The sequence below is a fragment of the Gallinula chloropus genome (genome assembly GCF_964237585.1).
Source record: "Gallinula chloropus genome assembly, chromosome: 1".
Lineage (NCBI taxonomy): Eukaryota > Metazoa > Chordata > Aves > Gruiformes > Rallidae > Gallinula > Gallinula chloropus.
In genome coordinates, this window is record NC_140085.1 from 179875819 (window position 1) to 179985060 (window position 109242).

Genomic DNA, 109242 nt, shown 5'->3' on the forward strand with positions numbered 1-109242 from the left:
TGAAGGCAAAGAGAAGGAAACATAACTGTGCGTATGAAATTGACTGGTGATCTCTTTTCCACCTCAGGCTATTCTGAGGCACCCCATGACCCACTTCTCCTCGTGTCCCCTCCAGGAAAAGAAAAAAGAAGTCTTCCTTAGAAGTGACTAAAAAAGAATCACGTAGATGATTTCCATGTATACACACTCTTGGCAACCTCAACTCTTCCTAAACAAAACCTGTATCAGTTGGTTTTGATAGGCAAAGCAAGTAAGGAATAAAAAGCACCATCCTGCTCATGGGTGCGCTGCAGTGCTGCACACCGACCGCCCGTGCTGAGAGCTCCTCTGTACATACCATGCCAGGAAACCCCAGCGACCACCAGAGACGCAGACACGCTACTCACACAGCTGGTGACTGGGAAAATACCCAGATCGCCAAGGTTACTGTCCTGGTTTCGGTCAGGATGGAGTTAATTTCATTTGTAACAGCAGATGAATGCTGTGTTTGAGAGTAAAATGGGAGTACTGCTGATAACACCCTGATGTTTCTAGTTGCTGTCAGACAGTCAAGGACTTTCTCAGCTCTTCATGAGAAAGGAGGGGCGAAGCCAGGACAGGTGACCCAACTGACCAAAGAGAGTATTCCACGCCAGTTACGTCCTGCCCAGGATATCGGGGGGCTGACGGGAGGAAGGCCTGGGGCGGCTCCGGGACGCACGGTTCTTGGGGGACGGTCGGGTTCTGGGACGGCTCTGGGTGGCACGGCCTGAGTTGTGTGGTTTGGTGAGAAACTGCATTGTGTATCAACAGCTTCATATATTTTGCTTTGAAGTCCTGTTAGTATTGTTACATTGTATCTTTCTGTTATCTTAGTAAACTATCCTTATCCCAACCCACGGGCCTCTTAATTTCTTGATCTTGGGGTTATTTGCCCCTTTCTACTCCTTTTCCCTTCCCTTACTTCTCACCCCCGCTCCCCTTCCCTTTAACCTGCTCTTTTCCTTTAAGGAGCAGGCAGCTGCGTGGATCTTGGCCCTCAGCCGGGTGAAACCACGACAGTTACCCAAGCACAACACAGAGGGCACAACTTACCCACCTCTGAGAGGTACACAAGAAGATGCCTCCCCCAGCAAGCAGGGTTTTATTTACCTATACAGCAGAGTCAAATAAACACATAAATGAAGTTCTTTTGCTGGGGGGGCAAGGTTGAAGGATCTTATTTGAGAGAACATCTAATTTTGAGGGAAACATTCTGAGGCAAAATAGGAATGACAATAAAACCAACGACCTGACGGTATGAAGATGCAGCATCGTTCCCTGCAGTAGTGGCTCAGACTACAGCTGTAACCACCGACAGCAATCCTGTTCCCTGTTCCCTGCTGCACAGCGCTTACACTGTTGCTGAAGGCAGGTTTTCCACGGCCACCACAACACAACACCTTGCACACTAAAGGGGTTATGGCATGTCTGCATTTGGAGGGGGAGGATGGGGGGGGGATGACACAGGGATTTCTTGAATCTGACTTCACGCTGGCAGAAATCAGCTCAGAAACCTTCCTTTGGCCAAATTTTAGTGGAGAAGGAAAGAAAGAGGGATGAGCGTGTCACCAGCAGCGTTCCCTACCACAGGTGGGTGAATGTTAGCCAGAGCACTGTAATTCCACTGTCCTTAAAACTTAATTACCCATGTGATTGTGTACTTAGGAGGATTAGGATAGCAGAGCGGGAGTAGGGGATAACTTCAGGCTGGTGGAAAAGAGAAGGAAAACAGGGAAAGGCACAGGGTTGAAAAGACTGAAAGCCAGTGATGGGAAGGAAAGAGGCATCTTCTTTTCTGCATACAGAGGCCCCTTTCTCCCCACTTCCAAGGAATGAGTCTGTCCCTTTGCCCTTTTTGATATGGAATCATGCTCCACTTGCACCTACGCTGAGACAGTAAGAAGAAGCTGGGGGGCATGGAAGGTGAGGAAACTGTCTTCTGCCTCCCATATAACACTTCGCCCCTGCTGCAGCACGAATTCTCGGTGAAGAACAGACTACTCACTTCACCTTTGGAGCAGGGAAAGAAAAAAACTAAAACCTAGAGAGGCATAACACTACAGTTGGCAGAGAACAGATTGTTGATTGGCACACTGGGGTGGACACCATGTCTGCTCAGAAAGGACAAGAGTTAGATCAGTCTAACTCTTCAGGCTGGCAGCACCACCATGTTCTGCTTTTGAGAGGCTCAACTCGTCTCTTACAAGCACTGCACGTCTACCAGAGATGAGAGAAGCAGCCTTGAGCTACAGCACAACAGGCATTGTCTGCGACCCCCAGAACAGCAGCAGAGAGTAATCCCATCTGTGTTATTAAATGGGAAAGCTACTCTTGCCTCTTGCTGTTCTATTCCCGTACTTACAGCAGTACTACAAGTCAGAGCACTGAGGTGAAACTGCCCCGGTCTTCTAGACAGTGGAATCTACAGATGACTGAAAGGCTTGGGAAAAAAAAAAAACAACACAAAACAACTCTGAGAGAAGTTTGAACACGATTAAAACATCATCCACTCTGCCCTAGCAAGGAGTTCTCTGCCTCCAGCCAGTGCCAGTGCTGCAACAAATTCCACTCACCCTCTTGGTCCTGAAGGAAATTCCCATTGTCACCAGTACCCTTCAGAGTCCCTGTTCAACCTCCAAACTCCCAGCTACCTCCCTCTTGAATGAGGGCTTCTGGAACCATTCTGTGCATGCGTTTTGTCAAGAATAAAACATAGACAGTTCATGAAGCACCTTCCCACACAATTTGTAAGGAAATTCTGCCTACTACTTTGATCCAATTCCTTCCTACCAGGAAAAAAAACAACCCCAAACACTCCTCTCCCCACTCTGTAAGGCAACAACAGCTGCCATTGTTAGTCAATCTGTGTGTAGAAGTTAGGTGACCTGTCTGTGCTCAGAAACATGCTGGGATTACGTTTAGACCTGCAAGGTTGGTTTACAGGATTGAGATGGACAGGGAGGGCTACCTCTTGATTGCTACAAGCTTTAGCCCGAAGCGAAAGCATTATATTTGCATTACGTGTGCCTCAGGAGTACATAAGCAGCAATGCATTTTATTTTACTTTTTGCCTTAAGCTAAGTAAATTGAATCCCAAAGCAGTGAAACAGTACCCACTTAATACAATATTATGCTTATCTGACAAAATATTCCCATGGCCTTTCTGTGAGTGAAAGGAGACAGAGGAAGCCCTTCTGTGTTCCACTCCTCAGTAAGTAAGAGCAACTCGATTGGCAGAAAAACCCTCAAATTACTTTTTCATTTCTATTTAAGAGTTTTTTTATCTAGGCTTTTCCCACAGCAGGTCTTGGCTAAGCGCTGTTAAGTGCTCCGAATGACATTTATGAAGCAAGGCTGGCCAAGAGACAAGAACCCAATTTTGTGACAAAGTGAAGCGCTCAGACATGTGTCTTCCTTCTACATTAAAAAGGAAGAAAGGCCTTTCACAGCATAAATAAAAAGGCAGCAAAGCACTTATCTGGGAGAATCAAGTTCAAGTCCCTGTTCCAAATCGACTTCAGTGTCAGCAGCTCACGTGGATGGCAAATGCATCTGGAGCATCCGAGCAACTAGCTAGTCACAATTCTCCAAAGAGTGGGAAATTCCCCACTGGAGCAAACAAACCTTCACTGAGACATGCCACAAGTATCAACCCTTTTGGATACTCTTCCATGAAGCAGACATTACTTAGCAAGAGTCGAGAGGTAAGGCACTCACACAAACCTACCTACATTCAATCCATCCCCCTTCATCGTATTCAAAGACCAGGATGACATTTAGTTCTGAGGGTCATCAGGTTGGAGCTTTGGAAAACAAGAGTCCATTCTTATGAAAAAAGCTATTCAAAAAGAAATCACAGCCTAGCTTGTGCTTTAAGCTAGTCATGATCCAAGTGCATCCAGAAAATACAGCTACATCAAGGCTGTAGTCATAGTCTACAGCTGCCAAGTACGACATTCTGGAGCTCACAGCCATGGCATACATCCAAAAACAAGCTCTCTTTTCAGGATTTGTCAGATTTTAAAATCTTGGTATCCATCTACTGTGCAGGTATCGTAACAATGCTAGGAAAAATACCCCACTGCACTTTCCCACTATCCCTGCAAAACCTCAATTCCTAGTCCTCAGGAGAAACAGAATAAATACATCCTTTCTTCCTTGTCCTGTTTCCAATCACCTTTCACATACGTTTATTACTGTAACAGCTGCAGAATTCGTGTGTCCTATTAAACACCTGTGCTAACAGGCTCTCTATTTTACCAAGCTCATCCAGGTCTCACTGTAATAAAACAACATATCAAATACAAACAAAACCAGAATGACCAAAAGAGCCCATGTAATTAGGAATGGAAGGAAAAGTAGCAAGCTTAAAGCAGCATCCAGTGGTTAGCAGGGAATGAAGTGGCTTTCAGGGGGCTGCAATATTTGTAATTCATGGGGCTTCCTAGAATCATACATTATTCAGGTATCAGTTTGTGGTTTTGGCTGGCTGGGTTCTGGTGGAGGAGGAGGGGCTGCAGGGGTGCATTCTGCAAGCAGCAGCCAGGAGCTCTCTGCAGGCCCCACAGAGCAAACACCAGCTGGCTCAAGGCCGGAGTCGTTGCTGACCAAGGCCCAGCCCATCAGCGATGGTCACAGCGCCTCTGGGCATCACATTGAGGAGAAAAAAAGACCGCAGGCAGCCGCTTGTTGCCACCAGAGAAGGGAGTGAGAAGGTGTCAGGAACTGTGCAGACATCAAGGTCAGTGAAGAAGCAGGGGGAGGAGAAGCCACTTCAGGCACAGAAGATGCCCCTGCAGCCTGTGGAGAAACCCATGGTGGAGTGGGTGTCTCATTGCAGCCCATGGAAGATGAGGGGGAGGCAGAGCCCCACACCTGCAGCCTATGGAGACTCCATGCTGCAGCAGGTGAAGACATATAGAAGACACTGTGACACACATTGGAGCAAGCTGCTGGCAGGACCTGCAGCTTCCATGCCAGAGCAGGTTTGCTGAGGAGAATTGTGACCTTGTGGGGAACCAGGCTGGAGCAGTCTGGCCCTGAGAGACTGAGAGACATTCTATGATTATGACTGCACTCCATAGCAGTGACCCACACTGGGGCAGCTGGTGAAGAGCTGAAGCCCCATGGGAAAGGACTCATGTTGGAGAAGTTTGTGGATGAGCCTCCTGTGGGTGGGACTCCATGCTGGAGCAGGTGAAGAACAGGAAGAACATCCCTCCCAACTACGAAGGAAAACAACTCGCAAGGTACTGACCAAAACCCTCATCTCCCCCTGTGACACCTGAGTGGGGAGGAAGGGAGAGAAGCACGAATAAAGCCCATAGAGAAGGGAGTGGTATGGAGAGGTGTTCTGAGATTTGGTTCTAATTTTCATTATCCTATGCTGGTTTCACTGGGTGTGTGTAATAAATAAGATGGTTTAAATGTTTAAGTGTGCTGAGTCTGTTTTGTCCATGACACCAATTGCAGAACGATCTCTCCCTGTCCTTATCTTAACTCCTGAGCCTTTCCATATGTATTTCCTCCCCTGTCCATCTGAAAAGGGGAGTGATAGAGTGGCTTTGGTGGGCATCTGGCCTCCAGCCAGGGTCAAACCACCACACATCTAAATTTCCAAGAGAAGGCAGCACATGGACAAAGAATGTTTACTACAACTTCATAAATCCATGTTTGCATCACAGAATGCCCAGGGACCGTGTCCAGGTGGCTTTCGGGCACTCTAAGCACCTGCAGACTTGTATCCAAGCGCAGAATTTCTTAGATTTCTCAATTCTTTTTCTATAAATACTGTTATTTAAAAATTGATCATGATGGAAAAGCTGAACTGATGGAAACAATTAAGGATGCACAGGGTCTTCTCTAAAATATAACCAGTTTCCAATATTCAGAAGTAACAGAACTTCAAGCAACCGCTTGCTATCTTTGTTTTCAAGCAACTGCAATCTATATTCAAGGCAGGCAGAAGACCCACTTTCCTGGAGAAACTTCCAGCCACCACTGACTTTCACCCTCCCATCACACAGTTCAACCTGTTACCCAGGTGGAAGGACTCCACGAGTAGAAACTGTGTGTCTGCATCAAGACCTGCAATCCCATCCTCTTCCCCAGATGAAAGATTTGCTCCTACAGGTGCCAGCTTCCTTTTTGGTTAAGCAGGGTATTCATTCACACAGTCACCTCAGTGCTTGAAGTGATTCCACCCATCAAGAAGCAAGACTGCTAAAAACGAAATGAAGCAGCTTCCGTATAGAAAACGTTATATTTACAGTTTTATTCAGCAGAGTTAAAGAACAAACAATTTTAACACTGTTGTTGAAAAGTGTTTTTACCCAAAGTTGCCACAATCTAATAAGTTATTGAACAGAAACAACAGGCGTAAGGCAATAATCCTGACCAGCCCATTAGAGATCACCCTATCCCCGAAGAGCAGAGCTGATAAGGGTGGTAGAAAATTTAGACTGCGATTGACTCAATTTCCAAAAATTAGAGGTGATGAAAAGAGGGTTCCACTCGAGTGTGTCTTCAACATCTGCAGATGAAGGAATTCCTAAAGCACGCAAAATGCAAAGACAATTCCTGTTTCCAAGGGAACATTCAGTGCTTTGAATCCAAAATGCTATGTCCATACACAGTGGTCAGTACATGACTATGGCAACACATAGATGGTAAAAGATTTTAAAAACAGGATTAGAATTTTTTCCACTCCATGTCATCAGGTGGATTTACTTCTACCTTCCTTTTACCAACATCAGACCAGTTGGTGCTCAGAACTGTGCCTCCAGACTCCATCTGCAATACGAGAAGAAGCTTGTTTAGTGTGCTGGAGAAATTCTAGCAACAGAAAAAGCTGTCTGTCTTACAGCAGATTAACAAATCCTGAAGAAAGGTGAGGAATTTAGCTCACAAAGCAGCAAGTTACACAGGAATTGTGTGTATATATAGAACAAAGCATGACAAAGCCATCGTTCTGTGAGCCTCTGCCCAGCAATACTTAAAAGCAGCACTGGACACAAGCTTCACTAACAAGAAGTTTTTAAAAGGTCAGTCAGGTTCATGCATTGGAGAGCTACAAATAAAAGGAACTAGATACAAACAATTAAAACAAATTAGATCCTTTCACTCAAGGCAACTCTTCAAGCTCTAGATGAGCCAAACATTGTATTAAAACAAAGTGTTCAATGACAAAGCACAAGCCTCACTGAGGCACAAACTCAGACATAAAGAGTCAGATTCTTTAGTGCACAACACTGTGGCTTTCAGTGACACCTGTTACACCAACATCTGATCAAATCGCTGCCATACTGGCCCAACACCTGATCAAATTGGGCCATATGGGCCCAACAACATGTCATCAGAGGCTTCCCGGTTCACACAAAGCTTAGTAACTTGTGTCAGGGTGCAGCTATGTATTTCTTCAGAGAAAAGGAACCAAGACTTACAAACGATTTGTTCATGGCACGTTTCACTTCATCTGTACCATCTGAATAGATCTGCTGGAAGAGTTTATTTAAAGCAGCATCTCCTTCTAACTTCTCATTCTTCTCCTCCTCTTTGATTTCAACTACCAGTTTGTCCCAGTTCCTTGTATAGTGAGAGGATGACGGATACAAGTGCTGGGTATCTGGAAACAGAAGCATTAACAAAGCATTTTCTCATGACTTACCAAGCAGCAGAGAACACACAGACATATATGTATCCAATGAATCAGACATGATAATGGAAGTGAAATCTGAAAATGCAAATGGCTTTGTCCCTACTTACAGATACTGCACTAACAAAGATAAAGACGACTAAGAAATCCTAGGGACTACATTCAGCAGCTGCAAAAGTTTACTTTTTAATAAACAAAGTTACATAATTTAGTTATCCAACAAAAATACACTGGATAACAGCAACACAAAGTCAAAATGAAGCAGGCTGACAGTAAGAAGGAAAGAAAAAAAAGCTAGCAGTCTGGAGCCATAGGAAAATTTGAGCTAAATTATAAAATTTATAAGATCTGAAATCAGGGAATTAAAATTCTCACAAAGAAAGATTGTTAATGTCTCTTGAAGAACTGAAAAACTATTACTTTCCAAGAGGGATGGAATACTTAAGTAAGTGATACTCTGGTAGTTAAGCAACAATAAAGGCGTATCAATGCCTAGAACTGCAGAACAATGACCAAAATACAAAGCCAAGCACACCAACCCTGCCTAATTAATGACAAGCATACATCCTTAGCAATTAATCAGATTAACTGAAGTTATGGCTAAATTTAATACCTACATTTTAGTAATGCCCTGCAGACTTTTTCTGTCAATTCTTGGCAGTAAAAAGATGACTGTTATGTTCTTCATTTTAAATACGAAGCTGTGTTTTTTATTAACAATATTTAACACAATAATTATTAATATTAGCAAGCAACTTAATACAAATAAACCATTTAATGCTTAATAGTTCATAGGACAAACCTGGTGTAAATTGCTTTAATTTTGGAGAATCTCCCTGGCCCTCAAGCTTCTCCCATCTTACAGCCTCTGGCTTTTTCATTTTTATCTCAACCTACGAAACACATGACAAAGGAGAAATTAATCCAGATGGCAAACAGTCCTGCCAAATAGTTTCAAAGTAGTTGAATCCTGTAGCAGTAAGAGAAGACATTTGCTTTGGGAAATACACTCTCTAATAGGACGCCTATATTTGAGCAAAATTCACCTACCTTATGAGATGAAGTTACATGACCACAAGTCACGTAAGAACTTGGTTGACACAGCTCTTGTATCAGCCTTACACCCTTTTGATTAGTGCCACTTACTTTCTTTTGCTTACTGTTCACCTGATTATTTGTGTAAATGATGGCATCCCAAAAGTAACGGTCAGTCCCAGTGTCGCTACGCTGCCAAGCACTGAGGTATCATCTTTCAATCATCCCTTTCCTGCCAGTCAGCTCTAATAATTACACAGTACTTTTGAAGGACAGTGAAATCCAACTTGGTCTAAGTTTATGTTTCATCTACCAAAAAAGTTCATTTTTGATGTGTAGTACAGAAGCCAGAGAAACACCATGGGACCATGCAGATCTTCCCACTGGAGAAATTCCAAAGCTGTGTTCCTTTGGTTCAATGAACACACACTGCTATGGAGAAAACTGTCTAGCATTCATTGATAGACCTGGCAATTAAAAATGGATATGGCTGCAATTATCACAGGAGAAACAAAATTAAGTGAAGTATGTCATGCCCTATTCACAACTACACCTAATCCCTTTAGACAACCACATTGAAGTGTTTTTTTGCAATTAACCTCATCCTTTGGTTACAGCATTACAAAGTTGCAAAACAGTATCTGCAAAACAAGGACTGTCTAATGTCTCTCCAAATGAGAAATTCACTTCAGAAAATGTCACAAAGTTCCTAGGATGGTATTAATTAACTGAAACCAGCGCTTGCGAAACCTCAGCAGTTCCTTCTTTGTGAGCAGATCAGCAGAAGCGAGTTCTGAGTCCTACCTCAATCCACTGTAACCTGGGGATCCCTGCAGACCCAAGAACAAAGGCACCACTGTAAAACCTAACCCTGACATCCCAACAGCAAGCTCTTCGCACAGCATCATGTTGATCTGAAACCTGAACTTTATTTAATCCACCCTTCAAATCAGTCACTGGTAAGCAACAGGCTGAGATACCTTATTAAAAAAATATACAGAAATGAGCTAATTTAAGTTTCAAAGCTTCCATGTTTGCAATCAAACTACTCAATTACGATTGCTCCTTTTTCTCTCCCCACTCTTCCCACCCCAGGAAGCTACCATTTCCCTAGACAGGTTCAAATACTTAATTTTCCACCATTAACTTGCATTAACTGAGAAAAGCAGCAAATTTAAGATCTCAGGTATGGAATGTCCTTTGTGGCAGGGGAGAGTTGGTATTTGCCTTCCCACTGTCTGTTGTCTGCTGGACTTTCAATGCTTTTAGCAACTTTACAAGTCACAAATCAATCATCAGGGTACCTGTTGCTTTTTAACACAGCAAAAGTCACAGAACCAAAAATGACAAATAAAATACTGCATTGTTTTAGTTGCTCAGCCTACTGTCCCCAAAGAAGGCGTGTATTCCAGAGTTTAATATCGTGGTCTGCAAGGACACAGATTTCTGCTGAAACTGCAGAACCAGCATTCGAACTGTGCCAATAATTAAGTCTTCAGGAGAACTAAAGCTTCCTTCCCTGGACTCTTCTAATAGCACCTTTGGAAACAACCACCTTAAAGTTCAGTTTTGAACAGCTACACTCATAAATGTAATGCTCTGCATGCAATTAGCTTAAGGAAGCTAAAATATTTGTATATCTGCATGTAAGTCCAGTAAATAGTTCTGCAAGTGCCAGAACTTGGGTTTGGGTTTTATTTTTTTCCAAAGGGTTTGGATCTCATGAGTCAAATTATGTTAATTAGCTACTTATAAAGGCACTAATTAGTTACAAGTGAAACATGAGTACTAATTTAAAACAACTTGTCTCTACTCTGCTGCCCATACAGCTCTTCACAACCTGAGGAATTCATATCATCAATTTAAGTAGAGGAGCCCTTATGTTTACGATTTTATACTCTGCTTATTGGTGCATTTACCTTCCCTCCATGTTTTATTTAAAAAAAAAAGGAAATGCTTGATGCTGAGACTGCTCAACCCTATGCCTCTTCAATTTCTTCTGTGTTTGTTTCTTCCTTCCTTCTCTCTCTCCTCTTACCCTCACGCCTCAGGCTTTTCACTGTTACCATTCAGTATTTCACATACAGACTATTTCATCCACACCAAGAATGACCTTGCATGCAATGTAATGCTTGGTGCGAGCTACAAAACACAGAGTTTTGCCTGCTCAGAATACAATCCCCTTCAAAGAACCCTTATAAAGACCTTTGGCTATTCATCAGAGTACTCTGCCCACGCATGAAAAGACAAAAAAAGAAAAAAAAGAAAGAAAAAAAAAAAAAGAAGATCTTTACTTTTGCTGCTCCAGTAATCCTCCTTTTTAATCTGTTAGTTAGCTCTTTCATTTTCCTCTCTGGAACTGTCCCTAAACTGGTACTACATGACAAACATCCCTGAGGAAAAGGAAATGCTACAAATTAATTCCCAGTGCAAGATGCAGATTTCTTAAAACCAAAACATTTCAACTCTGCCAAGCCAGAAGTATAGACAGCTGAAAATCTGAGACAGAATGTATTTATGACATGATTAAACCTCTACCCCGTCTACTCCATCCACTTCAATTGAAGTTACTCATTAGTCAAAGTGGCAGGCAAGAGCAAAACTAGGGAAATCATTAGCTGTGTACCATTATACAACCACATTTTCCAAAAATATAAAGCTGTAAAATTCTGCCTGTGAAGGCACACATTTCTTCAACTTGAGAGCTGTATTTGATCTGGGGAGAAACAACTTTGCGAGTCCCAATTATGCACACAAACGGCAATAAATGCATTTTAATGAATGTTTTAAAGCAGATACTGATAGCTATCACACAGGAAAGTAACACATCGGCACGGACATTTGTGTCACATCCAACACCCAAGTACTGTTAGCTTTTTCCTCTCCTTTGAAAAAAAACAAAACCCAACCATATCCACACTTCGCCAACTACTCTGATTTAATATTTATATTTCATAAGACACATGCCTATGTGCCTCATGCCAGCTTTAAAAAAAAAGACAGGAAAATTTCATTGCAAAGTAAATGCTTTGCATGCCTCTTAAGGACAAGCCTCATCCCTAGGCCTCTCCGGCTGCACAGCCACGTGACTGTCTCGGTAGCCCTCCACTAGGCCTTGCTCCACCGGCCTAGAGCCTTTCTTGCACCGGGACACCCAAAGAGCACACAGAACTCCAGATGTACTAATAGTTCCAAGACAGAAATCATTTGCTTTCTGTTGCTGTTTTCAGTGTTCCTGGTGCTTTTGTCTCAAAGTGAGCAAAACAAAAAGAAACATGGAATTGTGAGGAGCAATTAATTCATGCATTACTTGTTTGAAATACTGCCTTGAGAGAAGCCCACCACTCCGAGAGGAGGGTTGGAATGGGGGATTCATCATCTACAAGAAACCTCAGCAGCAGCAAAAGGATACTGAGAAATTCTGACTCACAGAACCTTCTAAGTCATACAAGTATTAGATTTTTTGAAAACCTAGCAGAGATTTAGACAAGTTTGCCTGCAGTTTAATCCAAGCACTAAATATCAGAAAAGATGCCACACAGTTGCTCTCAGAAGCTGATCTAAACTATTGCACTGGTACAATAAGGACACAAAACCACCTTACTTTTAAGATGACTGGCATAAAAAAGCCTTCAGTCAAGTTAAGGGGTGAAATTATTTCTTAAAACTACAGATAAACACAATAGTAGTCAGCAAGCCAACATTAACTTTCTAGGTAGAAGCTTACTGTTACAAGAGCCCAAATCTCTGCTGAACTAGATTTCATGTGAACTTACATTCTGGAACAGACATTGCAATTTAACTGAGAAACATTAAAAGGGAAAGAATTTTTATCTTCTTCCCTAAAAGAAGATTCTGGTGTATGCTGACAGGTTACAAGAATTTTTGCTGTGTTTCATATTTTACAGTCCACGCTAAGGGAAAGTTCACTTACTGCTGGCAAATTTGTGTCAAGCTCTGATCAGATGGATGAAGGAAATCAGAACTGTCAAAGCTTAAGCAGTCATCAACCCGTTAGTTTAAGATTTATCAAAACCCACCCTTTTAAGTTCTGATGTTTTGCTATAATCAAAACACAGGAAAACAAGAATTTGGGGTTTCCAATCAACTGCTTAGTTATTTACTGAACTACAGAGTGCTCTGTTCAAGTTACAAGCTTTCAGTGTTTACAGTTATTTTGCAATCACCTCATGTATTTTGTTACCTCAATTTAGGAGTAGGACAAAACAGCACTATCTTATCATAGAATCATAAAATGGTCTGGGTTGGAAGGGACCCCAAGGATCATAGAGCTCCAACCCCCCTGCCACAGGCAGGGCCACCATCCTCCAGGCCTGGATCTACACAAGGCTGCCCAGGGCCCCATGAAAAGATATGACCTGTTCAAACTTACCTCTAAGACCAAAGACCTTTTGTACATTGCTTATATTCTGAACTTCCAGATCTTTAGTCCATAACTTAAAAACAAAATAATGTATTTAGATGTACATAAGTCTATGGTGTTAACACAAATATTTATGACTAAGAAATTTATTCTGAAATGAATATACTGCAACAGAAGGGATTCAGTGTGAATGTCTGTTTCTTTGCCAGTTACATACTATGGAGAACTTAGTGCAATGAAGGTCAAAGTTTCCACCTCACTGTTACTATACAGCAAGCCCTTGTTAACATTTTGAATTTTACAGGAGCTAGCAACACAGATCATTTAGGTTTCCTAAAGCTTTTGTCACTGCATCTTCTGTGTAAACCATTGCTATTCCAATAGTTCTTAAATCCATCTTCTCTCAAGACAAAGAAAAACCCTTATGCATTAGTTCTCCTTCATGAATTTATATAAAGCATGAGCACCAACTCACATGCTTAAAATATAGTACTCAAAGTATTAACAAGTTTAAATCTGTCCAACATTCATCTGCATGAATACAGAAAAAAAAAAGTCAAACTTCTTTTGAGCCAAGTAAATATCGTGCCCATCACTGGGAAGGTTTCTTTATGGTCTAGCCAGGAAAACACTCCAACTAGTCCTGCCTAAGAGATGCAGGAAATTTCAGAAAAGTATCCACCCCATATCTTAAATATCAGTTTATAATTTACAGAAAATACTCAGGAATATATATGGGAAGTAAGGATCTGCATGAAAGCCTCACAGAGAAAACAAGCACATGAGAGCAGGGAAATTGCATTCAAGTGCCTGCAAGCAATTTAATGAAAACATCCAAAAAGAGAAATTACCTTTCAAGGATCTGACTGCAACAGTAAGAACCAACTTAGTTAAAATAAATCCCTCTATTTATTTATTTGTGTACATTTGTCTCTGAATAGAGGCTCTGACAACAGTCCAAGAGTGTGTGAAATGGTTTCTCTTTGCCTTTTCCTTCACATTTAGCAACAGGCATCAGTATGCTTTTCCAGTAAACTGCACAGAACGTTTCAAAGTTTGCAAAGCAAAATGTTGGTTTGAGGAAGAGAAACATTCCCCTGATGCACACTACCATATTCTTGGCAAGGCGCTGCTAAGAGGGTGATTCTACCTCAGACATCTCTATTAAGTAACAAATGTCAACTGTAAAAGAGGCTGAGGATTTCTAACACCTCCACTGTTGGCAGCACAACTTTCATCTCTAATTAAAGGACAGTTCTGGGGTAAAGAAACTGCTTTTTACCACTTTTTCAAATGGCTCTAAATTGCTGCAAGTCATTGCTTGCAAAAAGCCCCAACCACTGAAAAGTGAAACTCAGGGTAATTGTCCCCAGACTGTCTGTAAATACAAGAGCAGAGAGGAAGAAAAGAACAACGGGGCTCGCTTCCTTCAAGTTCATAAGGACACGTGCTAAGAGCACGTACTTGTCCTCACTCTCCTAGGTCTAAGAAAACCCTGAGCATCACCTAGAACACAACAGCAGACCTAGAGAAACTGCTCACGGTACACAAGTTTCCTACATAGCATGGCAAAATATTCCCCTGGAACCCCAAGTAGGGATTCTGACTGACAGACTGAACAGAACGAGGAAAAGAAGCAAGGCTGACTGTGCACAAGAACAGTTTGAGATCATTAGGAATCCTTACATTATTTGTGCATTTCTACTTTCCTGATGTATTTTCCAGACAGAGGCAGATCAGATAGTTTTGTCTTACACATATTTGGTCACTTGTTTTAAGTTTTTATACTATTTTTCCTTTTCTGAAAGGAGCACTACAGTATTATGCAGAGCAAGAGCTTAACTGTACACAGGCGACTTCCAAAGAGCAAACTCGTTCCAGCATTTACATTTTGGCTCCCTCTTCTGGAAGTAAGTAAAAAAACCCCAACCAAGCACCATCTCTAATGGATACCTGCCTCTCGTTAACTACTGAATAAAACCCGTGGTTGTCGGTGCCGCACATGTTTCCCCTGCTTCACCTGAGTCTTGAACACAGCTGGGAATAACCAAGAAAACATACAGAAACTCTACACACTGTGTACAAAGTCACGTGTTGTGTAAAGACCGCATCGGTGTCTGCTTGTAAGACAGAGATCTCACATTTACAGAGCTGCTGTTACTTTGTGCTGCTGCTCTAAGCAGTCAGGCACCTTTGACAGATGGGGAGTACAACCAATACCATCAATCGATCTAGTTATGATCTATCAGCTGTGCTACTCACGTACAAGAAAAAATGATTGGCAATGAGATTAGAGATGCATCCTCCCCTTCTGCAGAATGGCTCTGCACACACAGCAGTCCCCTCGAGGGAAGGGCTCAGTGCAGCTGGTCTGTATTCAGCATTTTCTCACACACAAACTAAGCTGAGGCCTTACAGCACTAGAATTATATGCTGACCAACACTGGGTGATTCTAAGTAACTCACAACTGAACGTGAAGAGGAATGATAACTCAAAGGTGAATCTGCAAATAGAGATACATATTCAATAGCAAATAAAGTTTTGAATTGGGTAAAAAAAGAAAAATACAGCTCCAGGCATGGCAGTAACAGATACGGCCACTATTAAAGGCAGTCTGTATCACCTGCAAAACTGTTGATAATTACAGAATATACAATACTAGGATGCATAAAGAGATGAAGATTTAATCTCAAAACTGGACTTCACCCACATGTTACGCTGTTCTTGAGTCTGCATCCAAGAGTTTTACCTCTTGTAGCTCACAGCTTGAAGTCAGAAGTCTGTGGATTATGAACACCAATTTATTTCTACTCATACATAAACCATTCAAACATCTACCTCTGTGCCATTTGCTACTTCTGTTCTTTTCCAAGCAGAAACTTTTTATCTCAGAGCTAGACACAGCATGGATTTTATTGAAAGGTATAATTTCTATTTCATTGCTAGGAAAGAAACAATTCTTAAGCTATCACCTGCATTTTTCACCACTGTTAACGTTCTCTGAAAGAACCAATCCCAAAGTTTGTAAGTTCTGCCTGCTTTTCGCAGTTATGCTGGAATCTGCAATTACAATGAAGGCCATTTCCTCCCCCTGAGTTTGTATCTTTACATTCATTTGTTTGCATTTGTTGAGATGCTGTATTTCAAGCAGCACTGAGAAATCTCTCTCCAGCTTCTCTTCATTACCAAAGCAGGCAGGACTGTGCTACCATCTGCCAGCTCTGTTGTTTCATTGTCTACCCATTATGTTTATTAGTTTTAGGAAGATAGTGAGAAACCTGAACTCCATCAACCACATAACCTGCCCATACATTCCACTGTTTCCTCAGCTATTTCCCCACATAACTGGAAACTCTTTGCTCCACAGTGGGGACTGTAGGATGCTAAAGGCAACGTGGCTCTCAACCAAAGCAGGAATACAAAATCCATGTGAACATCTGCAGTTACTCTTATGGAAATTATTAATGCACAGGAACAGATCTGTTCCAATTTATGAGTGTGAGTAAAAATTCCTTACTAAAGGACTTCAAGCAAACAACACAAAATAATTTGTAAAGGGTCTGAGGAGTTCTAAGTAGTAAGGCAGCTTACTCAGAGCAATAGCTGCCTGGTTTTCATCCTGCTCATAAGAACAAAGTACACAGGCAAAAAGTATGAAATCTGAATTTCTCATATTCAAACACTGAGGATGCACCGTTCTCTGAAAGTGCCTCATGTTTTTCAAAGTGGAATATTCTAAGCCTTTAAAACGTCTTCCCACACTTAACTTAGACCTGCTTTTACATTTTTTTTTTTCCTTCAGCCAGACTCCCATCTGCTGGTCGGAGACGGAATTAGCTGGGGAATCACTCAGACTGTATTCTTTCCCTATGCCTTCACAGCCGTCCTTACACTATTCTTTTCTGCAAGAGGAAGAACATGTTTAAGCACTGACTCTGTGGTTAGAACACCTCCTCCGTTCTCTCTTACCCCATCTTATTTCAAATTATATGGGCATAGTAATAACATTTGAAAAGAAATACAAAATATTTACAACTCAAGACACTGCCTGAAGGTAACTACAGCTTCCACACCACTTCAGGAACCTCAGTCTAAACCAAACCCTAGCCTACTAGAGATTGTCCAGAGATTAACCCAGGCTAGAGATGGCAGCGTAGAAAGACTTGGTCAGGTTCATTTTGGAGAGCTCAGTAGCACACAGATGCTTCATAAAAACAACTGTAAACAAATCAGAAACATAATACAAGGTAGACAGGAACATAAAGCAAATAGGACATCATGGTTACTCCTCTTGACAAGCTCTGTGCCCATTCCACACAAATTTATATAAATACTAACAGAACACCAGATTTTCTACATAAATTGAGCACTCTGCTTATCCCCCCACGGTGTGACTCAATGACATAACCTACCCAGCTACCTTAGTCTTGTTTTTCCCCCTCTTTCCACTAAGTTCTACCGAAGTCTTCTCATAGCATCTTGAAGCCCCTCTTTCCTGAAACAATTCAAGAACTATTACAGGTACTTTTTTGAGAAGGGGACAGGTCAAATGGAACATGAGAACATGAATTTCCAAGAGCTCTGCAGAGCCACTGCTGAAAGACAAGGAAAGCATCAACAATATATTCCTGCTTCAAAGATTCTTGGCTTTAAGGACAAAGCATATGTCTGCCTGTGTTATACCAACAATATATGCTACGCCAGATCACCATCAGTTCCTTATTTTTCTATACCTGTAATACAGAAGAAACAACATGTTGGAAGCATTCTCACACCATACATTTTTCAAGTGTCTCCAAGCAAGTACTATTTCCAAGAACAGTGTGAAATACACCCTCTTGAAAAAGCCAAGAACATTTAACCATACAGCTAACCTTTACCAGCAAGAAAAGGTCATGAAAGGCCAAAGAATTATTTCGGTTCAGAAATCCTCAAAGTCTGACTTTTTATTTCTTGGGTACACAAAGATAACGCTTCACAAGGCAAGATTAGCTCCTAAAAGTTTAGGGAAGATTACCACCTTTCTATTAATGCCTGAATTGTAAGAGTGGAGACCACAACCTTCCTCCTACAGCAACAAGTGAAAGCATGCTCAATATAGCTGTCATTTGCCCTTCAGCAAGCACCATCACATGTATTACTCTTTCTGATATTTGCACAAGTTTAGAAAGCCTCCCACTGGCTGAAAGGCACCCTGAAGAAAGAAAAAGCAATCCTTTATGAAAAGCAAGGTATTATGACTGTTACAGGGAGACAAGACAATGAAGCAGAAATATTTTCAACATCAGGAGCAGTCAAAGAAATAATTTACACTTTAAGGGGCTTACCTTTGTTGAAAGCACTTTAAATGTACTTTCCTCTGGCACTATAGAATGAAGAAGAACAAGCTTTAAGTTGTAGTCTTCACCTGATGGAAGCCTCACTGACGCATTCATCTGTTAACAGTTGAAAACACATCTCTGGTCATCTTTGAGAGCAGTTTTCCATTTGCAAGTAAAGGATTGTCATTTGGCACTAAGATTAAGTGATTTAATTAATGACCCTTCACTACGGCACTTAAAGCATCAGGCATCAGAATTTCAGAGGATGCCATTACATTGCTGCATTATTGAACAAGGTGTTTCTAAAGTACACTAGAAAATGAACAGGAGATTTCAATCCTTAGCCAGCAAGTACTCAAAAAGCCTATTATCTTGTCAGCTTGATCTGCATTCTTTGGGGAAAGAAATATATGGCAAATGAAGTATCAACACATTAATAATGGAGCACGAAAACAATTTGCAACTTCCCTTCAAATACACACAAACCATTCTAAGATTGTGTGAGCGTTTGCCACCACCTAAAGCAGACAGTAACCACCCAAGTATTTCTGGTAGTTCATAAAGTATCAATTTAGTTGGGAATAAGAACTTAACTCTTCAATATTCTCAGCTAAATTAAACATGAGCATCATTTGTACCCCATATGGTACTACAGTAACGAGATGATTGCACCCCTTGAAACGTGCATTCTGCTGCCATTAACAAATTCAACGATGGCAAAACCAAGAAAAACCCACCCACCAACGTTCTTTCTTTTTCTGTAATTTATATAGTTTATATTTATATAGTATAATCTAAAGCAAGGTAATACTCATCTATATCCATTTGTAGAACACCCAGCCTCTCTCTATTCCTACTCCAGATGCACGCACACTCAAACATTTTAAGTCCCTCCAAACACACAGGTAGTTGACAAACAGATGTTCTCTTTGCAGCACACACACCATGCTACCGTTCGCGTGTGTAAATCCTGCAGGTGCTGCTGTGACAATTGGTCCTGCTTCGCCTGATTGGGCATACACACATCTACAGCACAACTGTACATAAAAAGAGCTCAGACAGAAGACCTCTTGTACCAATTTTTTTATGCTATTCCAGCAGATAACATTCATTGGTTTAATTATTACATCATAAGGAATTTAGGGATGTGTATCAATAACCAAAAGACATCACCTCTTTCTCTGAGAACTGCACGCTGACATCATTCTTCTGTGCATTCTTTATCATGATAGTCACAATTACTTGAGAATCTGTTTGGTACCAGTCATATCTGGGGGATAAAGAAAAAAAAGAGAGGAAAAAGTGACTGCAGAGAATACTGAAAGTTGAAACAGTTCACTGTGTAGTTTAATGGGGCAGAGAAGACACTTAAAACAACATTCCTCCCACTTCCTCTAACAGAGCAGTTGCAGAATTGACAAAATAAGTAGTTAAAGAACAAAGACTCATTTTTAATCAAGAGGCATATCAAAATCAGGTCTCTTGCTTAACTAATTTGTGATATTGTTTGCCTCCTATAAATCATATAGCACTTTAAACTTCAGGATCTTCAAAACATCTCAAAAATATTATCTATCCTAAGTACAATGGGCCAGGCTTTGAATTAAGCCCAGCATGGGAATTAGGAACAGAAGCCAGCACGCTTACTCTATTCCCAACTCTCCCAGTGGGGCATAATCCCCTGAAAGTACAATTCAGTCTGAAGAGAAACGATGACACTGTTTGAGGAACATTTCATTTCACTTGCACTGCAACATGTTCTATAGTTACAGAAAAATAATTAACTTGCTTCCCCAGTCCCCAAGGTGAAGAACAGTTACATGTCTCAAAGTAAAGTCAACTTACTTGATCTTTGGTGGCAGAGGTTGCTGCTGTGTATTCTAGATGAGGCAGATTCCATTGGGAAGGAAATTGCATCAATGTAAGTGAAAAATACTCCACAAAGTACTTTAAGACAAATCATTTTCATACTGATTGCTCCCCTTGATTAATGTATGAGCATTAACTTACAGATGAAGCTCTTCACTGTTCTTCTAGCCATTTACACCAGATTTAGAATTGAAAAGTTTCAATTTACATTAAATACATCAGTCTAACTCAGAATACTGTACAAATAGCAGTAAGCTCAGCTTCAACTCATTTTCTTCCTGGATATATAGCTGAAATACATACAGTGGCTATGCTGCTAATCTACAGTCATGAAGGAAACCTGAAATAGACCTGAAAATTTAGGGTATAACTTTTAAAAGTAAGAACCTTCTAGCTGTAAGATTTGTTTATACAGTCACCCACCACGTTTGCTGTACACTAGGAAAAAAGAGTGGGTCAGGTTCAACACTGAAGACTTCCAATAAAAAAGAAAGTGAAAGCTGAACAAATTACAGCAGAGAAGTGTGCTGGAAAGCAAAGTTACTTTCTAGCAGTCACAAGCAGTTAGCAGTGACAAGATGAGCTGGGTCATTTGTAGAATTAGGCCACAGACTGCTACTGAGAGAATTAAAATTTACTGTAACACAGTAATTACTGGGTTTGTATGCAATTCCTAAGAGTTTTCAGGGCTCAAATTTTACAACACTGGTCTCAAGTTACGAGAACGTGTTCAAAAGAACAGTTAAATCTTTCAGAACTGTGTGCAGCATATAACATTATTTTTAAAGCCTGGGAATTATAAGAATCCAGTGAAGTCTGAAAGTATGCTCTAGCTTAAAGAAATCAAAACTGTAAACATACTGAGGAAAACATCTTACCATTTCTGTCTGTGATGCTGTGGAAAGAAAAAAAGTGCACTTTCAGGAAAAGACATGTTGAACTTACATGGCCTATACTTATTCTAGCTTCCTTCAGGTACTCAGACATTCCACATTTATTCCAGATTCAGCAGCAGAAGAGTTAAAAATTACATCTAGCATTTGGCCTTTATGACAACCTACTTTTTAATCAGATTTCAATCAGCAACCTCTGCAAAGAAACAACTGTAATATAAAGCATGTTCTGATTAATGGAACAAACTTCCCATTACTTTCTCTTGCTTAGCAGAGACCTGTACAGACCTTTTATAATGAAAGCAACATCATGGCAAACAAGTTTTAAAAATCATCTGCCCCAACTCTCTACTAAGTTTGTCATCTATCCATAGCACAGAGTTCTCATTAAATCTGTATCTCATGGATACAAGTTTCCTCCAAGTATGTGCTCAACAAGAAGACCTGGAGAATGAGATGGAAACCTGGTGGAGAAATTCCTTAAACTTCCTGTAATACCCCAATCTAAACTACAGTTCAGTATTTATTCTTCTAAATATTTTCCCTAAAATACTACAGATTTTATTTGAAAAGAAACAAACATTCTCTTTGCTTCTTCATAATGCATACAACTAAAGAGATTAAAAATAATTTAAAAATAATATTAAATTGTAATTAAAAATTCAGAATGTTTGTTGGGCTTTTTTTGGGGGGGGATATTCTTTTTTTCCTAGAGTATCAGAGAATTAAGAAAATGGCTCAAAAAGAAGATAAGACAGGGATGAATATTAAAGATAAACCAGGAAAACTGAGCTGAAGCAGGAAAAAAAATTATGGCATTAAGAGAAAAACGTGGATTATAACCCTTTTGCTTGAGAGAACAGAGAAAGTTGTCACCCAAGTAACTCTTCAGAAGTAAGACTGTACATGCCGATCACTTATCTAATTTCTCCAAATCAAAATAAACCCAGCAAAAAGAAAGGTATAATCAAGCAGAAATATGTTTATTTCTGTACAATAGGGTTCTCCCCTATTTGTTTTTTTAGTCAAGAGGTTGACATGAACTTGTATTATTTCTATTGCCTGGTTCTCCAGTGCACACCACAAAGTTGGGGTGAATCACAGAATCACAAGGTTGGAAAAGACCTTTAAGATCACCAAGTCCAACCGTTCCCATCCTACATTAAATCATATCCCTAAGTACCTCATCTACCCTTTTTTTGAACACATCCAGGGATGGTGACTCAAACCCCTCTCTGGGCAGCCTGTTCCAGACCCTGACAACTCTTACAGTAGAATTTTTTTCTAACACCTAATCTGAACCTGCCCTGGCACAGCTTCATGCCATTTCCCCTTGTCCTGTCACCTGGCTGAAGAGACCATCACCCACCCCTCTACAACCTCCCTTCAAGTAGTTGTAGGGGCTGATAAGGTCTCCCCTCAGCCTCCTCTTCTCCAGGCTAAACAGCCCCAGTTCCCTCAGCTGCTCCTCACGTGATTTGCCTTCCACAGCCTGGTTGCCCTTCTCTGCACTTGCTCGAGGACCTCAATGTCTTTATGGTTGGGAGCTCTGAACTGGACACAGCATTCAAGGTGTGGCCTCACCAATGCAGAGTACAGCAGTCACAAGAGGCAGGAAAAAAAGATGAAATCAGGTTTTGTGTTCTACCTCATTAAAATCCACAGGCAGTTTAGGGATGGCAGAGGGGTTCAATGCCAGTGTGTCGGTTTGCAGGATGGTATGAAAGGGAAGTATACTCACACTCACTGGCTACAACAGGTAACACAGCAGAGCATCGATTGGAACCTGAGATGCTCTCTTTATCAAGAGTAAAATCCCCAGATTTCCACCTCGCTTTCCAACTTTACGTTCTGCAAGACTTGCAAACTGGTTCTGATGCTGCTTTTAGCAAGCAAGCTGACACATGCTTCCAGTTAAAATCAGCTAGCAGCTGTATATGAAAGTGAGTTAAAATTAATTATGATTGTCTGAACTTTAAATAGGCACTCCTCTGTCACAGCTAATTACTACGCTAAAAACCCAACACTAATGTTTCTCTAAATCTGAAGCCTACAAGTCTTCAGGACGCATGCTCTGGGAGGAAGAAGAGATAGGGAAAAAGTGACTTTTCATACAAAAATGTATTTTGTTCTTAGTAAGAGATAAGCTGTAAATTTTTGCATACAGGGAATATGAAATCTCTCATCAAGTGAGTGTGGCTTCTCTTACCGTTTAGTGTTTCCTCACATCTTTTAATCCAAATGGTAAAGGTATCATCTACATCTAGAAGAGATCAAACACAGTAATGTTAAAAGTCTTCAAGCACTGCATGTACTGCATAAAGAACAATTCCTCACAACTGCCAACTGGAACAAATTAATCCCAAACTCACATCAATTTACTAAAAAAAAAAAAAAAAAAAATTATTTCCCAGTCTCTTCTTGTAATCTCTGTCAGTCTGGTTAAGCTTTAAGTATTTTTATACAAGTCTACTATTTAACTCTGTTATATTTAATTAACTTACAAATGGATTTGTAGGACATCAGATTTTGGCTGAACTGACCCAAATATACTCACTTTCCAGTCTGCTTAACCTCTACATAACTGTTTGGGAAGCAAGCAGCACACTTCTACACATTTTTTTCCATTACTTTTAAAATTATTTTTTCTGTCAGTCAATGTCTTCCTCTCCAGAGAAATATCAGAAGACACTACCTGTTCTGAGGACAACCTAAATTTGCACAAATTTTCACAAACACAAAGTATTTTCTGCTGGTTTCACACAAAAACACATTGGAAGTTTCAGGGGCGTTAGGAATATACAGGCGCCAATTCCACTCTATGAATCAAAAAAAATCACAAAAAAAAGGACCTTGACAGCCCAGTGTTTTGGGTTTGTGTGACAAGTTTTTCATAGTGGTGGAGCTACAAGGACAGCTTCTGCATGAAGCTGCTAGAAGCTTCCCCTGTGTCTGACAGAGACAATGCCAGCTGGCTCCAAGATGGACCCACTGCTGGCCAAGGCCAAGTCCATCAGGAATGGTGGTGGCACTTCTGGGACAACAGTTAAGAAGAAAACAAAACCAAACCAAACCACAATGTCAGCAGCTTTTGCAGCCTGAGAGGAGTGAAAAGATGTGAGAAACTCTGCAGACACCCAGGTCAGTGAAGATGGGTGAGAAGGTGCTGGAGCAGATTCCCATGCAGCCCGTGCAGAAGACTCTGGGGAAGCAGGTTGTCCATGGAAAATGATGGGGAGAGGGAATCCCCTGCAGCCCATGGAGAACCCCACGCTGTAGCAGGTGGATGCCTGATGGAGGCTGCCACCCTGCGAGAAGCCTGCACTGTAGCAGGCTCCTGGCAGGACCTGTGGCCCTGTGAGAAATTACCCCATGACAGAGAAGGTTTGCTGGGGGGACTTGTGACCCCGTGGTGGACACATGCTGGAGAAGGCTAGTCCTGAAGGTCTGCACCCCATGGGAGGGACGCATGCTGGGGCAGTTGGTGAAGAGCTGCAGCCCATGAGAAGAACTCATGTTGGAGAAGTTGGACTGTCTCTAGTGGGAGGGATCCCACACTGGGGCAGGGGCAGAGTGTGAGGAGTCCTCCCCCTAAGGAAGAAGGAGTGGCAGACACAACGTGTTGATGCAGTGACTGCAACTCCCTCTGCATTGCTGGTGGAGACGTGGTAGAGAAACTGGGAAAGAAGTTGAGCCCAGGAAGAAGGGAGAGGTGAGGGGCAGTGTTTTAAGATTTAGTTTTATTTCTCATTGCTCTAGTGGTTTTTTACTTGGTAATAAATTAGATTATTTTTTCTCTAAGTTGAGTCTGTTTTGCCTGTGAGTGTAACTGCTGAGCGATCTCTCTCTGTCCTTATCTCAACCCACAAATGTTTTGTTATATCTTCTCTCCCCTTCCCAGATGAGGAGGAGAATGACAGAGCAGCTTTGGGCAGAACCTGGCCTCCAGCCAGGGTTACCTGCCACATTTTAGAAGCAAGGTACCCAAATAGAAATTCATTCATTGAAAATTAGCTCAAAGGGTAGTACTGTAGTGACAGACTAATCATTCATAGAAAAATCATAGAAAAATCTTTCACAGTTGGGGAAGTAAAAGTTGGTAGTGTTACTGACCAACTACTATGAAGAGCTGTGCTTTTTATCTTGTTACAATGGAGCAAATTCACAGAAGGAGTTCACACTGTCAGCTACCCAGCACACGGCTTGAAGAGGATGGAAAAAAAAAGTTCCCAGCAGACATGCATGTTACACCAAATGTGACTCCACTGCAGTTGTGATGTATTCCCCTCAGCCCCTTCAAATATAAAACGTACATAAATTTTAAGGTGTGACTTAGGTCTTAGAATTGCTTCTCAAGCCATTTTCTCTTCACTTTCTTCTGCCATCCCCACCAGTCATCTTAAAAGATATCTAAGTTTTAGGCTACATATCATTTATGTAACCTCTCGGTTGCTGTGAGGAGAAGATAAAAATGCAAATACTGTGGCTGTCTTAATATTACAATACAACCAGCCACTGCTTTCAATCTTCTACATTCATAAAGCAAATCCTGAAAAAAGATACCTACTTCCAGATACAATTCTCCCAAAAATAACTGCTGGCAGGGGGTGGGGCAGACCAGGATCTAAGGGCTCTCTTCAGTTACCTAACACGTACTTATGGTATTTAGATGACTGACCACAGACTGTCTGGAGAAGCACACGGGGATAAGAAGAGAGGCAAAGGACCCAAGATGCAGCAAAGTAAGTTCTGATTAGATAAGCAAAATTCTTTACTAAAAAATGGTCAAACACTGGAACAGGTGGCCCAAAGAGCCTGTGGAATCTTCAGCCTTGGCAATGTCTGGAAATCAACCATAGAAGGACCTGAGTGCAAGTTCAAAATCAATACTGCTTTTGACCAGGGCATGGACTTAGCTCCAAAGCTTCCCCACAACCTACCCTTCTCTAGAAGATTAAAACTAAGCACTCACACCCTAGTAAGACTTCCAAAATTTGCAGCTGAGAACAAAGTTTATTAATCAGAAGGGAAATTCGATGAAGTAGGCTCAGGAGTCTAAGCAAAGAGAAACGGAGACAAGTCTCCACTGATCCAGCCTCTCGCTTTCAGCAGCAGGTGAGGAATTCTCTTCTGAACCAAGGCCTGTGACAAGACTGCTCTGCAACAAAAACGTTACAAGAAAAGTCCAGGGTTGTCTTCCCTATTTTCCCAGAAGATCCCTCTCGCCAACTACAGCATCTTTCCCTGCCCCCCAAGCACATTTTATAATTTGAGGCAAAAGAATATGTGCTCTAGAATTGCATTATCCTCCTGAAGAATTTACCAACAACTTCTATTAATAGAACCTTCTAGTTCAGAAAACCTAACTGGGTCTTCACTTGCTGAAAAATTCTAACTAACTGTTAGAATACAAGAAGAGTACACACTGAGACATTTATTTTAAAGGATTATGCAATCCATTACTAAATTCATTTGGAGTCACAGAAAAAAAAAACCCAACACAACCCACCAAAAAGCCTCCAGAAAATGCTAGCATAATTGTCCCAAATCCACATTACATACCAAAGAGTAACAGATCACACAGCTTTTCTAATCTAAAGCAAATTAAACTCCAAAAATCCACATGTGTCTAGACTCATGGTGGAGCGAAAGAAACCTTGCTTCCTAGTGTTACTTTATAAACAAAAGAAACACAGCACATTCAACAATCCAGCACATCCAGCCCTATTTAGGTATCACTGCATGTGGGAAAAGAGAAGCTCACTGTAGTACGCTGGGCCTGTCAGTCCTGCTGATAATGAGCACAAGTAGGAAGCTCATCACCATTAATATGTCAGATTAAAACAGACCTCGCATCAGCAAGGAACAGGAACATCTACCAGTGTTTCTTCTGCCCCCACGTGCAGCAAAGAAACCAGCCTCCCCAGCAAAGAAATCCCCATCACAGCAATCCTCTCTGAGGCAGGAACTCCTCAAGTCTTCTCTCTTTATCACCTCTTTAGCCCTATGTAGCAAGTTTTCCCACTGCACTTCGTTCCTTTTGCATTAGCTGCTTTCAACTGGAATTTAATTGTTTTGCCAAAACACTTATCCATCAAGTGCTCCACTGAACCGCAAAGACAAATTCTGTTACTGACAGCAATTTGCCAGCACATTAGGTAATATATGGAAGAGAATCAACTAAACAACAACAAAAATTTAAAAAAATAAATAAAATCTGCATTTTTTAAAAAGGCCTCCAGGAGACTCCTCATCTCACAGTGGGTGGCCAAACTTTATAACAAGATATGGTAAGTACAGCAGAAGCCATCTTCAGGTGAGCGAGCAATCAGGAAGAAACACTTCAACCAGGTAAGAAGCAAAACAATACCAAAGTAAATTCAAACAGGTAGAAGTCAAGCAATTCAACATGGGAAGAGGCCGTATTCCCTGTATTTTGGGGATTCTGAATTAGCTCAGGGAGTCCTGTCATTCACTAACTGACTTACAGACTAGAAAGGTGACAAAATCCACACACATGAACACCTCAAATTGGGAGAGGTTCTTTGGGATGGGGCAAGAATATGAAAAAGGTATAGATTCAGAAGTGATGAGTATGGAGAGGTATGAAAAGTTACCTAGTAAGTCAGGAAAGGTACATAAGTCACTGGAAGGAATCACTTCCAGTCACAGGAAGACACTGAACACAGAACTCGGCTGCACTGCAAAGACCGCACTGCCTTTCTAGCGTACAGATGAGTGGAAACCACCCAGTTATCCAAACTACCAAAACCTGAGGAAATTTCTTGTATTTCAAACTCCTATTCCAGAGCAGCCTAAGCTGACATCTAACAGCTGCTGCAATTCCACCACCATCACCACTGCCCCAACGCTGCTCTGTCACCTGACTTCCGATGGCTTCCGCAACTCAGATCCTTTATTGCTCCATTTCAACACATCATTCCAGGGGGAAAATGCTTTTCTGCAGAGTTAATGCACTGAAAGAGGCTAAACAAGCTCAAAAGTGGGAGGGAGGGAGTGCAATCACTTAGCAGCAAGGACATAAATTAGCTTACACTCCCATGAAAGTACAGTTTTATTTTGGGGAGCAGATGATTTATTTGGAGGAGGCAAAGTAATTACATATTTGCTAAACCTTTGGGTCCCAGTCGCTGTTACAGATAAGACAACATACTAAAAAGATCTGAGACCATGACAATGCTTCTCAGATTAGTGCACTTCGCTCTGTGTAGCCTTTCAAGGTGCTTTTCTTCCCATGTTCTGCTGTTGGGAAGGGATGGAATAGAATGGGGCAAGTGATTTAAAATGGGCGATAAAGGGAAGAGAAGGAAATCACAACCATCTTGCAACTGCCTTGTCATATGCTTCCCTGCGTCTTCTAACAAAGCTTTCTGTATTGTATTCTACTCCTTTCCTGGCTCCAGAGGGAAGTCAGGTTTTCAGAAAAGCTCTAATTCTCCACAAACTAAAACATGCATGAGTCCAATGCTTCAAGGAAAGAGACAGTAACTACACTTCTGTAAGTCAGTGGTATCTAGTGTGAGGTAAGAATGCATTTGGTCAGTTTGAACACCCATCAAGGTGCGTGACCAGTCTATTAAATAGTGTAACAGCTAAGAAATTCCAGCTACATATAAAGAGCCTGTTTTGTTCAGAAATTATTCTACTACATACTGCCAACATTTATTTGTAATACCTCCAAGAAGGCTGGGAAACACCCCCATTTTATAAAGGGAAGAAAATAATTAATGTATCGCTTGCTAATACACATTTTTGAGCAGTTTTACTCTTTAATGCAGCGAGTGCACAAACCTTACCAGAAGCCAGACATCTCGAATCAGTCATCCTATTCATTACCCTTCTAAAGAAGGGAGAGCCTTGATCTTTGGGGGTTGGAACTAGATGATCTTTAAGATCTCTTCCAACCCAAAATTATCTTTGCTTCCAGCTAATAGATTAGGGTTTTTTTCTCATTAGCAATGAAGCAGGGTGCAGACAAGAGATTTTAATACTTACTGTCCAACCTCTGTCCCTCTCGGAAAGATTCTAAAGCAGATGCATAGTTTTTGATATGATATTCACCTAACCTGACATGAATAAAGAAAAAACACAAGGAAACAGTAATTACTTTTCAACCTAATCAACATTCTGAAGATCACAACATCCTTAGTTTATACAGTATGTTAGTTAAAATTAAACATCTAAGAATTTAAATAGCCCAAGAGGTGTGTTCTTGAAAAGGCCAAGATGTTAATGTAATCACCTCAGGATAAATTGCTTCTTATAACCTCAGCTTTATTATGGATGGGTTACAAGCAGCACGGCATTAAATTTATTAATGTAAACTGCAAAAACCTTGTGTGGAGCCACAATCCAGACACAAGCATCACGCTGCAGACCAGCACAAAGTTCACAAAAGCACAAGAGGTGATACCTACCCTTTCCTAAGGAGCGCTACAGCGTTACTGGGGTTGAGTTCTAGAGATTTTTTCGCATCTGCAACTGCATCTGTTGGGAGTCAGTTTGAAAGCAAGAAACATGTTAATAAAAAGCAATGAACCGTGAGTCTTCTAGTAGTGAAGTTTTTAAGGTGTACTATGTGAGCCTTCTTAGGCTGCACACAAATCACACTGTTTGAATTAAATCTAGCCACAGCTGCTAAGGTTGGACCCTCCATTTGGCTACAGAGCTCTATGTAAAATGAGGCATTACTTAGTCAAATCCTTTACTTAGGTCTGAAGTATGAACATATTTTTTTTTACTGGAAAGAAAAAAATAACTTCAATCTTAAGTTTTTCAGTTAATCTTTTCCCCAGGCACTATTTAGTTATCACATTCCTACCATGACAGGATTCAGCCTCTACCAAAAAAACATAAGGATGGAAGACACTTACAACATAAAGCTTAAAATCTAAGAAGTTCACTTAAAAAAAAAACCCCAAACTGCTAAGATAATACCAGGATAAAATCAAATAGAAAGCTGGGACTGCTGAGCACTGCAAGTTTTGCAGAAGCAAAACAAAGAATGCTGTAAAATTATGTCCCAACTGTAGAGTCAGCTTATTAAGTTACAGATCACACTTTCTGCTGTTGCTGTATTTGGCTGCAGATTGAAGACATCTTCTGTAAAGACAGTGTCATAATACACTCGTAAGAAGATTCTGTGTGTTGTCTGAAAACATTACCAGCATATTTCTGTAGAAGAATATGAGCATAAGCTCGTTGACAATAATATTCGGCATCATCGGGATTCTTCTCCAAAGCTGTTGTCAGCTCCTGTAAAGACACACAGAAGAACATGAAATGGCACCTCAGAAGTTCCCATAAAAATACAGTTCTGAACTCGGTCAAAACAGGAGATGTTTCAGGAGTAAACGTCCTAGCTGGCAGGACTGTCTACCCGTCGCTCAGTTCTCATCCACAAAACTCCAGCACCAGATCTTAAGTAAAAAGAACCTGCCAATTCCATCAAATTCAAGGAGCCTGCTTCTTACTGAGAAGGAAAGGACTTCCAAATGCCTTACACATGAAGTTTAATGCACAGATAATTTGACATATGCCACAGAATTTTCGGCATTTCTGTACACAGGTCTGCTGGATTTCAGGGAGCAGTGCAGTATTGGGAATTTTGGAAATCAAGATGCAGTATGTCAAAATACTTGTGAGGGGATAACATACCCAGAGCATTCTATTGCATGATGAAATACCACATCACAAGATATTTTTGGACATAGGAGACTGTTCCAATTTACACGGAGCACAAAAGCAGGAGAACCGAAGACTTACACAGCACAGGGCTCACAGGAAATATTGCTGCACGATGGAAAGAAGCATAAGGATGTTTTTTGCTGGGTGAAATCACTGTGTGTATATATATAGTGAGCAAAATACAATTACTTTACTGACAAAAGTTTCTAATTTTTGCAAACAGAATAAAATCCTAATGACTTGACATACACATCTGGAAAGCGCATCTCCAATTCTCCCCTTACCAGTGAGGTAAATTCTCTTGGCTAGAGCACAGCAGATCTTCCAGAGCTACTACAGTGCCCCAACAAGTACAGTAACTGTTTGCTAGGTTGACTGGACTCCTATTCTGGTCAGTTCAGCAAGCGTGAGGGTGGCTATGACACAGGCCTCAAGCCTGCAGGAATATTAGCACAATACGGCTGCCAAAACACAGCGTAGCAGCTTCTCTTTTGCAGTAGGGTGAGCTCTTACCAGTGCATGCCTACAAACAGGCACAGCACACATTCCTTAAAACCTCTGGGGTCTCTAAAGAAAGCGGCAGGCAGTTGTACCAAGCAACAAATCATCAAATGAGACAGATGCCCTCTCAAGATGTAAAGTCATTACGGAAATATTCATGGCTGTATTCCACACAGGAAGGACACCAGGCAGCACATGAACTGAAATAGGTGCATGTTACACCAGAGGTGAAGCACAGCTTTTGATCCTCAAAGCCAAGCGGGGTCTGACTGACACTGAACATTGCAGACACTTCACAAGCAGAATCACTTCTGTGACACATCACCTCTTGCTTCAAACGTTATTTCCTGTTATTTATGCTGATGGCTGAAGCACTGATTAGAAACAGTGCACGACAAACAGATTCTTCTACAGAACTAGCCCTCACCTCAGGAAAGCAAAAAACAAACCCCAACGAACCCCAAACCCAAGCATGGACCAGCGTGAAACTAATTTCTGCTCTGCGGTTTTGTTAGGAAGGTGTCATGTTGCATTCAGACACACATGAAAAGAGAAGTTACTCCTGCTTTAGCACAGCTATTAGAGAAGAGGGACAAGTAATACCTGACTAGCACCATGAACTCTGGATTATGGACATCAGCAACAGTTGCTTAGAATAAACATAGACCTAGTCCTCTCACTCAAGAGTGTACTACCTACATATTTTTACCCTAAAAAAAGGCATAAACATTTTTACTCTAAAAAGAATGTTGCACTAAACCATGCAACCAAGTTGCAAATCTATTTCTAGATACATTGGGACCTTTCAAGACTCCTCACACTCATTGCTAATGTTTACATAAATTTGAGGTGCATTCCCTCTCATGAATCATTCATGCCTGAATTCACAAGGGTCACCACCCTTGGTTCTCATTTGGCAAAACTCCTCACCAAAACAAAGTCTATTTTAATAGAGAGTTTTGATTCTCTCCTAAACATCACCACTCACAAATTGCAGACCATTTTAGAAATTAAAAACAAATAGAAAACATCCTTATTCCAAACAATAAACTAAATTTTCAGCTTAAAATGACAAAACCAGAAAAACAGACATTAAGAATTCACAGCTTAAATTCAGGCTGGAAATTTAAAGATAAATGATGACCTCTTAGTTGCATGAGACTCAGGTGCAGAAAAGCCAAGGCATGCTTCCCAGGAGTTAGAGGAATCAGAAGTCCTGAGGACAGAGTACAGAAATGCCATGCCAACTGGATACAGGTCTAGCCAGGTGCAGAAGCATTACACAGCACCGCTTATATTGGAGACATGGCCCAGATTAGAAATATTAAGTGAGCTAAAAGACCACGCCTAAGACCGTGCAAACATGGTGTACACTACCTGCAGATCCAAGCTCCTAAGTCAGCAAAATGCTCCACAGCACCACGGACTTACCCATTCAGACACTACCAAGCACAAGCTGCCTACTCAGTTCAGTAGTCTTTAAAAAGGCTCCACAAGTGACACCAGTATTACCGTATCAGACATTCAGTAATCACTATAAAACATGTTACAGATTGCTTTGAAGCACTGAACGTACAAATAACTGAACTATAAACTAGGGAACCAAAGCAACCATGTCAATACGAGGAAAACCAAAACCAAAGAATGCATATCCTGATAATATGCTTTAATACTTCCAAAGACCTTTTGGTGTGGAGGGTTTTGTTTGCTGTGCACTCCCCCCCCGGCAAACGGAAAATTATGATCTGTAAATAACAGAAGTAGTTTTACTATGCCAAAAGTACTTGGTTATTACAAATTTATTTGAAGATGTCATTCATCTGCTGAAGAGCTTTGACAAGCTACAGCCTAAACACCAAAGAACTGTAAGACTCAGCTCCACCATTTTCTTCATGGAAAGGTAACTCAGTGTCAACTTAAGCTTCTGACACCTCTACTCAAGCCATGATAACCATTTCATTCTCTCCCCTTCCAGGTATGTTAACCAGGAACACTTATGCACCCTCCAGCTCTGCCTTTTCACTAACCCTACATCCCCCCCCCACCTTTAAAGTAAAAACACCGTTTGAAAACACATTAATTTGTAAAATCACAGACCAGCACGGGTTGGAAGAGACCTTGCAAGGTTCACCTGGACCAACCCTCGGTGGGGAAAGGCCCACATGAGGTTACCTAGCACCCTGCGCTGTCCTTCCCTGAAAACCCCCGGCGACGGGGCCTCTGCCACAGAGAGGGTGTTCCAGGGAACGGCTGTTCTCACTGCAAGGTTAGTTATGAAATTAATGAAAAATCAGTTCCGGTCCCCACAAAATAGAGGAACAAGAAAAAAAATAAAGTGAAAAACCCCAAACGATCAGGGCAGAACGGGGCTAATAAAAGCGGGACACACGGGATCGGGGCTTTTTTAACTGCAAATCGCGATGGGCTTGAGCTGCCGGCTACCTGCGTGTCAGGGAAAGTTGTTTTGGTTGTTCGGGCTGGTTTGGGGTTCGGGTTCCCCCCCCGCCCCCCTTTCCGACGACGCAGGCAGTAGGGCGAGTGCTGTGACAGGAGGGCGGCGGGGCGCTCCGCAGCCAGCCCCGCAGGGCCAGCCGCCGTCGGAAGCTCCGCTGGCCCCTGAGGCGGCAAGCCCCGGCTCCTTCCGCCACTCCAGCACCGGCGGCTCGGCAGGGCCGCAAACTTCACACGCCCGAGCGGCAAGGCCCGCCCCCGAGCCCCCGCCGGCCCAGCCCGGCCCTCACCTGCGCCGCTGCCCTCGGGTCCCGGTCGACGTCCCCGTCCGAGAACCTGCCGAGGAAACACAACGGCGTAAGCGGGCGAAGCGGGGGCGGGCGGAGAAGGGAGCGGAGGCGGCGAGGGGAGAGGAGAGGAAGGGAGGCTCACCGCGGAGGGGCCGCTCCCGCCGCCGCCATGCCGTCCCCAGGAAACTTCTGGAGACGCTGTGGCACCCGCGCAACAAACCCCAAGGCCGCAGCCGTGCAAGGCTTGACGGGAACGCGAAGGGGCGAACCGGCCCCGCAAGCTCCTCCCGCGCCTCTTCGGGAGAGGCGGGGCCGCCGCGGCTGCCGAGGCAACTGCGCCGCCTCACCCGGCCATAGAGTTGGAGGACCGGCCGTGCCAGACGGGATGCGCAACCCTTTCCGCTCGCCTCTTCCTTCCTTCCTTCCGCGGCGGCGGCGCAGCAGCTCTGAGCGGCTCCTTCCCCGCCGAGGCTTGCGCAGGATGGCGGGCTGGGCCTCGCAGGCACGGGAGGAGGCAGGCGGCTGGCGAAGCCCCTCAGCTGCCGCTTGGGGTGCGGACCTGGGGGGGGGGACGGCGGCGAAGGCTGAGGCGTTCGTGGCCGCAGGGGCCCGGCAGGCGCCGGCCTTGCCTGAAGCTCAGGCGCCTCCTCCCGCCACAGCCCGCGCGATGCCAACACCCGCGGCGAGCCAGGCCGGTCGCGGCGCTGGCAGCCTGAGGCCGGCCCTCCCTCCCTCCCTCTCTGCTCCTACCTGAGCTCCCTTCCCTGACACTCCTCAGGGAAAAAGTGCCTTTGTCTCCTCCGCAGCCTCATTTTTTCTCCTCCCGAGTGAGCAGCGGCCGCGGTTCGAGATCGTGTGTTCTGTTTGGGCACTGTGAGAGGGCAGGAGCTGCTCTGACCCCACCTGTGAGCTTATGATTTACCCCAGCTTCTCCCTTCTTCTGTCACGCCAGGGGTGACATGAAGAAGGGTCAGGAGTAGGGATGCACCCGGCTGGTGGGAATGGAGCAGCTGTCGTTGGCCGGTGGTCACACAACAGCGTCTGCTGCTGGGGGACACGTTCTGCCAGCTGGAGACTTTTCTCTGCTCCTCCGACTGGCATTAACCAAGCTGACAAATCATTTTCCCTTTGAAATAGCTGCATCTGCGGCCAGAGGTTGCGTTGGTAAAACTGTAACCTGAAGTTGTGATTTATTATTTTTCTTAACATTTCCAGTAAACCAGCAAAACTTCCTTGCTTCTAAAAGCACTAATGATGTCAGTTGAAATGTTATTGCATCAGGGTCCCTAGTATTAAAAAAAAAAAAAAAATCCTTATTTTAATAGTCTGATTAAAAAAAAACCACCAAAACTGTGTTCCTCCCTCTCCAGTGCTTTCCTCAGGCTGAAATAGCCCTTGGGATGTGAACTCAGATACAGGCCTGCGATGCCGATGCACGTTCCTAGCAGTATTGCTGGTGCTCTCCAGCACTGCCCGATCCTTAAACCAGCTGCAGCAGTCACTTTGGTTCAGGTCCCCCCAGCCTCCTGAAAACGGGGGCGAGGGGGGCTCGCTGGATTTGTAGGTGGAAGCCTGACTGCACAGGCTCAGAGGGAAGAAATGCTCAATTAAACAGGAGGTTTCAGCAGCCAAGGAGCAGGGCAGGAGTGGCAGAGAACCGCTCGTTTGAGACAGTCTGTGGAGTTCTATGCACCTAGACCAAACTCTCTGTGCCCATTATTTTTTCTAGTAGTCACATGCTCAACTTTAACCCTACAAACCAACAAATAAAACTTGTGCACAAATTCAGTCACAGAAAGTTGTGCAGCCTTTAAATTTTGCATTCCACTGCCCTTCATACTTACTATTTTTAACACACCTCCTGTTGAAACTGTGATGAGCAGGTCTAAAGACCTGGTGGTTTGGGCCAAGAGTTTCACAAGCTACAAGAGGCCTTTGCGATCAACAGCACACCAGAATTACGTTCAAAGTTTTGGTTGGCTTGTAACATCATTGGGAAGTGACAGAAGAGGAGAAATTTAAATCCTGCTCCTGGTCTTAGCTCAACTTTAATCTGAGCTACAAAAACATGCAGTACTGCTACATCAAGGGACACCCAGAGTACCTGGGGCAGGTTTGAGTCTGTTCAGAAACGATCCATGAATTGCTGGTGACCCACCACACACCCACAGATTAAAGATGTCTTCTTACTTCTCAGTGTATTTTGGTTATTTATGGTGATTGGCAAAGCATTATAATAATACAAAACCAATTCTGAGTAAATACAGGAAATTTTTTTCCATTTGATTTATTTTCATAATAAACCAATTAAAAATACAAAAGACAAGGACCCAAGGTTCAGAGGGCTCCATCATTTAAAAATTTGTCTTTAAATACAAATTCACTCTGTAATATGAATACATATAACATTAGACCTCTAAACATAATGATCTTATTTGCATCTATCAAAAATTTGCATGGAAACAAATTAGCTGAAAAAACTCCCTTGTTACATTGAATGTACATTATTTACAATCAAAAAAAAAAAAAGAACTCTTAATCTCCAAATGCCTGCATAATTTGTATATATTTCATTTCCCACCCCCCCCTTACAAAATAATCTGAAGTAGAAAGCAAGATTGTTAAGCTTTGTAGACAAAAAAATGGCATGAAACGTTTCGCACCTGTAGCGGTGCTGTTAGTTTCTGTAATTAAATACACCTGGTGCTTGTGTATAAAATACAGACGTGGCCTTGTCCATTACTGGAATAGATGTTTTGTGTACTCTCAATAGGAGTGTATATTCCATTTTGCATGCACAAGAGCTTGTGCTGCAAAAAAATAGAAAGAAAAATAAACAAAACAAAACAAAACAAAACAAAAAAAGGCAAGAGGATACCTCGTTATCCAAGTCTTAAACCGGTGTAATTTCACCGGTGTGAGAGAGATCCTTGATCAGAAAAACTCATACACATGGAATGACAATGTCCCACGCTAAAAAGCAACTGTTGCTTCAAAAGCTAAGTGATACACGTAGATATTAAACAGAAAAGGTTATAATAACGTTACTGCAATGTAAATCAGCAACAGATGGGAAACGTACAGTAAGAAAGAAGTTTGAAACTTTGGCCAACAACCTCAGGAGAAAGTCTTCACTGCCTAAAAAGCATGTTCCTTCATGCCTGTATTCTGAAACATGAGTAATATGTCGTTTTATTTATATGGTAACATTTAGCAATTAACAGAAAATCAAAACCCATTCTAAAGCATGAATGCTAACAATTAATTGCGGAAATTAAGTGGCTTTGCAACATCTCTGAAAATCAAATATTTACAGAACTGAAAAGGTCCCATCACATTTATAAAAATAATCATCCACAGGGTCTTTGGGTTTTTAAAATTTATTAATATGAAGTGGGTTCCAATGGCTCATTTTCTTGCTTCACTTGCACGTTGGATGGGAAGCCGTTGGAACTAGACACCACCATCACGAACGGCTGCTGCTGGAATCTCTGCTCCGGCTGCTCAGCATCATCCAGGTTGTCACTCTCCTCTTCTTTCCCCACTCCCTGTACACCAATCTGTTTCGTTTCCGGCGCTTTAATAACCGAAGTGATCACCGTGCCCGACGGGTGAGCCACCACCTGGGAGCTGCTGGGCGAAAACGTCACCACGGTGGTGTTGGCACTGAAGGGCGGAGACGACGCCATGTTGACTGTCCCGTTGCAAATTGTCTGCACGCTGCTGGTGAGCACCTGCTGGACTTGTGCTGGGCTCAGCACAATGGAGGAGGGAGGCGAGACTGGCTTTGGAGACTGGAGCATGACGTTTTCTTTAAGGACCGTCATGGGCTGCGAGGTGGGAATGGCTTGTAAAATGAATTTCTGGGGTGTTGCTGCTGAGGCTGGATCTGCGCTGGCTATTACTGTGGTAAGAGGCACCGTCTGGAGTGTTACAGTATGCAGCTGCTGATTTCCAGGAGAAACAACTACTGGAACTTGGGTTGGAGTCTGTAAAGTCCTAATAAGATTAAAAAAAAAAAAAAGGTTATAGAGTCAGAACACTTCCATGCTGAGTTTTGAAGAGACTATTGAAAAATCACTTGGCATCATAACCATTTAATTTACCCGATGGTTCCAAAAGAGGTAGCAGTCACTCTGCTCTTGAAACAAGAAACAAGAGCTCTCCTCTAGAAACAAGAGCTGGACCTGATCCCTGAATTCAGCACCACAGTTCCCAAAGGAAAGGTAGTCTGCACAAGCAGTGCTGCCAAAGCCAAACTGAACAGCCTGCCTTTCAGATGTTCAGTAGTTGAGCAGAAAGCCTGGGAATCGCATCAAAGATACCCTCAAGCATGAACCAACATCACATGCATGAACCAGCATCACAAGCATGACCCACTACCCACCTGCTATCAATTTCACAAGGTTCCCTAAGTAATTTGTAACTCACCAGCCTAAATAACTCATAAACCAGGCCTCAATTCTCCTGCCATCTGTGTGTACATGTACCTATATGCAATGTATCTGTGCTGTTACAGTGGGTCCAGTCAGGACCTTCTCAGTCTCCCAGAACACACAGTTCTCTGCCTGCACACCCCCTTCTGGTAAAGCAACCAAACAGAATTTGCTCCCAAAACACCAGCTTAAATTAGGAATGATTCCATCAGTTGCAGGTTCACAGACTTGGGTACCACGTTCCTTTTGATGTACATACAGCTGAAAGTGCACCGCTGGAGCGTCAGCAACCATGTTGCTGATGTACACAATGACTACAACAGACAATGGTGGCCGGGAGATGTGGCTGAAACACACTCCAGTCATGCAAATAGATACAAACCAAAAAGCTCCAACCACAACATTCTCCCAGCGAAGCAAAGGGTTTCCAAGTGAGGGCAGGAGGAAGGGAAGGGTAACTGCTTTGACACCCTCCCACAGCTCACTCCAGCCCACTATACCACGCTGTCTCTAACACTCTTTTTCTTTCCCTCTGCTTGCCTTGCAAAGCTCTCTTCAGTGTCTTCTCCTGCCTGCCCTCCTCTCCTTTTTTAAGCCTTAAGCTCTCCCTTGTGTTTTCTAGAACGTACTTAATGCTGACTGAAAACAAAAATAACTATGTCCTTCTCCCAGCTGATGGCTGCACTTGCTGGAATCACTGTAGATGGAAAGCAACTTACTGTCAAGTTTTGTATCTCCAAGCCTATGTACAATACCACAGGTTTTCCTTCGGAAGACGGGTCCTTAGATATGCTCTAAGGCTTCCCTTACCTACATCCTACATCTACCATGGAACGTCCTCCTTGCCCTGTAGTACCAATTTTTCACAGCTCTGTGAAGTCCTACTTGCCAGGATTAGCCCCTGACCAGTGAGATCAGACTTGGCATATTCAAAACATCCATTTAAAACCATGCTCTAGCTATCAGTTACAACAAAAAGCCTACCAAAGCAGATGCTGAAGCTATGGGGCAGCAGAAGCTGCTGCTGGCAGTAGTCCAGCTGCACACCCCCCCACACCCCCCTCCCCCCTTTCTTAGTGCAGCAGCAGCCACAACTGAAGGGATATTGGTAGAGGATTTCACAAGTCTATCTCAGCTGAGTCCTCTGGGAAAGACCTCTAGCTGAGCTCCAAAGGTTGCTCCAGCAAGTGGAGCTCCAGTGACTCAGCTGGTATCTGGCTCAGAGCACATCAGCACTCCCTCTGGCTGCCAGTCCCTGCTGCAGGCTGTCCTTTCCCCACCTCCTATGTGGCTGGTGACACAAGGAACCAAACCTGCATCCGTGGCTTTCTCTTTCTCATCACAAAGAAGGCTGCAGCACCTGGGAATGCTGCTATAGCAAAACAAATCCACATCCTCAGCCACAAGGTTCCCACTCATGTCTCATCACAGTGGCCATAATAAACCAGGACACAAAATCTGATGCAACTGACAGCAGAGCCAATCCCCAGCTCCTGTTTCACACAACTGGAGTCAGCCCAAGGATGAACCTCATGGAAATGGGAGTTCACTGGAGATAGCACCAACTAGAGCAATCACTTCTTTCTTTCAAACTTCTGGAGAACTTGGTGCTGCACAGCAAATAAATACCAACAACCAAGCTTCAAGTGGAAAGCTCCCAATGACAGCACCAAGGCTCATGGCAAGCCTGCCAAGGGCTATCAGTGCTAACCCCCTTTTTTCTTCACCCCAGCAATTTCTCCAGAACTTTGACTGAAGCATCACAAATGTCTGTCAGAAGCAGTAACAGGATGAGGGCATCTACTAGCTTTTTTGTTGGTGGTGGTTTGTGGGTTTGTTTCTTTTTGTTAAGCTACCTGCAGTTACACAAGTCTGCAGCAAAATCAGAACACCACATCAATGGAGCTCAACCCAGAAAGCCTACAGAGACCTCCAGTGCAAGTGGAACAGCTAAGAAGGGAAGACAAATGACACCTGCAATCAGAAAAGCATTAAAAGTATCAGAGTAGATACCAAACCAGCTCTTTAATCCACAAAGAAACTTAAATCTTTCAGGGTCAATTAGCTCAATAGTTCCAGTTATGAAAGCAGCAGCTGAAGCTGCTAGCCTCTGCTGGTATGCAATCCAAGTATAACTTGGAGGCTACTTTCTTGTTCTTTAGCTGTTTTACTTTAAAACGAACTAATAAAAATAAAAGCCTCTAGCTGCTAAATGTCTGCAAAGGACAACCTCAGGAAATGTGAGCTGGGTGTAATCCCTGCAGAAGCACACACAGAGCATGAACTTGCTACAGGGAAAGCATGCAGCACGTGGCTGTACCAGGACAGAGTTAAGGAGCACACACATTGTTATTTATGCTAATGGTGGCCAAGCAAGACATTGGCCTTCAGTGGTAAGACTAGAGACAACTGTGTCTGTTTGCAAACTAAAAATCTATCTCCTCAAGCTAAGCGAAAAAGATACAGGTTTGGTCAATCATTTTACCCAGTTTTGGCTACTTTTGGGGTTTCTTTAAGTATGCACTACTTGAGGTGACCTGTTAACTCTGGGCTACATTTGAGGTGTGCTGAACATATTGAGCTACGCTTCTGAACTTCACTGTAGGCTAAGGCACAAATCTATTGGGTGATTACTTCAAAAGTTCCTGCTGAGGTTACAGAAAGAACAACACTGAGGTCACAAAAAGAACAAGAACACTGAGCAACAGTAATGAAAAGGAAATGCTGCTATAGAACAACCTGGTTGCAACTGAGGAAAGAATGACAAAAATTCTGAAGTCATTTTGGCTTGGCTGAAAATGACCATGTATTCCTTGGTCCATTTGGCACTGTTAACAGCCTAGACTTGTGCAATATCGTGTTAGCTCATCACAAGGCAACTAGAGATAAAGCAAACAGTAAGTGAGGGGCAGGAAAAACAAGTTTATTCACGGTAATTTATGTGAAGTTTCTGAAATGGATAAAGGGAGAAGACAGCAAAAAGCCTACTGAAGCTACAAGCCAAGGGTAATGAAGTATCTCACAGCACAGTAAGAAAATGAAACAAGGCAATATTAAGAAGTACATAGAGAAGTACACAGGGAGGAGAATCCAACCTTCAGCTACAGGGGAAATGATGGCCTTGAGATAAATAGGCACATTTCCAGGGATTTTCCCCATTTAACTAACTGCTTGCAAACAACTCAGTCAAGCTAGGAGGAGTGAGGGAGGTGCAGGGGTGGGACGTGCTTGTTAGAACCACTTCAGATGCCAGAGTGGCAAGGCAATCTCCTTTGAGTGACTACAGAGAGCACCTGCCAAATGCAACTCGGGGGCCCTACTGCAAACTGCTCTGCAGCTGCTTTATACACGATCCTCTGAGTCATCAACAACCTTGTCAATACCTCAGCCCGGCATGCTGCCAGCAAAGCTGCCATCAAAGCCACCGGCCCTCCTGCAGCACAGGTCACGTAGGCAGGAGATGCTAAGCAGTCTCAGGGAAGATGCCCACGAGAGGTAGAAAGACACTTGATGCCTTCATGCCCACTCCAAACACAGACTCCTACGAAGGGAGGGCAGAATTTGCCTGTTCTTGTCTAGCTCATGGCCTGGACAAGATACATCTCTTAGGTCATGAGGACAGAGGACTCAGCTCTCAAGTCTGATACCCTTTTAATTGACCCACACAGTCTTAGTCTTCTTTCCAAAATTTTTCAAAACTGCACATTTTTCTGAATTCAAACTCAAAACCTCTGCTGCTGGTCAGAAACTGCACCTCGCTCGGCAGCGCCGAAGGTGCACCAAGAGCACCTGTTTGGGAACAGGATTCATCTGTCTGAATGACTTCTGAAGTCCCTTCTGCTGTCAGCAGCTTTCTTCCTACCTCACACAGAAATGAAATCTGAAATGGTCTTCTCCACTGCAGGAAAGTCAAATCAAAATGTTTGGTTATAACCAAAGTCTTTGCTGTGACAGAAGTTGTCTCTATTGTAAACGTGCTCTGAGAAACACACTCTGCTGTAAGCTAAATGGAAGTTTCTTCTGGAAGCCCACTGGAACCATATCAGCCTATTTCTGACCAACACCTCCCTCAGGAAAGGGCACTCTCCTTGCCATCCTGAAATCTGAGAGGCAGTCAAGCCTTCACTTAAGAGATGAAAAGAGATCAATTCTTTGCAGCAATCACCTGCTTCCCTCCTTCTGGGGAAGGCTGCAGCAATGGTAAGCCAGATCCAACAGTATCTGCTGGTCAGTGTATGAAGAGCTTCTAGCACAGGCACGAAGACCTAACTTGTTGTGTTGACAGATTACCCTCTAACTGCAAACAGAAGCAAAGCACATGCACCAATGCTGGCAAATACTAGCCAGGAGTTGTTTCTGATTATCTGTAAGTACTCAGCCAGTATTGTAGTCATTCACTCACATCACCATCAAGCCCCTGGGAGCCCTGGTGAGCTCTGTACTGCGACTGACACCTGTGACAGCTTTTATTCAGCACATCTGTAGGAACAGCAGAGGAGGGATGAGCTACGACATCAGCTGACATCATGCAGATTTGACCCTCGTTCTTATTCAGGGAAGACAGATTGCAAGCAGATGGTCAATGCAGAAGTCTCAGCAGGACAGTGCCAGACTGCCTCCTTGTGTCTGTGTGGTTATGCAAAACCAATACAAGATGGGGTGGAGAAGTGTGAGTACAGAACGTGACATCTGCGCACAGGCTAATGTCTGTACGTGGCACAGGATGAAGACACTTCATTTGACACAGCAGCTGTAATCACACTTCCAGAGTGCACAAACTCATGATAGACAAATCTGTCTGGTTTTCAGCATCAGCAAAGTTGCAGTCAGACCACCAACACACACATCATAGCTTGGGCACGGAAACAGATTCTGGAACAGTAACAGAAAGCATGTGTGTTTGCTTGGGGCTGACATGACGTTCAAAGGTAATTCCCTCCGCTTATCGGGACAATCCGCTGTCCTGGCATATTGTTGGCTTCATCACTATTCTTATGCTGAACGCTCACGCCCAAAAAAACCCCAACATGATTCACCTCCAACTACTTCCTTCCCCTCTGGAATGAGGAGCTTGCCACTGTGGTCCATGTTTGTGTCACCTTTGGGATGAATTACTGCAATGTTTTCTACCCCAAAGGTCGCAAAAAGGTCAAGATGAAAGCTGTGGCTGATTCATCACGTAGTGGTTCTCCAGTTTAGAAGTGAACACACAGAGCCTCTCTCACTGGATCTCTGTGGTCTGTATTAACTTTTCCCTCAGCTACAGAACAGTCAGGATACTGGTCTTCTAACGTGCTCTGCCCAAGCTACCACAACGACAACTTCAAGATACAGGAAAGAAACAATAAACTGAATTTTGATAGCAACGTTGTGGTTAAAACCTGAAGCCTGCTGAAGCACTGCACAGGATCTGTCAACAGTCAGCTAATTGCATGGTTTTTGGTATATGGAGCTGCCAGCTAAAAGGCTCACTATGTCCCATGCAGTCAGGAAGAAAAGAAACATGTAATTTTAAGTAACTCATAGTATGATCTTTTCTGAACCATTAGTAACATGAGAACCTCTTCTCAATCCAGAAGCCACTGCATCTTACATCACTACTACTACTACTGCTCATCCAGACAGGCATTTCTACTTTTGTCTTATCACTGGAAACACGTATTGCCACATTCAGCTCCCTGTTCCACGACCGGAGGCTGCAGTAACTGTTGCTTGTGTCCACCCAGGCAGCAACAAACTGCAGGGAGTTTGCATTTCCCAGTATTCCCACCGGGGAATACATCTTTCCTGGTCAGCAAAACCTGGTGTGCATGCCCTGACCCCAGCTCCTGCCCTGTTTCCCAAGTTTGGGCTTCCATCACATCACAGCCTTTCAGTTTAACCACTCATGCTGAAGAAGAGCAGCCATATTTCCCTGGGAACATCTTGTCTCCTGCACACAGCAGCACCAAAACTTGTAAAACAAGCCTCTCCAAAGCCAAGACCTTTCCACTTCATTGTACACTCTTCTCAAAGTGTGCAAAACTCTACCTGAGCTTTGTGCAGCTACAAAGGAAACCACTACCTGTCTTCTGCAGGGAACCAGTCCCACTGTCACTGTCCCTTTCTTTGAAAAACACAAAAGGGCCCTGTGGAATGGCTGGGCTGGCACGCTCTCCCTGTCCTGCTCTGGGAGTCGACTTTACCAGGCAATGCCATCTAGAACAGGGAGGGATCATAGAATCGTAGGGGTTGGAAGGGACCTCCAGAGATCATCGGGTCCAACCCCCCTGCCAAAGCAGCTCCCTAGGACATATCACTCAGATAGGCATCCAGACGGGTCTTGAATATCTCCAGAGAAGGAGACTCCACCCCCTCCCTGGGCAGCCTGTCCCAGGGCTCTGTCACCCTCACTGTGAAAAAGTTCTTCCGCATGTTGGTGTGGAACTTCCTGTGCTCCAACTTGCAGCCATTGCCCCTTGTCCTATCCCCACAGACCACTGAGAAGGGGCTGGCCATTTCCCCCTGCATCCCATGCTTAAGATATTTATAAACATTAATAAGGTCCCCCCTTAGTCTTCTTTTCTCCAGGCTGAACAGTCCCAGAGCTCACTCAGCCTTCCCCCATAGGGGAGATGCTCCAGGCCCATGGTGGTGACACGAGACCTTCACCACCGTCTTCAAACAGGATTCTTTTGCCCAGTTCCTCAGCAGAGGAGATGTGTGTTCAGACTTTGCTGAAGGATATGGTAAGTGTTAGGAAGCCAATTGTTTTGACCTCAAAAGTCCTCAACATTTTCTCTATAGTATGTGGTTAATCACTTTTTTTTCCTTCTAACAACACAACAGAAGCAAACTGCTGCAGAGGGAAGAACATTCATTTCCATGAAGAAGAGGGAAGAACATTTATATGAATAAAACTTTAGAAGCTACATTGTGTAAGACAAATTATATGGGTCCAAGATGTTCATGCTTCAAGGCAGAGCCCAACCACGAACCAGTACATGTCAGAAAAACTTCTGAGGAGCATTCCCAAACCCTGGTTGCCATTTCTCCCACATGACCATCTACGTGCCCCAACCTCTGAATAGCAACTGATGTTTCTATTTGTCCTCATGCTTCCTTACAAAATCACTATAAAGGGAGTCCAACCACAACCCTGCAGAGTGAGTGCATATGTCAGAAGGTCTATCAGCTCCCACTCTATAATGGCAATCGTACCTGCTGCACATTTTCAAATCCCACAGACCATTAATTTCATCCTCTATGGAAGCCCCACTGCAGCAATTTAGAATGTGTACACAGTCACGTTCAACCACTAGAGATTTATGGCTGCTTGTACAAACAAACCCAAAAATCCAATTCCTTTCTTTAAACCTTATTATAAAGCAAGACCTAAAACATACACTGAAAAAAGACACTCATTGTGTCCTTCTACCTCACTAAACTATTTCAAAGCTGCATTTCAAAGCTGCCATCTGTCAGAGATTGTACTTTTAGAGCCTGCAACGGGCAGCAACCACTGCACAGGACTCATCAGCACCTTGGTTTGCAGCTTGGCCCATGCTGATTAAAAGCACACCAGAAAATCTGTGCTGTGTATTTTATTTTCACTCTAGCTGCTCAGACACCTTAGTACATTCTTCGTTAATTAGCAATACTTCTACACTGCTCTGTAATTATATACCATACTGAAAACATCCCATGGGTCATTCCCCCACCTCCCCTTAATCTGAGATACTCTGTCATCTCAGATAAGGAAACTGCCACTGAAGTCTTTGTGGAATGCTGTTTTAAATTAGAGAGGTTAGAACCAACACAGTGCAGAACTAAGGCTTTAAGGCTTTTACTTCATTCGAACTTCACACATGTATCAGCTCAACTATTTTTTTTCCCCTTAGCTTGTTGCCCAAGGTCTGATTGTGAAATACTATAATGCAATGATTTTGGATGTCATCATGTCACTGAGGAGCTTTCCAAATGCCAGGCTGGACTTCTTGCCTGCCTACTTGCCTTATTAGGTCTTAAAGATACTTCTGCTTCTTGTTACCATTTTTTATACCATCTATACTATTGACACTGCTTTTGATAAACCAGTGTACATCTAGTCTAGAGATATTTAGCTCTGTAAATTACTGAACCTTCCCTCTATTAATGTTTCATAGGTTTATTCCACTGATTTCAATTATGTCTGTATGTTGTTTCCTTTCGCTATATTCCCCTAGTCAATTTTTACAAGTGATTAACTCATCAACCCTGAAATCACAGGACTGCACTGCAGAGTAGCTTCATTCCCAAGCCTAAAAATACTTAGGAGGCATTGCCTTGATGAAAAGTTTTATGAATTTTTCTAAATGAATTCTGAAATTGGTTCTTTTTTTGTTTTTTCAAATTCTTTATAATTATCTTTCACATAAACTTCTGATCAAATACAACCCTTCCCTCCCTATGTGCATCTTGAAATTACTCTAGTTAGCAACAACAATAAGCAAAACACAACTTGATTTCAAATCATGCATTTCAGAACTAAAAGTCAAATGAAAAGAGATACTGTCTACTTAAAAATGAAACTGTTCCCAGTTCATTTTACAGTGACTAGGAAAAATATTTTTGCTTTCATGGCCCAGTGTATTTAATCTCCTGCAACCTTCATTAACCAGTGAATTTCTCTTTTCAGTGTGAACTTTTCAAATTGCAGTGTGAATGAAAGCATTTCATCATTTTGAAGGAAATTTAAAAACCAAAAATCAAACAACAAAACTGCCAGGATTCAAACTAGGAAATTCAGGGATAAAGTTTGGGGGTATTTTTGCCCCAAGGTAATAGAAGATAATATAAATCTTTCTTGATTGAAGCTGCAGTCTTGGTTTGTCAGTTCCTATATATAAATCTTCAGCTTCCTCAACTACTTGGTTATCTCTTAAAAATGTCTCCTAGTGATTCTGTTAGGCTGATCTATTGATTCTGGAGGCTGATCTAAACAGTTTCAGTTCTTCATCAGTTTCATAAATCAGAAAAAACCCTAGTTGTTATTGCTATTTGGGATTTTTCCTGTTATGTAAGGGGAGTTTTAATAACCATCTAGCCTTTACAGCATCCCTGTACTACCAGAGATAAAAGAGCAAAACTTATTCTTTGGAAATGAAGGAAACGTTTGGTCTCATTATTGCTACTTCTGACAAAACTGCATGGTTAAGCCCAGTTAGTTGCTACCACTCCAGATCTACTGGAATCTCTGGATGGAATTTCCAAAGGCAAGAACAGAAGAAGGGAGCAGGAATCATAGAATTCATTAGGTTGGAAGAGACATTTAAAGCTGGTCTAGTCTAACCCCCCTGCAGTAAGCAGGGATACTTTTAACTGGATCAGGTTGCTCAAGAGCCCCTTGAAGCCTGACCTCAAATCTCGCCAGGGATGGGGCCCTCCACTACCTCTCTGGGCAACCTGTTCCAGTAGCTCACCACCCTCATCATCAAGAATTTCTTCTGAATATCTAATCTAAATCTACCCTCCTTCAGCTTAAAGCCATTACCTGTTGAAATAGCACCATTGCCATTTTGCAGCACAAAATGATAACCATTGTAATACTCATGTTAACACAGCAATCTCAAGAAAAAGACAAAAAATGAGTAGTGTTTACAATTCACTGACAACTTGCAGCTCCTGATTTAGATCCTGAAGCTTTCTGGAAACAGCTTTAAGGTCCAGAATCACCGCAGACAGCTCAGCGAGGGGCCTAGATTACAAGAACATTTATTTGGTTTAGGTCTTTTGTAGTCAGTGAAGATGGAACAAGCTCCATCAGGGGACACCACAGGTTCATGTAAAACCAGGCTGAAGTCATTGTTTTTGAAAGCCTCTTCAATTAGGATGCTGCCACAAAGCAGCAGGTACAAAGGAGTCACGGTGCTTAAACCCTGTGTAGTGTTGTTAGCCACCTGACTTACAAGTTAAGCGTGGAAGCATGACTGTCTCCCAAAATAGTCTGCAGACATGCAGCTCCCACGAGATTATTCTGTTAATTGTTTTCTAAAATCGAAAGAACATGCTCTGGTGACAGCAGCAAAATGCTAGAGTAGGTAACATGGAGCTTTCCCTGTTTGTAACAGGGGACCATACAAAAGATGAAAGAGATGACAAATAATTCTTAAGAAGAAAAATCAGGAAAGGAGGAAAATCTGTTTGAAGGAATCATACAGACACAGGATATAGAATTCAAAAGTGAAGACACCAGTCGCAGTCAAGGAAAAAGCAGAGCCCATGAAAATACTCCTCTGCTGCAGGACACAACTGATGCCATCAATTCTAAAGAGACCTTTTCTAGAGGATTTGTGCCAGGCCTAATACCACAGGAAAGACATGTTTCCCTCTACCAAAGGCAGAAGCACTGAAGAGCGCACACATCACAGTATGCCGCAGTAAAACCCCCAACCAAACTGGGAGAGGAGCACGGTTTTTGAAGCACAACAAAGAATCTAGTCTAGCTAGCCCCATCCAGTGAATTTATTACCATCCTCCACACATTTGCTTTCTGTACATGTTCTTACCTTATGTTCTGCACCGAGGGATTTAAGGTTTCCTCCGGAGCACTACTGGTGACAGCCGCGTGTCCTTCTGCGAGGGACGGCAACGGCTGCATTACGTGAACTGTCCGAAAAAGCTGCGTGGGATGCACTGGCTGTGGAGATTGCATTGTCCTCAACACTTCCGAAGTCAAGCCAGGTGTCTGCTGCTGTACGACTTCCACGTGCTCCTTCAGCTTGGCAGGCTTTGAGTTCCCTGTTTTTAGCACTGCGGTCGATCCTCCCTTTGTTCCCGTGTTTGCAGAGGCTCTGGATCGGCTCGGCTGGTTTCTGCTGGCTGCGGGAGTGGAGAGCAGGCTGGAATCTGATGACTCAGCGCTAGGGCTGGCGTCTTCATCATCGATACAGATGAGATCTTTTGGCATGTCTTTGAACTGATACACCAGGCGCTGACCTTCTACTTTAGCCAGTATTCCTCTTTGGTAATAGTATCTGTTTAAAGCATACATCCATCAAATTACAAGGTACTTTTGCCAAAAATCCCCAGAAAATAAGACCAGCAGTAACAAATAATATTTTGAGTGCCTAGTTTCTTTGTTATAAAGCAGTGGCCAGTTGAATAACGTTGCTTTTTCTTTTTTCCCCTAAAATAGCTTTCTTTTGCTGGTGTTTCTTGCCACCTTTTAATTTCAACTTCAGACAGCTCTGAGGAGAGCGGGAATACCACCGTGACTTGGCAGCTCTGCTATCAACTCATACTCTTTAAAAGAAGTTGTATGAAACTTGTAATTCCTGACTCAGACAGTTCTCTCATTTACCTGACTTCCTGCTTATTCACTGGTGAGCACAGGCAGATGTTTTATCTCCAGCAAAGCAAAGGGAATAGGACAGGAGAGTGCTACTTCTGTTAAATTTACAGATCAACATGGTGATTGGAAATTAGGCGCACCGAGGCGAGGGGTGAAGAAATCTACAACTGCTCAGTTGGACAATAATCAATCAGCAGGTAAGAGTGAAGCTTTCTGGATGTTATTGTTTATTCTGCAGTCTTTTATATATGAGAAAACCCCCAGCCTGACAGGCAGAGGCCCACTGATCAGCTGTTTTAAAGCATGCAGGTTGAGAGAAGTGCAAACTAGATGTGAATTCTAAAACTGCATCTTCCACTGGAATCGGGATCATTTGCAACAAGCAGAAATAATTTCATTAACACACCCAAATTTGGCAGTTTTTAGGGAGGATAGATTCAATTTTTAGGTAAAATGCTTGCCCCACTTGCAATCTTCAGTCTCTTTCTTCGTCCGTGGCTGACTACGAGGATGCAGTTTTTGCAGCAGCACTGAAAACGCCTGAGCTGAGACTGAAGGTGACTGATTTGGGCTTGAGGTTAGCAAGGGTTACTTTTAACTTGCTTATTTATTTCACCAAAATAACTAATTTAGAACACTACCTCTTTTCTGTTGATACACAAGTTAGATGAGGAATTTGACACACACAAACACCAAGACAGCAAGAACAGCCTATTATTAAAAACTCACATACCTGAGAGCTCTACCCATCGTTTCGTAATTCATGTCAGGTTTGTTTTTGTGTTTTCCCCACAATTTGGAAACAGCCTTGGAATCTACCAGTTTGAAAATGCCCTTCTCTCTTTGAGTCCATTTGATGTATTTGGGACACGTAGCTTTGTCCTGGAGCAGTGCTAGTAAGAACTCCCAGAGATAAATTGTGTTTCCTAAAACAGAAGCATTTCAGGACACAGAAGAAAAAAAAGAAGAAAAAAAAACCCACAAGAAAATATCAGTTGACTGTATTTTATTATTAATGTTCATTAATAATTAACTAAAAATTAAGAAGCTGCTATCTTTACAATACACTCCAATATATCAAGACTAGGAAATGGTGAGAGAAAGGCATGGGAAGGGATTCTTGGTGGTTATTATACTATGGGTGCCCCAAAACGCTGCTGTCTGTAACCTACAGAGTGAGGTTCCAGTGAAGCTACAGTAACCTTTTCGTTAGACAGCCTTAGTCCCCTATGTGGATACTTCCCTCCTACCTAATCCAGTCATCACAGCAGCAGTCACTATTGCTTTGCCTCCAACAGGGACATGTTCAGGTCCATCCTCTGAAAGTGCTGGAAATCAAGCCCATGCTCAAGTACTTTGCTGAATTCAAGCAAGTGTTATAAACCTTCAAGGGACCAAACAAAATCCTGATTTTAACAATTTACATGGGGCAATCAGTGGCATATGCTGAGGCAGGATACAAGTTCAGGAAAAAAACCCTACAACTATTTTTAATCCACTTAGCACTTGCACTTGCTGATAGACATTCAAATTTCATTTCACAAACAAGTAGGCATAAACATAGATGGAAATCCATCACATCTGTTCAGTGTTTACCACGTATAAAGAAACAGTATTAAAATCACAGATTGTGAATACTTAAAATTACTACAAAATTTGCATGTTCTTTTTTCCCCCAAAAGCACACATTTAAGGACTCTAAACTTGTATAACTAATGAGACCCTTTTTCCTGCCTTTTTTGAAGGCTTTTGGTGTCTGATGTTCTTTTGGACACTTGAAGCTGTGCATAAGCTTCTTAGTGATATGTTGTTAGCCTGAGAAAGGAAGAAAAAAAACCCTTTTCATAGGAAAATATCACCTCCCACAAGTAGCTGTGCAAAAGCACAGCAAGTACAGCATGTGCAAATTTCTTAAGTTTCACAAAAAACAATGCCCAGCACATCAGAAGATGACAGGATCTACTCTGTTAACTTCAATTTAACCCAGCAGTTCTTTCAATAGTCTGAATTTTTTTTTCCAACAAGAGGAAGTGTCTTAAAAATTAAAACTCCCATATTACTGTATTATAACATGTATTTTGCAAATATTCAGCAAAGCCATCAGCACTGGCAGTACAAAATGTTAGCAGCTCCTTCAGCAGGTGGAAACTTGAGAAGTGAGCATCCCTACAGAGAAAAACACTGCCTTTGCAACAAATGTTTCCTAGCTTACAGTGAAGGCTGCTTAGGCAAGACAGAATGCCAGCCAGGAGTGAGAGCACCCCCAGCCATTTGCCACCTAATCCAGGGTGGTTTTGTTCTAGCCTACACTAGACATGCTTAGCTGCAGCAAGGCAGTCTGAAGATCTGTCGCTGGTTAGCCACTGAAAATCACTGTGAAGAGGACTGTCTGTGAAAACCACCTCTGCCTTACTCACAGACAGAATTTTTAAGGTCCTCTGAATCACAGCAGAAGAAATATGCAGAAAGCTCAGTTTTCTCCATGTATCGCATCAAATAATTATATGGAGGGCTTGGGATTTAGCATACATGTTCCCCTTAGGAAGGGAGACAGGCAACTCTCATGATTTTCTAGCTACTTCCCTTCTTTGGCCAGATACATTAATATCCCTTTTACTTCAATTCTGTGTTCCTCAAAATGCAAAACAAATGATTTTGCTGTAGCTTTTCATAAGAAGCAGTGGTTTCAGGCCACACACTCCTCCTTAATTCCTTCTGAGTTATCAATTTTCGACCAATGGACAAATGTGAAATATAGTGCATCCCTGCCATCATCAACAGCAATGTTAGACTCTTCTGCCTTGTAATTTTGTGGCTAGCTGCTTTAGTATTTTCTATTATTTCATTTGAGCACTACTTGGAGGTTCTTTTGATACTTTTCTTTCATTTTTACTTGAAAATCAGATTTAATTAAAAAGAAAAAAGGCAATCATATACTCAAAATTCTTGGAATTAACCTGTTAAATATTTATCGCTTGCAAACGTCTGTGTGTGTCCCCCATAAAATCCCTCATCAAAAGAAATAAACCCCTAAACATACTCATTTGTCCATGTTGCCATTTTTCTGATATCAGAAGATCCTGATGTTCTTATGTCACCACCTTCCAGGTTTGGCTGGGCTTCTGTCCTGGCAAGTATTACAGGCATGCAAGCACATCAGTCCCTAAGCCTGCGTGCAGGCACGGGTGGTGACAACAGGGGAGGCTCCTTTCCAGCTCCCTCTGAGCGCAGCAGAAGGCGGTGTGGGCCAGGGCATCAGGCTGTCACTCAGAAGCCAGGACAGGCGTGGGTGGGGGCGCTGGACCCAAGAGCAAAGCAGCTGAGCTGCTGACAAAACTGACAGGCGCTACTGAACAGTGGAGGAAATGATTTATCGTATCAGTTATGTGGCATTTGTTTTCTTTCTTCCTTTCAAATACAGGAGGAATGAAAAGAAGTCCCAAAACTCCAAGTATTCTGCCCAATCCTTCAAGCTGTGTTGTAACTTTCCTCAAAATTTTGGGCTTGGTACTTCCTGCTGCCAACTGGCAGCCTTGATTAGCTCCTCATGCAGAATTAGACACAGACAGATGGAAAACATTTTCAGAGATCATCTGTCAGAATAACCACACTAATACAATGCACAGTGTTCCCCAAGACTTCGCTCCAAATGCAGCAGCCTCTGCAGGGGGTTGAAGAGTTTCCAAGAACCCCTGCAACTAATGTGACAAATACGTAGTTCTCCCTAGGAACTGGGTATTTCACCAAGAAAACTCTTGCTTTATTTTTTTTTTACTTGCCTTAAGATGAGATAGCATCTCCCAAGCACCAGCCCTGGTTTTGCAGCAAGCATTTTGTAGCTCACTCAGAAACGACGTTATTTTAAGAAGTTCAGTGGCTGTTCTTTGACTTACCCTTTCCATCTTTGCTTTTCTTTTTCACAGATATGTTTGGAGTTGTGGTAGGGGACTCAGGACGAGATGGTTTTGGTTTCTTCCCTGAAATAAACCACCAATAAGTCAACTGCAGCTTGAAAAGAAAAAAAAAAAAAAAAAGGAAGCAGAAAAGAGCAAGGTCCTAAAAAGGGAAGAGATTTGTTTCCCCAATTCGGACAGGATTCCATTTCTAGTAACTTAGGAACTCAGTTCTATGATGAACTTGTTTAATTTCCACAGCAGGACTGGACCCCCTATGCCCATAGGGCTGTAAAGATTATGCTCACTTTTCTGAAGTCCATGTATACTAGAAATTTCTGTGGCTTTTTAGGTACTCTTAAGACTGGCTTAAAACAGGTGAGATGAGAAGAATAAGCCATTAACTGTGGGCAACAGTTTAAACAGGAAAAGCTAGATACAACACGGGGCACTATCTCGTTCACTCATCACCAAAATGGAATTTAGGGATAAAACAAGATTGCCTGCTTAATTATTACACTGGAAGCCTCCACTGACAATAGTGAACTATGCTGCCATGTGAAAGAAGTATTTCTCAGTCCTATTGTCTTTTACACCTTTCTCTACAGCAACTACAGATAAAGCAAAGTTTAAGACCAGTAGAACCAGTAACAGGGTCTGAAAAACACGAGTTTTTAAAGTCCTAAGCATGGTGGCTCCATCTGGTGAGGAGGACTGAAAGGAAGAAGTTAATTACAACTGGTAAGAAGAATGAAGAACACTCATTTGAAAATGTGGAGAAATAAATCACCTGAATGTAACTAGAGTAAAAAAAGGTAAGTCATGCTGAAGTATTTTCCAATATAACCCCCTGAACCTATTACTTTAACAGTTCTCATTCCCTGTAATGGTAACTTTTATGGGTAATGCAATTATTCAGAAGCCTTCAGAACTTTCTTATGAAATAAAACCATCTTTTATCAGATTTTGCAGCAACAAAGGCCTAAATTATGCACATAGTACCCTTGGCTCTTTTGAGAGGCAGAACAGACCAAGCAGACACAGGACTCAGAAACACACCTCTAGCCCAAATAATGTATTGTCATAATTAAAGATCTTAAGAAAAATATTTTTGTTTTTCTCTATGACATTTCCAAAGAGTTTATGTTCTAAGGAGTCAAGACCAATAGTCCCCTACAGTACCAAAGTCTATGCCATTCGTCTTTTCTTTTTGGTTTTGTGGCTCTTTTAGTAAGGAAATGGCTCTGCTGCAGTGAGGGTTTTTCACTGCCTCTGAAAAAAACTGCTGAGAGGCAGCCTTCACTATCTGCTTTGTTCTGGACTTCCAGGTATCTACAAAGAAGTCAGAAGAAACACTGGCCTGAGCACTCACCTTCTGTCATTAGCAGTCTCACTAAGTGCACCTCTGCACCTTTTTCTTCTCCCCCCCCGCCCCCCCTATTTTTTTTGGACAGGGCATGGGCAAGGATGGACAGCTCAAGAGAACTACAGTGAGGAAACTGAGGATAGGACACAAAGTTTAGCCATTGTCTTGGCCAGCAATGTCTTCCTTGATTTGAATGAAGATGGGAGGGAGGATATCTTACACTGCTGTTGTTTTTTCACATATCATGAAATGAAAGGATAAAGAACTGCTGGAGTACATTTTTAGCAGCTGTTTTCAACTCAGCATTGTTGGTTTGAGAAATGTCTGTTTTCCCTAAAATGTCTAGATGAAGTCACTCTTGTATAGAGCAGCTTCTACTGCACAAGAAGTCCCTCAGGGTAACTGTGGCTAAGTACTTTTCTCCCCTTAGGATTGTGTCACGGGAAGACTCTGTTGCTCATCTTGTTTCTCCTCTTGTACAAGTGCAAATCTATGCTATTAAGGAGTTAGGAATGTTATTTTGATGTTGTTAATTACTTTGTTTCCAAAAGAGATCAGGTCTTAAAATGAAATAGGTAAGGGCTCGATTCTGTCATGGCAACTACAGCCAACCAACTTCAGGAAACACAAGCATGATCACAGACAGAATTTCTGCACTTCTGTTCAGGGATAACCTAGGCTACAATGAAATATAATGGTAAAAGCATATTCTAGGCTCTCTTGCTTCAGCCTAGACTACTTCAGGACATCTTATGTGGACAGTCCTCTACCAGAAACCCATCCAAATTAAGAAATCAGTGAAGAATGTGAAACTTGTTTACAGAAAGTTGTTGATGTTACTGCTTTATATCAGGGCTGGAGATACTTAAGATTTAGACAATTCTGTGAGCTGTATCTCCAGGTGCTGACTGATACCATCAAAAACAGATTTGAGAGACACACAAGATACGTTTCCTTTGTTTAAAAGAAGTTATTTTCTGAAAGCACATGAAGCATTAGCACACTTCCTCCTTTGGTTCAATAGACCATGAATTGGTTACCTTTCAGAGTAGCTCACTAAATTCCTTTTTAGGAGAGAATTTACAAAGAGGAAGGATGAAGAATGTATAAGAGCTAAGCCTTATGTGGGCTACTGTAATTTTGTATAGTCAATTGAATTTACAATTGGTGTTTCCACTTTCCTACGTCCATGGCTGCAAAAACATTTCAAGTTAGAGCTCCATGCTACAAATCAACGTGATATTTAGACAGCACGATGCTCATCCTGATTAAATATTTTATACCATGCCAGAAAAGGTTCAATATTATTTTCTTGCACCGTTTTCAGTGGGTTTTGTTTAAAAAACATAATGTATGTGAAAACACAATAAAAGATACATATATATAAAATATAATGTGTAAATAACTTATGTGACCACCTACTGCCAGACACCTCCCACAGCAAAAACGGGACTGAAGGTATTAGTATAGCAAATTTCCAGATTTCTTTCCCTGACATCCCTTTGTTTTTCCTGGCTTTCTGATCCACAGCTCGACAGCTCAGTGCTCAGACATTCATGAGTACAAACGTCAAGCTGAACACGGGTTTGGAGCTGAGCAGATGGGTGGATACAGTTTTCCTGCAATAAGGCCCATGAGGAAAGGAAGTGAAATCACCCCATCACTTGTGGAGAACATTTCTTGGAGGAGCGCTACTTGGCACTGCCATTCTGTCTCAGTTTGCTGACAGTGCTGTGCATGATGCAACTCTAAGTTTGGCTGATGGGTTATATAGGCTAGAAGTCTACAAAACCATGAGTGATATGGGTAAGGCGGAATGACCACGGTCCTTTGCCATGCCATAAAACTGACCAAAGGAATGGAAACAGAGTACTCTTAAAAAGAAAGCAAACAAAGAATGATCCACCTGCACTGTATGTTATCCTAAATTGCACTACAAAATTAGTAACATTTTGCAATTAATTGTTACACACCAATGCCTCACAAATCCCTGGATGCTCTGTAGTAACATGTCAGCATGATTCAGACCATACCATCTACCTCATGGAGTCCCACCTTTGTTTAAAAATTAGTAGTTACTGAATCACTAAGCTGATGCATCTTTTTTAGGTTATGTATCCGATGTAACTGTCGAGACCAAACACCCGCATCTGCTGTGAAGCAACTGTTTTTCTAACCTGCAGCCAGGGAGGAGGAAGGAGTGGGAGTAAGCAGAAGCACAACACGAAAGAGGGCATGAAAGCATCTAGCCAAAGACAGCAGAAATGTCTGGCAGAGAGCAGCTCCTTGTTTTGACCCACATAAGCAGTCAACATTAAAAAGAAGAAGAAAAGAACAAAACCAAAAAGCACCAGTTTGAAATCCTCTTACGGTTGGTTATCTCGCAGCAGCGCGCACCAGCCCGGTAGTTTCCCCAGCAGCACTCGCAGGGCAGCTGCTGGTAAAGGTCTCCTCCACAGCGGTTTCAGTTCAGCTTTCTTACAGGAATCAGAGACTTCCCGACCCACACCCATCCCTACCAGATCTTGTGATGCACACAGGGCTCAGGAGGCTTCCCCAACAATTCCACAGGCCCAAACACTCTCTGTCACAGATACTCCCAACATTTGTAAGTAGCCGCAAAAATGCACTCTCATTCAGCAGGAGTACGGCTGGAGAGCAGGAGCCCAGTTCTGGAAGGCTTTTATTTCACAGGTGAGCCTGTCAGAATCCTAATGCTCTGATTCAACCCTAGTTGAATTAGTTAGTTCCAGAAACATCACTCTCTTGGTTTACCATTTTTCTTCTTTTCTAAATTTGTTGCAACAGCACCTGACATCTGCCTGCACTGCGTGGCTCTCTTCCACTGTAGGGATCAGCTTCAGGACCTCTGACAGGGTCCACGCTGAAGCAGGACGGGAAAACGGGAGCAGGTGGTCTGACTGAAACCACTTTGTTACTCTCTGGCACAGCACTGACTTCAATTTAACACCACTCAGTGGACACTGTGTATATGTTATATACCACAAATGGGGACTAACACTATAGCATGCAGCTATTAAAAAAAAAAAAGAAAAAAAGAAATGAAACCATTCATATTTTAAAAAAAAGCAAAAAAATCCCTCCTAATTTTCATCCCATATTCTGAGCAGATCGAGTATCTTTAGTTGAAGCTACATAAGAGCTAATTAAAGTACTTCAGGATTCACAATAACAAAAGCTCTATAGCTTGTACTGCAATTCTGCTCTGAGGAGGAAACTATAAATAGAACAAGCAGATATTCACATTCCCTGTGGGATAAGCCATCATTGCCACTTCTCCAACATCACTGGCATCTAATCACCAGTGTCTGTGCTCACACAGATATAAACTTTCTCCATATTTCTAGCTGAGCCCACTGAGTTATTTTGACCTGACACCCAGAATGGTTCCAGACACCCACAGGGGAGGCGAGCGTACTGCCCACTGTTCTCCTACTCCAAGTTGCTGTTCTCCCACAGCATCTTACCTTTTTTCTTCTTTGGTTGTTCAAACTCTGGAGTCTCTGGTGATTCAGCATAAGGGTCTGGGGCCTGGTGAACTTCTACCACCTCTGGAATCCCATCGAGCGTGACCGACACATGTGTAATAGGAGCCACCATATCATCGTCTTCAGTTGTGCCAAACATAGCTGCTTATGGGAAAGCGACAAAGGGGGTATTTTCACACAGCCACAAGGACTTTTAAAAGCTTCTCCCCACCCAAAAAAATTAAATACAGAATAAAAAACCAAAACTATGGCTCTTAAAGCCTTCATGGGAGAAACAACTAGTTCATAATGGAATATCCATGCTGACATTTTACACAAAAAAACCCCACTATTAAAATAGAAAAAAATAATGATATAACCCACTTCCACAAAAAGGACAAATATTTGGTGATCACACATTTTTTTCACAGTGAGGGTGACAGAGCCCTGGGACAGGCTGCCCAGGGGGACTGGGAGTCTCCTTCTCTAGAGATATTCAAGACCCATCTGGATGCCTCCCTGTGTGGTATGTGGTATGTCCTAGGGAACCTGCTTTGGCAGGGGGGTTGGACCCAATGATGTCTGGAGGTCCCTTCCAACCCCTACGATTCTGTGATTTTTATGCATACTTGCAGCAATCTGCAGATCTAAGTCTACATTCTTTTTGGCAGCATTAACAGACTAATCCTCTATCAGCCAAACAAAACACTGTGATCTAAACTGCCTGCCTTCATTCACACCCTCCCTCTGCAAGTTTTGAATCCCTCTGGTGGGGCAACAAAATCCTTCACTGCATACAACACGGGATTTCTGGTATCCAAACTATATACATAAAGTCTACCTGGAAGCAAAATCATCTTACCAATTCCATGCAACCACACTGCTCTGAATCCCTCCTCCTTCCACAAATGAATAAGGCAAATACAGATTGGATTTGTGTTCATAAAAAAACTTACCTATTCTTTTTTCATCCAACATAGGACCAGGGGAGTCCATATTGAGAAGTGCTTCAGCAGCCTCGATGGTTTCCATTGTTTCATCTCCATTATGACAAGAAGCTTCAACTACAAGCAGGAGAGAAAAATTCTTAACAAGCTACAAACTGGACTTAAAGCTTAACACGATATTCATTCCTATTTCATGTACAGAAAAAAAATTTAGTAAGCACAGTCTTCTACTAGATGAGTAGTAACAGATTAGCTGGAGAGAAAATGCATACAGCAATAATCTAATTTGCTTAATGCACTACATTCCTCAGACTCTATGTTTTAGATAAAATACAAACACAAACTCCTTGTTTCAGCCTCATCTATCTAACCCCTCTCTTCGCTGACAAAACAGATGCAGTAAAAACACAACACCCATGAACTCTTAAGAAATATCACAACCACAAACATTATTCCAGACAGTTAACCCCCCCCCCCCAACCAATATTGCTACTTTCTTCTTATGTTGGTCCAAAGGAAGTAAATTCCTTAATTAAGAAATGCTCACCAAAAATATCCTGTCATTCAGCCTGGAGGGTAAACAAGAAAATATTCCACAGCTTCTGTGCAAAGCATATGTATGATCTGAAGTTGTTACTGAATCCTCAACTATTCAAATCCACGGGGATTACAGGTAGGGCTTAGCAGCGCAGGCTCCAGGAACAATTTGCAAAGCAAACATAAAACACAAAGCAATACAGCAGGCTGGCAAACTTTCCAGATGTTTTGACTACTGGACAATCCCTCACTGATCTCATGAGGGTGGGCATCAGACAAATCCAAAGCTCTTGTGCATTCATTTATAAAGGTCATCTGAAGCTACAGACCAAAAAAAAATCCAGCAAAATGTCATTTTGCGAAATAAAAACTGTCCAACAAGAGGATATTGGTCTGACTGGCAGAGGACCTTACACCAAAGGATATTTTTCCAAATAACTGTAGCATGACACCAAGCAATAACTGGAGATGACACCAAGCTGAGTGGTGTGGTCGACACCCCAGAAGGAGAGGAAGCCATCCAGAGGGATCTTGACAGGCTGGAAAGATGGGCCCGGGGGAACCTAATGAGGTTCAACACTGCCAAGTGTAAGGTGTTGCACTTGGACTGGAAGAATCCCAGACACAGATACAGACTGGGAGAAGAGCTCCTTGAGAGTAGCCCTGCTGAGAAGGACTTGGGGATTGTGGTGGATGAGAAGCTTGACATGAGCCAGCAGTGTACTCTTGCAGCTCGTAGGGCCAATGGTATCCTGGGCTCCATCAGGAGAGGGGTGGCCAGCAGGGACAGGGAGGTGATTGTCCCTCTCTACTCTGCCCTCGTGAGGCCCCATCTGGAGTCCTGTGTCCAGATCTGGGGCCCCCAATACAAGAAGGATGTGGAACTGTTGGAGAGGGTTCAGAGGGCCACAAAGATGATTAAAGGGCTGGAGCACCTCCCCTACGAAAAGAGGCTGAGGGAGCTGGGCTTGTTCAGCCTGGAGAAGAGAAGGCTGTGGGGGATCTCATTGCAGCCTTCCAGTACCTGAAGGGAGCATACAAACAGGAGGGGAATCAACTTTTAAAAAGGGTAGATAATGGCAGGACAAGGGGGAATGGACTAAAGCTAAAGGAGGGAAGGTTTAGATTAGATATTAGGGGGAAGTTTTTTACAGAGAGAGTGATGAGGTGCTGGAACAGGCTGCCCAGAGAGGTGCTGGATGCCCCGTCCCTGGAGGTGTTCAAGGCCAGGTTGGATGGGGCCCTGGGCAACCTTGTGTAGATCCAGGGCTGGAGGTTGGTGTCCCTGCCTGTGGTAGGGAGGTTGTAACTCTATGATCCTTGGGGTCCCTTCTAACACAGACCATTCTATGATTCTATGCCAACTAAGTTAGTTGTTTGTTCCAGTACCTGGTTCAGTAAACCTTTAGAACTGCTTAACACATTGTTTTAGAACTCTTTGCTGGACAGAAATACATGGACCTGACTTCCTCATCCTGTGAATTTGGAGCTACACTGGGGGATTCACTTCCATCTATAAAAGCAGTTCAAAGGGCTGCATCAGTATTCCCCTCCTAGGGACACCAATGAACCGCAGTTACTTTCCCAGGCTGGTATGAGTCAGCTTCACGCCCTCTCTCCCTGTTTAGCTTTGAGGAATTTGGGGTGGGGCAGGGACAAAAAAAAAGAGAGAGAAAGGAAAAAAAAAGGAGACTGACTGACAGAGCAAGCAAAAAATGCACCTTAAAACACAAAGCTTGGAATGTTTCTTTTTTACTTAAAAGAGAGATTAATGCCAGATTTTCTAAACTTTAAATAAAAATCAAACGATAACAGTAACCATAAAGCACTCAGCTCACTAGCACTAAGCAACCCCATGATTAAAAAAGCATCCAAACAAAAAACCCCACAGTTTCACCCTCAAAAATTTACAGCTTCAGCAATCGTATCATTAGGCGAGGGCGAAGATGCATGCAAGACATGCACACATCAGCCCTACCTCCTCCACCTGGCTGTGATTTACAGGCAGCTCAGAGAGCTCAGCAGAAGCCTCCTTATGTTTATTTTTTTTTTAAACCTTAGTTAAACCTACTGTGCCCCAAGCACCAGAGGCTTAAGCTAACACAGAATATAGTGTCAGCCACTGTGAACCCCCGGGCCACACAGCAACTCACCCTGCTGTCTAGAGGAACCCCTCCACCCCACGTCTTACAGGGACGCTCAAGACAGTTAAGGATCTGCACCTCCTGGCTGAGGTCTCCTAACAGGCTTACGAAATGAGAAACACAGAGCTGAGGAGGAAGACAGCATGAAAAGGGGAGGCAGCGAGCATGGACTGCAGTCCTAGCTTGGGACATCATAGAGACAGGAAGGTCAGTAAACGGCTGACACTTTTGTCAGGCAGCTCGCAGGCTCAGGAGCTCAGCTGCAGAGCCTCTCAGCCCCAAGAGCCCAATGGCATCACTGGGGAATGCCCAGCCAGCTGAGGAGGAGACTGAACCAAGCGCAGCTCATGCCTGGCTTGCTTGATCGCCTCTAGTTTTATCTGGGAAGGAACTTTCCACAACATCTACCAGCATAATGAAGACCACAATAAGGATGTCACCCTAAATACAGGCACATAGCACTGCCAAAGCAGCTGTCATCAGTTCTGATGTCATCTGAATGGACAGGAAGGTAACCCACCATGATCCAGCTCAGCTGAAGCCACTGAGTGGTTCATGCTGCCACATACAATTTAAAAGCCAGCAGTGGAGGCCCTGGGTCTGAGCGCTGCAGGCAGGGAGGATGCAGCAGCCACTGCTTACTCTTTCCTCTGTGAGAGCTGTACGAGGAGCAAACCCCTCCTGGCTTGCTTTTGGGCACAGAGGTGACAGAGCAGAGTTGATTCTTCATTCTGAGTAAGGGCAGGTGAGGCGGAGGTTGCCAGCTGCTACACTATGTGGCTACAAATCCAAGACCTATGAAAGGACCTTATAGTCACATAAATAACCTAAAATATAATTTGATACTCACAAAAACATAGGGAGTGCCAGCTATCTATCTATCCACAGATCACAAATGGCAAAAGTAGGTTTCTTAACCATGTTAATGCCCGTGCTTAACACCCTTCAAGCCTCTTCTTAGATGACAACTTCACAAGGTGGTTTGAGCCAAATCAGTTATTTCCTTGGTGCTGAAAAAACCAAGGGCTGTGGTTCTTCGTCTCATCTCTGCCCCTGGTTCATAATCCAAACCCATCACTTACCACACAGCAGGTTTCACACTTCTTTTGATCAGGCAGCAAGATAACTGAGCTTTATAAAATGGCCCCACTTGGGTTTGCTGGGTGAGCATGCTGGGTTAGGAGAACTCAAGAGATAACACAAACCAGGTATGCCTGGAGCAGTACAGGGAGCACACTGAGCTCCTCCCCTCTGACCTAGTAAACAGCAAGGTGCTAATCTACATTGCTCAACTTGAGACAATGCTCAGAGATAACCAACTCAGCTTCCAAAGGCAAGTTGGTGCCTTAGTTTTTCCTCTTAATGTTGCAAAAGGGTTTTCCAATCACTGGCAGTTACCATACAGTCACAAAGTTAAGGAGAATTGGGATGAATCTGTTACACTTTGGCAAAATCATGTCTGGAAGAATGGTGACAGTGGAGGTAATTTCTGAGAAATGACAGATTTCAAGTGTTATCTTAAATAGGCAGAAACGTGTTGGTGGTTTGGGTTTTTTTAAGAGAAAACAAAAAAGGACGGAAAAAAGGGCAAAAAAAAGGACGGAAAAAAGGGCAAAAAAAAAAGGACGGAAGAGGACGGAAGAGGACAGAAAAAAAAGAGGTGGGAAAAAGTTGGGGGGGAAGAGGAAAACCACACCCAGAAGTAACTTCAATTTTTTCCCAGGGTAGTCTACAAGTTCTTGTTTATCTGAGCAAGCCACCTGTATACCACAAGCCCCTGTACCTGCACACCAACTACAGCCCAGTTCCTGGGAATGCAGGGTTGCTATGAATCAGCGCTTGCCATTAGCACCAGGATTGCCCAAACACAGCTTTCTGCCCTGCTAACCTGGTGAAGAAACAAACCATTCGTGCCTCACGCTGGAAGCTCCCTGCCCCAGTCCAAAGTCCTGCTTTCCCCACTGCTGCCTGGCCTGTCTTTGAAAGCTTTATGCTACTTTTGGCAGTCCCATCTCACTCTTGTTGCTTCCCCAGTGGTTGGCAGCTCCAGAGAGTGGACAACACAAGTCCTTGTCAGGGGCAAGATAAAAGTTGTGTTAGCCCAGTGGGCATTGCAGAGCCTCAGAATAAAGTCAGAAGAAATCTAAGCTTGGTACAAGTAGCAAGAGATCCATTAAACACAGATAGAGCCCCCTCTTGCAGAATAGCCAGCTGTTAAATTTAAGCAATTGCCTTTTGATACTAACTGAGCTGACTGTTAACTGACACTGGAAGACAACAAGTATTTCAGGAAACCTACACATCACTCCTCATGTTTGTCTGGAGTTTTTTTTTTTTAAATAAGGCTTTAAAATATGTAAAAAATTATTTTATTCAGGAGCTAAACCCCCTCTTCTCCCCATTTTCAACCAGATGCTACATGAGCAGTGAATGATTTCTTTAGGAACTGAAACCTTACACCCCCCCTCCCTTTTTTTTTTTTTTACAGCTGGCATTTCGTCAACTCCAAGTCCTCACGGATTAACACCATGAAGTTCAATTTCCACCCAACTATTCCTTTGGATTTCTCTGTAGCATTATAAACGATCACTGAAGATGCTGAGTTGTGCAGAACTGCAGCACCTAACATCTCTGTTCTTTCATTCTCCTACCTGACCAGCTTGGCTTGTGCCACAAATGCTAAAGCTTCGCCAAATGTACAAGCTAAACACTACTAAGCATTGAAATAATTCCTGAACTGGTTATTAAGCACCACTATCAATCTATGAAAACACACACTTCCATGCTCCCAATCCAGACTAGGGCATGGGACATGTAAGTATGCATTTCCTATCCCTCATCCCCCCCAAACTCAGTGCAGCCACTTCACTTATCCCATCAAAACAATGCCAGCACAAGTGAGCTGCAAAATGGCAGTTTGATAAACTGTATTTTCCGAAGTTAAACTGGACAGACATGATAAAGTTAAAAACAAAAGAAAAAAGTTTTCAGGAAGTTAGATTATTCAATTAGTTCCTCCTTCCTATGCACCTTAAAGCTGTAATTAGTTACATTAAAAAGATGAAGCGTACTGAATGGTGCCTTCTGACAAGTTGGCCTAGACTGTTTTCTGCATAAAACATTATCCCTTGTATATTTCAGAGAAAACCCCTGACAACTGAGTATTTCCTTTAGAGATAAAGCTTCATCCAAAGCCAATGCTCCAATTTATTTTGTTAATCACCCTCTGCTACATGACAGTTAATCATTTAAAGTCCCATAATATTGTTAAAAAAAAAAAGACCCTAAGAACTGCCATTGCAATTTTTCTATGGAAAAGTGCTTTTAGAGGGAGGGGTGATAAGGAAGGTCTGCTTATTCATTATAAAATATCTACAGTGTCAGTGTAAACATAACTAAAAAGATGGATGTTAGCCATCTTTCAGCAGGGTTTCAAGTGAGGCAGATGCTGCTCTTACAGCTGTCTGCAGGTTACAGTTTGTACTACAGGTAAGTAAGCACTGATGTGCAACAGCTGCGACTTTGAAGGGCTGAAGCTCCATCTTATAGATGGAAAAACTACCAGCATCCATCATTCTGCAGGTCCCTAAAAACAACTGCTTCAGTTTCAGGAGACCTACTGCTAATTTCTCTTAGATTAAGAGAAAAACAAAAGCTTAACCTATGTCAGTCATAAACCAATGTGCTGAATCAGGGAGTGCAGTGATAGGACAAGGCGCAGTTTTACATTAGATATTAGGAAGAAATTCTTCCCTGTGAGGGGGGTGAGGCCCTGGCACAGGTTGCCCAAAGAAGCTGTGGCTGACCCTCCCTGGCAGTGTTCAAGGCCAGGTTGGATGCGGCTTTGGGCAACCTGGTCTAGAAGAGGGTGTACCTGCCCATGGTAGGGAGTTGGAATTGGATGGTCTTTGAGGTCCCTTCCAGCCTAAACCAGCCTGAGATTCTGTGAAACTGGTAACTTAGAAAACAAAAAACCAAAACCAATTCCCACATATTTCTCAGTAATGTTTAGTCAGAAGCGATGGTGGTTTCAGTTTCATTTTGCTGTAAACTTCAGGCCTATGAATATTTTAACATGGAATTAGTAGTCTTTATAATTTCTGATCCTTTCTCAAATGCATAACATGGAACTGACTGAAAAGACTGATACAAACTTCAAAGAGACAACCAGCATGTTTCACTGGTGAGACCAGACATGACCTATGGAGGGGGGAAAAAAAAAAAGACAAAAAAAAAAAAGAAAAATATCAAGATAGTAACTTCAAAGAAGGGAAGGAGGGGGAAAAATCGTCTGAAAAATAGAGTAGGGGGGAAATTTCAGTTATGATTAGCCCCATTTCACAGGTAGCCTACAAGCCATGCTTGAACCGTGTCTCCTCCGTGGCAGCCTTGCAGTTGAAGCGGGCAGCTGCAGCCACAGTTGATGCTTGCCTGCAGCAGGCAGGGAGGCGACTGGGGGCCCTGTGGAGTACTTCTGCACCCCTGGACCCCCAAACTCTGCCCCATTTGAGTCAGGAACAGTGGCTCCCTGCCAGAACCTGGGGGCTGAGCTGCCAGCGCCGCCCACCTTGCATCCTGAGCAGAAGCCTTCAGCAGCAGCGCCGGTTCCTGCCTGGCCTGAGTTCATCCAGCACTGCAAACACTGGCACGTTCTTTTGCAAGGAAAACGACAGCACCCACAGCAGCTAGCGGGGTGCAAAGTGTGGAACAGCTAATTAGCTAATGTCTCCTTCCCAGCAATAATCTCTGCAAAGTGGCAGCTCAGGTTTTCCAAGGACTTTGCCTTTAAAGAAAACCGGATCGCTTGACCTACAATGGATGATGGGAACAAAGCTGTGCTTGTCTGCCTCCCAAGTATCCCAGAAACCCTCGCACACCACGGGTTACAAGGATTACATATTTCCAGTCTCTGGCAGCAATCTGCCAACCCTCCTCATGTGACCAGCAAGAAAAAAAAAGAAAAAGAAACGTTAACAAGAGCATTCAGAAAAGTGGAGTTTCACAATTAGTCATGTGAGTAACAATCCACACACGCTGCATCACAGTGAGTATGGATTCATAAAAGTGATCTATGGTGAAGCCTTCACACAGCCGCGCTGAGCGGTGCCCAAGGAACGCGCTGAGGGAATGCCAGCTGCGGTGTGAATAATTAATATGAACAGCAAGTGCATAGTTGGCAAGAGGTCCCCACTTGAAATAATGTTTAAGTATGTAAAACTTTCTTGAATAATCAGCTAGCTTATCTGTATGGTCACAGCCTGTTCATAGATAATTTGGTACTGAGAAAAGGAAAAAAAAAAAAAAAAGCCATATTTATCAGATACAACATTTACTAGGAACAGCTCACACTAACTTTGTGAACTGTTCCTCAAGTTTTGATGAGCTTTTGTTTTGCTTTTGGTGGCAAAGTATTATTTCCAAAGACATAGTCTGCTACAATGTCAAAACCAGGACTGAAAACAGCAAGCGGTCTTCAGCCCTGGAGCCTAATAGCTGAGGGAACACACAGAAACAAGATCCCCCCCACTCTGTGAAGTGTCTACCCCACCGTTCAGACTCCTGCAAAAATGCTTCTAACACACGTGTTTGCTGAGGAGTTGGATTTACAAAAAAAAGTGGCAGATCTTTGAGCTTTCCTCTTGAGAGCTGTTTTCTCTCTAGGGCTACGTTTTCTTACAGAATTTATATCTGTACTTTAGGCATTAATCATTATTAGAGATCCAAAACGAGTACTATGCTGAGCATACTTACACCAGTAAGTCACACTAAGGTGTGCATTTTATGGCTAACTGTGTACCCATAGGAAGCCAAAAGTAGTACATCTACTCAACCTGCATGTGCCTGCTTTATGGTATCTATGTTTGCTTAGGTACACACCAACCATTAAGAGCAAAAAATTCCTGTGAAAAGCAAAGCAAAATCTTGCTGGTACTCTGAGCAGAACTCTCTCTTAATCTTTGCTGACAGATGACTCTTCCCTGTTACTAGTTGTGCAGCTGGGATTGCAAGCCACCTGCTAATGGTATTAATGCCATTTTCTCTGTCTTGTATAGAATTAACAACATTTGATACTACTATAATTTTTATAGTAGTTTTTTCCTGTTGTTTTTTGTCATGAAGGTTTTTTTCCACCATTAGTCACAGCCATCTTGGTGCAAAAAAACCCGAGAGGAATGTTTTTACTGCCAACCTGTGAGGGTGATATCATCATCTTCTATGATCTGCTCTTCTGCGACATCCAGGGAGCTCTCGGTGATCATGTCGCTGGGCTCATCCACGCAGGTCAAGCCAGAGTAGTTGTGTACGAGGTCTGCACTAGGAACATGCTCCACGATGACAGCAGGGAAAATAGATGGATCACCAAGCTGGGGGAGGGGGGGAGAAAAAAAAGAAAATTAGAAAATAACTAGTTAAACTCCATGCCATCAAACCATCTACTGATTAATACAACAGCTTTACAGCACACCTCTTGAATGTCAGACCATCAGGAGGGAGTGCCAAAGAACTAGATGAATTTTTGCACTGAACCAAGCAGCAGCAGTGTTCTGCTATGAGCCAGAGGCTGAATATCACTGCAGTGTCTAATGTACTGACTTTACTCCAGTAGGCAATACCAGACTCTGACCACAGCATTCTGCAGGATAAAAGCTGACAGTACAGATGAGTGGCACAGCACAGTAAATGCCAAACTTTCCTGGCAGTCATACAGGGCAAGCAGCTTGCTGCAAGCACCCTCATCTTTAGCTCTTTCTGTCAAGCTGGGGGTTGAGGAGTCCTGTGGTTGTCAAGACTGAACGAAGCTTTCACGGGCACCAGATTTCCCACAAGACACCACTTGAAAATCACTACTTTAGGAGACACTTTCTACCAGAGCAAGAGGTGTAACAGGGTGCTTGACATATGTGCCATAATACCTTTCCTCCCTAATTCTTACAGTCGCTTGTCATTACTCCCCGCTCTCCCGCCCCTGCCCCTTTCCTTCCTAAGTCCACTGTCAGACACCATCCTTCTGACTCCGTAGATGTTTTGCATCAGACACAGAAGGAAAAGAGGTGGCTGGAAAAAAACAGAAATCAAGCTGACCAGTAACAACCAAGTGCACACTCCCTGAAAAGGCAATCAATTCAACAGGAAGAGGTTTTCAGAAAACACCATTTACTACAGACACAGAATTTTTTTCACAGCGACTCTTTCGAAATGTCGTTTGCAGGAAGAAATCCATAGCTGATGATTGCAGAGTAGGCTCAAAGAAAGGCTAGTGTAACTGTAAAGCCCTCTCACTATCAAAATAAATCACACTATGAATGTGGTAACCTTAAAAACAAGACAACAAACCAAAAAGTTCCAAAAATGCGTTTCTGAGAAAAGCAGTATATACGGGTTTTGTCTTACCCTCCACAGAAGGGCAGAGATATGCACAGATCAAGCAGGGTTTTTATTTAACCAGACAAGAAAACAATACCCAACACGTGTGATTATGAGCTTGCTTAGGGGCTGCTCGTGTCTGACAACCTCACAACTACGCACACCGCCTCCAAGAGTAAAGGGCTCCAGAGCTGTCGGCTCAACACAGGCCACAGCTCCTAGGAGTAAGCCTCTCCTAGGGAAGAGTCTGGAAGGTAAGTACCGAGAGTAGAAAGTGCAATTACAAGTTTTAAAAGGCAGTAATTACCACTTCAAATTGCTCTTTGTAAAAGGTCTCTGTAACAACTGTGGCAAAGGGCAACCAGGAAAAAAAGGAGAACTAAGAAATAAAACTAGTATTTCTACGGGCTCCTATCAGGGACAGCCTGCTAAAAAGCCAAATCCCACCCAAAACAGCAAAACCAAACGCAAAAAAAACCCCTAAAATAACCTACCAAATATAAGCTTCAATAGAATAACACTGTACAAGATCAATACAAATGAATAAAGCACAGACCAGTTAAAGTTCTCTCATGAAATTATATTGTCAAATGAGTAGCATACAGCAAAGCAACAGCTTCTACTCCACACCTTTGTAAACTCCTCTCTCCAAGGCTGCATCTTGCTTGGGGTGACAAACTGGGAACCACTGGTGGCCACAGGTTCCTGCTTTTCCTCAGAAAACAGCGTGTTCACATTGTGCATCCTGTTTGTTTACTGACCCTAACGTCCCAGATCCTATTTGCTTCCAGGTAAGAGTAAGCAAATAGATTGAATTAAATAAAAGCTAAATTTCAAAAACAGTAAAGCACTGTAAAGAAAGAAGGAAAATAAAATACTGTGTGCATTTAAAAATGTTTTATTTTGAGCAGTATGTTCCAGAAACTAGAAGGAAGATGATCTGTTGCGGCCTCACTAGTAATATAAAATCCATGCTACAAAAATTGTTTAAGCACCCAAATTTCAGTAATATGCCACTGTACATAACTTTTGGGATATAAGTTAAATATACTCTATGCCCATACATGTAATGACACTAAAAAAAAAAATTGTAAAAGTATTACTTAGGACACTCCACTCAGGCTTCTCTCACCTGCAAGCTTTCAAAAGTACCTGTTGGTATTTTTCTGAGCAGCTAAGAACTATGCATTTTATTTGAGGAAGATGCAAGTAAGGCAATTTCAGTTGTCTTCTCCTGCTCCAGCTCACAGACACTAGGAGACAAGTGTCGTTCACCAAAGCAGGATTTGAGCCAATAACCCCCAGTTTCCTTCTGAGAAAAATGGGTATTTCTAGGGCACAATTCCCCTGCCCAGTTTTAGGTGATACGATGGGATGAATCATGCCCTAAAAATGCCTATTCCTTTCCACTGACTATAAAAGGGTGGAGGCGTTGGGGTGTCTATTTAGGATGCAGGCGCCCATCTCCTCCTACACTCTCATCGGCAACTGGCCAGCTGCCTCCCCACCACTCCTTCCTCCCTGCTTCCACCACCTCCATCGCTGCAGCATCTGCAGCAAACAGAGTGCCCGTGCTTAGGATAAGCCTCATGTTAGCTCCTTTCAGCGCTGTCCTTGCTTAAGGACTGACATTCTCATCACTGACTTGGCTTCTAAGAGGCAAAAGCACCTCTGTTGCTCTTTAATGGGGACAAGACACACAAAACCTTTTCAGAATAATAAAAGGAACACAACCAAACGATTTTCACACATTAGCAGCTCGGTTTCTGAAAGCCCTATTTATATTTCACCCTTCTCAGTACTTTGCTGTGAAACAAAACTACAACAGCCCAACCACCCACAGGTTACTGAAACACACTTCGTTGCTGACCCAAACGTTTCCCGTGGTACTGAACAGTGACACGGCCACGCGTTTCAGCAGGAGTTGGTTTGATCTGTGTGATCAGATATGATCTGCTCTGCAAGGCTTTTTGACCATGTTTAGAACCAACCACCCCACACATACTCTGACACAGTCACTGTGTCTGTCTGCAGGCAGAGAAACCCCCACGGCAGGGGAATAGCTGGTCACTTGAACTCATTGTTGAGGACCTTGCTGACAGGCTATGACAAACACAAAAAGCTTTCAATCAGGGTAAGGCATTTTAAATGTGGTTTTCTTTAAATTAATAACAGTTTTGAACTGGAGGAGTCAGAGTAAATATCACTCCTCGTGACCTTTTGTTTTAAAACTGCTGTAATACCTGCTTCCAGCTTGAACCTTATGGAGGTACGATATGCAGATTCTCTTCTCTGCCATCGTAGCGAAAAGGAAAGGCCAGAACAAACACACAACATGCTTCGAAAGAAAAGCATTCATGCAACTGCAAACAAATCTAATTTGAAAGGCATTTTTGTGAAAACCATCCTCACTTTTCTGTGCAGTATTTGCAACTGGTTATGATTGCATTAACAAGCATTTAATTCAGTTCTAAAAGCTACTACTAAAGTGTGCTGATGTATATATGATGGTTGAGAGGTAAAAATCTCACTTCAGTACTTCTATGGTGTTCTTGATGTCACTCAAAGTGCCTGAATCCCAACTGAGAGACAAGCTAAAGCTTGCTGTGATAGAGAGCAGCCCTGCAGAGAAGGACTTGGGGGTGCTGATGGATGAGAAGCTTGACATGAGCTGACAATGCATGCTCTCAGCCCAGAAGGCCAACCATATCCTGGGCTGCATCGAAAGGAGTGTGACCAGCAGGTAAGGGAGGTGATTCTGCCCCTCTGTTCTTGTGAGACCCCCACCTGGAGTATTGAGTCCCCAACATAAAAAGGACATGGAACTGCTGGAAAAGCTCCAGAGGAGGGCCACAAAGATGATTAGAGGGCTGGAGCGTTTCTCCTGTGAAGACAGGCTAAGACAGTTGGGCTTGTTCAGTCCGGAGACGAGAAGGCTCTGGGGAGATCTTGTAGCAGCCTTCCAGTACCTGAAGGGGCCCAAAAGAAAGCTGGGGAGGGACTTTTTGGAAAGGCATGTAGGGATAGGACAAAGGGGAATGGTTCTAAATTGGAAGGGGGTAAATTTAGATAGGATATTAGGAAGAAATTTTTCACGAAGGGGGTGGTGAGGCCCTGGAACAGGTTGCCTGGGGAAGTGTTGGATGCCCCTTGCTGGAGGTGTTCAAGGCCAGGTTGGATGGGGCCTTGAGCAGCCTGGTCTAGTGAGAGGAGTCCCGGCCCATGGCAGCGGGGGTTGGAACTTGATCATCTTTGAGGTCCCTTCCAGCCCAAACCAGTCTGAGATTCTATGATCTTCCTGCAGCTCTGTTGTTGTAAGACACAGGAGTAACTTTGTACGCATGTAGAACCACAGAAGTTACTACAGCTCCCTTTGATGCTAGTGTGTAATGACAATTACACACAGGGAAGACATTAACTTAACTACTAGATTCAATTAAAACAAACTGAATTACTTAATAGCAAGATCACAAAATTACTCATTTCTAATATAAGGGGAAAGGAAAGGAAGAATGCAAAGTATCCCAAAATTAAACAAATCCCAAATTACAGAGTCAGCAATGATTTAAAAAAAAAATCAATGCATAAATCCATAGAAGAACAATTTCTGTACTCCTCCTTTTGCCTACTTCTATTTCTACTCTCTCATGCAAAATAGTCAAAATAGACCTTAGCTCCACCAAAGCTGTGGCTTCAACACATCTGTCAAGTCTGCTGGATACATAAAGGAATTGAGCTACTGCTAACACCTCCCCAAGTCTTGCACACCAAATTTCTCACTGTAGTCATCTACAGACCAGTCCTGTAGACTGAACCCTGCCCTCCTGATCTCAAATTTTTCTTGGGTGTTTGCTGACAAAGTGTTTCATTTTTTCTCTGAGAATTTTCCCATCAGCTGACACCAACTGGCACAAGATCAAAACACTGTCCTTATGGAAATGGAAAATAAGGAAGGGGATTTCTTCTGCTCTGGAGGTACTGTCTTCTCATAATAAAAGTCCTCTGAGGAAGAAAATGTTTTTGTCCCAGGAACATGGTGAATAGCTTCTAACTGGTGTGGAACAAATTTTGTGCAAGTGAGCGACAGGTGGGAACAAAGGCAGGCAACAGACAGGAGCAGGGAAAAGTCATACTAAAAAAAAAAAAAAGAGAAAGAAACCTGGCTACAGATTTGCAAACAGAGAAAAGAATTCAGACTTGCAATACAGTTGGCCATTTACTTAATAGAAACCCACAAACTAAACAAAACTAGGCAAGGTGACCTTGGTAACTACAAAATGGGCTTCAGTTTTCCCTTGCTGAAGTCTCTGTGCCAACAGTAGAGGCAGCCTCGACTTTAAAGGTGTTCCCACATACAGCATCTGAGAAATTACCAGGTTGCACAGAGGGATGCTGAAATGCCACTTGCTTTCACAGAAACAGAATGGTCTGGGTTGGAAGGGACCCCAAGGATCATAGAGTTACAACCCCCCTGCCACAGGCAGGGACACCAACCTCCAGCCCTGGATCTACACAAGGTTGCCCAGGGCCCCATCCAACCTGGCCTCGAACACCTCCAGGGACAGGGAATCCACTACTTCTCTGGGCAGCCTGTTCCAGCACCTCACCACTCTCTCTGTAAAGAACTTCCCCCTAATATCTAATCTAAACCTTCCCTCCTTTAGCTTTAATCCATTCCCCCTTGTCCTGCCATTATCTGCTCTTTTAAAAAGTTGAATCCCCTCCTGCTTATAAGCTCCCTTCAGGTACTGGAAGGCTGCAATGAGGTCCTGAGGAGACAACCTCACTATGGATCTCACATCGCTTCCTGAAAGTCTTCATAAAACTGCAAGTGGATGAGGGGGGGGAGACTTTCTGCAGGAGCTGAAAATAGCCAAAAAAGATTAAGACCTTGGCCTTGACCATGTGACAATGTTTCAGAAAGCCCATGATAAGACTGGATCCACTTAAAACATCCAAGTATGGATCCAGCCTCTGAGGCTGCTTTCATTCAGCTTTATAAATCAAGATTGTCTTCATCAAATATCAAGTTACCTGTAAGTTAACAAGGACTAAATTAAAAGGCACCAAGTGGAGAAGCTGCAGATGTGCTGAAAAGCAGTTTTAGGCAGTGGCACTGACTCAATCAAAACCTGTAGGAGCTCCTGTCCAGTTTTGCATGTGCAGCCTCTCACTCACCTCCCCCCCAACCCTCTATTTAACCAGGATCTTTTACCTGGTGCCAGAGATACACTAAATTATTGCAACCGTTGGGTTGCTAGCATGGTCCCCAGCATGACTGCCCTGTGCCAACAGGTCCTCTCTCAAGCGACTCTGACACATGTAGCAACATGTGCCTGAGGATATTTTCATCCCATTTCTTCTTTGCCATACATGCACAACGCAATAAATGAACCATCCATGAAAAAAAAAATGAAAAAAATCATTATTTTCTAAACTTAAAAGGGTGAAGCTGGTAAGAGAGAACGTTTCCTGTTCACATGGGGCCACGTGATGGAGTCCCTCCCATCAGCTTCTGCCACTGCCTGAATGCTATTTGCACAGACTGTTCATAATTTATGGCTGTTTAACCAGGACTTAAAATTAAAAAGAACAGCCATGAATTATGACTTCCCTGAAACTTTCTACCAGATAGACCCTGAACTTTTCCCCACAGCTGTTCCATGTCCTGACAGCTCCTGGCACAACAGGGCTCCAGGCAAAGCTCTGACATGAAGAAAAGTAACAAAGCTCTTTCAACGTCAGCTTCTGGGGACATCTCACAAACAGCTATTCAAAGACCACTTAACTGACACCTGTGCATAAAAAAGTCACCTTCTGTATGCTGATGGAGCTCAAAAAATGCTTTTGACCAACACAGTGCACTTCCAGAGCTAAAATCTCTGCAGAGTACACAAACTGTGCTATTCATCCCTAAATACAGTTTATCTGCCAAGAACAGAGAAATTTCAGGAGCAGAAATGGCTCCTGCGTTGTACAAATCAGGTCAACCAGGCAGACAGATGATCAATCTTCTTGGGTTAATGTTCTAGTATAAATCCTTGCCTGAGCTAAATCTTGTTCCAGCTTCCCAGAACTTTCCCTGTGCAGGATTCCTTTCCTACAGCTGAGTATTTAAGATCTACCTCTGTGCAAGCAGCTGTCTGGCTACCTCTATCTTTGATATATGAACTAAGGTAACCCAGTGATTGAAGCATCTGATTGTTTGCAGCAATGGACCTTCTGCTGTGCAGTCTTCTCTCTTTAGCCTCGAAGATCTTTTGATTTCATTGCCTTTTGGGTACAATACAGGACACCTTCTTTCCTTAGGCTTAATCTAGAGTAGGATTTATTTGGGTTATGAGATAAATGCCAAGGCTGGGTTTGTTCTGGGGCTGGTGAAAGCTCTGTTTAGGAAAGTTTTTCTGTCCTGCTGAGTGGTCTTTAATATTTTTTAAGTTTTTCAGGTGAGCATCTGATGAAATTGGACAAGGCAGAACACACAGCTGAACTGAACAAAACCACATTTGCTCACATTATCCCCTCCATAAACCACACTGAAGTAGCCCTCCCCATCTCAACTCTCCCCTCTCCTACTGCCTTGTAAAGTAAAGCCAGCAATGAAGAACAAACAGAGGTAATAAATAAGGTTTGTTTTCCACTATGTTTGTGCAATTCCCATATCTAAATCCCCAGGCTACCACAAGCTCTGGAAAAATACAGGGAAGGAAGTTACATTACTAGTTCCACCCAAAACTGAGTTAGCCCTTTAGACAGACAACACTCAGTTCATTGAAATGATTGCATGACTTTGACAGCAGAAACAGGCTGCTGACCCAGCCAGATAGTAGGCCATACAGAAAACTCAGAAACAACGTTATAAAGTCAAAAGTATTTTTGAAAAAGGGGAGGATAAATGCTTTTCACATTTACAAAAAGAGGAACAGTTTGTCGTGGCACTTCTCAGCCTTTTAAGGCTGTCTCTCCATAGCACCTAATTTCTTGTTAATAAACATAAAACTCTACTATTAACCACTACCTACAGAGGAGACGATATTTTTACAATGGGAATCCTTCACTGAAGCCTCAGTACACACAGGATGTGGTTTAGATAATCAACACCTAACTGAGAGCATTCTCAGATACAGACAGACATATTTTCCCTGCAGGGTGAAAAAACACAATCGAAATTACTCTGAAGCTTATTTCTGCATAGCTGACATACAGTAATACAATTCAGAAACCAATCTGTAAAAAGCAGTGAGCAGGTACCTACTGCTCCTTCTACTCATACGTAGTGTAAGCATTACTTTTATTCAGAATTTATCCTACCTAGCACTCTAGGAAAGTTAAAAAATATTGTCAAATACCAGAGTTTGGGGAATTCTACATCACAAATGGATGGACTCTACTGGCACAAATCTGCAACACAGGAAAAACATTTTTGGAGGAGGATGTCTCTGCAATACCACAGAAGTTTTAACATTTCAACCAATTTCTGTTCTGCTGTGCAAGTTAGAGGAAGCAACAGGAAGCTTTTGAAACAGCACAAAGATATGATGCAACAACATCGACCTCAATGTTTGCTTTTTTATGTTCTACACCACTTTTTCCTCACGTTTTTAAACTATTCCTAGCACTAACTTGTACAAATATGGTTCCATACACCATCCCATACCTGCTGCTCATCCTCCATGACGTTGCTGGCAAATTCGAACACAAGCTCATTCTGCTGTACAACTGCTGCCATAACGCATTCCCAGGTCTCAGCTCCACATGCGAAGAAAAATGTTCCCAAATTTGAAAGATCAGAGTGTCACCAACGTCCAGCTGGGCAGAAAGGCAGGATCACCAAACAAATCAAGTGTCCCTGTTGTATTTCTTAGATCATTGGTGTTCCCGGGTTCTTCTCTTCTCAAAGAGAAACAAACCAAGGGAAATCCTTTCCTGAGTTGTTCTTCCCACCTCGGTAGCCTTTATCACTGCAGAGGAAAAGAAAGAAAAAATGTTATAAATAAGAATTATTGTTTTAGCTATCTGAAATAACAGCAGTCACAACGAAGCCTGCTCCAAACTATAACTGTTCTATCTAACCCCAAAGAAGTCAGACACCTTTGTCCCTTCAGAGGTATAACTTTTACTGATGAATACATGCAAATTTTCACTCCGTTAAAGAGAAAACTGTTTCAGGAGGTAGGACATCAGTTTCAAGGTGTTTCATATTAAAAGCACAAGACTAAGAAAATGTTACTAAAGTCAACAAAGAGAAAATCCAACTTCTGAGACATATACCTAAGCTTTCATAGTCACTACTACCTCTCATCTTTAAAGTATATTCAAAGTAAAAACACAGAACACAGACAGCCCTACTCAGCTGTAGGATATCTCAAGCATATCACCTTTCTTCTTCACACACAGTACAAATTTAGCAAAGTTCTTACTTTGCGAGTTAAAATGCTCTAGATCTTGATTCCCACAGCTTCCAAAAGACTAAATCAGTAAATAAATTCTTTGTACAATCCAGAGAGTCCCCGAGTCCCTACGTGAAGCAGATCTTCAGCTTCTTGTTAAAAATGCACTGTAAACGTATCCTTATCTCTAGCACAGGCTCGCAAGCAGCCGGAAGGAAACAGCACTGACCACGTCATGGCAAATTAGAACAGGCAAAAAAAAAAAACCCTGCACAGCACAATAGCAGAATAAAAAAAAAATAATAAAAAGAAAAAATCCCAAACTATGGAATGTAAACAGCTCCACTGGAGGGATGTGTGCTTACAGCTCCCACTTCTCATTTACTCATCAGCGCCAAAGGTAAAAACATGGTTGACGTGAGGTTACGAAGAGATGTGCTGCTGTATCACTTCTGGGGAAAAAGGCAAGTACAAAACGTCATCTTTTTATACAACTAATGTGACCAAAACATTAATAAAAAAAAATCTTCCATTTCAAAAGAATAACAGAAGTAGGTGTCTAAAATTGAGAACCTAAGGGAGCGCGTTGGTGCCGAAGAATTTAAATCCGCATGTTTCTAAGGAAGTAAAACGTGTGGTGCCTTGAATTGTGATCAATATTCTTTAAATTTCCTTTGATCAAGGGCTACTTTGGCAGAAGAATAAGGGGCGGAGGTCTAACACATACCCATCCAGACTGAGAAGCCCTCGGAAAGCCTCCGGGCGACTTCAGTGCCCCTGGCAAGGATTAACATCTGCCTTTGTACAAGAGATTGAAGTTCCCCTTGTTTTTGCAGTAGGCTGGAACTCAAAAAAAATTGAAGGGCATCTTCCTCCCCCCCAATGCCAAGCAATTTAATTAGGGAGGATCATGTTGCAGGCTTATACTCCCTCACTCTAGGAAATGTAACAGCTGTTTTTCCTGTATAGATTGTGGTATTCCCAAATTCCTAAGCAGTGATGGCACAGCATTCAAGCATTTAAGTAGCTAGATCCTACCCTTCTAAGAAATCAGGAAACCCAAGATTATACAAACAGAACAGCCTCCCCAACTTCCAAGGAGTGCTTTAATTAGCTTTTAAAGGGTTCCTAAGAGTAGCCACAACCCTAGCTAGAAAATATTGGCGTTAAGGAGAGCTGCTTGCATGAACGGAGAAGGATGTGCATTGGGAACCGTGACTGTTCAAGCTCAGCCCCTGCCATTTTGCAGGATGACTTGAACAGTTAACAAGGCTTTCTCTGTACTTCAGCAGGGCTATGGCACTGGAAGCATTACACACAACAGTATAATCAAGGGTAACTTCCCTAAATGTAGTTATTTGGCCTGACCTTTTAGAAGATAAAAATGCTGTTAAGAAGTTACACCCTCACATCAGCACAGTGGGGCTAAGCCCAACTTGCCCAATCCCAGACTCCTACCACATTGTATGCCAGCCTAAAAGTAAAGTATATAGCTATATCATATACAGTTTATTATCTCAGGGACTGAAGTGGGTCAATCTATGTCAACAGGGACACAGCAGTTCTTTCAGAAGGGAGTACAAGGTACGGAAATTTAAGTACAACTTCTTTCTGGTTCCACCTAGTAATAAATTGTAACTCTCCAATAAGACAAAGGAATGGTATTTTAGGTCACTCCCTCTAATCAGTGAGGAGTAACTTCACTCCAAAGGATCACTGGGCAAGTCTGAGAACCTCTTCAGCTTCCAAATGAAGACTTACTTTAAAATGGGAGTTCAACTAATTATCCAGGAAAAACCACAGCCGGAATACAGCAAAGGCTTAAATTCAGATCTATTACACTAACTGAATCCATATATACAGACACAGAGTACAGGTTCTTAAGGTCCCATAACTTTCTCAGGTCAGTAAAAATTAATAGCACTAATGTAAAATCAGGATAAATGAGTGCTGGAGATGCAGGCTACCTAGTAAGCTCATGAAGTATGAGGAAAACTGCAGGTACGGCCACCCTAAGGCAGATTTTAAGAATTCCCTATGTGTGCTGGGAGCTGGCAAATTCTTCTCCTAGAGCCAGGCCATTCTTTGTTCTGTAAAATATTAATATTTTATAGTAGATACTACAATACCAAGATGCACACTAAGTGCATAAGATCCAAAATCTGTGGCAGCAAACTTACTAAAAGCCATAAAGAAATCTTTTTATTGAAAAAAACTACCCCAGACCAATAAAAAGCATCAATGCAAAATAATAATCATGATTTAATATCATTTCAGAGACTGCAGCAGTTTAACACATTTGATGCCTTTGGGATCCACACAGACTCCTTGTGGAAAAGCCACACTTCATGGCTACATCTCCTTCCTAATCACTTGGTACCGCTGCAAGAACAGACATCGAAAACCTGCTTTACAAATTGTGCACCATGGTGATGTTAGGCCATATAGCAGCCTGCACCTTTCCCACCACACCCCCTCCTCAAAACCACCAAGGACTATAAATAAAGTCAAATGATACTTTCTTCTTACAAGGAAAGAAACATCTAACCACAACATTACAACCAAAGGCAGAGTGAACAGGCTTTAGTGAGCTTTTATATCTAACCTTATGAAGGGTAGGCACTCAAGCTGTTATTATTTACAGAAAAAATTACCATTACTACTTTAGCAGTACCCAGTAATGGCAAATGATCTACTGGGCAGCAATGGCATGGCAAAATAATGCAAAAGTACTTTCCTTTAACCTATATCACTTTCTCTGGCATATAGAAAACAAGAGCAGCTTTTCATAGCAACCAGTACAGCTCTAAACCAGCTATATTTTCCTCCACATCTATTTTTATAAACTGTGCTTTCATTATTCCAAGTATCACAGGATCCTGCTGTCTATAGGCTAACACAAACAGGACTATTGTTTCTGCTATATAATGCCACTTATCTTCCTGCCTGCTTTTACATACATCTGTGAGTGGAAAATGAGTTATTTGCAAACAGTATAAAATGCATAAATTGTATTCACATGCACAATAAGCTTGACTACATACAAATAGTCCTTGGCAAAGCAAACCCAGTATATATTACCATAAAATTTACATTACGTTTTCAGAATGACAAAATAAGTAAAGTTTTGCTTTTACTTTCATATTATAATATGTTGTAGAAACATATTATAAAAAGCATTATTAAGACACAGTAATATAAATAAGTATCTTAATTTTTCTTAATGAAAGATAGATACAAACAAATCATTTCAATCCCTCTGGGAATTCCCCTCCTCTACCAATTTCACCATTTACAACAACCTCTTCACTGAGACCGTCAAAACCCATATTCAGCCAATTTAACCCTTAGTACACTGCTACTGTGGTGTCCCAGAAGACACATGGTAGGACTCCCTCCCACTAGACATCACAACTTTTTTCCCCCACCACTCTTCATCATATACACCCTGCACTTAATCCTAGCCCTATTTACCCAGTTCAGCAAAGCTTGCAAGAAACACCCCCAGAACCAATGTTTCTGGCCCCAACAGTGAAGCTGCAATACTGCCAACTAGGCTCTGACTCGGAAGTAACAAATCCACAATTTCTCCTTCAGTTCCTGACAGGATGAGCTGGTACAGCCCATACTGCTTTAGCAGCCAAGCTGAATGCAGAACTGTAATGCAGAATGCTGAAGTAACACAGCAGCACCACAGTGGAGCCGGCGTAGCAGGCACACACCCAAAACTTTGCTGAAGAAGCTCAGCTACAGACTCTGGAAGCTCCAGTCTCTGTACTGACAGCACCCCAGCTGAGCTGAAAGATTCCTCCAGCAAGCTACCGGGGCCAGGCCCGTTCTGGGTTGCTGAAGATGACAGTTGTCATCGTGTGCTGCCTTTTTCGCCAAGGTAGTAAGATCGTTCCCACGTTTAAGACTGAGAACCAGCTCAGCTGCTCGGAGATTCAAATGCAGATCTGAATCACGAGTTACTGCTGAAAGGGCTCGACTCATTTAGCACCGGGACAAATGACTCGCGACTGAAATTTCCCAATGATCTTCTAAGACAGTCTGCAGCCTTAGCTCCAGCCTAGAGGCAGGAAAAGGTGTGAGTTAACAGAAATGCAAAGCTGAGCACCTTTCTCAACAGCATCTTTGGTGCAGGAAGAAAAGGGAATGAAGGAGAGGAACAGGAAGAATAAAAACATCACCTGTTAAGTCTGGACTGAAGGACTGAGAGCTATCCTGAGTGAGGTCAAATACATGGACGGTAGCTGCACCATTTCACTCAAGTTTCCAACTCCTTTCTACCAGTGGAGATTAAGGATGGATCCAGCTAGAGCCAGTCCACACTCCGCAGTCACGTATTTTAAACATACCATACACGTAAGGCATTGGTCTGGTTTTCTTAAGAAAGGGGAAAAAGATGAATGAAATTGCAGATGTCACATTGCAGAAATCCCAAACCCATGATCATCCTCTTTATGTATGGTCCACACTGAGCATAAATACTAACAGTATAGTCTACTGTGGCATTCTTCACAGATGGGTTTTTCCTATTCAATCACATTAAGAAATTGCACAGAAGGAGAACTTTGAACCATGTCCTCAGACCCAGGGGGTCTGCAGCTGGCAAAACAACAACCAAGTAGGACAAGTTAATATATGTTACTTGGCACGAGAGTTTCTGAAGGCACAGTACTTTAAATGCTCACACAAATGAAAAGAGATAGGAAAACAATATGGTAAGGGAGTATCACCAAGGAAGGAAAGAAACGACGTCAGGAACAGCCTGCAATCTTCTGAAAGCATCCACGCTGCCTAAGGGAAACTGCACAAAGCAGCTAACATAATAAAAGTCAACAGAGTGGCCTTTGCTGAACTTTCATTATGGACAAAGAAATCATAAGTATCAATAAATCCCTGTTTTGCAGCCGGGCTGGAAACCACTCCATGTCACCACAGGCTCTCAGTACATATACAGCAAGGAGGACAGAGAGTAAGAGGGTTCATCTGTTAAATACAAACAAGCGCGGGAAAAAAAAGGAATAGGCATACAATTCAGTTACTACAAAAGAAATGAGATGAACTTCCCCTTCCCTACATTTCACATAAAACCACATTTACTTCAAAGAGAGCAGAAAGCAGAGATGCAACCTGCTGCTCTATGCCATCACCAGAAATACCACTTTTTCAATTAGGTTGTTTTTTTTCTTCCCCTCAACTACCTCTTTCTGCCTGAATTTTTAATATGTAATTCTTTTCTGGACTAACTTTAACAACTGCAGCATGGTTTAGATGCTCCCCCACCCCTGAAAACCTTCCTCTCCCTATCTACTACCGAAAGGTCAGTCCTAAACAGCAAGATAAAAGATAGCGAGGCAAGGAAAGCTCTCCCCAACTTTACTGATGAAGTTCTTGAGATCTCAATGAAGTAGCTGAACATCTGCTAAGATAATGAACAAGCCTCCCTAATCTGATCAGCCAAGAGAAAGGCCACACTGCATTTTAAGTCACCTCTTCTCAAAGCATTTGCTCTTGCAAAGTACAGATAACTCAAGAGGAAAAGTTTGCTTCCCCCTGGAGTGCCCTCACTCAGCTACAGTCTAAATCCTCTCCCCCTCCTCCCCATTCCCCTGAAAAGAAAATAACCGAAACTTGCATTTCTGTAGGTTGAGAGCATGGGGTAAGAAGTTAGGGAGATGGAATATCACAGTGCCAGCCCGCCCTCCCTCCCCAAATCGTGTCAGAGATTGGGCCTTCCTTCTCTCTTCTCTCCTCCCCCCGATCAAAACTGCTTAGTGGATTTATACACTGTTCTGCAGCAGCCCAGATTTCACTTTTTGGCATGTCAGAAACATAAAAGAGTAGGCAAGGGTGAATTTTCAGAAGTGAAATGTGACCTATCAGCCTTGGCTACCCGTAGGGCTCCACATTTTTTCAGAATGAATTTGGGTTACTAAAGCCTTGTCTCACAGATATGATGCATTACTTCAACAACAGTAACGTTGCTTCACTGCAACAGCACCTACTCTCCATCCTTGCACAGATGCATGCATAAATGTATCAGCTGCAGTTACATAAACTCATCCCCATTTTCATGTGTATATGTGCAAAACCAATACACAAAATGCATGCCCTTCTAGTGACTTGACTTTTTACTTTTGGTGTAGCTGTTTTGGCTGCCTAAACACCCCACAACTTCCTACATCCCTATACAACAAAAGGACATGTAGAAGTGCTCCCTCTCTGCTTCTAGTTGTCACCCCCACGTGTTGCTGCTCATCACTACCCCAGTACTGCTGGGAGAACATTTAGCTTGATCTTCCCCTCACCAGCTGAAGGCCAGATAAAGGAGGTTAACCAGACCTCCCCTTGAAAGGAAGTGTTCCCCCAAGCAGTACATAGAGAGCTCGCACAGCCTACCCAGCCTGCTGAGAACTCAGCAGTCTGTTCACCAGCCTAGGGAACAGAGCAGCACTAACATCTCTGTCTTGCAAAGATAACATCTGTGCGCAGTTGCTGTCAAAAGACAGAGTGCAGGTCAGGCCTTCACCACCTGAAAAACACTGGCCACAAGCACACCATCACAAGCAGCTTCCTGGTGACCAACGGCAGGACTGTCAGTCTTTCTAAGAACTTCTCCATGATGTGCTATCTAAAGGTCTCTTATCCTAACAGCCATCAGGTTTTGTTATGAAGAGCGTTTCCAAAAGCGTGGCCTCGTGCAGCGATGTCACAGCGATCCAAGACCAGCTCAACACAGTAACTTTCACAGCAAAGACCTGCTTCTCTTCTTGCTATCACACAATGGGACGTGTGCATGCTACTCTCCAGTCAATGCAAAGGCTGGCGAGTGTGGGTTGATGTTCCAAAACATTTGGGAATCACTAACCCAGTCTGTCCTTTGATTCTGCCTTTGCAGTCAGTTCATCACTACTGCTAAAATCAGGTGCTCGTATTTCCCAGCTGATAAAATGAGAACAAGGAGACATTCAATTACGTCGAGAAGCAACCAGTTTTGAAAGGATGAAAGGAAAGCAATTAAAAATGCATCAGCCTAGATGTACTTGCTCAAACTCCTTGTTACAGACATGAGAGAAGTCAAAAACTCCAAAAAAAAAAAAAATTACAAAACGTTTTAAGAACAGCTCAATGTATTTAAACCAAATCAATGTCATTACATAAGGATATCTTTTTAAACAGAAGGGAAAAGGCCTGTCATAACACAAGGCAAACCTCCAGTAGCGCAGACTGCAACTGCACATCTCTGCAGGCAGGACTGTACTGTCACTGTTGTCCTCTGGAACTGCTCACTCCTGGACGTACGTGTTCTCCACCAGAAAAACAGTAATACATCAAACACTCCAAAACCACCACAGATGGACTACAAGTTTGATGTGACACTCTAAGTGCCTGCTCAGTCCAGCTCATCAATAGGTAAGTCATACTAAGTATGAAGAGAAAGGAAAACAAAAGCTCTCTCATTACTTCCTCTCCTACACCTCTCAGTATTCGCTTTTTATCCAATAGCAGGTTTGCTGAGACAGGACTGGTCTTATGTGTTCTCATATAATAACCAAACTACCTGCATTAATAAATAACATTAGCATCAGAAACATCTCACTATTGCTATACTGCACAAGGTCTCAAAAAGCTGGTTAACAAAGGGTATACCAAGGAAGCCGTAAATTGATAAAATCCAAATCGGCTTCAGAAACTTCTGTAATCCAAATGAATCATCCCAGTGACACAGAATAAGTGTTTTAAAAGGCACCCTTCAAGTGGGTTTTGGCATTTAATAGCACCCTTTAAGGAGCATTAAGACCACAATCTCATAAGCAACTCTAACAAGAGAACTCCTGGTAAGCCAAATCTCACCAATTTCCAAGGGAAAGAGTCTCAGTACAAAGACAGCTGAAGGGTTGAGCTCCAAGACAGCTAAAACAGGCTATGAGGAAACTTGGCAGGGGGAGGGGAAAGAACTGCTTGACCCCAAGAGGTTTTATTCTTTTGATTAACACATACACACAAGAGAATGAAGAGGTAGCAGTGGGAGGAAGAAAGACCAGGGGAAAATAAAGATAATTGCTTTGGCTAGGTGCCAGACTTCACAAATTACTATTTGCCAGTCCCTACCCAATACTGATAGAAAACCATCACCCATCCTCTCAGAATTCCCACAAATCAGTAACGCAGTCATCATTCACCTGCATTTCGTTCACCAAAGAAAAATCTGCTGTCCAAACTGGAATATATATACACACACAAAATATACACATTGCAGGGGGAAACAAAAAAAGGCCAGTGGAAATAAGGTTCAAGTCAAAAGTTTCTTACTCCAGGTGACCTTTGCCAGCCCAGTGACAGTAACTCTAGATCAGGGAGCTGGTTAAGCTCACACTGGACATCTTCAGCATTCTGCAGAAGATGCCACAGGACCAAGCGCAGTAAAAATCCCCCTTACAACTTCTGCCACACAGATTTTTAGCATTCTTTGGCTTTCCTTTTGCAATTAATTTACCTTTAAATTTTTCCAACTGGACTGTGAAGCACAACGAACAGACACTTAAGTGAGTTCAAAATTACTCCAGGTTCATCTGTAGTAATATTGTGTGATTTGCAGTTCTACCTTTCAGTACTTGAGCAGCTTCAGAAAGCTGAATTTAATTGGATGTGCACCAACTAGGAAGGGGCACAAACTAATCCACACAGAACTTGTTGAAGCCTCCCATTTCCCAAACATGCAGAGAAACAGGCTTCAAGCCCTCAGTTTGATACTTTAACTCCTGTCGTCAATGTGTATGTTGGAGGCTGCATTCAGCAACTCTGCCAGGTTGAGAAACATAAAGGGTCTTACCTTTGCAGTGTCTAAAGAATCAGTATGAATATAGAGCAGATTAGGCAACGTTTCTGTTGTTTGCCTCTCATTTGCTGTCAGCTGTCAGCAATATGAACAGTCAAAGGCCTCTAGAGCAGGCTGGTATTAGTCAGCTAGACTTGAATTTCCAGTTCTTTTACATTGCTGTCTATTTTCCTTCATTAGTTGGCCTGTCCTGCCCTGGTATCAGATTACATGGAGCCAACATTTATAGCACCTTGCAAAACAGTCAAACATATCACATACCTAAATCTGCCTATACCTGTTGCCCTCGATGTTTAACCCTTGCTATCAACAGGAAAAACTTTTATTCTAGAATGTATTGCCTAAAAAAAATGTTTGCAGCCAAGAAGTCATTTTTCCTTCTTACCTGACAGGTAGAGGACAGCGTGAGATTTTGTTTTACACACTGGAGGACGCAGGCAGGCAGTGCCAAGAACAGCAGCTCTGAGACGCCTGCAAGAACAAACCCGGAGACCCAGCAGCAGAATGAGACCCATGGCCTGGAAGCGCTTGCTGCTCATTTTACAAGGTCTCAGAAACCCCAAACAGCTCCTTCTGGGTTCAAGCTCATCTAATTACACTAATTTCTGGCCTCCCTTCAGACCCTGCTGCTAGAGCGGCAGGCAGGCAGGCACGTTGTCAGCACATGACAGGCAGTGCAGGAGCTGACAGCGCTTCCAGCCTGTGGCTCCCCCAGCACAGCTGGCTTCCCTCTGCCCAGCCAGGACGTGGTGCTGCCTTGAGCCTGGCTCTGCAACCTTGGCTTTCTGGGAAGCGTGCTGCTAATCCTATTTCCACACTGTAGAGTCTGCAGTCTAGACAGCAGCGAGTTAAACCGCACCATGGCAGCAGCGATTCCTCTCTCTGGTGCCACAACTTCTTCATGCAAGACACACAGCCGCCCCTGTGAACACAGCTGTGACAGCGACATTTGAGAGGGTGATATAAGGTATTCTAGGTTTTCTTGTATGACAGGTACCTTAGCTTTCCTACACAGGCATGGTACATCTAAGAATTAAACAGAGTTTCAACAAAGAAATACGTATATTCCTAAAACTCACCTAGGGCTCTTCAGCCAGCCCCCTTCTTGGGACAAGGGGCCCACGTTGCTAACGCTAAGAATAGAAGGTAACACTCACACTGTTACACTCACAGGAGTGAGCTAATTCAGTGTGGGTGAAACACACCAGGATTGCTTTTAATTGCGTGCTGCTTTAATCTGTATCTTTACATTTAACTTAGCACTGTGGTTAGCAATGACACGTGGATAAAATATAAACATCAGATTTTCAGTCTTACTTACAAAGCTTATCAGTTAAAACATATTCTTGCGACTATGGCTCAAGCTTTTTAATCTGTTTTGCAAAGATCCCTATTTAACTTTACCCCAAAATATAAGAAATTAAGTACTCAGTCATGCATTTCCAAAGGTTGTACCACAGGAATTCACCAGTGAGCCTTTTTGCACCAACCAAGAGATGACCTGTTGTCTCTAGTCTGTAATCAGACTCAGCACAGCATCCATATGATGCCCCAATGTACACCTTCCTTACACATCCACAAAGACCCATATTGTCACCTGTTCAGCCATGACCACCGAGATTAGTTCTTCTTGTAAGTAATTTCTGAAATAGTTTGATGAGTAAAATAAGACAAATAATACTGTGGAATTTTTTGTTTATTTAAGGGCCTAAAAAGTTCAGTGCTACTATTAAAACAGAGAGGGAGTTATTTATGAGGTTGGGACAGGAGGGACACATCTCCATCAGCAAAATTCTCAAAGAAATTGAGACAAATGTCCTACTTCATCAGAATCACAAAACTGATGTTTGCACTCTGCTTTCACATGGATTCCAAAAAACCTCAAAAAGCAACAAAAGCGCCCAACCCAACAGTAAGTGACAGCACCTCCTCATGTTTTTATAAGCAGAAATACTTGATTGAAAAAGGTCTGTACAAACAGGAATGAAAGGTAATGTAAGAAGAGGCGTAAAGTACCAAACCATACCTACAGGTGGGCAAAATGATAAGGAAAGGCTGGAGACAGAGATGTCAGTCAGACTTCATGGACACCCTTCCACTAACCTCCAGGACTGATGAATCTGGGTTGGGTTTTGGTTTTTTTTTTTTTCAGTTTTTCTTTTCTAATGCAACTGTCTCATTGTTTTTTTGCATGAATGCATTCAGATTTATTTACAGTGTAATCAGGTTCTTCACTGGAGCTCAGACTGTTCATGTAACAAGAATTCATGTAGGCCATGACAGAATTCTCTTTAAACAGGACATGAAAAAACCACTCCAGACCTTCAAGACAGTCTCCGAAATCAAGGCATGGAGTTTGTAACTCCTTTCTGACATAAACATTTCCACCTGCTTTTTAGCTTATCATATTTTACAGAGCACTGCAGCTGCAACTTGTGTCGTCTACAGGTCTAACAAAAAAGTATTTAAATTTGTTGAAAATTGTAAAATGAGGGAACAAAGCTTTTAAACTCATGGGCAGACGGGCTAAGGCTCATTTTGGGAAGGGTTGAGGGAGAAGGCTGTAACAGCTCTGTTTCTCTCAGCGTGACAAGTCACAGCTCTGAGCTCATACGCACTTCGTGCTCGGGTAATTCCTACCGGTGCTCCTGGCCACAGCTCACCATGGAGAAAGGCAAGAAGCAACAAAATACTTCAGATAAGCTCAAGTAAACACGATTACTGAGGTCTCCTGCAGCATGTAGGAAAAGCAGCAAAGTCACTGGCTAAACTGTTTGCTCTGAACAGAAGGAATGCTCTCAAAACATGAGTTTAAAACTGAATGTGAGATTGGAAACAACTTTAGGAGAACACCAACACAAAGAGACAACACCCCACTGAACCCCAGGCTCTCCCTCACTGTAACTTGTTTGGTACACAAACCACCTTGTTACTAGACAGCCAACTACTTATGGGTGTGGAGCACACAGCACAAAGAGTTCTATGTGCAGGTTATCCCAATAGCCTCATCTAATGTAGATACACTGAATATACCACTGTTGTACCCGGAAACAGGAACAGAAATTGTCTTGCCTCTAAACCTTACCACGACAAATTCTTCATCTCAGCAGAGAAACTGTAGGTTTGGGATTTTCATCTCCAATCTTTGTCATTATCTTTACTTCTTTCCTCTATTAGCAGCTTTAGCATTAACTCACTTGATGTATTTTAGGAATATTGTTTTGTGAGACAAATGCTTTTTATTTCCCTCTTTGATATGTCTCTCTCATTCCAGCCACATTTTCAAAAGGTCATCAACTATGTCCAAGTTTCAGATGCTTGCAAAGTCAGACACTAACCCAATGGTTGTGCTGTTTTCATGGAATCACAGAACAGCTTGGCTCAAAAAAGACCTGTAGATCGCACCTTGTTCCTACCTCCTGCCATGGGCAGGGACACCCTCCAAAATATCAGATTGCCCAGAGCCCCATCCAACCTGGCCTTGAACACTGCCAGGGAGTGGGCAGCCACAGCTTCTCTGGGCAACCTGTGCCAGCATCTCCCCACACTCATCATGAAACATTTCTTCCTTATGTCCAATCTAAATCTACCCTCTTTTTGTTTAAAACCATTGTCCCTCGTCCTGTCACTACAGGCACCATTAAAAAGGTTTCTGAGAGTTTGCTAAGACAACCATAGACTAGTTTGGGTTGGAAGGGACTTTTAAAGGTCATCTAGTCCAACCTCCATACCAAAGGCAGGGATATCTGCAACTGTATCAGGTCAGTCATAGCCCTATCCAAACAGACCTTGAATGTTTCCAGGGTTGGAGCATCTACCACCTCTCCGGGCAACCTGTGCCAGTGTCTCACCTTATAATTATTTTTTTTTCCTTATGTCCAGTCTAGTTCTACCCTCTTTCAGTTTAAAACCATTACCCCTTGTCCTATCACAACAGGCCTTGCTAAAAAAATCTGTTCCCATGTTTTGTATAAGCCCCTTTGGGTACTGGAAGTCTGCAAGGTCTCCCCAGAACACTCATCTCCAGGGTCAACAAATATCAGCAGAAAAAAAAAAACTATCAGGTAAAGAACCAAAGAGATAACACTCCATCTAAAATCCTGCCTTTAAAACCTCTGCAAGGCGAGAGACCACAGTCTAAGTGTACACACTGAAGAAGAGGAGTCACACACTGCCACTTTTTGTGCACTCCAAAATGCAACGTATTTCCTCAGATCATTCTGAAAATGTGTGTTTCATGATACTTAGTGCAACTGCAAGAATAAGTACATTAACTGGCAGCTATGTAGGATAAGATGGAAACTAATATTCCCATGCCATTCTTACATTTTTCTTCTTACAGATCAGCGTAGCTTAAATTTTAAATGGGATGGGATTAGGAAGAGAGACTATTTGTCTGAGGAATTTCAAACTAGTCAACTGAGCTATTAAGAGAATATAAATTATCTCTTGACTTGTTGCTAGACTAACAATTCCCACCATGGGGTTTCAAACATTTATGAAACACGAGTTAAAGACCAATAAGATTAATATTAGAAAGCAAAAAGACTTCTCTTGAGAGTGATGTGGAAAAGGAGTGGGGTCTGCAAAGGTCCCCCTAGGGACCGCAGTGTCTGGACTGGCCAGTAATTCTCATTTCGTAATGTCTGGGGAAACGTTCACACTGAAGCCCAAGTCACTGGGTAGGAGCACACACCTGCTCCAGGACACACAGGAATTCACTGCTAACCAACTAGACACAGAATTTATGTGTTACATGAAAAGACCTACACAATCAGAGTATGCTGGAAAGTTTCAGAGCCCCTACGAAGCAGGTGTAGGGAACTTCAAGCCTCACCTCTTCCTCATTTCAAGTTCCCGTGTCTTTTGCGGAACTAAATCAGGCATCAGAGGTGTCTGCACCAGGCACCGCTGTGCGTGCCCCTGTGCTATCCAGCCACAGCCCCTGTATGCAGGGCTGTACCAGCCAGCCTGAGTCCCAGCTGTGGGAGGAAGCAAAGCAGCAGGGCTGGGAGGAACCAAACTGCCTGAGAAAAAACACCAGACTGCCTGGTCACTTTGGGCTGCATTGCGTACCCCACTTGGTCTCATCCTGCAACAGAAAGCAGCAGAACACTGCCACAAGCGCTGGCTTATGAACCTGAAAACCTCCTTACACCTTCCCTCAGCTCCACAGAACAAGTAAGACAGATATTTATGGCACCCAGGCTCATAAAGGTTTTGATATGCAGTTTGCCAGCTGAGGAGGTGATCAGTCCTGGGCTTCAAAGGCAAAGGCATCATGTGCCCATGCATAGGCATGCACTTCCCGCCCTCTCAGGTGCTGTCAGGACAGGGACGTTGCGCAAGCCCACCTGTGCTCTCCAAAAGAGAAACCCTAAGAGTGTCAGTCACACACAGGAGAAGGGTTGAGCAGACGTGCACCCAACACAGCTGCTACTGTCAGGAGACAATTTTCTCCTATGACAGCTTTTCCCTCTTTGACACACGAAAGTAGGATTCTTCCTGACAATAAAGTCCTCTAAATTCAGACTATCCCTAAGAAACTGAAACACCTCTGTTAAGAAAGCACTCTGGTTGCTCTAAGTTTTCCCTATAATCAACAGAAGAAAAGGCAGGCTGCATCTCCTAGACTCAAGGTCCTTCACTGACTTGCCTAAATTATCAGGAGTTGGTCCAGGTCTCGATTCATAGAATCACAGAATGGTTTGGGTTGGAAGGGACCTTTAAAGATCACCCGGTCCAACCCCTTGAATATCTTTCACTAGGCCAGGTTGCTCAAAGCTCCATCCAACCTTGAACAATTCCAGGGAAGGGGCATCCACAGCTTTTATGGGCAACCTGTGCCAGAGCCTCACCATCCTCATCATAAAGAAATAAATCTTTCTTATGTCCACTCTAATTCCCCCCACTTTCAGTTCAAAACTACAATCCCTCCTCCTGTTGCTGTAGGCCTTGGTAAAAAGTCTCTCTCCATCTTCATTTTAAGCCCCCTTTATATATTGAAAGGCTGCTCTAAGGTCTCTCCAGAGCCTTCTCCAGGTTGAACAAGCCTGACTCTCTCAGCCTGTCTTCACAGGAGAGGTGATCCAGCCCTCTGATCATTTCCATTTACATTTCTGAAGAAAGAAGCATTTGGTGTGGCTGAAGCAAGCACTCTGGCCTTTCTTGCAGCACAACAGCCTCAGCACGCACAAGAAGGTCCTCAGCAGACACTAGCTTTCTTATGAAAACTTGCAAATTATCATAGAAACTAGAGACATTTTTATCTACCACTTCTACCCTACCCTTTCCTCACCCAGCATGACATTCAACCTGTACAGCCAGGAGAAGGATAAAACAACACAAAACGAAACCAAAAACCCCCCAAACCCAAAGAAAAGCTGAGGTTAAAGTGGAAGATTAACTAGTACCATAAACACAAGGAGAGTTTGCTTTACATAGTTCCTAATCCATAGCTTCATTTATCCTCTAGCCTCCTTTCTTTTCTTCTTTTCTGTTGCCTCACATTTAATCTACTTCCCTGAAGCCTCAGTGGTTTGCTGGGATCACAGATACAATAAATTAGCATCAGAACTGTGGGTGGGGAAAAAACCCACAATACTGTGTCTTTTTTCAAGATGCCACAGACTTAAAACGGAGTCCTGCGGAGGTTTTACTAGGTCTTCTGCCCAGGTGTCTGTGTCCCCTTCGTACCTTTCCTCTCTCAAACAAGTCAGTAGTAAGAAAAATGGTGCTCAAAACTGAAAGGCAAAAAGGTCAGCAGAAGCATCCTGCCGTTGTCAAAGGCTTCCAGTGCAGCTGTTAGAAATGTGAGAGCTGGTGCCTTTCACAGAGGCAAAATGCAGAGTTTTGCCCTTGTGGTGCTGGCTCCTGGCCCTGTAGAAACCCAGGGGACAAAGAGCTGCTCCCTCCGGACAAAGGCACCACTGAGAGCTAGGAGCAGTGTCTGCCTTCACAAGAGCTTCTGTCAAACACAGAACCATCTCCTCCCCACCTCTCCCACAGGGTGTGATGTGTGGTGCCTCCCTCAAAACCCCTCACCCATCTATTCTCACTGCCTCTACAACCCTTCTACTCTTCTGCACCCAGAGGATGTGATCCTCAGGCAGAGAGCCTTTATTTTAAAGAGCATGTAGTGCTGGAAGAATTTATCACATGGCAAAGACATCTCTACTCGATGCTGGCTCGTCAATGAATAAAGAGTGTTTTAAGGGGAAAAAAGGATATTCTGAGAGTTATGCTGTCACATGAGGAAGAAAAAAATCATCAAATCAGGCAAAGAGGCTGAAATGAATCTGCACAGTTTCAGTTCTAACATCGCTGCGCTGTGCAGAGTACTCAGTTCTCTAAAATCTGCTGCTGGGGAAGATATTATTAGAGTTCTAGCTTCAATAAGTTAACTAGGTTGTACCAACATGCATATCTTCAGAAATCATGGAACCTGCAAAAAGCAATTACATCTTTTAGAACAGCAGGTTTTATGTGTTTTTTATGTGCACTTGTAACCAGCTGTTTAACTGGAAGCCAGACCTGCCGTGGAGACACACAGATCCACAAGCAGATTAAAATGGAATTGTTAACAACCACCATCATCATCATTCCAAAGGTAACGGGATCTTAGAGTAAAAATTCACCAGGTCAAGTAATGTGCCAGTTACCTGCCCAGAAAGATATTAATGAAATCAAACAACTTCAAGCCCAACCTGTCCACTTCTCACACGCCTTTAAAAACTCCTCCACCAGCAACAGTGGAAAAAGAAACACTGGAGCTCAGCTCTGTGTTAGGGTAACTCCCGTGGTTACTCTTCTACTGTTCAAGAGTTCAGTAATGTTTTTTGTTGACCTGATTACATTCTGATCTTTACTCTCAGGGATCTAAACAAGGGTCTTGGAGGAATGGACAGCAAAGCCAAAAGCACAGAGGCAGGGGTAAGCTCTTGAGAAGACAGTTTGTTACACAATGGCTGCCCAGGGCAGACAGCATTGTCATCATCTCTCGGTGCATCTGCTCCTCTGCTCGTGGTTTAACTGACAGGAAGCACAAAGATACCAGGACCCAGCAACAAGTGTTTCCTGCCTGCTCAGCCACGTCTCCCCTCACTGCGCGCTTGTCACCGAGCACGCCTGTCCTCCTGCATAGGCCACAGCCTCCCATGAAGGGCAGAAACTTTATGACACCTTCTAAAATAAGATAAAATAATAAATGAACAACCAAAAAATAAGTCAAGCCCATGCACAGTAAGTCAGCTGGCTGGCTGGCTGGCTAAAACATGGCCAGAGGGCCACCAATCCAGGGTATAAAATGGTGGCATGTTTTCATCTGGCATGGCCCAGGACAACATGCAAGCCAGCTCTGGAGGTTTTAGAGTCTGGCCTTCCTCAAGCAGGCCTGTACATCACTAAGAAACCAAGTTACTTGACTTAACAGATGAGCCAACAAACAAGTAGAAATCTTCTGAAATCAACCACAGCAAGTGGCAGAAACCACACTGACAAACACACTACCAGCACATTTACTTACCTGGACCACCCTGTCCTAGAAAACAGGGCAGGTTAGATGATGTGCAGGGGCTTTCCTAACACTAATACTTGAAGTAACACCTGTTAGTTTACAACAAAAATTGAAATGTTGAAGAACCATTTAGTGCCAACAAGACAAGTGCAAGAATTAATACAGCTTAAGCAAGCAAAGACTCAGCTGCTAGACAAAGCACAATTTCAGTGAAAAGCAGAAACTCCAGCACAGCTGTAATTTTTATGGTATCTAGATGTAAAGCAGTATGCTATACTCAGTCCCTCTCTAATTAGTCTTCTGCTTGGTCTTAGGTTACCCTGTAATATCATGTGTCAGAAAGCATCTTCTCCTCAGCCAGCTTAAAAACTACACTTACAAGTAGGATAAGGAATTATTAAGATGGTCTCGTATCCTTCCTCTACCAGTGGCCAACTGGCAGTTTAAAACTGAGGAAAACTAGTTTTGGGCTGTATCTGCAAGGTTGTCAACTAAAGCAGCAGAAGACAGATAATTCATGTAATTAAGTCAGAAAGTACATTTGGTGTCTACAACTGGCAGATATCTAGTACATTTAACACTATCATCTATTGGTATTGTACTATGAGCATTTTTGTGTAAACATAAAAGCAGTTGAAAAGTCTCCACTGGATTTCATGGAGTTTCTGACACCCTTTATAGAACCAAGATCCTCTCCATCCCCATTCCAGCTGGGAATAAAAATGCCTTCACATGGTGACTGGCACTGTTAGTAGAGCAGCCATCTCAAAGTCAATGGTCTGCAATTTCCTGAAAGCCACCAAACTCCAAATTCTCCTCCTTTCCAACTCGAGACCTGTTCTGTAATTAGGTTCCTCCAGCAGAGAACACTTTGTCACCAGCTTTCATATGCTCTCACCTGAGTTCTGAGGCTATCTGGGTTACACCAGAGAACCACAACCGTCCAGTGCTTCAAGAGACAGGACTATGGTCCCTACATGTCATCGGACACTTGGCCCCTCCACGCCTTAGAAGTCACAAAATAAGCCCTCAACCAGGACCCATCAGACACTGACAGAAAGCCAATGGAAGAACTTGTGGCAGAAGCTCACTTCTGCAGCACTTCTCATGTCCACTTAAGACACAAGTCCCACCCTTGACAAATACTCAAGTAACCCCAAGCCACCAACAAATAATAATAATAAAAAAAAAAAAGATTAGAAAGTAATGGGTAATGGTTGCTCAAAAGCCTTTCTGAACAAAATGCCTTGCAGCATGATCTGAACCTTACTAAACTCTGCTGGGTTGGCAAAAGGACTTACAAGAGAACTGAAAGAAAAAAAGTATTTTCCATCCCAGATTCCAACAATACTATGTAGCCAACAGCATTTTGTAGATTTGCTTCTTAGTTTGTAAGTCACGTTGGTCATATCTTGCAACATGTACTGGCAGGATTCAATGTTTTCCTAAGAAAACCAGGGTGGCAGATGCTGACACTGATCCACAAATGGTTTACTCTCAAGCTGGTTATTGTTTTTAACCCTGAAAGTTCATCTGCGTCCCACTAACGAACTACAGATTTTATTACAGCAAATATTTCAAAATTCTCAATGGTTTATTTTCATGGTGTATTATTACTGTACTTGCTCTAAGGATAACACCAGAAGGTTGTACTTACAAGCACAATCACCTCTAGTATATTGATTATACACTAACATAATAGCAAAGACATTAATGTAACACAAGCATAGTGCCAGAAAATGGTGGGGAAGTTCTTTTACACATTATTTTGAAGCACCTTAAGACCGCCTAAGTTTCCAAGCTCTCTGTATTTTAAACAAAAATGAAAAAGTAAATGTTTACAGTAATATCTATGATTATAAGAGCAAAACAAATCTCAGGATGTCTCAATTCTTACAAAACTGAAAATTTATTCCTGAAAACTGCTGCTGTGTGGCACCAGCAAAGCACCTGCATGTTCCAACAGCTGGCCCCCTTGAGTTTCTTCCCCAGACTGGGTTACAGCTAACGCGAGGAGTGGTCTCCACAAAACTGCTTTTCCTGCAGAACAGCTATGAGTCGACTCATCTCACATCTCATGCAACTGGTAGCCTAACTGCCTTGCTACCGGTGTGGGTTTCTTTGGGGAGGTAGGAGGGATCACACCAAAGCACCATATAGAGAGCAGAGCAAAAGTGAAACTTACCTGAGCCACACTCAGCGACCAGGCTCCCTGAGCAGCAATAAAACTGCCTTCACAGATTGCTTTTGGTTAAAAGAACAGCTTTAACAGAGTGGAACATGATTTTTAATCCTACAGTGTCCCTTTAATAAACACCCCAAAGAAGACATTTTCCAGATAACCAAGGAATTTTTTACAGTGTTGACTTACCAAGCAGAGCACAATAACCAGCTATTCTGTTTGCACTATGAGGCAGTACAGTGCAATGAGTTAATAATTTATCACGGCATTGCTCTTGGCAACTGACCATGATCAACTTTTAAAATTCTTCCTCATTCTTACATTTTCAGTCTCAGCAAGAATATGGCACCCTTAGAGCATGAGCTCTATCTGAACATTTCCTAGCAAAGGAAAGAGGTTTAATCTTCCCAAACACCTGCTTTTCTCCTGTATTGTTTCAGGCTCAGACCAAAGGTCATAATTTCATTTCAATAACCTTATTTAGCAGACAGGAATAACTAGAGTACTGTTAACAAAACAAGAAGTTAACAGCATTCTCTCAGAAAGCCACGGCAGTGCAGTTTTCATCCCTGTGCTTCCTTCCCCCTCTTCTCCCAGAAGGAAAAAAAAGAACAGAAAAGCCGAAGCTTCTCCCTCTGCCAAAGTCTTGTATTTGCACATGTTCCTCAACCAACAAACACTTTTTCCTCCCATTTTACATTATTGAGACCTACGACTCCACATAATTTTGGGCAAAATCTAATTAGTTAACAAACTCTTCTTTTGACCAGAAGGATCTAGTTGTGGTGTTCAGACACTCAGTGGAACAGAAGTTTTCAAGAGTTTAGATGTGACCCACAGAAGAGTTAACTGTTCTAAATGTCACTTTGTTGAAGCTTTGGCCACAGACAAACGTCTTCTTCCAAGGAGCTACTTCATCCTCCCCCTTATTCCTCAACCCCAGCTCTTACAAACTTCCCAGCTCTACCACTCTGAAAATAATCCCTAACCTGGTTCAGTCAACCAGCCCAGCAGCTTCACATGGGGTGGACACCGAACTTGTCCACTTGGCTTATCTTGGCTGAAAGGGGTAAGGGGTTGCTCGCAGAGTTTGGACTGCAGATGGGAGGGGAGGGCAATAAAACACTAGTGGAAAAAATATAAGATGTCAGTGAGGGAAAGTAAGGGTGGCACCCCTCAAGTAGCAGTGAGGCAGGTGGATGAGTGGTCCTGCCATGGAAACATCTAGGAACAATCACATCCATCTCTATCTGTTTCACTGAGAGCACATTTTAAATCAAATTGGACTGGTGCAAGTTTGTATGCTCACAAAAACATATGCCTAGTTTAAAATCACAATTGTAGCTCAACTAGTGCAACTCCCTGTTGAGTCAAGATCATAAAGGCCAGCAAAGGGCCTGGGCAGACGCTACGTGAGCCATTCAAGGATTTACAACCCATCAACTTCGGGACAGTTCATTATGTGAGTAAAACTTGCTTGGTCCAAACCTCCCTTCTGTGCTTCAGGGCATATCCACCTAAACCCTTGCCATGTGGGTTTAACGGGATGTGTGGCCAAGCGACTGGGGTGGTTATGGATGCAACCTTCTCTTAGGAGCACAGCGAGCAGCGAGGGTGAGGCTGAAGCACCCCTGGCGTGCGCGCAAGCTTGGCAAGCACCACGGAGGCACTAGCGTCGTTCTTGCACCTAGTTAGTACATATCACGCTTGCTCACGACAGGAGGCCCTAACAGGAGGTTCTCCCAAGGCAGCCTTTCTCAGGAAGCAAACTGCTTTCTTCACACAGTCTTCTTTTTCCATCTAGAGATCCTCGAGCAGGGCAGGAACAAATGAACCCGCAGAACTTCCCACTGATTATTTCCCCACACCCCCAGACATGCTACATCTGAGCAGCACCTACGGACGAGTGGCTCCGGTCTCTTCTCTCAGGGCAGCAGCTGTTTTACCCAGCCAGTAACTGCTACACTCTTTCCCTTCAAAGGTACGCACTTTAAATCACAGTGTATCAATAAAATGACACCACAACTCTTGCTTATGAAGCCTGGCAGTACAAATTAACAAAACGCTTCCTAGGCCCACCTGAACCCAGGGGACTTGTAAGAGAAACTTACAAATATTAGAATCTAGACACAAAACCTGCCTTACCTCCATGGTTTCTGAAGTATCAAACCTTCTCTGCAAATGTCTCTATTATTTTTAAACAAAACATTTGTAAGACCAAGCCCTTATCTTGTAGTTTGGCCAAAATTTTCCCACATTGCTTACCATTGAGAATTATTTCTAGTCCATTACCACTGAAACATTTAATCTACCTTACTTGAAGGACTGTATTAAAAGACAATTAGCTTTTCATAAAAGTGAATGATAGAATGCTGAATGACATCAAGCATTCCTAACGAGACACACATCTTTCAGAAGTCTACATGTAGGAAAATATTCTACCAGCAGTAACTATCTTGTTGGTTTTCTTCTCAGGAAATCCTTCCACAGCCCATTTTTAAATGGTCTAAATTAAGAGTTTTCTATATTACAGCCCCACCAGACAAAAAGTGAAACTGTATTTCACTTGGCTGATTCAAATGCAACTTATTTTGTCATTGCTTGTAGCTGATACTAAAAAGAAATGTACTTTTTTTGAGTAGAAAAGAGACAGCATTTTTAAAAATGCCGCAAGCCATCCCCAGCAAACTCGAGACAATTTCTCAACACAGAATATTTCATTTTCATTTGTAGGTTAAGAAAAAAAAAGCCCCCAGACACTTCCTCACTACAGTTCCTTCTTTTCTCTTTTTGAAATAAACACAAGTTAGTTGTCTTTTTGAAAAGAAACACTTAACCAGGATGGCAGTGTCTCAGTAGAACACCACTGGCAGCACCTGGAGCACCTTGCTGGACTTGCAGAGCTCTCAAAAAGCTGGTTTGAAGGCACCAGGAGCCAGGGAAGTAAATTCTTGCAGTTTCTGCTGGTTTGCCACCCTCTGCACTCCACAGCATGTAAGCTTCATCATTATTTTCTTGATAGCTAATACCCCCGTCCACATGCTTACACGCTTAATTTACAGGCACTGTGACAAAGCCTGAATAGCTACAGAGCAGTTTACAGAGACTCAGGGTGGAGGGGAGGGAGGAAGAGCAGTGCAAAACCAGAAGATACACCAAGAGAATGTGAGTGGATAATGGAACCACCACCTCCAAGGACAACGTTAGGCCAAATTCTACCTTCAGGAGACAACATATAAGCCTCGGTGCCTTAACAATACTGTTTCCAACAAAGTGCTTCCTAAGAGGGTCATCTTCTGGTTGGAAAGACAGCCTCTACAAAAAAACAAAACATGCCATCACATCCTTGCTAAACTATTTTTGTTAGCTCCAAAACTACCTAGTGCAGCACACGTAGCAGGGACAAACAGGCGAAAGCTAATAGTATCCTTGTCGACTTGCTTTTAACTTGAAGTTGAGTCTGGTTGGAAGAGCGAGTTAAACATTAATGTTCTGACAGCGGTCAGGCCTGGGTATCACAAGTTGTAACTGCAGTTTCACAATCCCCTTTTGCTGCTTCTTTCCCCAGCTGCAGTATGAAACTGAACAAACACCCAGATAGCCTGGAACAGGAGAACAGCAGAAGCGATTTGATACAAAGCTCATAGAAGAAAGGTAGCTTTCTCCAAACCTGCCAGCTTTAATCACTCTGTCAGAAAAACACAAGTAACTCTAGAGGAACATACAGCATCACAAACAAGTATATGGAGCCATAATATACAGAAACACCTTTTTTTTCTTTCAAAAAACAGACAATTTTAATCAACCAAGCTCATCCCTTTCTTCCAGTTCTGAAACTCAGTCGTATGGGATGATGTTTGTTTGTACTGAACTCAGTTAAGAACTCAGACCACGCAAGGAGGTGAAGCAAATGCGGAAAAAGCTCATAAACTGAGTGATGGGACCATCACTACACTAAGGGTAATCATTCAAGAAGCACAAAACATTCCCTCCAAATAAAAAAATGTATCTGGTATAGTCACACAGAAATGTTGACGATGAGTTAAATATAGGGTGTTCTAGAAACAGACTAAAATGTCTAATTATAGAAGCAGATAGTGACATTCAATCCATCCAAAAAGAACCCTTTCCCACAGTTTCCAACCTATGTATTTAGTATTCCTAGGAAATTATCTTAACTGCATTTTTCCCTCCCCGGTACAAAAAGAGGTGATTTTTCCATGCACATTTAAGAATTGGGGGTTCTTTCAAGGCTAACGAAACGACTATCAGTTTCACATTCAAACCTGAACCTCCCACAAAGTCGCTCATGATGGAAGATGACTGATCTCTTTAAAGACAAATAAATGACCTGGGCTCTAGCCACCCCCCATTCATCACTAAAGACCGTTGGCAGGCAGTTAATGCCTAAAGCACATCAAGGTAAGAATGCATAAACTTTAGTCCCTATCTAATGGGATCCTTTTAGCACAAAGGCTGGTAGAGTGGGAAGCTTTGCCGCGGGACAGGCTCACATTGAAGAATAAATCGTTTTTACCTCTACGCAGATTAGTACCTTCAGGTCAGCCTGAGAATGTCTAGACCCTTTCACATGGCTGCTGCGGACTTTTGATAAGCAAAAGACTTCAAATTTCAGGAGGTACAGCCTCTGTCAACTACTTTTATCTGTGGAGGAACATTTAAGTAAGATTTAAGGAAGCAAATAATCTCTAAAGCACATCAGTGGCATTAAAAGGATAAGCACAGTAAATCACTGGCGTAGGGGTAGCAAAGTTTCAGTGCCCACGGCAGGCTGTAGCCAAGGCTGGAAACGCCAACTCCACCTCCCGCCACTCCTGCGCTGAATCACTCCGACGGGGGAAAGTCCTCGCTGCTCCTCGCACGCCCATCAGGACTCCAAGGAGTCACCAAAACTGTCAGTGAAAACAACAAAATCTGCCAGCAGAAGCTGAGAAACTTTTGCTAACGCTCGCAAGAAGCCAAAGCTGGTTTGGAGATCAAAGCTTCTCCTCTGATACAAGGGGAAATCTTGAGTTTTTCTTACAAAGTCTCTTCTATCAGCTCCCCAAACGCAGCCCTACTGCAGTCCCCTCCCTTGAATGCAGCTGTGCTAAAAAGACATAAAAGGGGTACGCTCACACTCCTCCTGTATTCATTTAATACATGTAAATGTCCAAGGAGCCACACACACCACCAAAGTATGAGTTTGCAGCAATACTGAAACATCAGGCTATACCAGGCCAACAACATTCTTCAAATCTGGAGGTTTGCTTCTTCCCCCCCACCACTTGGATGCCAAGATCGCACAGACCTGGCAATTCTTGTGTTCAATGGATGAGAAAACAGAGCACATTAAAAACCAGGCACTCCTGTAAAGCATCGGCCTGGAAATAATGTTCAAGTTAACCCGCATCTAATGATTCCGCTCCCACTGCTCATCTCTCAACAACCACGAACTCCATCCAAACTAAAAGATCCCTGCCTTAGGGTTGGTGAAGGGTGGGGAAGATAATTCTTTGAGACAAACACAGGCTTTGGCTACAAAAATGAACAAAACCTAATGCCATTTATAATCCACTTCTCTGCCTTCTACAAGATCTGTTCAAGCTAATGTCTGCAAGGCTTGCAGGGGCTATCAAATCACTTTTTCCCAGCTCCAGCACAGCACCTCAGATGCTTCTGTAGCACTGGAGTAGTCCTTGCACAGCAGCAAGACAGCCTGAACATGGCAGCTTTGCCTTCAAAGAGGAACTGCTCCTTCGCTCGAGACAAAACAGCAGCAGCAGCTACTTACCCTTTTGCACACAAAAAGCTTTCTGCCCAAGATAAGCAGCTGCAGCTTGTGAGCTAACTTAGGATAACTCAAGTTTGGAAGACTGGATGTCCTGACAGGGTACGGTACAGCAGAAAGAAAGGGAGGAAGAGGTAAGGGAAGGGAGGCTCGTGCTCTGCCAGTTGCAAGGGCAGCAGACAGTTGTTGCCTCTGCCCTGTGATCTCAAAGTAAAACTCACAATGGAGAAAAACTAAAAAAAAAAAAAGGAAGATGGAAATAGCTTATAGGATTTTTTCAGTTAAAACCTTTCCCTAACTCAGAACAATTTTCTTTTTTCCAAGCGGTTCCTCTGTAGTTCTATCATTTCCTCTGCGGATTTTTCAACATGAAACAATGCACCAAAGAAATCTCCTAAACCCTTACAAAAAGCTGTCACTTTTAGAATAAAAAAACACTAAACATAAAATAAAAAATGGTAAAAACACATCATACCGCAAGATGCAGAAGGAAGATTTGGGTGAACACTGGAAAAGCTGAAGACAAGAGACAGCCTCACCCAAAACATGACCATATACTTAATGGTTGCCTCCCTCCCTCTCCTGCAACCAATCGCAGTATTAAGCAAGACTCCATTATACTTCCCAGATACACACTCCATACAGCAAATGAAACTGGGAAGTATTCCCCCATGCACAGAACTCTGAGCTCCCTGTCATTTCATTTTCAGTAAGAAGAAATTCCACTTTATTTCTCAACTGGAAGACTGAAATACAGGCTCCAAAGCTGTATACTCTGACAAAACTTCTGAAGACATTAGCCCGCCTTTCTGTTCAACCTTGAACACGGTGGAAACATTCTTTTTCAAAATACCGTGCTAGGGTTCAGAAGTACATAATTAAGAGAATCAAGGTGGTTTTCATCCACTTAAAAGTTTAAAAAGCAATCTGACACACCACAATTACCTCCGGGATTTTCTTCTCCCATTACAACTACCACTAAGCCCATTTTATAATTGGTCCGTCCCTCTGCCATGTACACCATCCCCATTACTGTAATTTCTTAATAATTTTCAGGAAAAGGTGAGTACCGCTCCAATTTTTTTCTGCACAAAACAACTGAACTCGACACCACGGTGGCTGCTGCCGAGCGAGTTTGTTTCAACACAAACGGAACCACAATCTAGTGTCGCGGGTGCAAGCGAGCGATCCATCTTTGAAACGACAAACCTGCCATTTTAAAGTTACTCAGGACCGCACCGGGCGAGTGGCCGTGGCGGAGCAAAGGTGCTCGAAGCCACAGTGCTGATAACTAACACTTTGTCAGAACTGGGCCATGCCCTACTACATCCTAAGTGGGTCCGGGTCGACGTAGCATGGGAACAAGTAAAACTTGTGTGATGAAGGACAGCTGAAGGGGTCAGAGCAGCAGCCTGCCTGGCACCTCCACACGCTTCAAAGGTGACAAGAATTTAAAAGCACAGCGAAGTTACAAATCGACTGTAACACTGATGAGGACTGCTGTTGGGAGAGGCACAGAGGCGCCTGCAGCGCTCTTCGCCTGAAGCAACACCCTCAGCTACAGGCAGCTCCGGGCGCTCCTGTCCCAAAACCTGGCTTTTGCTCGCGGCTCGATTAATTTATTTCCCAAGCGCAACCCTAGCGCTGCACTTTACTAGAAGTTCCCTTTTTTCCCCCCAGTCCTCCCAAGACGCCCGCGGAGAGCTGCTCCAGACGCCGGCAACACGTCGAGGAGACAGTGGCCAGCGGCCCGGGAAAGCCGCGTTCCCCCCCCCTACCCAGCCGCCCGCCCTTCCCTCCCCGGGGAGCACGTACCGCCTCGACGCGGGGCCTGCGGCGCCGCCCCGACCGCCCCGCAGCTTCGTGCAGCTAAAATGGCTCCTATCGAGGGGGGGAAGTGGTGCCCGGGCCCCGGCCGGTGAGTCACCGCGGGGCCGGGCGGCTCGGCTCGACACGACACGCCCCGGGCGGCGGCCAGCGCTCCGCCGGGCCCGGCCCGCAGGTGGCGGGAGCCCCGCTCCGCTCCCTGGGCTGTGCTGACAGGGTGCTTGGAGGAGCGGGGCAGCTCGGCAGATGGAAGAGGGGCTGGCCGGCTTCGCGCCCCGCTTCGCTTCTCCTCGTGTGAGGAGCCTGGCCAAGCGTGGTTTGCTCTCCCGTCTTACACCAGCGGTGTTTTCATGGCGGCGGTTCCCGCCAGGCTCCCCTCTCAGTCACCGAGGTGGCTCACCTCTGGGCTCCCGCACCTAAGGAGTCCTTATGTAACATCCCAGCCTGCTCCTCTTCATGAGTAATAAATAAACAAACGAGCTTCTGCAGAACATCTGGTATTTTCTATCAGCGCCATCTTGCTCGCGCTAAACTGGTTAACCCCAGAAAAGAGCGAAAAGCGCACAGGGAAAGGCAATCTGTGTGCAGCCTTCAGTGACACACTGACACACAGCTATCTCCAAAGGCAGGGTTTTCCCCAAACCCAGCGAGTTTCCCATACGATCTTTATGTTCTTCAAACAAACTTTGGCACATAATAAACAACAAGCTGAAAACTGCCCAGGGCATGGAGGACAACAACGTAAGCGCTTCGAGTGATCTCTATGAATTCGTCAAAAGGCCTGACATAAATTTACTCTTAAAAACACAGCAGGCAGGGCGAGTACAGAGTTATTTCCACCTTGCTTTAGTGGGAAGAGCAGGCACATGCTCTGTTTGCAGGCTGGCAGCTGGTTGTCTGAAGGCCAGAGCCCCAAGCAGCATGCTGGCCCTAAGGGAAGGAGGCATGAGACAAAGATGAAAACCCATGCAGACGACAAGAGCACACAAATGCAAGGAAAGCAGTTGGGAAGCAGGGGAGGAAAAAAAGCAGCTCAGACAAACTTGTAATGAGCAGGGAAGAGGGAAGATGTGAGGAAAGACCTGAAGCTGCTAGCAAACACGTTGAAATATTTCCAAATATGATTAAATGCATCTGTCATTAACCACCACCCCAGGAATAATTAAACAGTAGTTCCACAAATGGCTCGCTAAGTAAAACTCATTGTATTACAGACATTACTATCTCTAACTACTAGTTACGTTTAACAACTGAGAAGAAAATTTTGTGTTTACTTCCAAGTAATTCAGTCCTTGTGATACCTGAACAGCACTCAAAGGCAAAATTGACTCCCAGTTTATTGTTTAAAGCACAGTTATCCAGGTATAATTTTATCAGATGTTTTTTATCATGTTATTTTGAAGTCTGCTTTACCGAAAAATCTGAAGCAAGAAGCAGCTGCATGTGTTTTATGACTTAAGGAGTAAAGGTATCAGTTACATTGCTATAAAGTAGCTTCATTACATCTCTTTATCAGAATATGTCTTCATGTGTATTTCTCAGTTGAAAAAAAAGACCACAGAGAGGAAATGCTGCAATGTTATTTTAGTCACTATATACTTTTCACTTGTCACAACAGATATATTTTCCCTCTCCCCAACAACTAAATTCTAATCCAATCTTACATTTAAAAGTATTTGTTACGTGTGCTGCAAAACCCTTTGGAAGTCATGGGGCTGAGGCGAGAAATCTGACCCAGGTGCAGAGCAGTTACAAGGAAACTGTACCATTGGCACAGGGAGAGTGCCATTTTAATTATTAAATCAAATCTAATAGTTATGTTTTACAGGGGAAAACAAAACCAAGAGAGTCTTATCCAGGCAATCAACTGAATTGAAAAATCATTTCATAGTGATGTACGAGCACAAGCTATGCAAACATTTTGCCGTTTCTAAGCTAAATCTGGAAGTGGTATTTTTTAAAAGCGTATGTAAAACGTAAACATATTTAGTGAGAGAGAATGCAGGTGGATGTTCATCCTTGGAACTGTATCAGGTTTCTTGCTAGTTATAATTTTGGCTTAAAGAAAAAGTGACCTTGCCCACTGCTAGGATGAGTGTCTCTATGAAACTTACATCATCGTTTGCCCAAAAGACATAGCTAGACACTGACCAACAGCATGGCTTAAGCCAATTTAAACAGCTTTAGCGCTCTGTCCCGTCTACATATTCCTCACACAGAGCTACTCCTCCCACCATTTCCCAGTGCAAATATTTGTGCAGACACAGTGCAGCAGAGGATGGAACCCACCAGCAGAAAAGTTAAGGCTGCACAAACAAATAAATAAGGCATAACATGATTTTCACACTGGGTTGGCCCCAGCTCCTAGAGAAATGTGTGCCACGTTACACACCCCAAGGGGAGCAGCATGACCGAGAGGACCGCACACCGGTCGGGGTGGCTGAGACCTGGACATGGCTGGCCCCATGCGTGACCCTGAGGAAGCCATTTCTCTTTTCACACCCTGGTTTGGTAATCTCTGACCTTCTTTCTCAACTGGTTTTGAAAGCTACAGGTCTGCAAGAGTGGGATGGAATGGGATGCTTCCGCAGGAGACACAGGAGGGGACCACAGCAGCCTGCCTGCACAAGGGAAGCCATACGAGGACAGTCTGGAGGTATGCTGCCCCAACTGACAGACATTTTAGAGTCATAAAAACAGCCCAAAAGGGAGGTTTCTGACTGTATTCAGCTTTCAGTTTTGGATGGGGGTTGGGGTGGAGAAAATACAATTTTGGCTAAGGGAGCAGAAACTAGATTTAAAAGCTCTTTGTTTTTTATTCTCCTGCTGCATTATACACAAGGTCCCCACATGAGAAACCCAGCAAGCCCCCGTTTACGTGGGACCCAGTTGCACAATTCCTAAAGTAACTCCTCCCCTATTGCAAGAGGACATCCTACCACCCTGCTCTCAGCTCAGGCTCATACCATCAACTTGTATAGGCTCAGGGCCTCATCAAACTCTGGCTCAAAACTGGATAAACATCTGACTTGAGGAACCTCTGTTTCGTATGTGTTTCTGGAGGAACCCAGTATCTCAAGCTTTGCAATATATTTAATCCCAGGCATGCCTGCAGGAAGGAAACCCTAATAATCCCATTCACAAGCATGGCAGGGAAGAACACCTGAGCAACGGAGATGCCCAAGATCATATCACCTGTGTATGGAATGACATCACCTGAAACAGCCTACACCCCAGTCCTGTGTTAGTACCTTAACTCCTGCACCTTCCTTTCTCCTCCTATACACCAGCAAGAAGCAGTAGTAGCGTTGCTGCAACATTTTAATACAGAATGTATGCACCATGGTGTTGCGGTCCGGATTTGTAGACTGGCACCTCCTGCTGTGGTAGACCTCACATAAAACAGTGACCAAAACTACTGTGGGTTTCTAACACTGACAAGATACATAACAACCTAAATATTTATGTATGGAGAAATTGCACCAGAGGATTGTAATGCAACTTCTATCCCTGAAGGAAGTCTGTGCTACAGGACATTAGGTGTAGAAAACTTCTCCTCACTGTGTTATTTAACAATTTAATCACAAATTCAGACCATATGCTTCCAATATGCTTAAGACAGTTGTTTGCCATCTACAAACCTCTTGCATTTTCAAAGGTTTCAGTAAAAAAAGCATCTCAACAGAGAAATGTGGAACCCAGGGCTTTGCATACCTGGAGTGCAGCCCATGCAGCTATCAGTTCTTAATTTGCAATTTAAAGGTATGCCTCAGTGATGCTTTAGTGCACACGGAATATAGGGTGAAAGCAGAGCACAATGTATTTGACAGAAAACAGCTTACTTTTTCACTGTGCTGGTCTTTTGAACTTTAGGTGAATGGTAGGGAAGTGAAGGTGGTAGTTAACAAAGCTTATTAGCAGGTCACTGTTCTTTTCAAAAGCAGGGAGAGAAGGTATTCCAGCCAACCTGTGTTTAACTGGATCCCTCAGATAGTAAATGATAGTAAAAATCTTCTTTCAAAATGCATGAAGGAGCCTTTTGCAAATCTGTGGTCAGGAAGCTCCAGGGCCTCCAGA

The 109242-nt window shown here is 43.0% G+C and overlaps 2 protein-coding genes across 3 annotated transcripts; both read right to left on the reverse strand.

Annotated features, from left to right (window-relative positions):
• Positions 1–6286: 6286 nt before the first annotated feature.
• Positions 6287–34370, reverse strand: SUGT1 (SGT1 homolog, MIS12 kinetochore complex assembly cochaperone). Its single transcript, XM_084279133.1, has 13 exons — positions 34271–34370; positions 34129–34174; positions 30364–30454; positions 29617–29686; positions 29195–29265; positions 23388–23441; positions 21164–21180; positions 20262–20296; positions 19590–19686; positions 18423–18530; positions 8478–8568; positions 7464–7645; positions 6287–6813 (listed from the first exon to the last, which is right to left on the reverse strand). Exons 1-13 carry the CDS (start codon positions 34297–34299, stop codon positions 6712–6714), a joined length of 993 nt encoding a protein of 330 aa, XP_084135259.1. The 5' UTR covers positions 34300–34370; the 3' UTR covers positions 6287–6711.
• A 2018-nt stretch (positions 34371–36388) lies between these two features.
• On the reverse strand, positions 36389–77379 carry ELF1 (E74 like ETS transcription factor 1). Of its 2 annotated transcripts, none has more exons than XM_084275105.1 (8): positions 77273–77379; positions 68441–68615; positions 59579–59686; positions 58623–58784; positions 53769–53852; positions 50609–50801; positions 49091–49558; positions 36389–38127 (listed from the first exon to the last, which is right to left on the reverse strand). In XM_084275105.1, exons 1-8 carry the CDS (start codon positions 77342–77344, stop codon positions 37512–37514), a joined length of 1878 nt encoding a protein of 625 aa, XP_084131231.1. In that variant the 5' UTR covers positions 77345–77379; the 3' UTR covers positions 36389–37511. The 2 variants fall into 2 exon arrangements, with proteins under 2 accessions (XP_084131231.1, XP_084131230.1); XM_084275104.1 differs by having other exon boundaries at positions 58623–58787.
• Positions 77380–109242: the final 31863 nt, after the last annotated feature.

Bases quoted from the DNA above. Each gene is read 5' to 3' on its own strand.
- ELF1 (XM_084275104.1), bottom strand. From the start codon at position 77,344: ATGGCAGCAGTTGTACAGCAGAATGAGCTTGTGTTCGAATTTGCCAGC. The intron at 68,616-77,272 runs GTATGGGATGGT...CCCCTCCCCCAG, and splicing joins TCATGGAGGATGAGCAGCAG to CTTGGTGATCCATCTATTTT. The intron at 53,853-58,622 runs GTAAGATGCTGT...GGTTTATTTCAG, and splicing joins ACAACCAAAGAAGAAAAAAG to GGAAGAAACCAAAACCATCT.
- SUGT1 (XM_084279133.1), bottom strand. From the start codon at position 34,299: ATGGCGGCGGCGGGAGCGGCCCCTCCGCG. The intron at 29,687-30,363 runs GTAATGTTTTCA...GACTCCCAACAG, and splicing joins TCTTCTACAGAAATATGCTG to ATGCAGTTGCAGATGCGAAA. The intron at 23,442-29,194 runs GTAAGTATTAAA...GATCTCTTCTAG, and splicing joins AGAGGGACAGAGGTTGGACA to ATGTAGATGATACCTTTACC.